General features: G+C 35.2%; 2 protein-coding genes across 7 annotated transcripts; both read right to left on the bottom strand.

Moving 5' to 3' along the window:
- Positions 1-38,445: 38,445 nt before the first annotated feature.
- Positions 38,446-71,673, bottom strand: LOC138703296 (zinc finger protein 595-like). 4 transcript variants are annotated; one of them, XM_069831072.1, is made up of 4 exons: positions 71,522-71,673; positions 71,202-71,299; positions 45,227-45,432; positions 38,446-40,851 (listed from the first exon to the last, which is right to left on the bottom strand). In XM_069831072.1, exon 4 carries the CDS (start codon positions 40,732-40,734, stop codon positions 38,578-38,580), a length of 2,157 nt encoding a protein of 718 aa, XP_069687173.1. In that variant the 5' UTR covers positions 40,735-40,851; positions 45,227-45,432; positions 71,202-71,299; positions 71,522-71,673; the 3' UTR covers positions 38,446-38,577. The 4 variants fall into 4 exon arrangements, with proteins under 4 accessions (XP_069687173.1, XP_069687174.1, XP_069687172.1 ...); XM_069831073.1 differs by having other exon boundaries at positions 45,227-45,429; XM_069831071.1 differs by lacking the exon at positions 71,202-71,299 and having other exon boundaries at positions 45,227-45,429.
- Positions 71,674-81,309: 9,636 nt separating this feature from the next.
- LOC138703294 (opsin, ultraviolet-sensitive-like) lies at positions 81,310-139,945 on the bottom strand. Of its 3 annotated transcripts, none has more exons than XM_069831069.1 (8): positions 139,928-139,945; positions 120,171-120,350; positions 113,265-113,480; positions 102,133-102,263; positions 96,215-96,387; positions 94,606-94,766; positions 85,415-85,516; positions 81,310-82,626 (listed from the first exon to the last, which is right to left on the bottom strand). In XM_069831069.1, exons 2-8 carry the CDS (start codon positions 120,257-120,259, stop codon positions 82,509-82,511), a joined length of 990 nt encoding a protein of 329 aa, XP_069687170.1. In that variant the 5' UTR covers positions 120,260-120,350; positions 139,928-139,945; the 3' UTR covers positions 81,310-82,508. The 3 variants fall into 3 exon arrangements, with proteins under 3 accessions (XP_069687170.1, XP_069687168.1, XP_069687169.1); XM_069831067.1 differs by lacking the exon at positions 139,928-139,945 and adding an exon at positions 131,492-131,827; XM_069831068.1 differs by lacking the exons at positions 81,310-82,626; positions 85,415-85,516; positions 139,928-139,945 and adding exons at positions 85,570-85,956; positions 131,492-131,605.
- Positions 139,946-144,179: the final 4,234 nt, after the last annotated feature.

The following is a 144,179-nucleotide window of genomic DNA, read 5'->3' as shown; positions in this document are numbered from 1 at the left end:
GCAGGAGTAGGTTTATGATGCTCACACCATTCATAATACTAGGGGATGCTGTTGTACCTAGGGACAGTTTTTTTTTAATTTCATTTTTTTTTATTTTTGTATAAGCTTTTTATTATTAACAACAATATCTTTGAAGTGTAAAGTATTTTATTAAACAAATAAAACGTTTCAGTTAAATAATTAGTACATTTAAAGATACGATGGAAAGGTATGATGTCATTGGTGACGTCAGAAGGTTGTTATAATAGTTACATACCGCCATGTTTTTTTTTTTTTATTATTATTCACGATTTGGTTATATAGTATAGAGTTAATACGATCAAATTAAGTGTATACAATATTTAGTACTCACCATTCTGTTTATTCAACATTCACTTCGACTATTCTAGTAACTTAATATAAGCTTTTGAACTTAATTTCTGCTTGTTTGGCGATGTCTTGTAAGAAACACATACTCCTACGGTAACTATGCTTAAGTTATAATACTTTCACTACTAGTTATTAGTAAAGAAATTTCATTAAGGCAACAATATATAAGAACGGTGTTCTGCAAAATTGAAAATTTACACTCTTCAAACCAAGTATTTTTTTAACGATCGTTTGTGAGTTTTAACATTCAGTTGGTTTTCACAATGCACATAATTCTTTGGTTCTCCTGATGGAAGTAAGTTACATTCTCTACAAAACTGAACAGTTTTTTCTACACTTTCTAGTGACGATATAATAATATGTATCCACGTCAAAATATGTCGTACATTTTCTCGCATTGTACTATACTACTAGCCTATTACTGGTTTCCATACTTGAAATAATGTCTGGTAATAACAGTATTATACATTCTCTACAAAACTGAAAACTTTTTTTACACTTCCTAGTGACGATATAATATCTATCCACGTTAAATTCTGTCGTATATTTTCCTCGCGTTGAACTATTATAGGGGTCTACTGGCATTGGCTTCCGTAGTCGAACTAATGTCTGCTGGGTCATTCCATACAAAAAACTATTTTTTGAACCATGATGTCTCAAAAGTTAAAAATATTGTAGTAGGTTATTCTAAATATGAATTTCATGCAATAATAATGAAATAATGTCTGGTAATAACAGTATTAGTCTATACATTCTCTACGAAACTGAAAACTTTTTTTACACTTTATAGTGACGATATAATATCTATCCACGTTAAATTCTGTCATATATTTTCCTCGAGATGAACTGTTATACTGGCATTGCCTTCTATAGTCGAACTAATGTCTGCTACTAATGGTGGGTTTACACGTGCAAGGATTCACTGGCGCCAATAGATATTGGCGCGCAAGTAAAAACAACTTTCACGTGTAAACCTTTACGGGCGTGCAAGTTTAGACACTGCATGCAATGTTTCGAAAAGTTAGTGGCATTCTAACTTTTCAATGCGCCAGTGGTGACGCATGCGCAGGCGGACATTTCTGTTGCACGTGTAAACATGAAGTTTCTCATCGGCACGCCAGTATTGTACAGTACGTAGGCCGCTGATGTCTTTGCGTCAAGTTTTATAAATTTGATTTATAAGAATGAGTAAGTGCAATTCTGAGATAGTCACAAAGTTTCTTTACGTATATGAAAAACACCAGTGTTTATGGGATCTGAATTCTAATCTTTATAAAAAAAAATAGAGATGTCAGAATAGAGGTTTTCGAAAACATGGCAAAGACAATTCAGATGACATCAACAAACCTAAAGTAGCATGGTTTCCAGTTTCTGACAGGATTTTGTACCAAGTGGTGGAAATAAGAGAAAGACAGTCTTCAGAAATTTTGAGAACTTTGTATAAAAACATTACGTCTTGATTTATATACAATTTAAGACTGTAAATTCAAAAGGGGCTAAGTTCCATCTACTGAAAAATGAGATTTTGACGTGTCTTCGTGCTATTTACCTATGGAAATATTATACTCATTCATTTATTTATAGTTTTCTATCTAAGGGTAGGTTTTTCACTGCAAACCCAGCAATCTCCTGTCTTTCCTATTTCCAGCTTTCCTCTTAATCTCCCCATATGGTCCATACATTTTTATGATGTCTATCACGTGATATCTTCTTCTGCCCCTAACTCTTCTCCCGTTCACCATTCCTTCTAGTCCATTCTTCAGTACGCAGTTTCTTCTTAGCCAGTGACAAAGCCAAATTCTTTTTCTCTTCCTCATCAGTTTCAGGATTATTCCTTTGTCACACGCCCCATCCTTCTCCATATTGAAAGATTTCCAGTAGTTTCTCTTCACTTCGTCGTAATGTCCATGTTTCTGCCCTATATAATGCCATACTCCACACAAGGCACTTCATTAGTGTCTTCCCTAGTTCTTTTTTCTGAGGTCAGCAGAAGATACTCAGTTTTTCTATCAAAAGCTTCCTTTGCCTTTTGACTTCTTGGCAGCAGCTCGTGTTACTACTCATAGTACACTCCAAGTATTTTAAGCTGTCTGCTTGTTCTACTTAGTGCAGTGCAGATGATATCTGAACTTCTGGCTAGAACTTTTATATTGTAACATACACTGGGGAACAGAATACAAATATTAATAATAATAATAATAATAATAATAATAATAATAATAATAATAATAATAATAATAATAATAATAATAATAAATTGCATTTATTCTGGTGGTGTTAAGGACCTTCCACGCCATCAGATATATGCATGCATACAGCGTAAAAACGAAAATTTTATAATGAAGCAAAATAATTTCCAGGTGCTAAATATACAAATGTAATTTCCGATTTCAATTTTGGAAGTAAAGCATCTCTTTTGTCATCGGTAGCAAACTTTTGATTACAATGATACTACTAGATGTTGTAGTGGTCTAAGGCATCCTGCCTAGGACTCGCGTTACGAAATGCGCGCTGATTCGGGTCCTCATGGGGGAAGAAATTTTCTCATGAAATTTCGCCCAGTGTATGGGACCGGTGCCCACCCAGCATCGTGATGCACTTTGGGAGTTACGATAGGTAGCGAAATCCGGTTGCGAAAGCCAGCTATAACGGCTGGGTGATTGTTGAGCTAACCACATGAGATCTCCATTCTGGTTGGATGATCGTCCACCTCAGCGTCGGCATATGAACGTGAGGCCAGCAGCCGGCTGTTGGTCTAGGCTCTTAATGGGCTGTGTCACCACGGATGATGATGATGATGATGATTATTATTATTATTATTATTATTATTATTATTATTATTATTATTATTATTATTATTATTACACGTTGTAGTAGATTATCAGAATTGTCTGTTGTCATCTGTAACATTAGTAGGTATCTGTTGTTGAAAATTCTTTTAGAATTCTCGCAGATGCGTCTAAATTCTCCCTCCGAAGAATCCACTTTTTCACCCATAATATGCACTCTTCTTTGATGTCTTTTCTTTATTCCAAGTTAGAAATCATTTCCACAACCAAGTTGCGACTAATAGGCAAGCGCTATGAACAAGTTTATCTCCACTTGACATGTTATGTTACAACGAAATAAAAAAACCCGTGTAAACCTTTACTGGCGCAAAAGTACGACTGGCGTGTTAACTGGCGCCAGTACATCCACGCACGTGTAAACTCACGATAAGTACTGGTTGTACGAATTTATAACCTGTCAACGTATTTATATAGCACTACGTATACATTACGCCATCTATTGTTTTGTTTATAGACTATCATCATAGAAATAGTCGTTACATTTCTACAGATAGATGATTTTGATAGCTGATTTGTAACTTATATATATATATATATATATATATATATATATATATATATATATATATATACATATAAAATTGTGTAATTGTAGATATGTAAAGGTAAAAAATAGAAAGATGGAAGTAAAGGGAAGAAAGTAAGTAGAGAAGGAAGAGGGAGATAAGAGAATAATTTTAATTAAGTACCGGTACTTATATTTCGGTAGTAATGACATCATTAATGAGATCATACCTTTCCATCGTATCTTTAGTTGGTATAGCGCTGGCCTTCTATGCCCAACGTTGCAGGTTCGATCCCGGGCCAGGTCAATGGCATTTAAGTGTGCTTAAATGCGACAGGCATATGTCAGTAGATTTACTGGCATGTAAAAGAACTCCTGCGGGACAAAATTCCGGCACATCCAGCGACGCTGATATAACCTCTGTAGTTGCGAGCGTGTTAAATAAAACATAACATCGTATCTTTAAAATTACCTAATAATTTTTTGTAATAACTTTTTTTTAATTTTCCTAAAGCACTACATACTGTCCCTAGGTAGGTAAGGGTGATGTACATTGGAACATAGGATGACATGCCTCAACACCACCTAGGGTGTTGAATGCTTTGGGACATGGTTGGACATAATATTAATGTAACTAATATTTTATTAAGTTTATAATTATACAAAAAACAATTTACTGTTTTCCAATTATTATTAATGATACCTTTAGCCTTTAAATTTAATGTAATAAGAATAATGATAATGTTGCTAAGTTTAAAGCTTTAAAATAGTTTTCAATTTCCTTGACAGAAAACAATAGGTATTACACTTTCCAATCAAATGAATTTCTTATTATCCAAGAGCATATCCTTCAAATGACATTTTGAAAACATATTCCTTAGTGCCCCTTAGACTTGAGCCTTTTCTTTGAGAAGTTGGGGAAGTCTGATCACAATATACTCTGACAGAAGGCCAAAATTTTCTCATTGCTCATCATGTAAGAAAAAAATAATAAATTGTCACATTTAGTGAAACTTCTTTAGATACTGAACTTCAAATGTTTCACAAATCTTCTTACAAATTCTACAGACAAGAAAAATTATAATTAGTTTCTCTTTCCTGTCATATGAACGAGAACAAAATTTTCTTCTCTTATTTCTTCCAAATTCGCTCGAGCAATCAACTCAGTGTCATTTACAGTTGCAATGGCATCATCATTATCATTAGCACTAACACATTCCTCAGCTTATCTGCAGTCTCTTCTGAATTATCTTCTGGAAACAGAACTGTGGCTTCAACTTCTTCCATTGCTGAACTTTATTCATCATATTTCTCTTTTCACTCAACTTTCTTTTTCTTTCTTCTATTTCGGTTTTCTCTATTGTATCTGTTAAAACACTTGCCTTTCCTTTTTTAGGATTATTAGTTATTCTTTTCCTGGAGAGGAGCATAATTTAGCTTTGTTGGGGTTTGTCTCTTGATTTTTAATTTGCTGCGTGGCATTTTCACTGAAGCTGAAACCCCATAAAAGTCATTACTAAATACTATTCTTGATTACTCATAAGAGTAACTTACTTATAAAATTATTTAAAATATAACGAGGTCCACCTGAAGACAGTTGTCCCCAGGTACACCGTCTCTAGTTACATCAGGAATCAATAAAATAAATCTCAGCAAGTTTTCAAGAGTGAAAACAAGCCAATAACCACATGAATTCGTAGCTAGAATAGCAGATTTTAAAAATATAGATAGTTTTTAATCGTGTACCATATGTAAAGAATTAATTTAAAATATTTCATTAATTTGAAAATTAATTACGTTTTAGGTTCAAAAACAGATTTTTTTTAATAAAATCTCTACAGATTGCTTCAACAAAAAATAAATCATTCACAGAACAGCTGATTGATGAATTAGGGTGGTAAACAAAACTTTCACCATATAAACCAAGTGTCCTCACGTACAATCTGTCCCTAGGTATAACAGCTTCCCCTATTCGCACAGCTGTTGACATTCTCGCAATTGAGATGCAAATAATTTTCTCAAAAATATATTTCCATTTCTGTTCTGCGAATCTGTAGATTGAGTACAAACACAGTTAAATTTCTTTAAGTATATAATTCATATCTTATGTGATTTCAAGACAACCTCGGCTTCAAATGGAAACGATTTTTATTACACCAGCTGTCAGACTGAACCATTTTAATAAATTTGGAAAGAGAGGGCCTTACTTCGGAAGTGGTAAAATTTCGACAGTACACATTTTCTACCAAATTTTTGCTGAATATTTAGTAAAATGGACAGCGCCTCTTAAATATTTTTTAAATCATTTATTTGAGTAACACTGAAAGAGATACCAAGCTGTAAGAGACACAGAACATAATATATTCTGCTAGGTCAATAAGTCTTTCGACTGAAATTGATGTACAGTAACTTTGCTCTATGATTAATACATATGCATCAAGCAATATGTGGCCCCAAAAATAATAGCCAAGTTGAGGTCGAACAAAGAATTGCCTGATTAGTGTTAGGTGGATATTCTATCCCACTTCAATTCTAGTCATGTACTGTACTCAAATATTCTTAGAATATCGGAGTTTCTCTATTTGCCCAGAACTAATTCACCTATCGAACGAGTGTTTTTGCATATGAATGCCTTATGGGTAAGTGAAAAACTTCAGCAATCTATAAACACTCTGAAAGCAAGACTAATCATTGAAGTTAATATCAATTACTTACATGACAATTTCCACAAAATGCAGTGACAGAATGGATCTTCCGAAACAAATTCATTCATCCCAAAAGTGCCAAATAGAAATGCAGTTTTTTCAGAGAGGTTGTCTGGAAAGCAGAGGTTGTCTAATGATATGCTATACTAATGTAAGTTGTAGTGATGGGAGTATTCGAATAAAAAATACGAATTATTCGATTCTTGCAAGTTCTCAAGATATATATGTCAAATTGTGAACAAGTTTTCGGATACTTTCCTCGGATGGTAGATGCTGCGAGAAGTGAAGATTGAGAACAGAAAGAAACAATAGAGGAGGTTCTCGAGAACACTGATTGCTCATCAATCGTACACATTCGGCTAACCTCGCTTACAAACATGAGGTAGTTGCGTGCAATAAACACTTGTTCCAGATCGTCTCTGCTTCACCTCTCCTCTTTCTTTCTCTCGTCTAATTACGGAATGCAGGAATACATCTTTATCGGAAGTTGCAGATAACTACAGCATGTGATTAGAATAGTAAAAAAAGAATATAAACTACTGTGCTTGCACAATACACTGCTGTCACTGCTATCGTTATTGCTGTCATGCTGGATATTGGATAAGAGAACCAAGAAGCCAGAATTGCTATAGCATAACAGAGGTAAGTAATCAAATCGTTATTCGAATGATAAAAGTATTCGAGAAGTTTTATTCCAATGAATGTTTCGATTCTTAATATTATTCAAGAACAGATTACCGGTACTCGATTCTTAAAATTATTCAATTCTGCTAAACACTAGCTAATTGCTTTCATATCCGCATTTTGTATTCTTTACTGAATGTCTGAGTAAGTAGGCAAACTAGGTAATACTTGGGACTGGCTTAATTAATGCCTGTTAAAAAAAAAGTAATTTCTAAGTTTATTTTGGAAACTAATGCAAACTTCAAAATAGGTCCTATTCGAACCCCACAAGGTGTGCATGCTTCTTCAAACAGGGGACGCGAGTTCTTGGTTATAGTACTGATTAGGATTATGTAGTTTTAAAACTATGACGCAACTGTAAAATAAGTAGTCAACTTTGCCAATAGTGAACCTCTAAGTGAGAGTAACTGTGCGATGTGAAATAGCCCAATTTGGCATAATTGAGCCCTACGTTACGATGTTGCGAGAATTTGTGATGCCTGAACTGAGAAGACGTCGGATTGTCCTTAATAGGGTTTGGTTTCAACAGGATAGGACTACTAGCCATACCTTAAGATGTGGAGTGGCCCTCTAGATCACCAGATCTTTCCACGTTCGATTACTTACGGGGCTACCTGAAAGCTCAGGTTTATATTGAAAAACCACGAACTCTTGAAGTTCTTTCAGAAACCATAACTCGAGAAATTCGAGCAATTCCATGTGCTATGCTTAAAAGGTGTATGGACAATTTTTCACCCGCCTACAACTATGTCAGGTCGCCACTTGGATGATATCATATTTTAAACATGAATTACATTTGATTTTTGTTTGTGCCTTATGTTTCTTAATATGTAATCTTTGGAAAAAATAGAAATTGAAATTCGTTCAAAATATCTCTAGTAGAGTGTTTTAAAACATGTAACACCTACCTGCCGCACTCTGTACAAATGATACATACTTATGAAGAATGATTTTCAATATTACTCGGTTTTCACCCAAAGAAAGTTCACTCCAAATAGGAGAACATTTTATTGGTTTCCAGGGAGTTCCATCTGTACCACAGTAAAGAAATTATTATTATTATTATTATTATTATTATTATTATTATTATTATTATTATTATTATTATTGTGGGTCCCTATCACCACAGTGTGGCGCGTCCTCAGGTTGCGGATAGAGGAGATAGCCTCCAGATATGGAAGCTAACTGCGAATATATTGAACAAGCAGTCGTGCATGAACAGCCGATAAGGGGTGGTCCTCCAGCTTGGGGGTTGGGCGAAGGGCTAACAACCCATCACCGTAAAAAACAGCTTGTTACGAATCCATACAATAAGCCTCGGAATGGAACTGATTCTCTGGCATTAAAAATTGAGATTTATCCTTCGAAGAGGTTGAAAAATTCAAATATCTTGGAGCAACAGTAACAAATATAAATGACACTCGGGAGGAAATTAAACGCAGAATAAATATGGGAAATACCTGTTATTATTCGGTCGAGAAGCTTTTGTCATCTAGTCTGCTGTCAAAAAATCTGAAAGTTAGAATTTATAAAACAGTTATATTACCAGTTGTTCTGTATGATTGTGAAACTTGGAATCTCACTTTGAGAGAGGAACACAGATTAAGGGTGTTTAAGAATAAGGTTCTTAGGAAAATATTTGGAGCTAAAAGGGATGAAGTTACAGGAGAATGGAGAAAGTTACACAACACAGAACTGCACGCATTGCTTTCTTCACCTGACATAATTAGGAACATTAAATCCAGACGTTTGAGATGGGCAGGGCATGTAGCACGTATGGGCGAATCCAGAAATGCATATAGAGTGTTAGTTGGGAGACCAGAGGGAAAAAGACCTTTGGGGAAGCCGAGAAGTAGATGGGAGGATAATATTAAAATGTATTTGAGGGAGGTGGGATATGATGATAGAGACTGAATTAATCTTGCACAGGATAGGGACCAATGGCGGGCTTATGTGAGGGGGCAATGAACCTGCGGGTTCCTTAAAAGCCATTTGTAAATAAGTAAGTAAGTATTATTATTATTCATCCTCCAGTTGCCCATGAAGAGTAGACGTGCTTTTGCTTAGCTGTGCTGTCAGCATTGTTCCTGTAGCAACACATCTGTATCTGTATAGTTCAATGTGCTGAAGCGTGTTTTACAATGTCTGCAAGCAAGGACACGTGTCCTTTCTGCTCCGCAGTATTTTATGGAAGACAAAAGTTTTTAAAGTGTGTGAGGCCCTGTGGCTCTTGTTTCCATCGTATCAACATTGGTGATGCTGAGTATGATTTCTTTATGGATGGCGGGACCTCGTCCTATTTGTGCGATGACTGCATAAAGGCTTCGAAGACGTCCCAAAAGGAGAATACACCAGTGAGGAGCAGGTATCAAGCTACCCAGAAAAAGGTGGTAATTTCACTAGAACGAGAGCTTCAATTGCCTAAACATCCATCCTTGGACTCATCAGTTCAGGTAGAAACTGTCAGACTTAATAGTGATTCAATTTGTGATATGGTTTCAGATATACTCTAATATATCAAAGACTTAAAAAAAAGAGATGTTGGAACTTAAAAATGAAAACACGGCACTGAAATCCAAATGGCCGAAATTTTAGTAAGGGATCATTTTCCTACTAAAACAGTGATTATTGAACCTAATGTAGGTCAACAGGCTGTGGTAAGACAAGTTAGGAAATCTTACAGTAAAGCTTTGACAGAGTCAGGTGTTGCTGTGAAAGATGCAAAGTCAGCTCAAGTGTCTGGTTCTAACATTCCTGCGAGTCAACATGTTAGTAATAATAAGAGGTTATAGCTCCAACTGACTGCATCAATAATGATGGTTTTCAAATTGTTACAAGAAAGACAAGTAAAACAGAAAACACGCAGTCGGAGTACTCAAATCGAGTTCACTTGAAATTATACCAGAGAGAGTAAAGTCAAAAGCATTATCTGTGTCAAGATTCAGCCCTAATGTCAATTGTAAAAACACTAGAATTCTCTTAAGAATCATATCAATTTAAGGTAACAAAGTTAAAAACTAAATATCAAACATATTCATCTTTTCACATCTCTGTAGATGAAAAAGATTTTGAATTAATTAATAACACAGGTGTATGGCCTGCTTAGTTGCCTAATAGCACCATTCTATGAGAAATTGAACCCCGAACAACATTTTGGTAATACCACTAGTGAACCTGAAGGACCTAAGGAGGATGCCTCTTAGTTTTGCAAGAGACACACAATGTTCAATTCAAGTAATCATCTTGAAATCTATTATCAAAATGTCAGATGATTAAATACAAAAATTGAGGAATTTTTTGAAAATGTAATAAGTAATAATTATAAAATTATCTGTCTTACTGAAATATGGCTACATGAGTTTGCAGAATACAATAATTTATTTCCTAACTATTATAATATTTTTCGTGGGGATAGAAAACTAGATGATTCCAATAAAACTCGTGGTGGTGGTGGTGGTGGTGGTGGTGGTGGTGGTGGTGGTGGTGGTGGTGGTGGTGCTGGTGGTGGTGGTGGTGGTGTATTAATAATAGCGGTCAACAACCAGGTATCTGGACTATATCGAAGACATGACCTTGAATTTAACAGTGAGTGTGTATGAGTTCAAATCCTTACGGAGGATGGTTATAATATGTTAATAGGCAAGCATTATTTTTCACCGGACATTGATCCTAAACTTTTAACATCCTATCTTAATTTTCTTGAATTCAATCTAGACTCATACAATTATAAAATACTAATCCTGGTCACTTCAACATTCCTGGTATGAATTGGACATGTGGTTGTTATCCTAATGATATACATTATTATGCTAAAATCAAATCACAAGAGTTATTTTCATCTCTAAGTGATATTAGCTTCCAACAAATTAACTTTACAGTTAATAACAGGAACCTACTTGGCTTAGTTTTTACAAATGTTTCTGAGAGCGATGTGAAACTGGCCTCACATTCTCTAGTCTTACAAGATAAATACCATTCATCCCTCTTAATAAATCTTGACGTTAAAACTATCTTACTCTAATCATAGACAACAAAGTTGTATTCAGAATTATGCACAAGGTGATTACTTAAATCTTTACACTAGCCTATACAAATGTGACTGGAATTGCGTGTATCAAGCCAATGACGTAAATGTAGCAACTAATTCACTAAGTTTGATTGTTAAAAATGTCATATGTCATATCTCTATCAATTCCAGTCACAGTGACTAAAAGGTCTAAATATCTTGAAAGGTTTTCAAACAGTTTACGTCACCTTATTTAGAAAAAAAAAAAGATAAGGCGCACAAAAAAAGATGAAAGATTCAATACCGTACTGATATCTACTACCAAACTTTTTCTAATTATAAAAAACTAGTAAAATATAAAATTGAAACTGATAAATTAATTTGGCTTCAAAAAATCGATGAAAATTAAAAACATTACCGGTAACCTAAGAACTTTTGGAAATATGTTGAAAAACTGATAACCACCCATATGAATTGATTATTAAAGATAAACACCTTACTGATAAAAAAGATATTGTCAATGCATTTACTAACCATTTCAATTCAGTTCAGAAAAAGCTTAATCTTAAAGTACAAAACAATAAAAACAATTGCACAGACTATCTATACCTATAGTAACACATGATGATGTAAGGAAATCAATTAAAAAATTAAAGCCAATTAAAGCAAAAGGAATGTAGTTAATAACTACAAACCTATCTCTATTTTAAATAATTTCTCAAAAATTTTTGAAACTATGATTCATAAACATATTTCTGTTTTTTTTCTTAAAAACAAATTAAATTCTGTACAACACAGATTTATTAAATCCAAATCTTCTACAACTAACTTAGTTTCTTATTTGAATCAGATAGTACCAGTACCAGTTGTTGAATCCCAGGGTTATACAGATGCAATATATTTTGATTTCAGTAAGACGTTTGATGTAGTTCCACACTCTATTCTATTGTATAAATTAGATAATATAGGACTATCAGTAAGCTACGTAAACTGGTTTGAAAATTATTTACACGATAGACCAGTGTCATCAGCACTCACTGAAATGGGTAGAGTGCAGTGGCGGCTCGTGCCTTTTTTGAATGGGTGTTCACAAAAAAGAAATGAGTAATGAACACACTGATATATTCTTGTATAGCTGAGTCACACGTCATTGATAAACCAGTTCAAATATGCATGTACCAAATCTACGCATATAAACCAAAATTAAAACCATTAAACAAGAGAAGAGTAAAATTAATTCATAGGACTCATCTTCACTGCTGTTGTAGATGGTGTTGAAGATCTAGATTTATTTGTAGAGAAACTCCATGCACCTAGTTTTGAGAGATGCAAATTTATCAATAACTTTATTATTGAAGTCTCTAATGTCGTTAACAAGTTTCTTTCCACTGCCAACATAGCCATTGTACTTAATCGGTCTTCTGTCATGGTGCGGAGGTATGTTTTAATCCTCTTTTAATTTAACACACAATTTCACATACGTCCGTCTCCAAACTTCAAGTGTTACTGTTTCCCTTTCAACTTTCAATACGCACCATTGCAGCTTGTATTTTAATATTCTCGCCTTGGACTATTTCACCCTGCTAGAGAAAAATTGTGCGAGCTGCTGTCAACCCAACGAGTTAGTATCTAACTCGTTGTGTATACTAACTCGTTGTGTCAACCTGTCCAATGGAGATTTAAAGACACACGACACACGAACGGGACATTCTCTCGAGACGAAAAATGTAGGAACGTCATTGCACATTGGAAAGTAATAGATGTAATAATATTAATACAGTAATATGTATGATTATTGTTGGTTTTTAAGGTGTTCACGTGCTCCTGTGCTCATATAGAGGAACCGCCGCTGGTAGAGTGCATGGAGGGTAAGAAAATATGCTCCATGATGCACAAGGGATAGGGAGACAGCAAACCCGCCAGCAACCACAAATGCACGCTAAGGCAGTGTCTTATCTGCAGGTAAGAGACGCTAGCCCAAGGGTGCAGTGTTCTGATGACCACTGTGATAAGACAATCAAGTGTACGACTTTCGAATACTCTCTCTGATCCATCTAATATTATCAACTTTAGGACCTCTCCTATTTTTAATCTCCATTGACGACATTTGCAAAAGAATAAGTTGTGACTATTATTTGCTGACGATCTTAAAATTTTTCGAAAAATCAAAAGTAATGCTGACTACCAGTTTCTTAAGGATGACATTAATTCAATTACCAATTGGTCAGTTGATAACGAGATGATGATTAATGAATCCAAAATTTACATAATATCATTTTCAGGGAAAACCTCTACACTAAAATATATCTAAAAAATATATTAATTAACAGAAAAGATTGTATTAGAGACCTCGGTGTATTAAATGAAAATAAATTATATTTTCACAACCACATTATTTTATTATATTTATAACCATCAGTGGCGGCTCGTGATCATTTTAGTTGGTGGGGCCAGATATTTCACAAATTTTGCGGTATACTTAAATAATGCACCAAGATTTTTTTATTTCATTTTAGTTAATTGTTTCTGCTTAAAAATTAGTTCAGCACAATACAACTAAAATTACCACTCACTACTGCAGCACCATCAGATGCTTGAGCTATGAGTTTATTTTCTAAATTGAAAGGTTGTAGACTTTGCTTTAGAACCTCGCTCAGACTGTTAGCCGTGCACTTGTTTACCTCTTTGAAACTTTTATGTATCTCAAAGTAACAACAAATTGGCTTTTGCAGGTTATGTATGTTGTTTTGTCAGCCTGCACAATGAAATCTGTAGAATTAATGTTCTGTTTCAGATCTTCGAAGTATACATCATACATACTGTACTATCTAATAATTCATTTTGTATAATGTGTAAAGTACTGGTATATTTAAAAACAGAAGTACCGTACTGTTTAAATGTTCATCCAATACATTATCAAGATTGGCAAGTAAGATAACAAGTCTAACAAATTTCCCCGATTTGCAGATCCCTGATTTTCGTTCTGAACCGTAAGTTATAATTCGTGAGTTCCACAAAATACCGTACTAAAGAATCAATTAAGCTACTCTTACTAGTACATGTCTGTTTTTTGTGGCCTGTTCGTTGTGTTTCTGGATTGAAAATTTGACTGCGGAATCAATTTGTGCTGCGATATTTACTGTCCCAAATAGTTTAAACTTACAAGCATTTTCTAAATATATTGCACTTTCGTCTTGTTTTTTTCATGCGCTCCCTTAAACGTTTGTGCGAGATCGTGCGTAGTTGCTTGTTTTCCGCACAGAACCAATACGCGGTAAGTGTGAAATACCACATTCAGTATTCCCAACGTAACACACATAACAATTTCCCTCTTCTTACCGCTTAAGCGCGACATTCATTTTACTGCTTTAGGCTTTTAACATATTATTTTTAGAGACGTTTAACATAGTAATAATTATAAATTGGAAACTTACCACTGCAATTTCACCTAAATTGCAATGTTAATTATTGTTTTTAAATATTTGCTACTAGGTTACTCCACGAAACTTATTGCATTCCTGATACAAGTAACATTAAGGAAGCTGTGAAAAAATCAACAAGATTCCAGATGCCGATGTTATTACTGCAATATGTTATATAAATAATATTGTTAAAATATTAAAATGAAAAATAAATCATTACATAACCTTACCGTTTGTTTTAACCCAGATTTTCCTACCGTCCTTTTTTAAGGACAGTTGCAGTGCCTTCGGATATTATGTCATTGTTGGTGTTAGGGACATTTTATAAGTTGTGCGATAATGCTGGTAGTATTTGTTAGCTTTAGAAAATATACGTTCCTTGTTTCAGTTTATTTCAACATCATTTAACCGATTTTTGAGAGTAACTAATGTGCTACTCCATTTTTATCACAAAAATTTTTTGGGCTTATCTGGGTTAAGTTCGCATTTATAGACTGGGAGAAAAAAAAAACAGACGTATATCACGACCTGCTGGAGTATAGTAAACACAGAAAACATTTTATAGCAACAATGTCGAAGAAAGATATGTTGGTTTTCCAAAGTTGCCGTCATTAAACAGAAACCAACATGGAGATTTCATTGCAACTAATTAGAAATTCGTTTTTCAGGTATATAATAAACGATCTTCGCACAAAATAATGTACGATACACGTTTCGCTTTTTCAATCTTTTCCTCGACCATGAAAACGTCAACATACCGCTCTTGTAACGTATATTACTATTATAGATCTTTGCAATCTGTCGACGTCCACAGTCCCTCGCCACCAAACAACAGACAATAGAAACAAAATAAACTTTGTTTTTCGTCACTTACAGTTAGCCAGGACTTCTTTGTAAACCACAAGTTGCAGAAAGTAAGTTCTCCTTTTCATACTATCCACCTGTGTAAAACAAGTCATTAGGTTGACGTGTGCCTAGTCATTTAACTTCAAGTTTATCTTCTAATTTTAACGAAGAAAACGATGTAATCCACTTTATTCATGTTTTCACACTTCGCTCGCATGCACTATTCAAAGTTCACATGGATACGTATCTATAAAAAAAATAGAATTAACCCACTGGTTCAGTCGCACTGCGACTCACAGCACAACAAATAACTGCGACTGTCGCTTCCGTCCGGCAGGCGAGCTAGGCTCGTCAGGCCCCAATGAGAAGCATTATATTCGTGATGGTAACTTCGTAGCACTTCGTGAATCTCCGTCGATTGCGAACATTGCATAATACCACGCATCATGGCAGTTGAGCGCTAAAGTGATTCAAGTTGTGGGGCCCTTCGAAGCGGGCCCAAGCTCAATATTTATGGCCAGTTTTTCCAAGTAATGTTTAATTTGGCTTAACAAATGTAAAATTAACAGCTGGTTTATTTTTAACGTTTTGTTAAGATTTTTTTCATTTTTCCAACGTAATTTTGTTTAAAATAACCAACACTTAACTTTAACTGTCGTTAATACTATTCTAACTACTCAACAGCAGTTGGTAATGATTTTGCATCTGTAGGACAACTTCTTATTGGCTGATATTATTATTTAAATTCTGTACTGTAGAGTAAGTCATGAAACATGTGTAAAATCGTAACCTGTTACAGTAGCCATGATTCATACAGTACAGAGAGTTGATAAATGAAAGTTGCATTGACTACTATTGAATAATAATAATTATTTTAAGTATGGTTATATTTTATAATGCTAAATATGAATTTCTGTTTAGAAAAATCTCAGCATTATGATCACCAGGTGATAATAATTACACGAATGTGTGTGTAATCAACTGTACACAAAACCCCGAGGAGAATTCCGTATCACATAAAATTCTCTAATTCAGGTCCATGTATAAATTATATGTAATTTCGTCCCAAAGAAGCAATTGCTCCTGAAACATTTTATTATTTACTCACTGCGTATTTTGAAGCACTATTGACATCGGCTATAGTTGAAGAGCCAGTAACATAGAATCTAGAGTTAATAGTAGCTGGTGAATTGGAACAAGTGGCCTATTTCTGTTTGTAGGATATTCAAATCTGACTTCAATTTCATGCCATGTTGAGATCGCACATTTCCTTAATATTAAATGGATAATAGCTCAGCATCGAAATAAGCGTCAGTATGATAATCAGTTGACTTATAAAGATTCTCTTCCCTATATTAATAACTTATTCCAAAATATCTTTTAAATTATATATTACCAGTCTTATGGCCGGTTTCACAAAGCTTCATTAAGGTTTTAATGATTCATTAATGTATTTACTGGTCCATTAAATCATTTTTATATATCACCAAGCATCTTTAGCCTAACGAACCAGTAAAACTATCATTAAATTTAGTGATAGAAATTTCCGTCTTTAAATTTTTAATTATTAATTAGTTGCAATATAAAATGGCGGAACGTTTCGACGCAGAATTGTTATATCTGGAACAGCTCGAAAATTAAGTCAAATGGAGATAATGTTAACAATTTAAAAACCGATCATTTTGAAAATTTGAATGACACAAAAATTCACAAAAGATACCGCGTCACGAAGATCGTCGTACCGGTACTCAAAATTTTAGAAGAAACTAATCATAGGTCAGAATATAATAAAAACGGCTGAGACAAAGCTGAAACTAGTCAACTAGGTAATATACAACTGAGTTTTATTTTAAGACATGAAAGTGATTATTATAACTACATATCGGTACCTAAGAAATATTAGTAAATTAATACCTAATGTGCATTCAAACATAACAAAACTTAATTGGTATATTAACTTTATTAAAATTATATTATAGCTAGCTATGTTTGCATTGGCTTTGAAACAGAAGCGAAAGAGCTGGATTCTTGGAATTTATAATCGTTTTCTTTCTGATGGAAATTTAATTTTCCAGCAGGATAATCACCCCGCGCATACCGCCGTAAACGTTCAAAGACTGTTCACGGAAAAGCATGAAAAAGAGGAGGATTGACAAATATCGAGACATCCCACCTCAAAATCTAGATCAGTTCTGGGATCAAGTTCTGGCTACCTGGGACGATTTCGCTAAGGACCAGAACTATTTCCGCGATCTGGTGGACTCAACGCCCCGAAAATGCCAGGCAGTGATAGACGCCGGTGGCATGTGAACAATGTATTAGTTCCACATGTGTATTTATTGTATTTTCTTTAATTTGTTTATCTTTGTTTTATTTCAGGAAGAAAATTGATCTCCCAAGAGTTTTTTAAATTCTCCTACTGGAGCCAGAGTTGCGAAATAATTCATTCCACTACACAAAATTAAAAAAATGAAGAAAGGTAACATGTATAAAAATTAGTTACGTTAATAAAAAAAAGTTATCACCGAGAATCGAACACGGGCCTCTGAGGTGGCAAGCCAACTCGCTACTGACTGCTCCATCGGAAAGCCGTGACGTAATTAGCGCGACGAGGCACATATAGCTGCTCTGTTAAGTCTACGGAGACAGCGCACATATAAACGTATTCGTGTAAATATTTTAATGTTCAGTACTAGTTAATGTTTCATTTGGACTGATTTACTGAAGCTTGGTGAAACCGGCCCTTACTCTAAACATTCCTCAAAGAGAAACATAACATGTTATTTTCACAACTTTTGTCTGAACAGCTGTAGTGTTGTCCGCCATGTTTAACTGTTTGTTAAATTAGTTAACGCCCTGAAATCCTACATTTAAAGTTAACAAACGGTTAAGAATCTGTTAAGCCAAACTGGTGTTGGACAAATGGAAAAACTGTATTTAACAAACTGTTGAAGGTTTAACAGTCGTTAAGTGTTCTAACATTACTTGGACAAACCGGCCATTAGTGTCATACAATCGTTGACGCTTTACTGACACGCATTGCGCCATGTTATGAAATTTACTGAAACAATTATGAATTCAGTACACTGTCCTGAACAAAATTTACGCATTTTAAATGCGAAAAGAAAATTGCTGGGGAACGAAATATTGGTGGGACAGGGCCCTGGTGGCCCCTAAGGATGGGCCGCCCCTGATAACTATGCAATAAGAATGTTAGGAATACTACGGTTAATTACTTATTATTTTTCAACACCTGACTCTCTTTAAATACTGTAGGCTTACTATACATTGGTGAGATCGAAACTCGAATATGCATCTGTAGTTCAGAACTCTGTTACAAGTACTTTTTCGGCAAACTGAAAAATATTCAAAGGAAATTTATATCAATATGTTCATACAGATTTCTGCCTAATAACTTCGGGTGTAACTATGAGCAAAAATGCGAAGCTTGTATGCTAGACATCATGATCTCGATTACTTATTCTTATGTAAGGTCCTTAAAGGTGACATTGTCAATCTTTCTTAAACAGTGTCAGATTTCGTATTCCTACAAAGGACATGAGACATCACGAACTCTTCTATATTAGAAATTCTAAATCTTTCTCTCCGGTCTCCAGAGGTATTAAAAATGCTAACATACTTGTAGGCGATTTCGATCCATTCAATGTATAGAAGTATTAGAACATGGCAATGTCTGCTTAATATTATTTGCATAATCTTTCTATACAAATTGGTAATACTTTTTGTAAGAATCAACTTCTTTCCATAAAATATAATATCATTAATTCTTGTAAATTAATCATTGTAATCTTTTTTTTTTTTCATTTTGTTGTTTTTATCTCTTCTTCTTCTTCGTCTTCTTCTTCTTCATCATAGTTTAACCTCTCCCATTTCAGGTTCATTTACACGACCCACACCACCCGGGCCTTACAGGGCCGCAACCTGTCGGGAGAGGAATTAATCTATTGGGTCACATACATACTTTTTTGACCACATAAGGACTGGAAGGCCTCCCCAGATGAGGGATCAGCTCAATGTCAGGGCCACCTCCGATACAACACAAATATTTAAGACATTACACACCGTTCACTCACACATATGAAAGGATTAAGGGAAGGATCGCCGTCCATGGCCAGACTTTCAAGAGGTACAATCAGGGTTGTAGTCCCAAACTTTACAGTGCCGGAGCTCTTTATGTTTTTTAAGCTTTGGGGAAGAGGGAAGGTTTGAATGAAAAAAAAAATAAGACAAAGAAATGCCATAAATTAAGACTGTAAGGAGAATGCAAGACAACACCAATCAATACCTACTCCCTGAAGCTCAAGTAAACTGAAACGGTCATTGTAAAGCCTTGGTTTTTTTGAACCAATGCATGCGACATGCGCGGTGCGAGGCCCACTTCGCACAAATCCGGATTACATGAGAGATAGTGAGAAGTTTCTATACTTGCGAGGTGCGCAGACCACTCTTGTGTATTCTGGATTTGTGCGAGGTGAGCCTCGCATCTCGCACGTCGCATGCGTTGGTTCAGAAAAACCAAGGCTTACGGGTGATCATTCTGCGCAATGTAATAAGCAGATATAAATTTCGCTTTTGTTGCTTCACGGTGGGCTGCTTTCGTTTATTCGCCAACATTTTCAATTGATAGCTTTTCAGACGTATCAATAACTTTTTGTGCTATATTATGAGCATTGGATTTCTTGTGTTCAATGATTCTTTTCGTAGTGACTTATGCTGATCTGATCTGTAAGACTATAGTCATTTACTGAATATGAGCGCCATTCATTAGATACAGGAATACACTTTTTTTTAATGCACCTAATGTACCTAGTTACTTCATGACATAATTTACAGCCTAGCTTACATTGCTTACAATCAATCCACGAATAAGCTTTTTTTTTTTTTTTTCTTGATCACATATTCGGCCACTCACTTTGCAGGCAGACTTTTTGGCTTTCACTATTTTGAACATTATGACGTTGAATATTCTTCGCAGTCATACTGGAACTGTATCTTTTATAACAGTATCTCTGGTTGAATTACTAGGTTCATCAAATAGAAGCAATGGGCTTGATATATAAACAATATCAGGAGAGGAAGCTTTTGAAACTCCACTAGTAACAGTAACGGTACGAGAAAAAAAAAAAGTTAACTTTTTTGTCTATATTTATTTTGTTCCATATTTACTGAAGGGCAATAGATAAAAACAAAAGTTTCAAGCAGTCTTTTAGTCACGTTATAGACAGTAAATTAATTGTTTAAAATTCACTTCGTAAAATAACTGGGAAACAAACGCAACACATTTCGGTAAGTAACACGATAGACAATCTCCTGTATTGTACAAAGACGCGAAAAGTAACAAAATACGAAACGAAAGTGAATGAGGAATGTGATCATTTCGCGCAGGCGCACTAAAGTTTAGTTTGGTGGTTGTCTTGTCACTGATTCTTCCCCCATTTCTAACTACACACCCCATCTACACTCCTCGTGGTCTCACGACCCTCTACTTCCGAACTTGTTCCGATTTTCTAAAGGAAGCACAGAAAATATAATCACTAAATATTCTGACATTAACTAAGATATCGTTAGCTGGGAAAGTATTGAGATGTCAAAACAGATTTTAAAATTCCAAATCAGTGCTGGAGCTCCACTCCACCTTCGAACACAGTGCTAGAGCGTTGCTCCACTCCGCTTCACCTCCACTACATCCCAGGGTACAATCCCGACATTTACCTGGAAATAACTGAGGAAACCATGAAAAACCTCAGTTACGATTGCCGGCCCCTGAGATCGAACCCCGGACCTCCCGAATGCAAGGCAACCCTCTAACGCTCCGCTAGTTCGCTTGGTTTGTTATTATCTCAATTATTTAATTTGTACCATAGTTGTTCATTTTATTGTATTAATTGTATCACTGTGCTGGACTTTTATTGGCCAATGGCTGTTATCCAGCACATAAATATCAATAAATAAAAATAAATAAAATTATTATTATTATTATTATTATTATTATTATCATTATTATTATCATCATCATCTCACTATCCTAAATGCTTTTAAAACAACCTATGTCAACTTATTAAGAAAAATAACAGAATACATAGAAATTCCAAAAAATACAAAACTGATCACCACTATAATTTTTTTTTCTAATTATAGAAAACAAGTCAAGACTATGATTAAATCTGATAAATTTAAATGGCTACACTCCATTGATGATAATTTAAAAAATGAGCCTAACATTTTTTGGAAATATGTAGAATCTTTTTGTAAATCCAAAAACTTTCCTACTGAATTATTAATGGGGTTCACATCACTGATCAAATTTAGATCGCAAATTCATTTGCTAGTCAATTTAAATCAGTTCAGAGAAAGTATAATTCTAATCTCTTTATTTATGATTCTAACAGTAATGACTTCTTACCTTTACCTGTAATCTCATGTGAGGATGTTATGAAGGCCATTAAAAAGGTGAAGCCAACCAAATCCATGGGTACTGAAGGCATTCCTAATTTTGTAATTAAGGGAAATTCTTACACCTGTTTTAATCTTTATATTCAATTTGAGCTTGAAATCATATATTTATCCTTCCTATTATTATTATTATTATTATTATTATTATTATTATTATTATTATTATTATTATTATTATTATTATTATTATTATTATTCCTATCTTTAAGACTGGTAATAAAAACATTGTAAGTAATCACAGACCTATTTCCATATTAAATAATTTCTCCAAATTTTTTGAAAAAATTATTCATAAACACATTTCTTTTTAGTTTACAAACAAAATTACTCCTGCCCAACATGGGATACTACAAATTTAGTATTATATCTTAATCTTGCTATGCCTATAGTTGAAACTCAGGGTCAAATTGATTCCATTTATTTTGACTTTAGCAAAGCGTTTGATGTTGTTCCTCGTAATATTATTATTGAATAAATTAAATTATTTTGGTCTTTCCACTAACTCCCGGAGTTGATTTGGAAACTACTTAACAGATAGACAATACATTAGTTTATGTGGAGTTTCCCAAGGTTCTACATGGGGCCTCTACTATTTCTATTATTATTTATAGATGATATTTGCAAAAGAATAAGTTCAAACTGCCCATTATTTGCGAATGACCTGAAAATCTTTCGCAAAATCACTAGTCTGGCTGATTGTCAAATTTTGCAAGATGATGTAAACGTTATTGCGCTTTGGTCAGCTGATAATGGAATGAAAATTAATGTATCTAAAAGTTTTGTCATTTCCTTCTCAAGAAAAACTACTTCTTCAAAACTGAATTACTCTCTTAATAATGTCAACATAATTACTGTATTAGAGACCTTGGAGTTCTACTTGATTCCAAATTACATTTTCATAATCATGTTCGACATATATATATTATAAACATTTCATAAAAATGCTTGGACTTATAAGGTCTATAACTTATTCTTTTTCTACTCCCGCTACTCCACTAGTTTTATACAATAGTCACATCCGAACTTGAATATGCATCTGTTGTTTGGAATTCTATCACTTCTACTGATTTGGTTAAATTGGAAAACATTAAAAAAAAATTTATTTCCTTATGTGCTTTTAGATTTCTACCAATTCCCTCTGTTTTAATTATGAGCTAACCTGTAATTATTTTAACTGTTCTAGTCTTTATGCCAGATGTCTTGATCTTGATTACTTATTCTTTTCTAAGGCTATAAAGGTTGACATACTTTGTGAATCCATAATATGCAATATCTACCTTCGGATTCCTTCTAAAGAACTAAGATTTCAAAAAAATTTTATACCAGTAAGTCTAATGGCCGGTTTGTCCAAGTATTGTTAGAACACTTAACGACTGTTAAACCTTCAACAGTTTGTTAAATACAGTTTTTCCATTTGTTCAACACCAGTTTGGCTTAACAGATTCTTAACCGTTTGTTAACTTTAAATGTAGGATTTCAGGCCGTTAACCCATTTAACAAACAGTTAAACATGGCGGATAACACCACAGCTGTTCAGAAAAAAGTTGTGAAAATAACATGTTATGTTTCTCTTTGAGGAATGTTTAGAGTAAGGGCCGGTTTCACCAAGCTTCAGTAAATCAGTCCAAATGAAACATAAGCTAGTACTGAACATTAAAATATTTACACGAGTACGTTTATATGTGCGCTGTCTCCCTAGACTTCAAGCCAAGCAGCTATATGTGCGTCATGACTCTTCGATGGAGTAGTCGGTAGCGAGTTGGATTGCCATCCCAGGGGCCCGTGTTCGATTCTCGGCGATAACTCTTTTTTTTTTATTAACGTAACTAATTTTTATACATGTTACCTTTCTTCATTTTTTTAATTTTGTGTAGTGGAACGAATTATTTCGCAACTCTGGCTCCACTAGGAGAATTTAAAAAACTCTTGGGAGATCAATTTTCTTCCCGAAATAAAACAAAGATAAACAAACAAATTAAAGAAAAATAAAATAAATACACATGTGGATCTAATACGTCATCCACATGCCACCGGCATCTATCACTGCCTGGCATTTTCGGTGCAATGAGTCCACCAGATCGCGGAAATAGTTCTGGTCCTTGGCGAAATCTTTCCAGGTAGCCAGAACTTGATCCCAGAACTGATCTAGATTTTGAGGTGGGATGTCTCGATATTTGTCAATCCTCTTTTTCATGCTTTTCCGTGAACCGTCTTTGAACGTTTATGGCGGTGTGCGTGGGGTGATTATCCTGCTGGAAAATTAAATTTCCATAGGAAAGAAAACAATTATAAATTCCAAGAATCCAGCTCTTTCGCTTCTGTTTTAAAGCCAGTGCAAACATATCTTATCGCTAGCTATAATATAATTCTAATAAATGAAAGTTAATATACCAATTAAGTTTTGTTAGTTTGAGTGCACATTATGTATTAATTTACTAATATTTCTTAGGTACCGGTATGTAGTTATAATAATCACTTTCATGTCTTAAAATAAAACTCAGTTGTATGCTACTTAGTTGAATAGTTTCAGCTTTGTCTCAGCCGTTTTTATGATATTCTAACCTATGATCAGTTTCTTCTAAAATTTTGAGTACCGGTACGACGATCTTCGTGACGCGGTATCTTTTGTGAATTTTTGTGTCATTCAAATTTTTAAAATGATCGGTTTTTAAATGGTTAACATTATCTCCATTTGACTCTTTATTTTCGAGCAGTTCCAGATATAACAATTCTGCGTCGAAACGTTCCGCCATTTTATATTGCAACTAATGAGATATAAAAATGATTTAATGAACCAGTAAATACATTAATGAATCATTAAAACCTTAATGAAGCTTTGTGAAACCGGCCATAAGACTGGTAATATATAATTTAAAAGATATTTTGGAATAAGTTATTAATATAGGGAAGAGAATCTTTATAAGTCAACTGATTATCATACTGACGCTTATTTCGATGCTGAGCTATTATCCATTTAATATTGAGGAAATGTGCGATCTCAACGTGGTATGAAATTGAAGTCAGATTTGAATATCCTACAAACAGAAATAGGCCACTTGTTCCAATTCACCAGCTACTATTAACTCTAGATTCTATGTTACTGGCTCTTCAACTATACCCGATGTCAATAGTGCTTCAAAATACGCAGTGAGTAAATAATAAAATGTTTCAGCAGCAATTGCTTCTTTGGGACGAAATTACATATAATTTATATATGGACCTGAATTAGAGAATTTTATATGATACGGAATTCTCCTCGGGGATTTGTGTACAGTTGACTACACACATTCGTGTAATTATTGTCACCAGGTGGTCATAATGCTGAGATTTTTCTAAACAGAAATTCATATTTAGCATTATAAAATATAACCATACTTATAATAATTATTATTATTCAATAGTAGTCAATGCAACTTTCATTTATCAACTCTCTGTACTGTATGAATCATGGCTACTGTAACAGGTTACGATTTTACACATGCTTCATGACTAGACATCGGATTTTTAGGCACTAAAAATTGCAGTTTTAGGCGCCTAAAATAAGCTCAAAATTTGTAAAATTACGCTCTATTTTAATGAAAATAGGCATTTTAGGCACATCAAGGTATCATACTTATTTCTTTCACTGAAATTTTTAGTTATACACTAAAATACGCACAAAAAAGTATGTTTAAACATTAAAAAAGAATACTATATTATATTTATAAACAGAGCTGCACAAATTTAATATATTGAAACTAATGAAATAATGATTATTGATATCAAGATTACTCATTTTAAGTTATTGAAATTCAGTTCCATGCTCAGACTTTATTATAATTATCTGCACAGTACACCACCAGAATTTTTTCTAAATTCTCCACAGTTAACCTTTGCCTTTTGTCACTGAGAATCATTTTGAAAGCAGAAAAACTTCTTTCAACCGAAACTGATGTGAGAGGCGCAAATTTTAAATTAGGTACAATAGAAACATCAATACTTACTGGAACGTTTACACTTTCCCCCGATATCACTCTTGATACTTTTTCCAACAATGAAAATCCTACATTCTTATTTAATACGTTGTCCCACTTATTTTTAACTTTTTTCCCAGTTTCGCCCAAAGCAGAACGTATGTTCACTTGAGCTTCCTTTACTATTGCTATTTGGCTACAAAGAGATTGTTTTTCACGTTCTAATTGTTCAATGCTTGCAGGTATGAAAGAAAAGTTTGATGTTATGTAGGCAATATCGTTTTTCACTCGTGAGTCATTCAGACAATCTTTCACTGCTTTCACACACGCTGCACTATCAGTTTCAGGTAATTTATCAATAACTGTGACCACTTCTTTAAAATACTTAGAATAATACACCACTGACTGAATCCAGGTTCCCCATCGTGTAACAACCGGCTGAGGTGGGAGTGGGATATCTATAAAGTTCTCTCTGAATATTGAAATCCTGGATGGGGCTTTACAAAAACATTTTTTTTTTTTGTGTTAGAAATAAACGAATTGACAAGAGGAAATTCATTCCGGATTGTTTCAGAAACCCTGTGAAGGCCATGTGCTAGACAGGTTACATGTGTGAGGTTAGGATAAAATGTTTTAAGAAGTGGAGCTGCAGCAACCATGTATGAGGCAGCATCAGTACAAAATAACAGAACTTTAGAATCGTCTATATTACCCGAGTATAAAGACTGTAGGCCTTTATTTACAAATTAAGCAATGGCTTGGCTATTCACTTTCGAAAGTTCCTTAACACATAGGAGGTGTGGAATCGAAGGTCCATCAGGACTAAGTTTTCCTACTACCATATTTGCTATATACCTATTCATAGGATCTGAGGTTTCATCCACAGAGACCCATATGTAAGAATCACCTATATCCTCCCGAATGGAAGCTAAAGTTTCATTGTATATTCTGTCTAAGTAATTTTTTCTTAGGGTCGACTCAGATGGGATATTTTGTTTGCAGTATTTTTGTAAAAACTGTCTTAAAACCGGATTTTCAATTGCATTCCAGGGAATGTTAGCAGCAACAAACGCTCTGGTTAAATCAGCATAGAAATTGCTGCTGAGATTGGATGAAGTAGGCTGTGTTAGTAAAGTTTGTTGCAGTTGATTTTTCTGCTGAGCTTTAGCCTTATGAGCCGCTCCTTGCACATGCTGCTTTAGGTGGCACTTCTTTTCTTGCGAATTCTAAAAATGTAAAGTAAACTGAATTAAAATAAAATCCTAATTGTTGTATTGCCGTATTTCTATCACAAAGTTAGTGGGTTCGAACAATCAAAATTTTAATGACCTGAAAATACTTTAACTATCGGATTTTAAAAGGTTAAAGTGTAGTGGTCTTAAAAAGAAATATACCTCAGGATAGCTCAGTCAATGTATAAATATTATAGGCCTACTCATTAAAATTAATAGAATTTATATATTTCAACTATTGTTACATACCTGTTTGCTACAAATCTTGCAGAATATTATTTTTCCATCATAAGTGAATTCTGAATATTCTGTTAGCCATTGCCGGATCAATGTAGATTTTGCACTTATATTTTTCGGCATTATCGCGTTAAACTTCACAGGAAAACGTCCTACCGCTCAAAAATTCTCAACACAAATAAGGTGAGGGGAAAGAGCAACTGTTAACGAGCATTCAAATGAACCGTTGTTATTGAGATTCAATTGGACAAAAATACAAAGTTCCACTTATTGTTGCATTTCCTGGTAGTGTTAACACTAGGAGGGTCATTCTTTTAAATATTTTGTAACTGTTTACCCTACTAATTCGCAGTTTTACGACTTTTCATAAATATTTCAAAAACACTCTTTCTCCAAAAATTGTGATTTTATGACACTCTGAAGGGCAGTACAGCTAATCGGTTTCAGACCGAAAACAGTCATTTTTATAGTATAGTATATCTCTGAATCGATAGCAGCACATGTTGTGATTGTTGCCTGCTTCAAAATTAAGGTTGGTTCTTTGTCGGCATTTATGCCTCCAAACATGTTAAATTCGGTGAAATCTATTGCGAGTGTCGTGAGATTCAAAACATTTTGTTTCCTTTATCAGTGGTTTCATGGCCGGTGTGAAGCAAACTTTCCACTTTTTAAATGCCTTAAATTTCGCAGTGAATGCATGTATAAATTATAAAAAGTAAGAGTAAAATGCGAAACTTTACAGTGAGTTAGGCATTTTTAGGCGAATATTAACAAATTAGGCTCTAATAACCGTTTTAGGGCATTTTAGGGCACTATAAAACTCTTTGAATACTTTTCAATTTCCATGAAACACAAATATTAATAATTATTTTTACTTTTCTCCTAAAGAAACAAAATAGGCATTTGCCCTAGAATCCGATGTCTGTTCATGACTTACTCTACAGTACAGAATTTAAATAATAATATCAGCCAATAAGAAGTTGTCTTATATATGCAAAATCATTACCAACTGCTGTTGAGTAGTTAGAATAGTATTAACAACAGTTAAAGTTAAGTGTTGGTTATTTTAAACAAAATTACGTTGGAAAAATGGAAAACATCTTAACAAAACGTTTAAAATAAACCAAATGTTAATTTAACATTTGTTAAGCCAAATTAAACATTACTTGGAAAAACTGGCCATAAATCTATTTCACTGGTTGCCAAATGCATAAAACTTGCCAATTTGTACGGTATGAAACTGGGACCTTTTAATGTATAGTTTGGATATTTATATTGTTGTTGTTTTAATATTGGATTCTAATTCAACTCTAACACATGTTTTGTTATTAATGTTTCATTGAGTCTTTCTTCATTTTCACATCTATCCACGAACGTCTATTCATGTATATTTATTGCAGTTATTGTCATTATTTGTAATTTCTGTCATTAATTGTAATTTTTGTCATTTTGTGCTGAACAATTACTGACCTTTGGCTGACAGCACAAAATAAATAAATTATTATTATTATTATTGTTAATTTATTTTTTTGCAAAGTCATTAAGGGTGATAATGATTGTGAATCCTTCTTAAGCAATATTAATTTTCGTATTCCTGCTAAGGGTTTAAGATTTCTAAAAACTGTTTATAATAGAAATTCTAAATCTCTCTCTCGCCAGTCTGCAGATGTATAAAATATGATAATTTGCATGGACTGAACTTGGATCCATTTAATGTGCAGTATATACTTTTTGGAGTTGTATGTCAGTTGTTATTAATTTATGTCTTTTGTTTAGATATATATTCCAATATTATTCACGTCATGTTTCATATCATTTGTATTATATTAATTAATTTATATGATTCTATCTTTCCATTTTCAATTATCATTGATTTAATAATTATTCCTATGCACTTTTACTGTAATTTCTATCAGTCTTAATGTTTCTGTTATGAAACTGTCATGTGCTGAACTGTTATTGGCCTCTGGCTGTTGTACAGCATATTAAATGCACATACAGTGCATTCGTAGCTCGGCCGGACCATTAATATGTTATTGCTTACTGCACTATTATTTAAGTCTTATGAGGAATAATTTTTCGTGTTCTTTCATTTATGTAACTCGAAAGGATGACGATTCTCAAAATTAAACATTTAAAGAAATTTATAAATGAAAACATTTCTTATATAAATGTTATAAGTTCAGTCCAAGGTTGCTGCGGAATGGTCCGGCCGAGCCATGAACGCACTGTATTTATCAATTTTCAGATTCTTGCCGTATTAAATACCAAATAGTGACACAGCAAATAATAAAATCTCCTATATGTAATTATATTTCTTTCATTCGAAAATGTAAGAAAAATTCACAATCTCCTATGCACTATAGAAGAATAAATATGTTTTTTTTTCCTACTGAAAAATTTCATATTTTGCAAATAAAAGTTATTGCAGGAACAACGACGAAATATTAGTAAATAAATAAATAAATAATTATTGTTCTATAATTATTAGTCACTCAATCTCCAACTACCCCCCCACTCCTGTTTCAATATCCACCCATAAACCACTACATAAGGAAATACTTTATTCTTCTCACTGCTACAATCCACTTCCTCTGTTTTATCTGTTTCTCATGGATGATTAAAAAATTAATGAAATTTAATTCCAATTCCTTTCATGTATTTACTGCATTGTGGCAATTGACTATGCAACAACTCTATTTTGATTTAGGTTTTTACGTATTATTACTGCACAATGTAAACTGACGACTTAGTATAGTCGTTCATGGATGCAGTCACCTAAACTTTTCACTTTTTTTGCTAGAAGCACTGGTAGCAACTGTGCATGCTTCCTATACAGCTACTTACTCGAAGACCATTGAAGATGCTCTCTCTCTTTCAGGATCACAGAAAATTTAGAAGAAATTACAAAAACTGAATCCAGGAACAATGGACCCAAAAGCTGTTTACAGATGAAGTGCGGATTGCATTGCATCTGGAAAACATCAGTATTCATGTCTGAAGAGCAAATGGTCAGCGTTTCAATTAATCGATAATTACTGAAAGGTCACAAACTGAGTTATGACCACAATCATATCCTTTTTAGTGTAGCACACTGTTTGTTGAAGAAAAGGCATAAGTATGTGCAATCTACCAACGTTACAGTGTAAAGAAGTTTCCATTTAGTATTGAAAGGGCACGTGTCCAAGACATGTGACCTATCAATAACAAACACTCTTTTTCTCCCAACATTCTTTGCATGATGTATAATATAAAACCCTGTGATTCCATTCTTGTTTAAAACAGTTAAAAAAGGCGAGTAGTTGAATCATTAGGGAAAAAGAGTGCCTAAAGATCAGAAAATATACTTTGAAATTTCACAGTATTCAGTGATTGTTTTTAATGCTAAGTCTCCAGTCACAGTGATTGCATATGAATATGAGTAGGTTATATTGATGGAGTAATGACACACACATTCAAGTTACTGCTTACAACCAATGCGATGTATCCTAATGACTTGAAACTACCTGAAAGTAAAGCATATTATGGAAAAGTCCCAATAAATCAGAAGAAAGTTGAAGATGTCAACAAAGTTATGCAGTATGTACTTCCTCAATATCTTCAATTTTATGAAGAAATTCTCCAGTGGCCGACAGAAGAAAGAAACAATAAAGATGACTGAAAACTTCAGAGGAAATGTTTAATGAAGAAACTTAAAAGTTCTTATGCTTTTAAATTGATTTATTTCAGAAATAAGAGATTTTGCCTCAGCAAAATAATGTTCTTAACAGTTATATTCTTAGTCAATAATAATTAAGACACATTTAAGAACATAAAAATTTATTTCATTATGTTTATTATTAAAAGGTCATAAATCCATCATAAATATTATTTTTTTTACAATTAAGTTTTAGTGATGTTACCATTAGTTTATGCATTTAAATGTAGCTTTACACCTCTGTCAAATAAACAATATCTGACTACACTACAAAGTATCATTTGAAAAAAAACAGTTTCTTGCTTTTCCTATAAAATTGACAGAAGTGGACATATGAACTTTAAAAAATAATCGTTTTAATTAATCTCTTGAGGTTGAATGCTACTAGCAGGGAAGTAGTTCAGCAATATTCCAAGGAATCATAAGTTGTCACATGGCCCTAGTCCACATTCAGAAGAATATGAATGCAGAAAAAGTATTTAACAACCTCCTTGAACCCACTGTAGTGTCCACTGGAGAAGGACGATAATGCTTGTTCTCACTGGGTCACTACTGGTCTCTGCCGAAAAGAGCAATTGCTAACCACCCTCAACCACCCACAAACCATATGGAATCTCATACCTGTTGCAATGCAAGAATGAAACAACCTACTTCAAGATTCTCCATACCTGTCTCAGGGTTCGTCAGGACCCCACACATTACTGAATGTACTGAAAGTGGACTTTATTTTGGTTTAAGAAACCAATTTGCTTTCAAATTTGTTACAAAGGAAGAAACAGATTTTTTTCCCGTTTAATCATGTTCTATCTCTAAGACATTTCAGTTTTTGTTTGTTTGTGCTGTACAATATTACACGATATAGAACTTTCATGTTCTATTTGATCAAGAAAAACAAACTGGTTTAATATGCAAAAAATTTTTCAATTACTTCTACGCAAAACAGAATATAAATATTCGATACCGGTAACTATTAAAAATAATAAGCAATCATGTTTATTTCCAATAGCAACACAATTTGGTATCCTTATAAGTGTCTTTTTTTTTTTTTTAATTGCGTAGGCCACTGTAGAAGCTATGAAACTTTCTTATTCTAGAGAAATTCAATAATTCCATAACTACACTGCAACTGCCCTCCAAGAAAAGCGTAATACTTCAAATTTTCCATTTAATTTGAAATTAATGTAGGAACATAATACAGTATTTTCAATTTATTGCTATACAGTATTAAAATTATATTTTTTGAACTAAATAAAAACAGATATACTCACTATTTAAATGAAAAGGGTTTACAATCATTTAATATGCAAAATTATGCACATTTTGCAAGTTTTCTGAATATTTCACTGTGTATTTAGTGACAGATACATGAGTTAACAAGTCAATGACAATAGACACTTGTATAACAGTTCAACACCGAGTATTACCACTTATAATGGTAATCACTGCTTGCATTCTCTCAGCATCCTGGCAATTTTGATTCTATCTGGTCTTGCATATGGTTACTGTTCCATTCATTAACTAAAGCTGCTAATGCAGCCAGTTGTCATACTTTGTTGCCTAACACAATGGATGAGCAATGCTCTACTGGGTTGAAGTCCGAACTTCGTGCTGAATAGTCTAGGGTTCCTATCCCTACTTCCTTCAGAAAATGTCAACACACTGAGCAACATTGAGAGTTATCACACATTAGGACGAAATTTCCATCGATAAATGGAGTAAAGAGAATTACATATTCTATGAGAACCTCCCCAAGTACCTCTAGGCCAGTTATGTCAATTGATGCCCATAGACGCAAGCACACGCTTTAGAGTTCAGAAAAGCCTGAGCACTTTACAATGGAAAGGAAAGGGACAGACGAAAGAGGTAGTATATGCCGCTAGGTCGAGCTATATATAGGAATGGCCAGCACTGATTCAATGGATAATGGGAAGAGAACTTATTAAAACTGTATCCATGTTAATTTTTATATTTGTCTGAGAAGTATAAGTGCATTATAAGAATGTAAATTTTAATCTTAATGCTCATTTTTCACAAGTTTGCTTTTTATTCAAAATGAATATTTTCTCAACTTTTTTTACAGAAAAGTGAAATTTCCAGATATGTTTATTTAGTAGCCTTACAGGTACTGAAATAATGTTTTCGTAAATCTAATATATCGTAAATACGTAATATTGAAGATAGTATATACAAAATTTTGAAAATATTCGCATGGAAAATGTTTGTAAGGAAATGAATTAACAAAGCAACTACCGGTACTGTTACATCATAAACAAAAGATATGTGCCCATGTGTTGTAAAAACGTCAGCTCTATGGCTTCAGCAGTTTCGAGAAAATAATTGAATATTCTGATGATAGGAAGTTGCGCACTAATATCACCTTAAAAGCATAATGCAATAAGAGTTTGTTATGTAACATTAGTTACAGTTAAAACATATACCTAGGTATAACTTTGCTTTGTACTATAATATTGTTTTTATTAGTTTATTGATTACTTTTATAAGGCTAAAGATACCATCAATATAAATTCCAACTTACCATGTTATACTCAATCTCTTTCTTTGGAATATCACTTTCTTTATAAATGTTGTGTTTCATTCACTTAGTATAGTATAATAATCATATTACTATGGAATTTATGTGAATATTCTTTCTTAACTCTTTATTATGTTATTAACATTTAAAACAAAACTGCAATATTAAGAAATTGGTGTTAGTACTCTTTTTACAGACAATAAATAAAAGATCAAACAGAAAGTAGCCAAATAAAAAAAAAGGCATAAAATTTCATGTTCTGGTTGAAGTTTGTGCACCACTGTTTTCTTAATCCAACAGGCTGCTTATTCATATACATAATTCTTCCTCCTAGCACTTGATGCCCATGCAAGACGTCAAGGTCAAAAAAATGCACTTGCTTTGACATCACTGCTCTAAGCCATCAACATCCCATTTGCAAAGGTGAGCTCTGTATAGGCCTCAGAGCAGATGACACACCACACCACCACAATCTCCTCCATATAGTATCCTCACAGAGAAAGTACTGGGTGTATATTGTTTCCCTGATCTTCTGTACACTCTTTCCTTCTCATTTGGAGATTTGAGGCTCAACCTGGACTTGTCAGTAGAGAGCACACCACTTCACTCTGCCTCAGTCGTGTTAGTGTTGTAGGGCGAACTGAAAACAAGTTCTTCAATTTTTTTTTTTTATTTTAGTAGGTTATTTTACGACGCTTTATTAACATCTTAGGTTATTTAGCATCTGAATGAGATGAAGGTGATAAATCCAGTGAAATGAATCCGGGGTCCAACACCGAAAGTTTCCCAGCATTTGCTCATATTGGGTTAAGGGAAAACCCCGGAAAAAACCTCAACCAGGTAGCTTGCCCTGACCAGGAATCGAACCCAGGCCACCTGGTTTCACGGCTAGACACGCTAACCGTTACTCCACAGGTGTGGACAGGTTCTTCAATGCTGTGGGGTGAGTTCCAGGTCCATGGCAGATATTCTTGTTGTGAGCTTAGCTTCTTTAATCCTTCTTCTTGTTGAATTTGCACTCACATGGACCTGACGTACTTCAATCAGATGAGTCCTTACTTCTAGAGCAGTCATATATGTCTGTCCCTCAATATTTGCATCATTATAAAATGATAATTTCTGGAGGATATGCATCTTAGGCAGCCAGACCCTGGTTTCCTCTAGAACGTTTGTAGATCTCGAAAGTGTCTGAGTGCTCAGAAGATACTTGTAGGGGTTGTGTGCAAGATTCTCGCCACATAAAGGAAGCTGCACCCTTCAATTAATGTGATGGCTCTTGTTGGATTTTTGTGACCTAGAGACACTTTTGGCCAACTTTTCTCTAGAAAGCAATTAAGCACAATGAAAGGAAGATGCTACAACTATATCAAATTATGATAAAGCAACAACAGACCTGTCACAAATATGTAAAATCTCATTGCTGCAGTACTGTTAAATTAAATACAAGCACAATATTGAGATTAAAGGCCGAATATATAATTGTAATCTTCTGATGATGTTTTCTTGTCAAAAATGTATGCTGAAATTAAAAGTCCCCAAACATTCTAATATTATAGACAAGAATTGAAAATATAAAAATATACCTACATTAGAGATATGGTGTTACACTTCTTTTGGAGGGCAGTGTATAATCTAAATTTTTCAGTGTTTTTATATCTGGTCTTTGCAGCTACCCTAGCTAGTCTATAATATATACCCGAGTAGGCAAAATTATTAATTTTCACTTTCTATGAATACTCCTTACATATATTCCAATTTAAGACTGTAGTTATATTTTCTTTTTTTTTTTCTCCAGGGAATTTCCATTAGTGGTTACCACTCACAGCATCTCTTACCATTCAACAGTGGGGAAGCATATTCAGACAGCTTTCTTTGATACCTCCCATACAGATGACAGGTCTGTTGTAAAGATAGGTCAATGACACTTAGAATTTGTTGTCATTGGTTATTCTGTAGGACCTGAAAATTAATCTTTAATTTAGACTTAAAATTGTGTTAATCCTCAGTTACAGAATTCGGAAAAGACCAGGTCTTGGTCCTTTGTAATAGGCACACACTATCCTGACATTTGCCAGAAGAGACTGGAGAAACCACGAAAAACCAAAGTGAGTACAGTATGCCAATGTAATCACAAACTCAGTTTATTTATTTAGTTTACTTTGTCCCTAGATACATTTAATCATCCTGAGATACATTAGCAACCATATCTGTATAGACATACTGCTGACATGTCAACAATTTTAAAAAGGTGAGGAAAAGGAATGCACCAAAAAAGGTGGGAACTTTCTACATTATAGTCAAGAAATGTATAATTAAAGGAAAATCATAAAAAGCTGTGAAACTTCAGAAAGAAATATCAAAATGAAAAATATGTAAAATATCTCCGCCCTATTAAGGAGTAGGTTATGGAAAATGTGAACTCTTACAGCTCCATCAATGCATAGCCAAAATAATACTTTTCTTGCACTTCTAATAAAACAATGATCAATCAAATTGTTGTGAACACACCTCCAGTTGCCAAGTCTGACATCTCACTTTATTTTGAATAACTATTGGTCTCGTATCCGATGTCACAGCCCACCCTATACACTTCAATTCCAGAACAGAATGTAAAGGAGAAACCATCTGGGACTGTAGTATGACACTCCAGGCTCTAAACTATCTTACACTCAATATTATGACATCAGCTATTTCACTACTGCTGGCTTAAAAAATAATAGTATTGTGAAAATATAAAATTAAATTACGTTAAACACTGCCAACTACAGCAACTGACAGTTACTGTAGTTCATGGTTTTTTCCTCAAACCTGTGATTTTTTTTTACTCTATAGGTAGCATGCATTGAACACTAAGCAGAAGTCAACCGACTGAAGTACTACAATGTTACTGATAGCCTATAAACATATTGTGGCAACCATGCTGGAAAGTTCTCGCTGCCTCGGGAGTCGAGCACGCATCTGGCAGAAGGGAGGGCGCGCACGGAAGGAAGGTGACGGAGAGGGGAGAGACAAGTCGGCGGGCACTGGGCAAGGATAGAGAGGAGAGGGGAAATGACGACACGCTGGGCCGCGGCAGAGAGGGGGAAGAAAAGCAAGTGGGACTGAGCAGAAAAAGCCGGAGAAGTCTCCAGAAACAGAAACTTCGAGGATCAAAGAGACGAGAACGTGTAATGTAGTAATAAAAGCGCGAGCAGTTCAGAAGACCAGTCAGTCAGTTTTTGTGAAGCAGCTGTGAGCGAGCAAGGAAGTCAGCCTTCGAGACTTGGGCTCGACACGTGAGTGAACTTGAGTAACTGTAGCAGCGCCCAGACGGAAGCAACGCATCCAGGAGTCTTTGGTTCGACGTGAGTGAACTTTATCTGAAAGTCTTGAGTTCGAAGTTCAGTGGACTGTCTCTGGGAGTCTTGGGTTCGATATACTGTGAACTTGAGTGAATGAGCTAGAAGAACTAGCCAAGGCAAACAAACTAAGAACTGACAGTTTTGTTTTGTAAATAGTGCTTTGTGAACTTTAGTTGAGATTAGGAGTACATTGTTGTTCTCAATAATCCAAATGAATTGTCATTGTCGTCTGTGGAATGCAATAACGAATACTGTGTTGCTGTGTGGAGTGGAATACCCATTGTTGACGGGAGTGTTTAAATTCAGAAATAGAAAGCCATTATTGTTGTGAATAAAAGTAACACTATTGTTGAAATATAAAAAGTCACAATATTGATTCTGTCTGTCTGCATGTGTCTCCATTATTTATTACTAGGGGTCGGATGTTGATTACCTAAAAAGCTACTTAAAATGATCATTAAAATGCCCTTAAACTAATGGAAAAATTACATAAAATTAAAAGAAAATGACATTTAAATATTATTCACTGTACTCGCACCACAGCTTCTTAAAAATTAGTCACCTTGTTTCAATGACTGCCCTGCAAATCTCGGAGATAGGAGGCAACGTCCTGGAATTCAGCTAAGATAAAGGAAAAAAAAATGCAACAAAATTAAGGTTTTAAGGGAAAACTGTAGATTTTAATGAAGGCTTACAATGTGTTTCAATCAGTCAGTGTCTTCATTCTTTGTCTCCTCATCCTTCTGCGCTTCTCCTTTGTTACCAGATCTTCCAGATGAGGGAGTGTGAATGACAAAACAAATTGTGGGCGCAGCATGCATCCTTGCAATCTTTGTATTAAAAATACTGTCTACCACAGTAGACATCTCTTCCGGACCACGTCCTGTCCAGGACACGGTGAAAGTTTCCCCCTTCCAAACGTAAATTCTAAAGACACCCTCGTACCGGCAAAAGAACAGTAGTGGTCAAAGCCCTCACTTAAACTAAGCTGTTGTCAACCGTTTTATATTACTTCTGTTGTGTGAAATGAAGCCTTCAATGAATTGAGGGATGGACTTTAGATTCTATTCCAAACTACAAAACTCAAACTTCACTGTTATTCACTTATTCAGTAGGTAATTACTACTGACTTATTTGCTTAGAAAATGATTTAACAGACCTATCAGTAAAGAAGAAAGTAAAATGCATCCCAAATGATCTAAAAGCTCTTCAAAGTATTAAAAATGACCAATAAATGCCGAAAAAAATATAAAAATGACCAATTAGTTCAAAAACGTCAAAAAATGAAATATAAGAAATTATTTTTTTTTACGTTGATATTAACATAGAAAGGATTTCTATATTAACAGGCATCGTCCTAATGTGAAAAATAAGATGACTTTTCATCAACATCTGCCTCCTATTTATTACCAATTTGTTTCCTACTCCACAATATTACTTTGGTAAGAAGAAACAGACATTTTTTTACGTCCATTCCATTGCAAATGACACATTCACAATCCAACATCACATTAAAAAAACCTAATTGTCATCTATGTCTTCATTTTTCACATTTAGCAGTGGGTGAAATAATAATAAAAAAAAAACATGTGTACATATAAAAGTTGTTTTAATGCTTATTAATATTTAAACCTTGCAGTTAAAAAATAAGTACAATTTTTTAAATACATTTATTAAATAACATCAAAGATCACACGAAACTAAACTAAGAAAGTTAACCACTTTCACTTTAAGACACCATGTTGAGTCCTCATGTGCTTCTTCATATCACCCTTTTGAGCAAAACCTCTGCCACAAACGTGGCATGCATGGGGTTTCTCCCCAGTATGCGATTTTGTATGGATGCTCAGAGCATTCCACCTGCTGAAAGACCTATCACAGTGAGAGCATTTATACTTGCGAATACCGGCATGCAATTGTTTATGCTGATAGTACACACCACTTGTCAGGAATGACTTGCTACAAACATTGCACTTGAACGGTCGCTCCTTTGTATGCTTTGAACGACGATGATTGTTGAGGTCACCTTTGTTGTTGAACGTCTGTCCACATATCTCACAGCGGTAGGGGTAGTCACGAGTGTGTGTTCGTCGATGTGTGTACATAGCAGGACCCTGTGGAAAGCTCTTTCCGCATACATCACACATGAATGGACGCTCACCTGTGTGCTGACGTCGGTGGATGATAAGACCAGAGTAATGCAGAAGCACCTTTCCACACTCCTCGCATGGAAACCTGTTCTGTGGACGGTGTTCCTTCAGCCTATGTCGTCTCAAATCTGCTCTCTTTTTAAAGCTCTCACCACAGTCTTCACATAGATGGAATTCTATATCAGTTTCCTTACTTTTCTTTTTATCTAAATTTTGCATGTTTCCTCTTTGATATCCACCATGCAGGATATTGTAATGTATCTGTAGTCCTTTCCACGTGTTGAAGCTCTTCACACACTTTTCACAAACGAATAGCAAGGGGATAGTAAATAGGCTCAGCTCGTCATACTGGTCTTCATTTTCCAAGTGGTACTTCTTATGATACTTCATCTGACTGTGGTCTGGAAACAGCATGTTGCAATATACACAGCAATATGGATTATCCCCAGAATGCTCAAGACTGTGTTGCAATAAAGTGTCCATCTGTGTGAATAGCATCTCACAATACTCACAACAGAAGAGCATGGTGGCTTCAATGTCTTCCAGATTTTTTATTTCATCCAACAGCACAGACGTGTTGTGTTTATCAGCATGCAGCATGGCATACTCCATGTTAGGGAATACAGCTCTGCATATGTTGCATCTAACGCAAACCTGTGGTATAAGTGGGCGACAATGTGACATCTCAACATGAGTATTCAACTTGGAGACACGAGTGAAGCTGGCATCACAATGGTTGCACTGAAAGGGCTTAGCAAGAATCAGATTGTGTGATGCAGTGTGGCTTCTCAGTGATGTAGTGTCCTGGAATTGCTGCTTACATATTTTGCACCTGAATGGCTGCCTTGCCAGCTCACATGTGTGCATGTCCAGCTTCATTTTCGACATAAATGATGCACCACACTGCTTACATGTCTCTGTGCCTCCATGAACAAGGTTCATATGACGAAACAGCATGTTCTCACTTGTGAACTCTTTGGTACAGCGTTCACACACTAGGGGTCTGGCGCCAAAGTGAAATTGAGTATGAAATGAAAGTCTTTCCTCAGTACCAAAAATCTTACCACATTCTGAACACTTGCACAGTTTTGCCTCATCAGTTTTAAATGGCATACTTTTCTGTTCCAAATTTTTGTTTCGAGATTTTTCCAATTTCTTGTGGACTTCAAAATTATGATTCTTGAAATGATTTTCTACATCAATTTCTGTTGTAAATGATGCATTACAAAGAACGCATGGAAAGCCATTTTCATTTGAATGGCATTTTGAATGAGTTATGCTAGATACCAAATCAGGACAAAATTCACCACAAAATCGACACATAAATGTTATACAAGGAGCATCTACATTTTCTTCATTCTTACATTTATTCTCTCTAGAGGCAGCTTCTTCAAATAGATTGTGATTATTGCCATTCAATGATGTATGGGTGACAGACTTTACATTTTCGAATTGCTTACTAGTATAATCCCCTGCTGTTCCAAATATTTCAACAATTTCATTAATTGGAGAGAACTGTGACCCATTAAAAAAATTTATTTCTTCTGCATTACAAACACCCTTCTGCAGAACCATATTTCCTTCACAACACAGAGGACAACATAACTTATTTGTGTCAGTCACATCTTTAAATTTGTCTACTTGTTTCTCTGCTACATTATCCTGATTAGAATGACTATACACAGAACTCTGTAGAGTGCTACCAGGAAACTCCACTGTCTGCACTTTCATTAATTTATTCAGCTTCTTTTCAGCGTTGACACATGCCTCAGCAAATTCAAAACAGATGTTGAGCTTGTCGTTGCAAGGAACGCACAGCTGTTTAGGTAACAAATCAGTGACTTTAACCTGTGGAAATAAAAACAACAAAATTATAAAAAATTTAATTTTAGAGGTATGCTTAATACTGAAATTATGTAATTTTACCATTCCAACATATGATCCTATTAAACAATACATAAAAATTATCAGGATAAAAATGCTGCAATGGCACATGGGATCGAAAAAGCAAGTAAGTAAACGTGAATCAAAAGTGCTTCCTTATTAAGTTACACGTCATCAAGCTGAATCATTCTCATCTCTAATTTTCTGGATCTGACAACATTGGAAATATGTGTAAAACATAACCAATATGATACATGAGTGGATGAAATGGATTTTGTTGCTCATACACAATGCAGAAATTGAAAGACGGAACTGATGCTAGGGGGAATAAAAAAAGTTTCCATATACAAAATCTCAAATATTTTAATATCTTCCTGCTGCACATATACACTGTACACAATGATCATGAAACAAATGGAAGGAATGACAAAATGCTGTGTCAGAAATTCTATTCAGTGCTCATTATAACCCACTGCTTGGTGTTCACACTATTAAACTAAGAACTTTATATTTCAGATCATTTGAGAACATAGTGTGAGCTCAACTATATATATATATATATATATATATCTTCTACGTGTCATAAAGCAAGAATGACCACCAGAGGTGAGCAAGACAGTGCAAGAATTAATCAGAGTGTCTTTAGTGGTTCCAAAGTGATCTTCTCTATTGCCTAAATCAGGGGAAACTTCAGCTGGCTTCAAGAGAGCATCAAACATGTGGAAATTTCAGGACTTCTCCTGTAAAATTCTATTGCTGCCATTGACAATTCTGCAAGTGTATTGAGTAAATGGCAAATAGTGTTGGAAAGAAACCCTGGATGTTCAACATTACAGAGTGTATGCCGAATTCAAAGAGAAGGCATTGTTCTACCTAAGGACATTTCCCCCAGGAAAAATACTTCTTCTAAAATTTGCTTCAGCTACATCATGTGACGCAGAAAGATCATTCTCTGTGAGTGAGAGAAGTGGCTAACAGGCTCGGAGCTCACATATTCAGTTTTTTCTCAGTCCCAAACCCTCTTGCAAGGATTTGTTTTCATGTACCCTCCCGTGTACTGCACCCCTTTCCCTCTCATTCATTCAGTATAAGAACATTCTACGTGACAGGTGTCAATCAATAATCTCAGAAACTTATAAAAATATATAATTGTTCACTGTGCCACAAAATTTAATGTATGATTGTCTCTCAAATGTTGAAACCAATAAAACAATAAATTGGTATTATATATGTGATAGTACAGTGTAATATGTTACTAGTTAGTGATGTATGCAATGGAGGGGGAAAGAGACTGGTCACCCTACCCTATTGTCTCCTGACTTAGTTGCCTCATGAGTGATGCCTTACTGGTGTCACTTGAGAGTCAAACCTGTTTTCGGGCAGTTGATCAAACAACAAAATATACTACATACTTCACTGTTTTTCACTACATATGTACATATTTTGCTAAATGATAATACATAAAATTCCTAGCTCTAGTAATTAATAACCAATTACAATAAAAAACCATATCCCTAATGATAAATAATAAAGTACAAAACAATAAAACAACGGTGTATTCACAAAAACATCAAGATTCTGTAAATCTCGTCATTCTTTTAAATAAAAATGTATCACTCCCTGCCTGGAACAAACTCACATATCTTTTTGTTCTGGAGAAAAGCATTATAACCAGGAAGTGCATTTTCGCTCCCAAATGTATAGCGGATCAAGTAATTTCTTCTAGTAGCTACATCTATTACATCATGTGGATGAGTAAGCAAGGTCGAATTACAAGCAGGTACGCATGGGGTCATTAAATAATATTATATACAATATATATTATAGAACATAACAGTAAGCATGATACACATTAACTGTGAATACTCTATATATAATATATTCAATTAATTAATTTAACGAAATCAACTCCGTTATGGTGAACAAAAACATATATATTCTGAGATTATGAAATTCATATCTTTTACTGTAACTGCCAGTAAAAATTTGTTTAAGCTAAGAAAATGTTCTTCCTACATCACATGATGTTTCAGGGACGAAATAATAATAACAAAAATCAATATAGTCTACAAATTATCAACATTTATATGTTAGACAATATATACAAATAATTCATTTATCAAAACCTATCCCATTGCAGTGAACAAAAAGATATATTCTGAGGTTATGAAATGCAAATCTTTTACGAACATCACATAAAATTTGTTTAAACTAAGAGAATGTTCCTTCTACATCATATGACGTTACAGGGACATATTTATATTACATTACATCATTATTATTTAATGACCCAATGTATACCTGCTTGCAATTCGATATTGCTTACTCATCCACGTGACATAATAGATGTAGCTACCAGAAGAAACTACTCGATGCACTGTACGTTTGGGAACGAAAATGTGCTGCCTGATTACAACCAATTAGATTACCAATGGCATCTAAAGGTAAAATATGACTTCTGTAATATGCAATATATATATATATATATATATATATATATATATATATATATATATATATATGAGCCCCTTAGATCCAAAGTGGTGTAAGTCCATTTTTTTTTATTTTTGAGTTAAGTCCAGAAATGGATTCTTCATTTTAAAATCTATTTTCTGGAATAGTGGAGCAAATCCTAGCTTACTTGTAAGTTCTCATAGAGTGCAGCACAAGTTTAAGCACTCAAGAGAATCATTATTCTGTTCTAAGCCAAAGTGGTGTAACTGAGACTTACACCAGGTTTCCCTTAATCGCTGTCTGGAACGAAATTGAAGGCTCACGAGGTGCTCAAGAAATTGGAGCATGTGTTATAAAACACATTACATGCAGAGCACAGACAGCAGAACATGTGGTCATGTATAGTGACACATGCTCAGGCCAAAATAGAAATATTAAGATGGCCCTACTTTTATTAAGGTTTTTGCAGAAAGAAGCCGCTGGCAGGGTCACTGTTATTGACCAAAAATTTATGATGAGTGGGCACTCATACCTGCCAAATGACACCGATTTTGCTAGCATTGAAAATTATAGCAAAGGGAAACATAATATTATTTACGGCCCCGAAGACTGGCAAAAAATAATTCTTGAATCTAGGAAGAAAAATCCTTTCCATTTGTCATTAATGACAACATAAGACTTCTTGTCAACAGAAAACCTGGAAAAACAAATCACTAGAAGAAAAACTAATGAAGAAAAAAATCCTGTGAACTGGCTTAAGATTCAATGGTTAAGATACACAAAAGCTGACCCTTTCACCATTTTCTACAAAGAAACTCTGATGGATGACATGCCTTTTTCTAAGTTGGACATAACACCAACAGCGAGACGTGGCCGTAGAGTAGTGAACCTGTCTAATATCGTTCTTGATCACCTTTACGCTGGACCCCGGCCAGTGACACCGGCAAAGAAAAAAGACATGCTTGATCTACTCCCCTTCATCCCTCCTGTAAGCCATGGATTTTTTCAAAGTCTTCAAACATCATCCAACGTCAGAGATAATGGCCCGCTGGAAGATGGCGAAATGGATCCCGATAACCCCTGATGTCAACCTTTAGGACTGTTTATTGTGAAAATTTGTTGATCAAAGATTAGCCATTCTTAGACATTAGTAAACTATTGCTATAATTCTTGTAAAAAATAAAAATTGACTTTTCTGTATTAAAAGTTTTCTTTCTATTCGTTCTTTGCTAAAACATACTACCCTTAAACCATTTCAGGAAAGGTGGTGTAAGTGACATGGCTGTGAAAAAAAAAATTATTTTACTACCTGAAAATGTCATTTTTTTCCTTGGAACTAAATAGAAATTTAAGTTAGCCCTTTTTCAACAAGTTTATTTAAGAATAAAAAAATTCTTGTACAAAATGAATTGATTGCAGCTGTTAAACTTTAAGCCCTCATATCTCAAAACTATCTAAGTGTGACTTACACCACTTTGGATCTAAGGGGCTCATATATATATATATATATTTTTTTCAAGATGTGAAAATGAATAAATTTATAAAAATAACGAACACAATATACACTAGCTCACTTACTCTTTCCACCATAAGAGTTTTATAACATGGAAAGGAAAGTAAGTGACAGTTCAGCAGCCTTCTTTGCACATAGTTTATATCACTGCTCTTCCTTTGCACTCGCGATATAAACTTTTACATGATTATGACAATTAGGCTAATAAAACTATTTGAAAACAGATAACACTTCTTCACCCTAGCAGCATTGTTATTATGCTTTTCATAAGTTAATATTGATGTTACTTTTGAATACATTATGACTAAAGACAGGCAAATGATATCAACCTTTTAAAGCAGCTTATGTTATTTAGGATATAAGCGCACTTACAGTAATTGGTAAACAGGTATTAATTTTATCTGCAAGATGTTGCTCTCTTCCAATTCCATTAAATATATATATTCCTGTTTTTATATTGTTTGCACAGAGACGACACAGCTGTCCACTACATTCTTCCTCTTCGCTCTGTTCACTGTTGTCTGTACGATCTCCATTCTCAGTTTCTACCTTAATGATGATCTCATTATCAGAATCTTCTGAAAACAAAAACACAACTGTATATGAACAAAAATAGTTTCCTATGATTCATACAAGAAGAGTTTAAAACATAGGTCTAAGTAAAAAAATTACGATATTATTGTTTACTAATTTTTACGAATCTATATTCCTTCCATTCTTCTTCTAGCAACGCAGTAGTACAATAAATTGGAAACTTTTGAGAGACAGAATCAGAACCAAAACAAAACTGTAATTTTAAAAAATCATATTTGTGACAATGTTTTCATTCTGCAAATCTGTCTTTCAGGTAGTAGCTCCCTGTAAAGCAGATTTGAATAATTTCAAGGAAAAATTGTTCCAAGACCGGGTATCAATCCCGGGACCCTTTGCTAAGCTAAGCGATACCCAGCCCCGGAACAAATTTTCCTTGAAATTATTCAAATCTGCTTTACAGGGAGCTACTACCTGAAAGACAGATTTGCATAATATATTTGTTACTGGAGGTACGTTAACAGGAAGCCACATTTAAATCACACAGAAATTGTGTGCAATAAAAGTTGGGTTCTGGCATCTTGTCAGTCCATATGAGTTGTGTGGATATAAAGGAAATATTGTGACGGTGTCGTGTATAGTTCCTGGGGTAGCTCAGTTGGTAGAACATTCATGCGCTTAGTGAAGGGAGAACATTTGTGCGCTTAGTGAAGGGTCCCGAGATCGATACCCGGCCCCAGAACAATTTTTCCTTGAAATTATTCAATGTTTTCATTCATTCATTCATAGTGTTCTGCCAAAGGGCAAGTCTTTCCTATTTTCTGCCTTCCTCTTTGTCTCCTCATATGATCCATATATCTTAATGTCGTGTTGTTTGCAGTTTTTCTTGGAAAAGGTAAATGTGGTAGCTTACCGTTGCTGACAATGTTTTATGAAAATATATTGTGGGTAGAAGCAAAGTCAGAAACAAATACAAGCAGCAGATATTCAATTACCCTTAAGGTTCGTAATGGAAATCATGGAAAGAGATGGACTTAAAAATTAAACATTTTAAATTCAGCAGAAAAGATTGAAAGGCCAAATTTTTGTTACTTGGTCTCATTATAAGGAGTTTCAGAAATGGCTGAAATTTGTTACTAAATTAAGCAGAAGTCTGACAAGAACCTATCTTTACTCATAAAGTGAAAAGCTGTGAGTCCACTTACCATAAAGTATTTTCTTATATAGTAGAAAACTCGTTATACCATTGCTAGCTATACTATAGCCTACTATGGGTCACATGATGACAATGATTGTTACAGAAAATTTATGAAACACTTTTTTTTACTGTGAAATGCTTAGTGGTCGTCTTTCTCTTCCCTAGGGGCGTGAGCATTTATAACTACAATATTGCACCATCTACCCTTAAGTACTAAACATGATAACCTGTCACTGATAAATTCGACTTTTTTTCTGTTAATTTTATTCTTTTATGAATAAAGAATCTGTTCCTAATTGGTGATTATTTTTTCCTTCCTCGTAGTACAAGTAATCTCCTATTGGCAATATGCCATTCCCATCTAGTCTAACCTTCTGTACTCCCACAAAATCTATTCTATATCTAGCTAGTTACTCCCCTGTTCTGTATAGACTGTTCTGTATAGACTTGTCACATTCGAAATACCAAATCTCATATCCTTATTCCTTTGTTGTCGTCACACCAAAGAATCAGTCCCATTCTGAGGCTTATTTTGGGATTTTATAACAAGCTGTTTTTTAGTGATGGGTTGACAGGCCTTCGTCCGACCCCCAACATGGAGGACCACCCCTTATTGGCTGTTTGCGACTGCATATACAATATATATTCGCAGTTCCCCTCCATATCTGGAAGCAGTCTCCTCTATCCACAACCTAAGGACATGCCATGCTGTGGTGGTAGGGACCCACAATAAAAGGTCCCAATGCAGCATTAGCCTTGGCAAAATGTTGGGTATGCGACTACCTGAACAACACTGTTTGTAGGATCTGTCTCGAATTAATGAAGTGATTATATGGTTGAAAAGATTGACAACGAACACATCTCTTTTCTGTTACATTTTTCTTTGGCAAACAATACGCAGCTACTGAAGATACAATTCATCATCTCAACAGAGTAAATTGACTGACTCCTATACTTAACCCTCCAGTGGTCGCATGAATCACAATAGTGATCCAGTACTTTATTTATGATTGGTTATCTGAGATGGCAGATGATATCTGTCATCTGGGTACCTTTCGTTCATATATTTGTCTACCCTATCAGCTATTGACAAGTGTTAAGCTAGTATTTTCTTTGGTGCGTAATTAAATTGATGCATTATTGGATCATGACTGTTCTCCACACAGATGTTCTCAGTCTCTATATTTATGTTTTTACAGCATTTATTATAACACGTAATTGGACAAATAATTGTTTTATGAATTTTGAAATAATTAATGTAATTAGACTCTGTTAATGTGTAATCATTAATAATTAACCAGAAAAATTAAAAAAAAAAAAAAAAAATTATATGAAAAAAAAAATTACTTGGATTATAGATCACAAGACCACTAACATTACATTAGAACACGCACTACTGGAGGGTTAAAAAAATGCATCAGGAAAATGTTACATAAGTTCTCATATGGTACCTACTGTATATGGGAGAATCCAGATGCTTGGAGATTGGGAATTCGAAAGATGTCGCAAGTCAAAGAATTGACTGATTTACTGACTGACTATGATTTTTATACTGTGTGACACCGAAGTCAGTTGACAAATGAGAAACATTACTAATTGTAAAACTGAAATAATTATTGTACAAAGTAACATAATGACGTGTTCCCTCCAAAATGTCCGTAATCTGAGTGATATTTTTTATTTGTATACTATTAGGTTGGCAGTACATATTCCCCTTTGTACCACTAGAATTTTCCTGAATTAGTTTCTGTGAAATATCGTCGTTGTTCCTGCAATAACTCCTATGTGACATATTTATCGATTTTCAAATATTTGCTCTATTAAATAACTTAAATAGTGATACAGCAAATAATAAAATCTCTTATATCTAATAATTATATTTCTTTCTTTCGAAAATGTAAGAATTCACAATCTTCTATGTACCACTGCTATAGGATGAATAAATATATTTTATCTTCCTACTGAAAAATTTTATATTTTGCACATAGAAGTTATTGCAAGAACAACAACGATATGTAAAAGGAATACAGTACATAAATTGAAGTAGGCCATGGTACAGTAAACAACAATGCTACATTTAGTTTGTTATGTTTTGTTTACTGTTTGAAGCACTGTCTGCTGAATCGCATCTTGTAGCTGTGTAAACTGCCTGCTCAATGAACGTTATTTTGCCACTGTGTGGCAGGCTGTGCCCACTGCTATTAATACAATCAGTATATGTAAAGCACGGACAACTTGATGCTCCCTTCGCTTCTTTGTATACGGCCTTGACAATAGTAATCTTATTCTGAAATTGGTTAATTTCTCAATTCCACCATGAGGCGCTGTCTGCCAAGGTGTGGTGCCCACAGAAGAAATACTCAATATAAATTAAAATAAATGATTAAACAGTAATAATAATACTTATAAATAATAAATAAGAAAATAATACATATTATTATGTTTAGTTCTGTTAATTATGGTAAAATCGTGAGTTTAAAAGCAGGGAAGATAACCCATAGTAACCTGTTCAGTTTAAGTAACATGATGACAGAGGCATAATTTTGTAGTTCATTCGCTGGGTAGCACCCCTAGGGTAAACTGTGATGTTTCAAAGTAATCACTTGGGTAATTATTTACCATAACTTGTACTAAATTTTATAATTTCACTCACTGCACTGATACACTCCACTTGATATTGCAGATTCAAGAATCATAGTTTCAAGATTTTTGCGACTCAGTGGATTATAAGCCGCATTCTTTGAAGCAACAAGCTTTTCAGTTAAAACTGCTGCAATGTTATCTAGAAGTGGCCTAACAAATTTCACAGTAATGATATTAGCAAGTCATTTTTGGCCATTTTCATCACAAATTGGGCATTGCAAGAGAGGGCATCTACACAGCAACGGCTCATTTTCCGAACACAATTTTTCTAATATATTCTTGTTTGGTATTCTCTTTAGATGATTAAGAAGCTCATCTAGAATAAATTTTGCATGAATACTGCCTTCATTGCCCTCTCTCTTTACATTTTCCAGTTCTTTATGTAACGGATCTCTTTCAATTAGTTGGAGTTTTTCGGTTGTTTTTGTTATCTCATCTTGTTTCTCTTATAACACCTGATTAAGTCGTGTAATTTTAACACTCAATTTGTTTATATTTCTTTTTAGCTCGTCAATGTTCACAACATCTGTTTGCGTCGCCTTATGGTCATTTTCAACTGCCAAAAAGGAAATGTCATTAACTGATGCTGAGCCACACGGAAAATCTTGTTCAAATAGTGAAAACCAATATTAATAAAAGATTTGCGTTTCTTGGGTGAACGGAGATCAGTTTTAGTAATTGTTCGTCACGGATTTTGATATTTATCACTTTATACCTAGGGAATACTGTTGGCACAGCATTTGGTTTTAATTGTCTAAATTTCCCATTATTAGAATAATCTTCTTCCCTGAAATGTAAACTACAAACGACTGAAGATGGGGAGTTGCTTTTGGAACAAAGTCTTGGTGTGAAATCACCTTAAGCCATTTTTCGCATCTTTTCCTTACTTACTTACTTACTTATGGCTTTTAAGGAACCCAGAGGTTCATTGCCGCCCTCACAAAAGCCTGCCATCGGTCTCTATCCTGTGCAAGATTAATCCAGTCCCTACCATCATAACGCACCTCCCTGAAATCCATTTTAATATTATCCTCCCATCTACGTCTCGGCCTCCCAACTAACACGCTATATGCATTTCTGGATTCGCCCATATGTGCTACATGCCCTGCCCATCTCAAACTTCTGGATTTTATGTTCCTAATTATGTCAGATGAAAAATATAATGCGTGCAGTTCTGCGTTGTGTAACTTTCTTCATTCTCCTTAACTTCATCCCTCTTAGCCCTAAATATTTTCCTAAGAATCTTATTCTCAAACACCCTTAATCTCTGTTCCTAGTGAGAGACCAAGTTTCACAACCATACACAACAACCGGTAATATAACTGTTTTATAAATTCTAACTTTCAGATTTTTTTACAGCAGATTAGACGACAAAAGCATCTCAACCGAATAATAAGAGGCATTTCCCATATTTATTCTGTGTTTAATTTCGGATAAATCGCAATATAGCGAACGCCAGTAGGGGAAGTTATCCCCATCCATATAAAATGTGCATTCGACACAACACTCACCTATCACGTAGATTGTCTGGTGAGCTAGTAGGGGAAAACTGGAAGGGGTCGTGGGCAGAGCTTCTACATTCGCTATATTGAGATTTGCCCTAATTTCCTCCCAAGTGTCATTTATATTTGTTACTGTTGCTCCAATACATTTGAATTTTTCTCACCTTTTTGAAGAATAAATCTCCAATTTTTATATTTCCATTTCATACAATATTCTGGTCATGAGGCATAATCATCTTTCCCTGTCACTCGGAAATTCGTGGAATGATATTGTTCCTCCACTCTTTTTTCTATTCGAAGTACACAATGGTACACAACAATACGTCATTTTGAACCACATCACAATAAACTGACATACCAGTAGAAAGAAGCACAATATTACTAAGTATAATTGTACAAGAAACCATACACACATTCCTCAGCGATCCTTAGCAGTTAGTGCCATCTGGCGGAAATTTCATATATTCTCAATTACAGCTTTAACACAGGGATCAAGATGAATTGTCAAGGCCGGTAAAGGAGAAGCGAAGCAAGCATCAAGTCGGCCGTGTGCAAAGTCACTACCTCCCATCTAGCATTTACTCGCACATAAGCACTGATTGAAAAGGCAGTGAAAGCAGCCATAGGATGTGATCCAGCAGGCAGTGGTTTGAAGCTACTGAGTTATTATTTTGAGTTGAGTAAGAGTTGAAGAAGACAACATTATTATTTATTGTTTTCAGTTGTGATATTGATATTCATTGAAAGATGAAGTGATCATGTGACTCCTGAACAGCGCGTGGAGCTAGTACTGTTCTGTGGGGACAATCACAGGACAACAAGAGAAGCTGCAGACGAGTTTCACTGTCGCCATCCTGATACAGTGAAACCTCTCATTTACGGACATCGAAGGGATGTAACAATCTGTCCGCATCTGGGAGGTGTCCTTTATTGGGAGGGACGTTCCCCAATCTAACAGTAAATTTATAATAGCATTATGTATCTCTTCACACTTTAAATGAAATGTATTATTGTACTTTAATTCTAAATACAGCATACTACTGCAAATTCTTTACAACTTTGAACTACAGTAGATAAGGCCGAAAAAGGAAAATACAGTCCTGTGCCATGCAATTTTATTCTAGGTCTACAGTTATGCAGTATTATAATTTATAGTTTTCAACTTAACTTTTACGTTCAGGTGCCATGTCTCTCGAAACAGAACACCTGATTGAAGTGAAGAGAATAATCCTACTAACCCTATTATGTGTCGAATACAATTTTACGATCGCGGAAACTTTGGACCCATCAAACAGGTTAAATTTTATGACTCTGTTTATCCACCCGCTTCCAGCTAACAAGGGATAGCCAGCTGGGCTTGTGGTATCCTATGAGACCCTTATGTTATGTTTCATGTTAAGGTATTTCTGTACAGTTCTCAAAACTAAATTTTCCATTTTTGTAACACATTAGGTCTTGAAATCCAAGTTCTGTCCGCAATCAGGAGGTAAAGCAAGCTTTAGGACTGTGAAACAGCTGTCTGTGTCCATATCTGAGAGTGTCCGTAAACGAGAGTTTAATGCAGGGGTCGTCAGCACAGAGCACGCTGGAGCTAGCCTCTCTTACCAACAGTGCACTATAGTGCTCTCGTAGCTGCTAGCAGGTATGCTATCTCTCCCTGTTGCAAGACGGTGCACAGGGGATGGCACCACGTACCCATTGCACATTTCAGCGAGTGCTGACGACCACTGGTTTAATGTATCATTATTTCTATATTATTTCAGTTGGGACATAAAAATCTGTCCATATATGAGGAGTGTCCGTATCTTGGGGGTGTCCGTAAGGAGAGATTCACTGTATTCCAAAACAATCATACCCAAATATAGCCAAATTATTGCATAAATTTAAAACAACTTTCAGTGTACTCAACAAGAAACGAATTGGTCATCCCAAATCTGCTACTGACTGAAAACATTCAGTAGACGTGATTGCAAAGATGATGGCCAGCCCTAAAAGGTCAGTGCACTATGTGGCTCGAGAAAGTGGTATCAGTAGAGAACCTGTTAGCAGAATATTGAAATCTGCACGTTTTCATCCCTACAAATTGCAGCATTTACACAGAACGCAAGAAGAGGATCCAATTAAGGGGCGAACATATTGCAACTGGATTACACAGCATTTGCGTACTAATCGATCCTTCCTTCAGCATGTTCTATTCAGTGACGAATGCTTATTCTTTCTGAATGGGCATGCTCATACACAAAATGCACGATACTGGTCCAAAGAAAACCCAAGATGGATGCGTGAAGCTAACAAACCTGGTATTCCAGAAGTTATGGTGTGGTGTGGAATATTAGGTCATATGGTGGTGGGATCATATTTCTTTGATGGAAATGTAAACCAACACACATATGGGGAATTGCTGGATAGCACTGCAATGGAATTTCTATATGATTTGCCAATGAATGAATGGATAAGAATGTGGTTTCAACAAGCTGGGGTCTAGGCACATTATGTTCTAACAGTTTGCCAGAAACTAAATGAGATGTTCGGTGTGCACTGGGTTGGACGAGGTGGACTTCAGTCATGACCTACACGGTCACCAGACCTCACAATCCTTGATTTCTTTCTATGGGGATTTGTGAAACAACACCTTTTCAGACAGAACCTACATCTATAGATTATTTGAAACAAAGAATCACCTATGTCACTCAGCACATCCCACCTGCATCACTTTGTAAGCGTGACAGAAGAATGTCAGGAATGAGTGAGGCACTCTCTTCAAGCAGGGTAAATTAAGCTTACTCCGTGATATAATTTTTTTTATACTTACACTTATTTCATGTATTGTAAAGTGTTGGTACTGAAAACGTTCAGAAAAATGATCGTACAACAACATATTTATTTTTAAACTTGGTATTTTTATTCTTTAAACAATATAAATAATTCCAAAATAATTGTAAACAAAATAGTTACACCGTGATAGATTAGTCCATGATACTATAGAGATAACTCTCCGTGATAGTGAACTGTTTTGTTTCTAATTACTGTCATCTGATTCTTCACAGCCATCACATATGAAATGAAGTTCACTTATTACATTCTGGCACTTTTCATGATATCAGACAAAACAAACACTGGCACTGCAAGGATTGTCTAAAAACGTATTTGCATAATCTTTCAATGTGCTCCAGGGGATTCCATATTGTTTACTGGCTTTATAAATAGTCCACTCATCCTCCTTGACACGTCTGAGTGCCTCTTTAATAGTGTCAGATGTGTAAGATTTCTTATCTTGCTTTTTCGTAATTGGCGTCATAGCTTCGGCTCACCTGAAAAGATTTAAAAAGCTAAGAAATGTGTGTTAAGACTATAAGAAGAAAAGTATTTACTCAATAAGATTGAAATTTTAAAATAACATGCATTAAACACTTACCAATTAATGTTTAGAAATCTAGAAGTCTAGCAATAACATAAGAAATTTAAAAATAAATTCACTGCACCTGCACAAAGACGTCAGATAACACAAGCTTTCAAAGTAAAACTGATAAAAGAAAGTAATAAATGCTCCCACAGAACTGCCAGAGCACGCAGATCGTTGTCATTATGACAACCTTCCTGTTATCTAGTGACAAATTTTTAAGTTACCACAAATAAAAGCTATGAAGTGACATAAGAAATACAAATTATTACGGAGTTCCAAATCTAGCTTTCAGGTAAAGCTATCTGTGAAGCAGACTTGAATAAATTCAAGGGAAAAATTGTTCTGGGGCTGGGTATCGATCCTGGGACATTTGACTTAGTGCCCTAATGCTCTACCGACTGAACTACCCAGGAACTGCACCCGACACCATCTCAATTTTTCTTTTTTTATTCATATAACTCGAGTGGGCTGACAAGATGCCAGAAACCCACATAAGTGCAAACAAACTCTGTGTGACTTTAAATCGTGATTTTCTGTTAACATACCTACAGTAACGTATATATTACGCAAATCTAGCTTTCAGGTAAAGCTCCATGTAAAGCAGACTTGAATAAATTCGAGAGAAAAATTGTTCCAGGGCTGGGTATCAAACCCAGAACCTTTGGCATACCGACTGAGATACCCAGGAACTTTATCCAACATGTCTCAATTTTTCTCTTTTTATCCACATAACTCGAGTGGGCTGACAAGACGCCAGAAACCCACACTGAGTGCACACAAACTTTGTGTGACTTTAAAATTGTTGTTTTCTGTTAATGTACCTACAGTAACGTACATATTATGCAAATATAACTTTCAGGTAAAGCTCCCTGTGAAGCAGACTTGAATAAATTCAAGAGAAAAATTGTTCCGGGGCTGGGTATCGATCCCAGGACCTTTGGCTTAGCGCACCAATGCTCTACCGACTGAGCTATCAGGAACTTCACACGACACAATCTTAATTTTTTCCTTTTTATCCACATAACTCGACAAGATGCCAGAAACATCAGCCAAATCGAGTTGTGTGGATAAAAAGGGAAAAACTGAGTGTCAGATGAAGTTCCTGGGTAGCTCAGTCGGTAGAGCATTGGTGCGCCAAGTCAAAGGTCCTGGAATCGATACTCGGCCCAGGAACAATTTTTCCCTTGAATTTATTCTATCACGGAGTTACTTAGTATCACAGAGTAAGCTTAGTTTACCCTAAATGGAGCACATTTTGAACATATGCGGTAGTGAACATACTGTATTATCGCCGCGGCCTCATGCTTAACATGTCGGCATCACACAATAACGTGTGGTGTGCTTTTAAAACATAATTTTGCCGACCGATTGTTACTCTGTAGGTTTTACTCTAAGCGTCACATTGTCACGTCTACTTCCTCGATAAGAATAAGCACTAGTTTGTTATATTGTTAAATGGCTATTATTATTATTTTATATACAAGTACGTTGACATTGTTAACTCTTAATAATAACTCTTTAATAATAATTTTGAATCACATACCTTAATGTTCATCCTCAGCACAAGACATTGCAACCTCGGTTTTAGTCCATGTGAATTAGACAAGTAGGTGTCATTTAATAATGGAAGTAGCTTATTGGTTGCAATATTGAAATTGAGGTGAGTGATTGGAGTGGCGACATAAGAAATTGAAAACAATAATACAATTAAATTTCAAAGACCTGTCGAATGTTATGCACAAGGCCACTCAAAGACCTACCAAATGTTAACCATGAGAGCGCGGCGATAATATATTCGAATTAGAGTAATACTAGTGGCTTGTGCAGCAAATGTTGCAAGCTAAGTTCATTAAAAATTCATATAAATCTTTTGTCAAATTTATATTCCAGAAAGAATACCAGACACTTTGAAAGTTATTTGCTTTCATAATAATGATGATGTAATATTCAAAACAACGTAATAACTCAATGAACTGCCTTGAAATGTAAAAGACAGTATCACTATTTTTCCTACTAAAAGATCTTGCTGAAGTGATCGGAAGACTATAAAATTTTATATACCTCTTATTTTATCAGTAAGTAATATCTTTTGATTTTCCTTAGAAATTGTAACATTTGTGCTTCCTCTCAGCAATACTGGTCTACTAAGGCCGTATCTCAAAGCTCAAGTCCGAACTACACACTAGTGACTAGCAACTAGGTGACTTGTAAACTACACACTAGGGAGCTTTGGAAATGTATGCTGCTTGCAACACCGCCTTCTTCATAGACTATTTTTCCAAAAACCATGACATCACGGTGCAGCACTGAATTAAAAAGGCAGTGTCCTAATGCAGTTTCATTACGAGTTATGTGGAAAAGATAAGGGCTTAATATATTACAATAATGTTTAAAACATTGGAGGTATTAACAATGTCAGTGTTCAAAGTTAACGTGTTATTCTACATTATATTTACATTATATCTCTTCCAAAGCACTTTCGTTTACTAGCTACTACGGACTTGATTACTATACACTATGTAGCTTTGGATCATAACTTCTGACGTCACATCCGGCTATTTAGTCAATAATCTAGTTCACTTCAGCTGAAAATGCAGTTTTGAGACACGGCCTAAATATTGCTGGTTAACTTGTGTAACTAATGAATGTGTGAGAAATTGCTATGAACAGCAATCTGAAATTATACAAACTGAAGTAAAGTCATTCTAGTGAGCTTGTTTTGCTGACGTGGGGAACTGTGTTGCAGTTGTGTTATAATGGCCATAAGAGATGAGGAGGGATATATGTATATGTGTGGGTGACCCAACAATAAATATATATACTGTATATATATATATCGTCGGGTTACAGTGAGGGCTTAATTTGGTCTCCATTGTCTGCTATGCACAACATAACAGTATTTTGGTGGCTCACCATCCTACAGAGAAAAATACACTCTCAATTTCCTCTGCAGTAAGTTTATTGTACTGTTGTTGAACTAACCCAAAATGATCAATGAAACTTAAATATATAGAGCGCACGTTTTCTTCATTTGTCAATAATAGTTCTATATTTTGTAGGAAATAGCATAAAGAGTGCTAGCAACAATATCTGACAACTTTTGCACTGTTATTAGGTATCTGTGAATGCTGGATATCATTTTGTCCACATAAAACATATGTTGAATCAATGACGTATAATTGGCCATAAGCTCGTAATGAATACTTAGTGGCAGAAGATTGAAGACTTAAATTATATGTATGTTTAGCAGTGTAGGCTGTTGTGAGAAATCTATTTCTGAGATACAGAAAATGAGGCAAATGCTTTAGCAGAGTTGTAGAATCTTATATACGTCCAAAATAAAATTGTTCATTGTAAATTATTAGCAGTTTTAGTGTTTCACTCATTGCTGATTGCAGGAAATAAACTAACTCATTATCGTAGCAAGTGAAATGACATGCTTGGCAGCGATCAGAGATCTAATCGATTACACCAAAGGAATATGATATTAATTTTGATATAATTTAAAGATGCAGCTAAAATAGGAAGCATGACTAAATTACTAATGCTTCTTTCATAGTACTGCACTACATCCTAGGTTAGAGAATCTACACTGCACTATCATTAAATATCTGAAAAGACCCACACCACTTGATTAATAACTGTAAAAACATTTCATTTTTAATAACATTATCATATCGTCCCTCCTCTGGCAAACTAGCTAAAGTGAAAATAAGCGCCCCTGCACTTAAGGTCTATATTGTACTAAGTACTAAGTACAATATAGACCATAAGTGCAGGGGCGCTTATTTTCACTTTTGCTAGTTTGCCAGAGGAGGGACGATATGTAAGTTTTGTAGTTTTCAGTTTTATGTGTATAGTGTACAGCCGTTACTCAGTAAATTATAGAGATGAAGAATATAATTTAAGATATTCATTACATCTACTTAAGTTATATAACCCCAAAAGGTTTCACTTTCATATCACCAATATATCCATAGCATTAATGCATATCAATAGTGACAAATACTCGCATCATGACATTAACTGTAATAATATTTCATTTTTGATGGTAATAATGTCATAAAACCTTCTTAAGTTTTGTAGTTTTTAATATCCAATAAATTACACAGCTGTACTCAGAAAATTACACACCACAGAATAAGACCTGTAAATCCTTTTTATTAAGTCGTGAAGCTTTTAATAAATCAATATAGAGATGTTCTAAACAAATTACACAAATGAAGATCGACATATTGGCATTGTGATGTCAGTGAATCTGAGCTCTAAATATGTAAGGAATCCTGCAAGCAATCTTCGGTAACTTATACTCGGTATTCATTTCAAAGTGTGTCATGACGTCACTGTTCATGAGTCAGCGATTTGAAGCGAGTTTCAGCTTTTGTGTCAGAGAAGTTGCCTATTAACCAAGGTGTTCAATCTGAACTTGAGAACGTGTACGGTATAACTTGAACGTCGTAGCAACAGATGGCAGTTTGTACGGTCTGTGTGCTACCATAACTGTGTTTTGCACGGCCAAGTCGTACATAGGGTATTTGTTATCATCAGCTGCGTATGGCAACATTCCACAATACAAATCAAATGCTCCGTGTCCATGTTGACCATCGAAGTTAATGTCAACAAATACGTAAGTAATTGTCTTAACCCTCTCCCCATAACCCGACATTAAGAAAAAACTCACCTCAGTACATGTTTCGAAACAGTTCACATTCCTGCCACTACCGGCGTTACCGTACGTATTGGTAAGTACCCTTCAGAATTAATGCCATACTTGCTAGACAACTTCTCTGGCAGATAAGTAATACACCTCTGCGGAAGTGTAGGAAGATTGAATTCTCTAGGCTCATCGACTAGCCACGTGACGGCATACAGTGAGCCATGACACACTTTGAACTGAACATCCAGTATTGTTTACTGTAGTATGTTTTTTTTTTTTTTTTTTTTTTGTATTTTCCTGAAAAGCCATTAGTTCTCAAAACTGATGACAAATGGATTTTGAAAAATAGGAAAATTATGTAAGAAAATTGATATTTCACTGAAAACTACTATTTTACCGCATATCCTTGGATGGAAAGCTTCAAAATGGTATTCATTAAAATCCGTTCAGCCGTTTTCCCGTAATTTCCATTACCAGTTCAAATTATATACATATAAATTCCCCATTTGTCGACTGACTTCTGTGTCACACAGTATTTCTACAATTAGATTTGCCTTTGTTTCCATTTATTATCCATTCAATGTACATTAAATTTATTGTACATTTATTGCATATCTATTATTACATTTATAAATCTACTAGAGAACCTGTACTGCTCTGCAGCATTCATTTGCATAAACCTATAGAACTTCTTTCCATATGAAATTTGCTGTGTGCATGCTCTTTGGTTCTATTTCAACTTGCTCGAGTTAGTGTGCCATAAAGTTGTCCATGACTGAATATAGGTTCTGGTAAATAATTTCCTATTTCATCTAATTATCTGTCCTTGAGCTTTATTGATCATTATGCAAAAAGTCAAACATATTGAAAATTGCCTTCTTTTGAACGAAAATGAATGAAGAATTTCTTGGCATTACATCAATGCAAGAAAGTAGTATTTTCTGGCCAACATTTACGCCAGTAATAATGCCCAGATCTGCCGCGTCTGTGGCTAAAGTGCTAGCACACTGGCCTTCCATCCAGGCAGCCTATGCTCGATCCCCGGCCAGGTCATCGTGAAATTTGTGGTGGACAAAGCAGACGTTGCAGAGGGTTTTTTCTTGGAGTACAGTCAACTCTCGATATAGTGAACTTGGTTATAGTGAACATTCAGCTATAGTGAACCTAAATTGTTAGTCCTGAACTGCATACATTAAAAAGTACACTAATATTTCCGTTTATAGTGAACTTTGTAGCCTGAAAAATTCTTATTTGAAGTCAGACCTTCTTGTATAAAATTGAAAGAATGTGTTGAGAACAACATTCCAAGTTTCTTACTCCTTTAGTCAAAGGACAAAGGTAGAATTAGTGATTCCTAGACAATGAGCTGTACTGTAAATCTAGGTAAAGCGTGACGACCTTGATTTACTCCACCGTCGAAGGGTTGACATTCTGTTCTTGGGCACTCCACTCTACTGTTATTTCTAATCCTCCACCGTCAAAGGGTTGCCTTTTGTTCTCAAAAACATTTCCATTATGACTGATAGCTTCAAAACAACGGAAAGTGAAATTGCCTTCTTTTATTTAAAGGGGACGGACATTATATGCAGAGCATAAATGAAGGTAAGATTTCGATGGCTTTCAAACTCCATCAACCCTTTCCCAGTTTCCATTAAGTGACCCGGGAAATTCCAAGGCTGAGTATGCAGTCACACCATAACAGCATTTGTCATTTCTACTTGATCTAGTGTTCCAACAGTGAATATATTGTATAAAATGTCACATGTAAAGTGTTTTCTTTGGAAGATAAGGCGAATATTATAAGTAACACTGAACATGGTCTTCTGCAAGCGGATGTGGGTCAACAGCATAGTTTAAGTAAATCAACTGTGAGTAACAGTATACAGTGTAATCCATTCCACAAAAATGAAATATTTTATTTTCTTGTTCATAATTTCATTCCTTTCTGTCACTTAAGGTTAGGGAAGAGACACTTCGGATATAGTGAACATCAGATGTAGTGAACGGAATATGCAAATCCGCAGAGGTTCACTATATCCGGAGTTGACTGTACTTCCATTTCCCTCTGTCATTCCACCAACACTCTCCAACTCCCACTGCAATAGGAAAAATAGGTTGGGATGAAGTCTTGAAGGTAGTACAGGTTTTTGATGCTCATAAAGGAAGGGACTGGGGCTCATCAGGCTACTCGTATGCAGACAGGACTTGGCTCCATCAGGGGCTGAGGCAGTATCTGTCAGCGTCGGCTGATTAGGAAGGGCTTGGGGCTCCGGGTCCCTCGGGCTTATCAGGCTACTCGTCCACGAAACAGAACCTGACTATCAGGTGCTGAGGTAGGATGGCTCACTGTTAGCATCGGATTCACGAATGCCACCAGGGTCATCTGTAGGACTTGCACAATCATTGCATATAAGAGTGCACGACGGGCCAAACAGTGCCTAACAGTATAGACCCATCCTGTGTTCAGTCAAAGCAAGCAATTATGTCCAGATCTAAACAATTAACATATACAGTACATGTGAAACTATAAGTCAAGTGCCATTCAACAGGCCTTACAGAACATTAAGATTTCTCAATAACATCATAATAGAACTTCCTTTCAATTGTAAAATATGAAGCGGCAATCCACTCATATCCAAGCTGTCTAGGAATTCAATTGCAAACTACAAATATTCGCTCTCATCTTCAGTAATTAAATTATAAACTCCTTGATGCTATTGGAATAAAGTATGAAACCATACTAATATTGATTTTGTTACAATGTTCACTTTTAGTGCTTTTAGGTATTAAAAAGAAAGAAAAAAAAAGAAAAAAGAAACATGATACATCTTTCAGTGTGGCTATTTCATTTCAATAATTTCAATGATATCACATTCAGAAATTGTGGAAGGTGGTAAATTAACCAAGTCTGGTTTTTCATGATCAACATGATCGCCATTACTAATTTAAAGTTCCATAATATAATATAAGTGTGTTATTAATCTGTAATCACATAGCATATTGCTACATGTGGGACGAAACGATCAGAAAAAGACACTCGATAGATGTGGCTTCATGTGTATGGAATTTCCTAAAAATTACGGAGGCGGGAAAGAAGTAATCTTGTTTTCCGTCACGTGTGAGGGTCAGAATACGAATGTGACAAGTTTCAAGTGATTTGAAATGCAGACAGAACAAGAATAAGAAGGAGGAAGAGGGGAGATGGAGAAGAAAGAGAAACGGTCTGCATAGAGAACCACCTGTTAACCAACAATATTTCCTCATTACACATAACCACCGTATTCACGTTGTTCTGTTGGGGCAACAACAGCGTAAATACGGTACGGTATATATATATATATATATATATATATATATATATATATATATATATATATATACCGTACCGTATTTACGCGAATCTACTGCACATCTTTTTTGTCCAAATGTAGTATTCAAAATTGGGGTGCGCATTCAATTCTATGGCACATTAGATTAGAGTGCAAATCCGTTCGTACATAGTTCGTCGGTAACTTCATTCAAATATTTTATCGTTTGTTACGTCATAATGCATTGCTGCGATTCTCGATACGTTGCAGTTATTCATTTACCGGTATTTATTCGTTGGCCTATTATTGCATAGAGCGTTTGAATGATTGTAAAAACATTCAAGAAATGCTGCATTTCAAATGCTTTGGATGGCAGCAGAGATGACGTGCTGTGAAATGACGAGGACGACAAGGAAAGAGAAAATTTATCTACTGACGCAGACATCTCCGAGAATTCCAGTGATGAAAGCATTAGTGAATAGTTTTATTTTATTTTAGTAGGTTATTTTACGACACTTTATCAACATCTGAGGTTATTTAGCGTCTGAATGAGATGAAGGTGATAATGCCGGTGAAATAAGTCCGGGGTCCAACACCGAAAGTTACCCAGCATTTGCTCATATTGGGTTGAGGGAAAATCCCGGAAAAAACCTCAACCAGGTAACTTGCCCCGACCGGGAATCGAACCCAGGCCACATTAGTGAATAGTGGTGAGTCAAATTTTTACTTACTATATTTCATGTAATAATAGTCCATTCGTATAAATTTGTGTTCTGATAGTTACGTACAGATCCATTGTTGTATTAAATACAAATTTAAATAAACACCGTATATCCTGCCATTGATGCACATTAAATTCAAAACAAACTCTTTTTTTATGATTTTAAGTTTCAAATTTGGGGTGCACATTAGATTCGCGTAAATACAGTAACTTATATACATACACACAACAAAATTTTCTAACAGACGATTTTATTAATAAAAATGAGTTATTAATTTATCTATGCACTAGACACCATAGCACCCAGTGTTTTGTTTTATTTACATTACATTGGAATTTCTTATATTACTGCGCAAGATAGGATGATTAATCCATTTGTAATGGAGAATACAAGTAACTTCAACAATGTAAAACATTAAAAAACAGTAGAAATGAATGCTCAATGTCGTCATTTAAGCCACGAAGACATGTTTAGAGCAATTGGCATATTAATTGAAAATGGTGGAACACAAATTGATGCAGCAAGGGCTCTGAATACTAGAAGAGGTCACCTACTTAGGATCAGAGAGACGTATCTACAATTTTTCCATTTTTTAACTGACACAACTGTAAGAAATCAGGAATTGAGGTCTATCTGAGGATCAGACAAACGTATCTGTATCTTAACTAGTTCAAATTTTAGGTGCTAGTGTATCTACATTTTATGAATAATAGCACGGATCAGACAAACGTAAGAGCTTATCCGTCTTTACTAAAAAGCAATGCCAATTAATGTAATATTTGAAACGTAACAGCGCTTACATTTCTCTGATCTTACATAAATAGCTGCGGTTCGCATCATTCCTCTTAAACGTATCGACTATTACCCATGTTCTTTCTCAGCAATGCATTAATTTAAATGATGATTTGTATCAGGAAGAGTGTCATGCAGAAGGGAGGGTAACAGAGAAATTATGGTTCTGTCGGCAAATATTGAAAACAGAATTCAATCTGAAATTTCATAGGCCTCGAAACGATATGTATGATAAGTGTTTAAAATTTGCAAGAAAAAAAGTAAGACGGTTTGGAAAGGGAATAGGGACATCACATTAAAAAAAAAAAGAAATTGCAAGAGACTTAAAAAATGTTCAGAAGGAAAAGGCAAAAAGAAGGTAAAAGTGTGTTAGTCGAATTCGACTGACTTGGGAGCTGTGCTTTCCTATCCAAAAATAAATTCAAAGGCAATATTCTGCAAGAGGAGATTAATTTATCTGCTTATAATCTTACTGTTCTAATGTAGAGGTAAACATAGCATATTGCTACGTGTGGGACGAAACAATCGGAAAAAGAGACTCGATAGATGTGGCTTCATGTGTATGGAATTTCCTAAAAATTATGGAGGCGGGAAAGAAGTAATCTTGTTTTCCGTCATGTGTGAGGGTCAGAATAGGAATGTGAACTTCAGTATTATGTGTTTACATGCAGTGAATGTAATGGATAATTAACCAGTGTTTCTTCGAGCCCTGACATTCACGTATGGAAGTGCACTCTGTCCATGCTAACATAGAAAGAAGAAATAAACATGTGATGTATTCGATTTTACTGGATGGTATACTATTGTGAAAATGAGATCAGAGAAGCATAATCTATACTAATAATAAATCTGTAGCCGAAATGTTTCTGGTAATTTTCGATTTTCCTAACATATATAATTAATCACCCTGAAACCGAAAATCGCTTTTTTGAAATTTTTGTTTGTATGTCTGTCTGTCTGTCTGTATATTTGTTACCTTTTCATGCTATAATGGCTGAACGGATTTCGATGAAGATTGGAATATAAATTAAGTTCGTTGTAACTTAGATTTTAGGCTATATGGCATTCAAAATACATTATTTAAAAGGGGAGTTATAAGGGGGCCTGAATTAAATAAATCGAAATATCTCGCTTATTATTGATTTTTGTGAAAAATGTTACATAACAAAAGTTTCTTTAAAAATAATTTCCGATAAGTTTTATTCTTTGAAAAATTTTGATAGGACTGATATTTAATGAGATAAATGAGTTTTAAAATTAAAATAACTGCCATCTAAGGCCGTGTAATTAATGAATTAAAAAACAAATGACTTCGTCTATAAGGGGCCTTGGACAGCAACAATCGAAAGCTATGAAAGATAGCCTACAGATAATGTTTCTGTATTTGTATGAAGTAATATCGGAAGCTAAATTAACCGATTTGTATAATTAATTATTAATTCACCATTGGAAAGTGTAGTTTCTCTAGATGGACATAATGCTATAATGTTATTACAGTAACTTGTGAGTGAATCGACGACAGGTAAGATTAAAATAGCTTCTTATGCACAGAAAACTTGATAGGCTATTCTGTACATTCGTTTCCTGTATTTTCTAAAATAATTTTTATGACCAAATGAGTGGTCTCTGGATCAAAATGATCGCATTTTAATTATGCAAATACAATTTAAATTAAGTAACATAATAAACGATTTATCCTTATATCAAACACGAATGTTCCCTGGATCAAATGTCCTATTTTAATTATGTAATTACTTTATATTTATTTCTAACGGATGCAGCGGAGCGCAAGGGTACGGCTAGTATGGTAATAAAGATGGATAACACTCACTTTTTAGATTTCAACCAACTCCATAAGAAGATGATAAACAATAAGAAAACTGCAGAAAATGGTGATACTGTAACGTGGTTTAGATAAAATACTGGAAAAAGTTCCTTGTACGATATTCTACTAATATTCCTACAATGATGCATTCCAGATTCTGCGAACCAAAAAACAGCTGGTCTACGAAGATTATCAGAGTCTGGAAATAATATTATTCTTTGCCCCACTTATTACGGCTCCCTTTGCATAAGCAGAGAAAAGAAAAAAGATTTCCTAGATTTGTATCATAAGGGTATAAACCCCTTAGGTACCATGCATTCCATCAAGGTCTTAATACTTCTGACCTCGTGGGGGATGAGTCAGTGGAGGATAAGTAGGAGTAAAATACATAGTCAGTTTTATTTTAGTTTTCATTACAGATTTATTAAATTAATTGGAAGTATTATTATTCTGATATTAATTCATTAGTTTCTCAGTGAAGTATGTAATATTCATTTAACTAGATTCTTTACTTTATTAATGCTTATTTTTTAAGTTGGGGTGAGGTATCAATTAATGAACGATGTAGTAGAGCCTATATAATATTAACAAATAATTTTGTTTAGCTGAACTTCTGTACTATTTTAGATACAAAACCTGTAATGCCATTTACCTCATAATTTATTATCTCAAGTTCAAAGTCCTGAGATTATTAATGTTTAGGAAAACAATTCAAGGACTTTCATTATTGTATTGTATAAAAACCAACTGTATTGGAGAGGAAAGTCTTTGTTACTGTATTTCAGTCTCTGAATCTCACAGACTGATGTTTATATAATTCATGACCAGCAGCTGCAGTGAAATTAGATCTCTACACTGCGTTCCATAATGTATGACAGGAGACGTAAACATTGTCGGCATAATTGCTTCTCAACCAATGGCAGAAGTCATAGTCCAAGGCTTATCTTGACATTGGGCGGACAGAACGCTTCAGACTGTCCAACTTCAGGATAAGCGTGGGATGTGATCTCTGCCATTGGTTGTTATGCAATTACCCGCCTTCCTAACTGTGCTGACAATGTTTGCGTCTCCTATCAGACATTACAGAACTCATTATAATGTTACTTAATACTGTAATGTCATTGTTTGATTGCCGTAAGTTGAACTGCAATTTTGAATTTGTTAAGAATCAGACAAATGTATCTACATACATAAATTAAAATAATAGTTTATTAAAACTTATTAAGTGGCATAGAAATAAGACTATCAAGTCATAACATCATAACATTAAGTGTACTGAATATTTACAGCAGAATTTTCAATGGAAAAATATTACAAAGTGTCCAATTTCTAAGAGCAAACCTTTAAGTCCATTTATCTCAAAACTATGATTTTGTAGATACGTCTCTCTGATCCTAAGTAGGCAAGGTGTAATATCCAGAATGTGGAGTTGATATAGTAAATTTGGTAGTCCAGAAGAACAACATCCAGATAAACCGAGAGTTACAACTGCTGCACAAGACAGATTTCTGTGCCTAAGAGCCTTGAGAGAAAGGACTTCAACTGCAAGCATGTTAAGAAGTGCTTTGCAGAATGTTGGGAATGTGGTTGTATCAGCCCAGACCATTAGGAACAGATTGCACGAGAGAGGTCTTAATGCCCGTCGTCCATTGAGGTGTCCAGCTATTCGACGTGGAAATCGAGAACCTCCTGTTTTGTGGTGTCAGCAACATGAAGATTGGACAGATGATCAATGGGGTCAGGTTCTCTTTACTGATGAATCACGCTTCAGTCTACATCCAGATTCCTGAAGAATATGCATATGGAGACAACCAGGTCAAGCAGAAAGACTAAGATATGTACAGGAGGTTCATAAATTCCGAGGAGGTTCTATCATGATATGGAGAGGAATAATGGCACATAGAAAGAGTGATCTCGTCTTAGTTGAAGAAACACTAGGAGCAAATCGTTACATTCAAGAGATATTGCAGCCTGTAGTCTTTCCCATCGCTGAAAAAGTGGTCCTGAATTCCTTCTAATGCACGATAATGCCACTGCACATGTTGCCAGAACAACAACACAATGGCTGGGAAGACACAATATTCAAGTTCTAGGATGGCCTGCTCAGTCCCCAGATCTTAATCCAATTGAGAATTTGTGGAATAACCTTCAAAAATGAGTTCTAGAGGATACTGAAAACATTGAGACTCTTGATCAGCTATTCGCACGTCTCTAAATTCACTGGCAGAACATTGGTCAAGATGAAATCTTTCATCTCATATCTTCAATGCCAAGAAGGTGTCAAGCAGTACTGAATGCAAGAGGTGATACTACGCGTTATTAATGACAAAAGTTTTGTGTGAAGTTGAGAAAAACAGCAGTATTGTAAAGATTTACAAACCAATGAGATTTTAAAACTTTAATCTTTTCATTGTGAGAACAGGTTATGCGTGTTTTTTTTTCTTTACATTATTACATACTTTCATACCGTGTACAATGTTTTTCTATACATGAATAATACACGAACTCGATAGCTCAGTTGGTAGAGCGCCTGACCGTAGTGCGGGATGTCGCAGGTTCGTATCCCACTCGAGGTCGTGAAATTTTTCTTTCATACCATGGCATGATTGTGACTATATAGTATTTAAATTCACATAATAATACTTGCATGTCGTGTAATACGTTTCTTCATTGAGAATTAAATAAAAAATACTGTGTTCCTTAGACAATTTTGATGTGTGTGTGTGTGTGTGTGTGTGTGTGTGTGTGTGTCTATATATATATAATGTATTTAGACCTACTAATTTATAATTAATTGATGAACTAGTGGACTTACTCGTGTTAAATATGTAATATTTGTCAGGCTTACAGCTGTTTCAGTGCTTCACGCACCATCATCAGAGCCTACTAGATCGCGGCGTCATCTCGAACTTCTAGTGTACTAAAACACACCCCGATCAAATCCTCAACACACAGATCAATTTCAGTACACACACACTATTCGACTCCACACTCCAACACCTTTCAACAATAAAACACGCCCTCCTAACAGGCAGAGAAGTTCGAGATGACGCCGCGATCTAGTAGGCTCTGATGATGGTGCGTGAAGCACTGAAACAGCTGTAAGCCTGACAAATATTACATATTTAACACGAATAAGTCCACTAGTTCATCAATTAATTATATTCAAGTGTTAAAAGTGGTGTACGCAAGATTCAAAATGGATTACTAATTTATATTTGATTTGTCTTTGATGAAGAATTTCGTATTTTGTATGTATGCTTATATGTATTTAAATTGATATTATTAAGCTTAGTACTTAGGATTTTATGGCATATATTCTTAGATAAACTTCTATTCTACAGTTCAGTTAAGAAGAGATGACTGAAGTTGGTGCGTTTGTTTTGACATTTTTCTGTAGAGGGCATTATGACGTATTAATGAGCTGGTCTGTCAAGTTGATGTTTATTTTTCCTTGTGCTATATTTGTATTGTTTTTTAGAATTTGAAACATTATTTAATTCGTCGTGGAGTTCTCTCAAACACATAAAATGTACTAACTGTGACAGGATAATTAGTGCAAATTGGAATTCAAAGTTGTTTCCTTTCCGTAAACTTATTATCATGACAAATTAGAAGAGATTGTGGTTTTTGTGCACACTAGAGTGAATATCTGGCAGAATTTATGTTGAAGATGACCTTTCCTGATCACAGAGATCAACTGTACGGTACTATTTTTTTTTTGTGCTGTTGGGAATATATATATTCTCCACGTCATATGTAGCAGATGAGTGATCCTTTGTCAATTAAAAATTTGTTTTCCGCTCATTTTCAGTAATTTTTATATACTCAAAACACTAAAATTTGCAACTTGTTACAAACCCATTTTTTTCTGTGCTGTTGGAAATTTATATCAGAATATCTTCCATATCATATGCAGCAGATGAGTGATCCTTTGTAAATTGAAAAAATGTTTTCCGCTCATTTTCTGTAACTTTTATATACTCAGTTAGTGTTAGTTGGGAGGCTGGAGGGAAAATGACCTTTGGGGAGGCCGAGACGTAGGTGGGAAGATAATATTAAAATGGATTTGAGGGAGCTGGGATATGATGGTAGAGACTGGATTAATCTTGCTCCAGATAGGGACCAATGGCGGGCTTATGTGAGGGCAGCAATGAACCTCTGGGTTCCTTAAAAGCCAGTAAGTAAGTAAGTAAGTTTATATACTCAAAACACTAAAATTTGCAACTTGTTACAAACCCATTTTTTCAGTGCTGTTGGAAATTTATATCGGAATATTTTCAATATCATGTAGCAGATGAGTAATTCTTCATAAACTTAAGAAATGTTTTCTGCTTATTTACAGTAACTTTTATACACTCAGAACACTAAAATTTGCAACTTGTTGCAAACCCATTTCTTCTGTGCTATTGGAAATTTATATTGGAATATCTTCCATATCATATGTAGCAGATGAGTGATTGTTCGTAAATTGAAAAAAATGTTTTCCACTCATTTTCAGTAACTTTTATATACTCAAAACACTAAAATTTGCAACTTGTTACCAACCCATTTTTTCTGTGCTGCTGGATATTTATATCGGAATATCTTCCATATCATATGTAGCAGATGAGAGATTCTTCGTAAATTGAAAAAAATATTTTCCGCTAATTTTAAGTACGGTAATTATTATGTACTCAAATCGGTAAAATGTCCAACTTTTCCACACATTTTAAAAACTCAATTTTGCGGCAATTATAGTAGGCCCTACATAGTCACAATTTCTCCAGCTGGACTACACACGAGTAGGTCTACATTTCCTGTTTATATTATGCTCAAAGTGGCATTTACGAAACCGTATATGAGGTGTTCTCTGGAACAAGAACGTAACTACAAAATCTTGACATATGGAGCATCAAATAAGTTATTTTAGATCTGGAACAACAGTACTGCGCAGAACGACATTCAAATATTTCTAGAGGGTGGTATGTTTCTTGGAGAGGAATACTATTTCGTCAGGAGGGAGATGTGTTATTAAGGATTCAATATATGGTCGAAACGGAAAAGGTTACGTTGTTATTTCAGGGAATGCCTAAATTATTTTTAGTCTAATTTTCAGTTGAGGCCTATATGCCGTCGATGGAATACTTCATACCGATATGAGTCCGAAAGTTCGTCAACGGATTATCTGACATTCACCTTACATTTCGAAGAAAGGCTCAGAAAAAAGCTAACCCTGTGATCAGAGGGACTCGAACCCATGATCGAGTGTAGCCTCAGAGCATGAGATCCGCTCGCTACCTCTAGATCACGCCGGTGGTATACAGTTATTTCAAGTGTTAGGCTACTGACAATTATAAAGGCCTAGTGACAATAAACGCTTACCAAATTTTAATTTCACAGCTGTTAAAGCTTTTCAGTCTGATGTTAACACTTAAATTTTTAGGTACTCATGCAACGACAATGAGCAAACACAGCTCCTATCATCAGTGGAATAATTCTCCAGAAGAACTACACCAAAAAAGCACATCTCTCTTCCTTCCTCTACTAATTACCAACATAACACGCGACAGTCCAGAAAGATTTACTAGGGAATTAGTCCCTTTCCTTAGTATTGCGTCCTGGACCTCTCGCAAGTTATACCCTAGATCATATAGGTAACATATATGATCTAGGGTTATACCTATTGGTAACAAGTGGGGAACGAAGGCAGATGTCTCAAGTGTAGTTTTTTTGGAGAATTATCAACAGGGGCACTTTCACAACCACTTGAAAACCAATACTTACAGTATACTGTCTTAAGTCTTAAACCTTTGATATAGCCGTAACTCAGTAAGCTGTCATCAAAGAAACCGGAGTTCAAACCTCCATAGAATCTACGAGATCTGTAATAGACAAAGCGGCTGTGGGGCTATTCTTCCACGAATACTCATCTCCAAAGTCATTTCCATTTCAGCAATGATTCATTGTCGTCATTTAACAATATTTACTGGTGTTAAGTGTCTCGATCGGTAATGACTGAAGGTTATAAACATCACACTGAATTTGTAAATAATCAGCTCGGAAAAGTCGACTAATTATAATTTAAACTTAGGTTATTCACTTACCGTCGTGAAAATTTCTTACGTCCTCCAATTCCATTACTCGCCACAATATTTTTATTTTGATAATATTTCCATTAAATAAGAACAACCCATTAACCTCTATCACACTATTTCACTATTTCTGAGTTACCAGTGTCGCCACATTGAGCAATACTTTCTTCCTTTCAACATAAAACGTGACATAAATTTCCCTGCAAGTCCAAACTTGTGTCAAAGACGTACATTTATATAATATATATTATTGTAGGCCAAGTATCGTTCCATTGTAAAATGGAGGCATGGAGGCAGGGACTCTACAAATTACTGCATACGAAGGGAGACCCAAAAATAACTGGAATGTTGTGTTTTTTTTTTTTTTAACTCTACATTCACAGTACCGGTACTTTAGTCCCCTTCAAAGTATTGTCCATGTGCATTAATGCACTTGTCCCAACGCTTTTGCCACTGCTGAGAAGTGTTGGAACACTTTAGGCAGGATACTGTTCAAATCCGTTAGCGTGTTTTCTTTGACATCATCCACATCACTGAAAAGCTTTCCTTTCAGACATTTCTTCATCCGTGGAAACAAAAAAAAAAGTCCGACGGAGCCAGATCGAGTGAGTAGGGTGGGTGAGGCACAAGCATCATGTTGTTGTTTGTCAAAAACTGTCGGACCGTCAGAGCTGTATGGGCTGGAGCATTGTCGTGGTGAAGGAACCAGTTCCCATTTCTCCACATTTCGGGGGTTTTTATCGCACACTCTCTCGTAATCTTCGTAACACATCCAAATAGGAATGCTGGTTCACTGTTTGTCCTGGCGGAACGAACTCTTTGTGGACAATAAAAAAAAAACAAACCAACATTGAATAATTTCGAGGGAAAAATTGTTCTGGAGCCGGGTATCGAACCCGGGACCTTTGGTTTAACGTACCAATGCTCTACCACTGAGCTACTCGGGAACTCTAACCGACACCGATCCAATTTTTCCCTCCATATCCACAGACCTCAAGTGGGCTGACAACCGTCAAGCAACCAACTTCGAGTGCACACTAACTCCGTGTGACTTAAATTGTGGTTTTCTGTTAACGAACAGTGACGTGTATTATGCAAATCAAGATTTCAGGTATAACTCCCTGTAAAGTTGATTTGAATAATTTCGAGGGAAAAATTGTTCCGGAGCCGGGTATCGAACCCGGGACCTTTGATTTAACGTACCAACGCTCTACCACTGAGCTACTCGGGAACTCTAACCGACACCGATCCAATTTTTCCCTCTATATCCACAGACCTCAAAGTGGGCTGACAACCGTCAAGCAACCAACTTCGAGTGCACACTAACTCCGTGTGACTTAAATTGTGGTTTTCTGTTAACGAACAGTGACGTGTATTATGCAAATCTTGATTTGCAAACCAACATTGTTTGCACATTGGATCGCACTTGACGTGCTTTCTTGGGTCATGGTGAATTTGGAGTTTTCCACTGGCTCGATGCTTGCTTTGATTCTGGATCGTACCCATAGCACCAAGACTCATCCCCAGTCACAATTCTTTTAAGAAAATTTGGATCGTTCTGCACTTCACTCTTCAAGTCGCGGCAAACTCTCACGCGGTTTTCTCTTTGGTCATCTGTGAGCAAGCGAGGAACAAACTTTGCAGACACCCGTCTCATGTGCAAATCTTCAGTTAAAATTCGCTGGACCGTGCTCCATGACAGGTTCGTTTGCTCAGAAACTTCGTCAATGGTCTTTCGACGATCTTCATCAATTGCACGTTTGATTTTGGCAATGTTTTCGTCATTTCTCCTGTCGAAGGACGCCCGGGGTGTGGCATATCTTCAGTTAACATATTGCCAGATTTGAAACGGGAAAACCCGTGATTTCCCCAAAGCATCATCATTAAAGGTTGCCAAAGCATCCTAACGGTCTCGGCTGCAGTTTTCCCTAACAGAAAAAAAAATTTCACACACTCTTTGTTCCTTGTGGTTGGCCATCTCACTAATCACCAAACGGTTGAAACAGGAATGCAAACAACACAGCACCACAAACAAAACCACTTAACTCAGACTGACGCCAGCTCACTAACAGTCACGGGAGACCCCTAACAGCACAACTCATAACTACAAAGCATGAGTGTGCAACAGTTCGGTTCCGGTTACTTTTGGGTCCACCCTCATACAATCTAAACTAACATAGCTTGCTGTCGAGGTCGCATACTGTATGTTTTTATCAAATTTTTTTCTTTGCCCTCTTCCAAAATGAAACTGTAGCCAGCAATTCCTTATTTGAAATAGTTCTTTTTGTTTAATAGGGGCAATTTAATTAGTTATATGGTATATATTTTTTTAAGGTTGAAAGCATAGGCCATATTCAGAATCTTTTGGGACCTCATTGAAAGCAAAAGGCTTTCCTTGGTTTATACATATAGGAACACAACAAAAATTGGGCATTTTGAGTTGTTTTTAAGAGTATTTAATATACTAATACACTACGTAAATCCTCAATGTTTATATATTGGAAAACAAATGCACATGCAAAGCGCTTCCCTCAAAGTACACACGCGCTATCTGTTGGTGCTAGTTCAGAATATCCCTATTGTTGTGGCACAGTCGTGTTGTTTCTGAGCATTTGTGGAAAACTTGTTTTCTGAGCATCATAATAATTTTTCGCACAGAAAAATAAATAAACATAATTAATTTGTTAATTAATTTATAATATTGGAATATTGAAACAATTTAGCTCATTTATCTGTATTTAATTAGAACAAGTCTAGTTGTTAAGAATATTGTTAATTAGGTTAGGGCATAACTTCAAACCTAGAAAGTGCTTATGGGGTAGGATGAGACAGAAACTGTGGGAAAAGGTTGAGACAATATGTATTGTGGGAAAATATGACACAGTTTTGTAAACTACTGTCTGTAGTGGTTTTAATAAGAGGTTTCTGTTTTAAGTCAGCCCTATAAGTACTTGCTGTATAGTACAAAATGGTGAGGGAACGAAAAAAGTCAAAGGTCAAAGGTACATATGATGCAGATACAATGAAATAAGGTGTTCGACTTGTGCTAGAAGCAGGGGTGTATATTGCAGGTGTTTAAGGTGTGCGCTGGACACCCTGTAAATTCGGTAATCTCATTTTTTTTTTAATATTAAGTTGTTTTATATAATGCAACAATAATTTTAATTTATCACAATTTACATGCGTGGTAATCTCATTGGAAGCTGACGTATATAGTGCAAGACTAATTTTAATGTATTACCATTTAAATATTTTAAATGCCGGTTGGTTGAATGTGCACACTATCCCCAAAACGGCTTTCATTTTATAACGTACACTCTGCCTGACGAAGTGGAATGAGGTCTGGTCTGGTTGTCCAGCCCGTACAAAAGAACATCCTCGGTTGAGAGTTACTGTTATAATTCTCTGCGCGCACACAGTGGAGTGGTGGGGATACTTGCTTCTCTCAAGCTTGCAGGTCGTCCTGTATACAGGCAGCTCAACTTGTCAATTGTAGCCTTATAAAATATTGTGATTGACGTGTGTATTTACTGCTTGTGTGAGTGAATTTACTGTGTTTAGGTTTTATGAGGGTTCATAGCTGCGTGCCAGCATAGGTGAACAATTTAAATTACTTATTTAATTATAATAGCACTTGGAAATGTATACTGTAAAATATATTTTGCAAAAATCATTCTCTTCTCGCCCACTAGAAGAGAAATAATTACATTGAATAAGGGTAGATCTTCCCCGCCACTTTCAATTTAGTGCAACAATATAAAACAAAAAGCGGATAATACACTAGACATTTTTCTATTTGACAATATGAAAATGTAGAATGGTTAGCGGATTGTGAAATTTCAAACAGATTATTTTTCTGGCCATGGTTATTGTTTTTTAACAAAAATGAGGTTTGGAGTAAGTATGGATTTGCTGACTCAAATCACTTGTGTAGTGCACAGCAAAAGCATTCAAAATCTCAGACTCACATACAATGTTTCCTGAAATCAAAGCTTTTCGCCAAACAGTAAATTGATATCTGACTTTCAGGTAGAAGCTTCCTGTGAAGCAGACTTGAATAATTTCAAGGGAAAAATTGTTCCGGGGCCAGGTATCAATCCCGGGACCCTTCGCTTAGCGCACAAATGCTCTACCGACTGAGCTACCGCAGGAACCATACACGACACCATCACAATTCTTCCTTTTATATCCACACAACTTAAATGGGGATGAGTTCTGTGGATATAAAGGGAAGAATTGTGAAAAGATAAAGAAAAACAGAGATGTATTAATACGAATTATTGACGCTATTTGTCTTCTAGCTAACCAGAAGCTCCCTCTACGGGGACATGACGAATCAGATAGTTCTTTGAACAAAGGAAATTGTTTAGAATTTTTTAATGTGTTAAAAAAACATGGTTTACTTTTAGAAAACAATCTAAATTCTTCCACAGTGTTTCCAGGAACTTCTCCATTGATTCAAAATGATACCATAAAAGCTATTACTGATGTAGAAAAAGAGGAAATAAAAAATGAAATTAACTCAGTTTCATTTGTAGCTATAATACTTGATGAAACTTCTGATATTGAGAACAAATCTCAATTATCTACAGTCTCTGCTATGTCTATGAAAGATTCTTGGGCTTTGTAGATGTTAGTGCTGATAGAACAGCAAATGGTTTATTTACTCACGTAGCACGAGTAATTAATGAATTTTAAATTTCTACTAAACTCGTACGACTATAGACCAATTATATATTTTTAACAGAACACCCATACTCCAGGTTGAGCATGCACCATTGGCTAGAAGGGGAAATCATTAGGTGCGCTGCTATGAAGATGAATCTGAAATTTCAAACCTTAGCTAAATACGTAAAGAAATTGAAAATGAAAGGGCGTTGTGATTTTCGCAAAATTTTCTCTGATAAACAAGAAGAAGATTGAGCAAAGTTTCTGTTCACCAGTTCAAAAATGTTTTATGGTCTCACAACCCCTAGACACTAGGAGGTTAACCTATGAAACAGCTAAAATTAATAAAATTGTTTGTCCAGAAACTTGCGACAAAAATGGCATGGCTGGCAAAGATTGGCCATATGGTTTCTTCAAACGCCATCCTCAGCTATCTCTAAGAGCAGCAGAAGGATGTAGTCTAACTAGAGCCTCCTCTTTTAATTGTTTTTTTTTTTTTCAATGCAATGGCACTTGACTAGAGTCATTGGCCGTACAATGGCGATAGAAACTAAAATGAAAGATTATTACAATGGAACTGTGGAGGCCTCTCGCAATCTGTTGTGCAGGTCCTTCCCATTTCCAAACATTATCCTCCTCAGTGACTCAAAAGCAGCGATATCTGCAATTGGAAACTACTTATTACAACGAGCTAATGATGACATTCAACAATGCAGGGAAGACATCAAGAAACTAAATAAAATTGTACATCTGCAATGGATACTTTCTCACTGCGGTATTGCCGGGAATGACGCAGCAGACTTTCTGGCAAAGAAAGGAACAACTATCCCCCTTTCATATTCTAACATGCTGCCATTCCATAGAGCATCTACAAATATAAGAAGTCGAGTGAGGCAATGTTTCCATAAGAGTTTGGAGGAACAAATTAAAGATAAACACTGGAAGGACGCACTAAACTCCACTCTCCCCGAATGGCCCAGAAGAGAAGCTGTTGCGACATTCCGCACCACAGTAGGTCATGACTGTCTGGCTAATCACCTCCACCGCCTGGGTGTATTATCCAGCCCCCAATGCATGCTCTGTGGATGTTCCGACAACATGGACTCAAACCACATTAAGACTTGTCCAGCACTTTCATCTGTCAGCTTTGTGGATAGGTACTGGGAGGCCAGAGAAAGAATGCAGCAGTGCTGACATCCTCTCCTTCGTAGTTTCACTTGCACATTGTTCACTTTATTTCGTTTTCCTCGTTTAATTGTTACAATGTGTATATGTTTTTTGATAATTTGGAGGGTATTGTGAAAAAGTAGGCCTATCCAGAGCTCCTTGATCCATCTCAAATCTACAACCTAGATGAGACAAAAAAGGAAACTACTCAACAGCCCTCAAAAATCATTGTGCAAAAGGAATTAAACAAGTTTCTAAAGCTGTTAGTGGGGAGAAAAGGACTCTGGTAACAACAATGTTCATAATTAATGCTGCTAGAAACACCATTCCACCAACAATGATTTTTTCTCGTGTTCATTTTAAGGAATTTATGCTGCATGGGGCACCATCAATAACTCTTGGTTTGGCTCATTCCTCAGGCTGGATGACAGGAGAAAAGTTTGTGCATGTCATGGAGCACTTCATAAAATTCTCATGTAGCTCTTTGACTCTGCAGACACTATTAATTTGTGACAATCATGAAAGTCACATGCCAGTAGAAGCCATTAATCTGGCCAAAGCTAACGATGTCCACATCCTAACTGTTCCTCTGCATTCAACACACATGATGCAGCCCCTGGATGTAGGTGTGATGAAGCTATTTCAAACATACTACATGCCTCTCTGGACACATGGATGAGTGAACATCCTGGACAGAGATTCACCATCTATAATGTCGCAGAATGTATGGGCAAAGTCCATGCACGTGCAATGACTCCAGAAACCATTATAAATTCATTTAAGAAAGCTGGTATCTTTCTTGTAGACTGACATGTTTTTACAAATGACATGTTTCTCCCTAGTATGGTTACTGATAAACCCCCTATAGAAGAGCAGAGAGGAGAAACACCTGAAGAACAGGGTAGCAGCATTTCAGCACTTCAAAACAATACTAAGGACAAGTAACACTTTCTTCTCAGCAACCAGGAACACCAAAGAGCTCAAATAAATTCAGATTCCCAAGCTTCAGTGTCACCTCCTGTAAAATACATCAGCCCTGAACACTTCCGTGGTTATCCAAAGGTAGAGATAAGAACAAGCAGCAGGAAACCTAGGGAGAAAGAAGTAGAATTATCACTGACACTCCTGAAAAACTATTGCTTGAAGAAAAACACAAAAGGAAGATAGAAAACAGATTTGGCAACACAAAAGTTCCAGCCATTAAGAAAAGACTTTTCAAGAAACAGAAAGTTGCACCTGAGTCTGGGACCCAAGATGAAATATTAGACATAGGCTATTTCATCTTCATGATGGGGATATACGCGAATTAGATGAAAAGGAACCTTCCACACCTCAAGAGCCTGAGATTGGACATTTCATTCTTGTTAAGTTTACAAGTAACAAAAGTGTAGTTCACTATGTTGGGAGAATTGTGAAAAAATGTGATGGTGGAGATTTTGAAGTTTCTTTCCTGAGAAAGTCTCAAAAGGTGGAAAACAATTTTTTTTTAACCTGCTGTTGAAGATATTTCCAGTGTGCAGATGTGTGATATAGTTAAAGTTTTACTTTTACCACAAGAACATGGCAAAACTAAAAGCCAGCAGTTACTTATATCATTTCCTATTTCTTTTGTGCAGCATAACATTCGTTAATATATTCTTTTGAACTTTTTAAATATTATAAGCTAGAAACATTTTTTTTTTTCTGTTTGCACATGGTCAAACGGTATTAGTTATAATAATAGCTTTTTCTTGTTCATTGTGATATTAAATTTAATTTGTAGGCTATTTTCAAATCAATACTGCTTTTCCTTCATCCCTTAACCCAATTTAAGTTCTCTTCCTTAGTATTTCAATAAAAGCTATACTGGGTGTTCATTTCAAAGTGTGTCATGACATCACTGTTGTGAGTCAGCGATTTGAAGCGAGTTTCAGCTTTTAAGTCAGAGAAGTTGCCTATTATTCAAGACATTCAATCTGAACTTGAGAACGTATACCCGTACAGTATAACTTGAACGTCATAGCAACAGATGGCGGTCTGTACAGTCTGTGTGCTACCATTAACCTCTTTCGAACTGTATTTTGCGCGGGCAAATCGTACACAGGGTATTTGTTATCATCGGTAACGGCAACATTCCACAACACAAATCAAATGCTCCGTGTCCATGTTGACCGTCGAAGTTAATGTCAACAAATACGTAAGTAATCGTCTTAACCCTCTCCCCATATCCCGACATTAAGAAAAAACTCACCTCAGTATGTGTTTCCAAACAATTCACATTCCTGCCACTACTGGCATTACCGTACGTATCAGTAAGTACTCTTCAGAATGAACGCTGTACTTGCCAGGCAACTTCTCTGGCACATAGGTAAAACGCCTCTGCGGAAGTGTAGGAAGATTGAATTCTCTAGGCTCATCGGCTAGCCACATGACAGCATACAGCAAGCCATTACACACTTTGAACTGAACACTCAGTATTACTAAAACAGTTGTGTACTAATTTGAAGCTCATCAATTCATTGCATAATGTCTCAACCTTCCCCACTTGGTGTCCCATCATACCCCACTAGCAGGACACCTTGAGACATTTTCAAAATTTCATATCCTGGGCAAAATTTTGAAAACACAAATAAATATGCATCCAAATTTTTTTAAAGTACAAACTAGAAGAGTAACTTGTTATCAAGAGCAGAACCAGTCGGAGCTAAAAGGAACTAAGTCACTTTTCACAACTTTTTAGGACAAGCAAAAAGCATTCCACTAATAAGGCAAATGTATATATTTTTATACATTAATATTTTTATGTTATAGAAGACCAAAGAACATTTAAAAGTCTGACTTAATTCCTTCTTCCACTGTTTGATGCGCATGACATCTGTTGTTCAAATTGTTGCATAACCCAAGAACTGTATATTTTGACTTAGTTCCTTTTAGCTCTGACCGGTTCGAAAAATCATAGATAGCAACAGCGTGCGGTGATGACGTTTTCGGGGAAGCAATTCCATGGAAACACTGTATATAGACAAAAGGCATCGAAGCTCAGTCGAGCAATGGCATACATATAGGCACCGCTTCCCTTCACGTCATGCTACTGCACACCACTGATAGATAGAATATGTAAATGATTATAGCCATTTAAATTTTTGTGTCTCAACCAGCCCCCCTTTCCCCTACATATAGTGGGCCGAATTTCATGTAATTTCCAATCTAAAATTTGTTCTAGTCCTTGCCTATCAGGACACTACAGTTACCTTTAGTTGTGAAGACGCTAGAGACACATCAGTCTACGTAAAAGACTCTTGTATGTAATCATGATACTTAAATTTAAATAATTTCCAGAAGTAAAAAAATAAGCTTCGAAATCAATAATGATTTCTATATTGTATACTTACTGGCTCATGGAACTTTTTCATGGAAGGGTCAAGTTATGATGTGACTGTTGAGAAGGGTGTATTACAATTGAATTGTTAAAAATTGTAGCTTCATAAAAACCCTCCTTCTTCAATGCTTTCCTTGTCACTAAATTGATAGAACTGCACTTCACGTCTACATCTGTTGGTTGTTATTCACATCCCCAAACAACTTCTAAATAGGACGAAGTTCATCTGCTCTTCTGTTCAATAACGAATGTCCAAGAAAGTTTTAATATAAAGAATATATCTAGTTCTTAATAAAAACTGTTGCTTAAATGTTTCGTTTAATGTTTTTAAGAATTACTGGAACAGCTGCAGTCCTTCTTACCTTTATAGGTAGCTGCTACTTCATAGTAAATGTCAAGAAGAAACTGAGAATAGATCATGAAAGTAATTCATCATCATATATCATAGTTTTAAATTACTTAATTACAATTTACAAATTACATTTGTGGGAGAAAATTTTATTTTTCTGTAATATTAATCTAATTATGATGACATTCTCTGCATAATACCATTCCAATTTTGAAGTAAGAACACAGGAAACTAATGGTTAAAAAAAAAATAATAGAATCTTTTACAATTCTCCATTCTTTATTAGTAGCATCAGAAACTATTGCAACATCACCTTTTAGATATCTATTTAGGTTCACGCTTAAAAAATAAATTTTGTTGACAAAACAAGGGACATTTAAATACATAAATTTGTATGAAACTAAAAACTATTACATCGGCTTGGGAGTCTCAAAACAATGTTCCTTCTAAACACAGTTTCTCTCTTCCACACACAAGTCTCTCACTCTGAGTCACTATATATTTTCATAGCAAATAAATAGAAATTATTTGAATACTTCGTTCACTATATGCTCATGAGAAAATAATAATGCACATTTTGTTCAGTTATTATAATATTACATTAAGGACATTTCAAGTTAAAAAAATTTCTATGACTGTAAAAGTAATTAAACTTTCAGACAATTGCCCAACATTTTATAAACACCACGGATTCGCATGATTTATACTGTGTGTCCATATTGCAGTTCTAAATTAAAGATTTGGAAATTTTTGCTTCAAATTAAGTATTTTGAGATCTTAAACTTCCTAATGTTAAAAACTAGAATAACAAATGTTATTTCAAATATTAGGGCAGATATTTAAAATAATGATTAAGATATACATTATATTAAAAATTTAGCTATGCATGGTTATTGATTGCAGAACTAAGTATGTGCAAGATATGAAGTTAGAATGTTACTACATGAGTAATGTGCCTTTCCTTTAATCCACTAAGAATGAACCATTGTTGCTCCAGTCATATATATGCCAGTGTCCGCAGCTGGCTTATGGTAATTGAACATGGCTTTTAATTTTAGTTTTGGTTATAATGCACTGAAAAGTGGCAGAGAGAAAGAAAGTGAAACTGTTTAAGGGAGATAGATAATTGTGACGAAAGCAGACTATTTTTTGTTATAGGTCTATTTCCTTCAATTTCAAGTGCTAAAATTTATTGTTGACAGTAGAAAAATTTCTTCTCCTTTTTCTATGCCTGCTGTTTTTCTTTAAAATGAAATTGAATGTTAGATTTAGTTATGTAAAATGTTTCATATTTTTTAAACTACCAATATAGGAAAACAGACTTTTGTATGTTGATGCGAAGTGTCATGTTGGACAGTCTCGTAACCATCTTTGCATGTAGGAAAGTTTGGGAATTAATGCAGAGGACGTTTATCAATTATGGCTCTGCTGTGGACCTTGGCATTTACGAGTATAGTTTAGTCTTGAGTGCCGGTGGTATTTGTGTTGGTGTTGGTTGTGACAGTGGAACTGGTCTCACTCTGTGTTGGTGCTTCATCGATATTCAGCCACGGGAGTCGTTTTTGTAGTTCCACTCTGTTGAATGAAAGTTATAACATATTTAGTATCTATATTGATATGCTCGTTTATGTTCATTATAGTACTTTTGTATTTCGATAATAGTAATTAGTAAAGTACAGAGTAAAATTAGATTTTTTCCGCAAGTAGAAAGTTTAGTTAATTTCCAAGAGAACATGAAATCTCTTTACTTACGTAGGGTATACAGTACTTTTTCCATTATTAGTATCTAAACCAGAGAACATAAGGAGATTTTAATTTTAAATTGTAGGACTTTTCTTGGTAGTGTGTTGGGTGTGAAGAAGTCATAAAAAATTAATCTATGGATTTTATTGTAATGTGTTGGTTGTCAAAAAAAGGACGATTTAATAGTTATTTATGTACCGGTATTAAGACAGGTAAATAGCTTTTATTAGCCAAGGACAGTTTGCGCCCAAGGGAAAGAGTGGGTGGCAATTAAGTAGTCCCAGACTAGCAAATTCTACTTAACTCACGATTTTCATATAATGTTTTTACCACTCCCATATTTTACGTAGTAAAAATATACTGGAACTTCTTCATTTTACATGATTTAATATCCAATCTGTTGGCAAGGTTGTCAAGTTTTGAGTATTCTTTTATTTGTTGCTATGTTACTGTTGACTGAAATATATTTTCACTTACTTCTCTAGAGAAGCCACTATCACGGTAAAATCTATTCACTTCCCCAAAAACAAGCTAATAACAGCATAGGTACTTACGACAGTGGGAGTGGACAAAAAATTTTAATTCACTGTTATGAATGAAACCAAACCATTGTTTAGGTTGGCAAGGACAATGAAGCAAATTCCAGTTTAAATACTAGTTGTTTAATCAACTGGCCGAAAACAGGTATGAACCCCATAATTGACACCAATATGGCGTCATTCATGAAGATACTTACCGATACTTACTTACAAATGGCTTTTAAGGAACCCACAGGTTCATTGCCACCCTCACATAAGCCCAAAGTCAATCCATATCCTGTGCAAGATTAATCCAATTTCTATCATCATATCCCACCTCCCTCGAATCCATTTTAATATTATCCTCCCATCTACGTCTCGGCCTCCCCAAAGGTCTTTTTCCCTCTGGCCTCCCAACTAACACTATATGCATTTCTGGATTCGCCCACACGTGCTACAAGCCCTGCTCATCTCTAACGTCTGGATTTAATGTTCCTAATTAGGTCAGGTGAAGAATACAATGCGTGCAGTTCTGTGTTGTGTAACTTGCTCCAATCTCCTGTAACTTCATCCCTCTTAGCCTCATTTTCCTAAGAACCGTATTCTCGAACATCCTTAATCTCTGTTTCTCTCTCAAAGTGAGAGCCAAAGTTTCACAACCACACAGAACAACCGGTATATAACTGTTTTTGTAAATTCTAACTTTCAGATTTTTTGACAGCAGATTAGATGACTAAAGCTTCTCAACTGAATAATAACAGACATTTTCCATATTTATTCTGCATTTAATTTCCTCCCGAGTGTCATTTATATTTGTTACTGTTGCTCCAAAATATTTGAATTTTTCCACCTTTTCAAAGGATAAATTTTCAATTTTTATATTTCCATTTGTACAATATTCTGGTCACGAGACATAATCATATACTTTGCCTTTTTGGGATTTACTTCCAAACTTATTGCTTTACTTGCTTCAAGTAAAATTTCCGTGTTTTCCCTAATCGTTTGTGGATTTTCTCCTAACATATTCACGTCATCTGCATAGACAAGAAGCTGATGTAACCCGTTCAATTACAAATCCTCTGTGGTATTCTGAACTTTCCTAATGGCATATTCTAGAGCGAAGTTAAAAAGTAAAGGTGATAGTGGATCTTCTTGTTTCAGCCTGCAGTGAATTGGAAAAGCATCAAGTAGAAACTGGCCTATACGGACTCTGCTGTAAATTTCACTGAGATAAACACAATTTAGGAAAACTAACACGACTGGTGCATTTGCAGAATCTGTTTGGTTGTGCAGCATATTAAGCTCATGGCATAATTCCTGAAAATTCAGTTCAAGCATATCAACAGATTTAAAATTCCTTTTCAGGGGAAACAATGTCGAGCAGAATGAATACCAATATTAAGGTGACTAAAGAAAGAGCACTCGAAGACCATAGTCAAGGAGCCTCAATGAAGTAACACCTTCCGATCATCTCAACCTCCTTAGGTAACGGTAGTCCATTCTCAATATTATATCCTGCAAGGTTTGTCTATGCTATTACACTTCTCAAAACATCTGCACTTTTTGTTTAGTTATCTTATCGACAATTACAAACATATTTACCACAGATACCGATTACACTGAACAAGAATTCATTAACGTTAAGGAACCAGGGCAATAAAAAATTACTTCACAGTTTTTTTTTAGACCTTCACCTTCGATTACAAACCGCAGTGGATTACAACTTTAAGAAGTCTTCATATAAAATTGTAATAGGTTTCTTGCCAAAAGATTTTAATTATTTCGATGATCAGAAGAGTGATCTTACAATAAAGGCTTTTGGGAGATGAAATTCAATAAAATTAGATGCCCAAAAACTTAGTGAAATTTCTCCATGTTCTAATTACACCAATTTTCTAATTTAAGACTGGCACTGGTATTAAAAAAAAAAAGTGTCTAAAACTGAAACTTCAAAGTATAAAATTTATTTTATTTATAGTATATTTAGCTTTAGATGCCATGGATTAGAAACATTAAGTACTTATAATTCTAAAGTGAATAACAGTTCGTTTATACTTTTATAAATTGAAATTATGCAATTCAATGAAAGAAATGTTATTTACCTGTATCTAGGGTGGCTGATGGCATATACATAAGGATCCAAACAGGCAACAAACTTGCAGGTAAGTGCAGGAATCATGCTCACACCAGGTGTTAAAAGAGCCCTTGAATGCAAAATTTGTATACAAATCATAATTTATTAATGAAATACCTTCATTTTGTTCTAAACAGCAGGGGGATATTTTGCGGGCTACCGGGGCTACTGGCGGTAGCCCAAGGAAATTACAAAAGAAAAAGTTTATAATATAACATAATGTAATAATTTTGTATTATTAGTTTTACCATAGTAATTAAAATTAAAGTAATTGTTAGATATATTTTGTGTAATAATAGGGTCAGCGGTAGCCCAAACCCTTTAACCAGTATACACCACTGCTAAACAGGTACATAATTTAAGAACACAGGAAAGTTTATCTTATTAAAATAACTTTTCTAAATAATAAAAATAATAATAATGGTTGGTTGATTGGTCGGTTGGTTGCTAATGCTCAGAGTTCTTCCATTTGCCTTCTTGCTTCCCAGTACCAGTATCGTAATGACAGATCTGTAATAATAATAATAATAATAATAATAATAATAATAATAATGGTTGGTTGGTTGGTTGGTTGGTTGCCAATTCTCAGGACATTGGAGTTCTTCAATTGAGGACCGTTTTCAGAAAACTCAACAAACGCCACTTTAAAAATTTTACAGGAAACGTTTTTTTTAGTTTATTTTCAGACCTTTAATGCTATAATTCTGAAAAAAATTGGGAATTGTTCCTCTTTCAGAGATGCATTAATTCATATAAAGTGCAACTATTATTGTTATCTTAATTATTTGAAAAAAATATGACAAAAGTTAAGAATTTCACAAAACTCAACATATCCACTTTTTTAAATGCACATACCTTAAAATGTTTAATTATTTTTCATTCGCAGCTGTAAAATCCTCATCAAAATCATTAATACGTAATTTAAAATAGTGCTTAAGTACTCCTGAATTAAAAAACAGTTAATTGAACACACTGAAACCTAATTTCAAGCGTTTCCCCCCCCCCCCAAAATTTGTTATTGACTTACAAGAACTCTTTATTTGCATGAATTAACTGTTTCTATTTGTGCAATACATTACACAGGTCACTGAAGATCAAAATCGTGCACAATAATCTCAGTGCAATGGTTCATCATAATCTATTCTATTGTCAGAATCTTTGGCATATCCCTTTAAAACTTTACCATAAAATACCTTGCTTCCCCTCTCCGAAATACCATTATGGAAGTAACTCATTAACTTCCTCATATCCTTAGCTTTCTTTTGCTGACATGGTTCACCAGTGAAAGGTCAGATGCTTTGGACATTACAGAAGCACTTGTCTTTCTTGGTTTAAACACTTGAACTTGTATTGGTGCAGAAAAATTTGTGTTTTGTAAATAACACTTTACACGACTCTTACAAGTTCTTTGGTACGTAAGTACTCTCATCTCAGATAATTAAAATGGTAATTTGACTTTTACATTATTTTTTGTCATCGATTTTAAATCACAAGTATGCCAGGCTTTGCCCAAAAGTTTTACGTCCCCAAACATTGCCATAATTTCATAATAATCTGATGCCAATATGATGTATTCATGTGTTCTCAGCTCTCTCTCTATCAATCGAAACACATGGTCTGGAGGCATATAGCTATGGTACGGAGAGGAAAAAAATGTTTAATTTCTTTAAAAACTTCAGAGCTTTCCAGATAACCAACAAGCATAGCAATCAGTATGCAATTTTTATTCTGAGACCCACAAGAATCTGAAAACAATCTCTAAGAAGTAATTTCAGGATTTTTCTGTGAGTAAACATTTTTTTCTAAATTACTTATGTCATCCTTCAATGTCGTAATAACATACCTGTCACTTTTCTAAACGTAGCAGCACATAGGCCTACTGGGAAACCTTCTCCATTTTCACTTCTTACGAAATATGAAATAGACACAAATCTTTCTAACTTTTTGAAATCCTTCTATGCCGTTTAGGTAGATCAACTTTCATATGTCTTAGCAAAAAATTATCCTGTTCAACTTTTGTGCTACTTCTGTATAAATTGTCTCGAAAATTAATTAGATCATTTAAGCAGAAGGAACCTGCAGCACGTTTTCTTTTTCCCTGTTCTCAATGATTACAGTCTATTTTGGATGTATGTCATTATTTTTAGGCGCAACTATATATTTCTTACTCTTACATTAAAGTACTCTGCTTCTACTCTTCCTGCCCCTTTCAGCAGCTTGAACGGATTTAGAATACTCAGGGTTCTTATCCAATTTTCATCAGCATTCATAAAATACATGCACTTACAATAGTGGCCAGATTTATACTGAATTAACGCAGGAAACAACAAAATATTATATAATATTTGAGCTCCGAAATGTGTCACTGTTGTCAAAATGCAAATATATTACATTATTTTAAAATATTGTAGCTTGTGAAACAGGATAGAAGTGTGAAATGTTGAGTTAGAGGATATGTTGAGTTTTGTGAAAATTTAAGAACTGGAGATGTTGAGTTTTGTGAAAACTCTCTACATTGAGGCACTCTTTTCAACGGAAAATGTTGAGTTTTGTGATATTATGAGCACTGCATAATTTTCCTCTCATTACAATTGACCAGAATCCGTCAAAACCAGCATTTCGAAAAAAAAAATGGCGTCTGTTTAGTTTTGTTAAAACGGTCCTCAATTGGCCTTCTTGCTTTCCAGTATCATAATGACAGATTTATAATAATAATAATGGTTGGTTGCTAATGTTATGTTTTATTTAACAACGCTCGCAACTGCCGAGGTTATATCAGCGTTTCTGGTGTGCTGGAATTTTGTCCCGCAGGAGTTCTTTAACATGACAGTAAATTTACTGACATGAGCCTGTCGCATTTAAGCACACTTAAATGCCATTGATCTGGCCTGGGATCGAACCCACAACCTCGGGCATAGAAGGCCAGCACTATACCAACTGCGCCAACCAGACCAACTGTTGGTTGCTAATGCTCAGCACATTGGAGTTCTTCCATTTTTTGCTTCCCAGTATCGTAATGACATCTGTAATAATAATAATAATAATAATAATAATAATAATAATAATAATAATAATAATGGTTGATTGGTTGCTAATGCTCAGGACATTGGAGTTCTTCCATTGGCCTTCTTGCTTCCCAGTATCATAATGACAAATCTGTAATAATAATAATAATAATAATAATGATAATAATAATGCTAATGCTAATGCTCAGGACATTGGAGTTCTTCCATTGGCCTTGTTGCTTTCCAGTATCGTAATGACAGATCTGTAATAATAATAATAATAATAATAATAATAATAATAATAATAATAATAATGGTTGGTTGCTAATGCTCAGGGCATTGGAGTTCTTCCATTGGCCTTCTTGCTTCCCAGTATCGTAATGACAAATCTGTAATAATAATAATAATAATAATAATAATAATAATAATAATAATGGTTGGTTGCTAATGCTCAGGACATTGGAGTTCTTCCATTGGCCTTCTTGCTTCCTAGTATCGTAATGACAGATCTGTAATAATACTTACTTACTTACAAATGGCTTTTAAGGAACCCGAAGGTTCATTGCCGCCCTCACATAAGCCTGCCATCGGTCCCTATCCTGTGCAAGATTAATCCAGTCTCTATCATCATATCCCACCTCCCTCAAATCCATTTTAATATTATCCTCCCATCTACGTCTCGGCCTCCCCAAAGGTCTTTTTCCCTCCGGTCTCCCAACTAACACTCTATATGCATTTCTGGATTCGCCCATACGTGCTACATGCCCTGCCCATCTCAAACGTCTGGATTTACTGTTCCTAATTACTCGTATGTTAGGTGAAGAATGCGTGCAGTTCTGCGTTGTGTAACTTTCTCCATTCTCCTGTAACTTCATCCCGCTTAGCCCCAAATATTTTCCTAAGCACCTTATTCTCAAACACCCTTAACCTATGTTCCTCTCTCAGAGTGAGAGTCCAAGTTTCACAACCATACAGAACAACCGGTAATATAACTGTTTTATAAATTCTAACTTTCAGATTTTTGGGCAGCAGACTGGATGATAAGAGCTCCTCAACCGAATAATAACACGCATTTCCCATATTTATTCTGCGTTTAATTTCCTCCCGAGTGTCATTTATATTTGTTACTGTTGCTCCAAGATATTTGAATTTTTCCACCTCTTCGAAGGATAAATCTCTAATTTTTTTATTTCCATTTCGTACAATATTCTGGTCACGAGACATAATCATATACTTAGTCTTTTCGGGATTTACTTCCAAACCAATCGCTTTACTTGCTTCAAGTAAAATTTCCGTGTTTTCCCTAATTGTTTGTGTATTTTCTCCTAACATATTCACATCATCCGCATAGACAAGAAGCTGATGTAACCCGTTCAATTCCAAACCTTGCCTGTTATCCTGAACTTTCCTAATGGCATATTCTAAAGCGAAGTTAAAAAGTAAAGGTGATAGTGCATCTCCCTGCTTTAGCTTGCAGTGAATTGGAAAAGCATCAGATAGAAACTGACCTATACGGACTCTGCTGTATGTTTCACTGAGACACATTTTAATTAATCGAACTAGTTTCTTGGGAATACCAAATTCAATAAGAATATCATATAATACTTCCCTCTTAACCGAGTCATATGCCTTTTTGAAGTCTATGAATAACTGATGTACTGTACCCTTATACTCCCATTTTTTCTCCATTATCTGTCGAATACAAAAAATCTGATCAATAGTCGATCTATTACACCGAAAACCGCACTGTGATCCCCAATAATTTCATCTACGTACGGAGTTAATCTTCTCAAAAGGATATTGGACAAAATTTTGTACGACGTCAACAAAAGTGATATTCCTCGAAAGTTACCACAGTTGGTTTTGTCCCCCTTTTTAAAAATAGGTACAATTATGGACTCCTTCCATTGTTCTGGTACAATTTCCTTTTCCCAAATAGCAAGTAATAATAATAATAATAATAATAATAATAATAATAATAATAATAACAATAATAATCATCATCGTCAACATTCGCAAATCAAGTATAAGACCCCAGTGGATCTATTACAATCTTCCACCATCATTCCATAGTCGTCTCAAATTCCAGCGACATTGTGGAGCATTTGAAAGAATCTGTTTAGGTATTCTGGTGGTGGACATCCTTCCCACGTGTGATACATCTTGCATACGTAAGAACAGTTCGAGCGAGCATGTAGGTACTGGTAGCACACTGTTATTCAATACAGTAGTCTGTGTTTTAATTTATACAATATTCTTTCAACTTTTGCATTTTCATAGTAATTATGATTGCGTCTTTATTCGAAAGAAAGCCATGTACAGTATAACATACATGAAAAACATAGTTAAAATAATTTTCATTCTTTAAATATATTTTGATCTAAGTTACTTGAAACTTGTTGGTTTATTTCATCACAATTGTAGTCGAAATACGAATGTCAAGTCCTTTCTATTAATGTAAAATATTAAGATATTCCATATGTATTGCTAAACTACTGTGCAAAGTTATATACCGTGTATGACTTGAGGCTTTCCCAGCGTTTGATATAGAATAACTCTTCTCGAGTTCTCAGCCAGGTGAGTTGGAGATTAGCTTCCAAGCTTTCGACGGCTAGCTCTGCCATCTTCTTCAAACTCACCTGGCTGAGAACCCGAGAAGAGTTATTCTAAAGTTAGATACCATTTCATAATTTAAAAGGTATTTTCTTTATTAAGAGAAAATAATTTTACAGAGTGATTTCCTAGGAATGTCATCTTAGTTTAGATAACATCAACATAATAAAATATTACTGTATATTATTTTTCTTGTAACCTCACTCCAAAAGTAATTATTTACACAGTAAATGTATGTAGTATCCTAGTCATTAATATCATGCTTTGTAAGTGCTGAGAAACTGAATATACAAAACTAATAACTGGAGACGAGAATTCCATGCAAGTGCATGTTTTTATAGGAACATACGACATAGTTCAAGCTTAGTACTTATCCATTTCATTACTTTCCGGTCCAAATATGTTTACATTTTCCGTGCATATTTGCATGTTTTGGCCTTTTTTTGGATAAAAACGTGCATAATGCATATTTAAGCAATTTCTAGCTTTATCATGCATATAATACACATTACCATTCAGTTTAAATGCATATTTTAATGGGTTTGAGTGGACACCTCAGTTTCTTGATTTTTATGTCCCTTATTTTAGCTTCAGGAATCAGAATTGACGAAGGAAAAGGAAAAAAAACTAAATAACAGAAAAATGAAATAAAATGTTAAGATTTGCACAGTACACTTTACAGATGATGGAAGTTCACTTTAACAACACATTACCGACGACCCTCTACAGACTGTGTCTCATAAATGGATTTATAACACATCTTGATTACACAACTTTTAACACTGTATCACTTCGGAAAATGTATGGTAAGACTTTCCTGTGTTAAATTTCAACGTACCTCGTTTATATGTTTCGGCCTATTTATGAGTCATCTTCAGAACTGGTCATTGTTGGTCTTGGCACCACCCTCTGTTTCCGGTGAGGGTGTGTGATTTATTACGCTGGATATTTTGAGAATAGTAGAAAGGAAAAACAAGGGGTTCAAGGAAACTGCCGACAAATAATTTAGGTCAAAAGGATCCTTTTCCAGTACCAGTAGCAATTTAGATTCTTCTAAAATTGGAATCATTTGCTAAACTGTCTTTGCAGTGTATGGACCTCGTAAGTGGTTAATGTGTTTGTTTATTCTGTTTGCGTGTGTTAATGTGGTTCTAATATGCCTCCAATTGAAGTCCAAAAATGTACTCTTTGCATAGTGGACTAAAGGAAAGGATTTTATTAGGTCATTTAGGGATGTCGTACCGGTATTCTGTGATTGTTGCAGTAAAGAGGTAGCTAAGCACTGCTATTCTGTTTCCGAATATTTTCTATGACAGTTGTTCTTTGTAAAACATTACAAAACTTCTTTAAAATAAACTGAACAGGGTCATAAACGCGAACCCGGACTACGGATTTTTTTGTTTAGTGATGAAGGTTATTTGTGGCGAAAAGAATTTGACCTGACACTATCACAAATATGTTCATTTAAGTTTGCACCCATAACATATTTACTGACAAGCACAGGAACCTCACAGAAACCAATTTAGAAATGGTGTTAGTCGTTAACTTTGCAAAAAAAAAAAATGAAGTGAAATAAGAAATTTGGAACAAAAATGAAAGTGCATATTTTAATGTATTTTTCGCTTGATCGTGCATGTTTCATAGTCTGATAGTGCATGACTGCATGTATATTTTGGAATTATATACTTACTTACTGGCTTTTAAGGAACCAGGAGGTTCATTGTCGCCCTCACATAAGCCTGTCATTGGTCCCTATCCTGAGCAAGATTAATCCAGTCTCTATCATCATATCCCACCTCCCTCAAATCCATTTTAATATTATCTTCCCATCTACGTCTCGGCCTTCCCTAAGGTTTTTTTCCCTCTGGCCTCCCAACTAACACTCTATATGCATTTCTGGATTCGCCATATGTGCTACATGCCCTGCCCATCTGGATTTAATGTTCCTAATTATGTCAGGTGAAGACTACAATGCGTGCAGTTCTGTGTTGTGTAACTTTCTCCATTCTCCTGTAACTTCATCCCTCTTAGCCCCAAATATTTCGGAGGCTTATTTGAAGGTTTCGTAACAAGCTATTTTTATGGTGATGGGTTGTTAATAGCGCATGAAATTCTCGTCTCTACTAAATAACTTTATACTCAACTTAGATAACAATTTTTGCTATAATTTCTCCACAGGAGTGGCATTTTGAATAGAGTATACAGTTACCAGTTCCACACCATAGTATTGTGGTCTTTTGGAGTAAAAAAATCGTTATTATAGCAAATATCTGTAATCTTTTCTTAATTTTCTTAAGCTTTACATCAATGAATAATTTTGTTCCTGCTGAGGAAATGTTATTGAGATTAAATTTTATTTCTTTGTATACTGTAGTTTCTTGGTTTGCAGTTTTTGCTTCAGTTGAATTGCGAATCAAAATTTAAATTTGTTGCTTTAAATTTATGACAGCAGCTTGAGAATAAACATTTTGTTAAATGTAGAATATTTTTGCTAATAAATTCTGAAACTTCATCCTGTATATCTAATTTTTACAGATATTTGAACGTAAACTGTGGCTGATGACTTCATTTCTGTTTTTGTAGGGGTATTTCCTTGTAATAGTTAAGAATTCGAGAAAATTATAGAAAGTCTTCAGTTTCAATTGCTACTTCATTCTACAAATACATATTTAGTACAATTTGGAATTTCTCGTTAGAGATCTTTCCTTCTCCACTCTGTCCTAGAGTAGTGATCGACAGAATTTTTGTCATCACACTTCTCTAGCTGAAGAGGCGAATTGAAGCCGAAACAGAGGAAACGCAAAATTACAAATAGTGTTTACACTTTTTAAAACAAGTTTGTTATCGTGGATCATTGCCAAAGGTTTAATCCTTTGACTGCATTTGGTATTATCCTTTCCAGTCTTTGGATTTTCCAAGGGCTTTCGACCAGTGATACACAAAATGAGATGTTAGCCTATTATTTTACCCAGTTTGCGAATCTCCAATTTCGAACTATTCAGTTCTCATCAGCACAACGAAGAAGTCGTGGAACGGTAATCTTGTCAGAAATATTACAAAAGCAAAATCGAAAGGCGTAAGCCAAAAGACAAAGCAAAAGTATATTTCTTATTTACTATCCAGATATTAAAATCTATTACAATCTTAATTTTTAAAAATTAACATTATAAATTTATAAGATGTGCTCCTTTCCAAGGAGCAGCTGTTTGTCACTTCAAGAATGTCATTTTTAATGGTAGGTATAAATTTCCTGTCCTCCTTACAGTCCCTACATCCAGACTTACATTCTGGTATAATAGCATTATATTAATACATAAATAATTACCAGTAATAAAAAGTTGATGTTTCAAACACTCAATATTAAAACAATACACTTTTCTTCGCAAATCTGATGCGTGTATCAGCTGTTGACTTGTGTATGATTTTGCGAACATCATGGTACTGTTACATAACTGCCTCAGCACTAAATGATAAGAACACAGGAAACGAAATAATAAAAATTTCTACTAATATTCACTCTGTAATCATAATTACTACTTACTGATTTCCAAATGCCCCAATAAGTGCCATCACTGCATATGGTGTCCATGATGCCACAAAGAGGAAACAAAGAGTGATTGCTACTTTAGCAATACGAATTTCAGCCGACTGTTGATTCTGCTGCTGATTGCTCCGCAAAGAGTCAACATTCATCTTCTTGGCCTATTTAAACAGAATGAGAGTTGCGTTAATTCTATGAGAATTGAAGTATTTTCCAGAAACTACTGTATAAGGAGGGACACGTAAAAAAAATATAATATGATAAACTTTTACAAGTATATGAATTTTTAATTTTATGATCTGAATATCCACTGAATTTTCAGGTCTATTATTATTATTATTATTATTATTATTATTATTATTATTATTATTATTATTATTATTATTATTATCATAGGAATATGAGAGTGAAAATATTTAGTTTATGGAGTGTTAAAATTTAATTATATACTGTTATCAGTATGTCAACTAATTTGAATAATTTGGGCACTTTGACTCGAATATCAGTCAATTAGTCCACTGAAAAAATATCCATCTTCATTAATGTCCAGTGTAAAAAAATGTCCTTAGTTATCAAATGTACAGTATAAAATATGTCCACAATCCTTTTATTGGCCATTATCCGCTATCATTAAATGTCCAGTGTCAAAAATGTCCACAATCATTAAATTGCCCATTATGAAAAATGTCCGCAGTTATTACATGTACGGTATTATGAGTGTCCAGAACAATATTTATTAAATGCAAATTAATTTATTCAACAATTAAATGTAAGTTAAAGTTACAATATTCTGTAACTAATTTTATTTTCTAATTTTCTTCTGCACTGGTCTCAGCGTACAGCTTCATATAATATGAAAATTCCCGCAAATATTGTTTCATATTATTACTGTCATGATATTGATTGTATTGGTGTACAGTTCCTCCAATTCGTCATTGATTTGTAATGTACTTCTTGTTTAGGGGTGTCTTACATTTTTGTGGTTATAGCGAATTTGGAGTATAGTATTCTCTGTCTCATTCTGTTCTTGAATATATTCTATAAAACTTCTTAAACACTGACAAAATGTTCAGAAACCGGTTTTTTTTTAATTTAGAGTAGAGACCTTCCACTAAATTATTGGTTCTATAACCACTTTGCAACGTTATTTCCTATGAATTTCACATAAGAGGTGGGAATCTTGGCAGTATATCCGAAAAGGATGTTGAATAATCATCTCTACATACCATATATTGAACATTTTGACTTGTAGATATTTCTCTATATTGGACATTTTGTTTTGGGACATTTCTATATATTGAACATTTTGACTTGTGGACATTTCTATATATTGAAAATTTTATTTTGCGGACATTTCTGCATATTGGACATTTCACTAGTGGCCTTATTTGATTGGAAGTTTTAGTTGTGGACATTTTTGTAATGGACTTTCTGTATATTGGACTTCGAGCTTGGATGAATTGACCTGGAATGCTTTCACTCACACTATGAGGAAATGTTACATTTAAGTTTATATTAAGTACCATAGTCAAAGATGAAGACAATAATTTTAATTTGAAGTATTCATTCCCAGTATAGAACTACGTACCATCTAGAAACAATAACTTACTTGCTCTCTCAGTGCTTTTTCGTGGTTCACCACATGGTTCACAATTTGTGAATAGAAATATATGATGAGGCCCATTGGTATAATGTATGAGAAGATGAAAATTGTGACCACAAAAAACTGATTCTCTGGTGTTGCTGTCAAGTAATCGAATGAGCAGCTAGTTAGGAAGCCCTCTGAAATCGTAAAATAACAAATTTAATGTTTTGTAGTTACAACGATAATTTTAGATAGTAAAATAAAATAAAATTTACTTCTTCCTTTTCATTTAAAGCAAATATCTCTTTATGGTCTTTTACTTTTCGTTCTGAAAAGTAATTTTACAATGTTACATTTTGTTCAGGTCAAATTTCTGCACATTTAAAGGACAAAAATAAAATCCTTTCAATCATTTATTATCATAATACACTGCTCTCTTAAATTTATTAAGTATGTTGGGAATTAAATCAATGGTTTTCTCAAAGTATGCTATGAAATATTTCATATACTGCAAAACAATTTTTATCTCGAAAAGGAAGCAAAAATGAGAACAATTGTACGATATAAACTTTTTTGTTCGAAATATCTGAAAAAATACCAACTTGAAATTAATAACATTACTTACGGGTCATTCTGTGTATATATACAGGGTGATTCACGAGGATTTATCATCACTTACGGAGCTTATTTCCGAAGACATTCTGAGCAAAAAATGTTATATAAACATATGTCCTAATCTCAATTCAGAGTGACACTAAATTGAAGTTATAAATAAAATACCTTTTTTCTTTAGTTTTAAGGGTAAAAGAATATTACAAATAGAGAATGAACTATTCAGAAGCTAAAAAAATGTGTAAGAAAAATGTAATTTTGTAGTTAAAAAACGAAAAAAAAAAATCTGTACGAAGCAACTATGAGATTGACAACACATTTTTAGCATCAGAATACTAGCTAATTAAAGAAATGATACTTCTGAATAGTTCATTCTTTATCTGTAATATTCTTTTACCCTTAAAACTAAAGAAAAAAGGTATTTTACAAACAACTTCAAATTAATGTGACTCTGAAAATATTGAGATTAGGACACATTTTTGTATGATATTTTTTGCTCAGAATGTCTTCGAAAATAAGTTTCATAAGTGGCAGTAAATCCTCGTGAATCACCCTATATATATATATATATATATATATATATATATATATATATATATATATATATATTGGAAGGTCCAGGGTTCGATCCCGGGTAGTGACGGGATTTTTCTCATTGCTAAACTTCCAGAATGGCCCCGAGGTTCACTCAGCCTCCTATAAAATTCAGTACCGGGTCTTTCTCAGGGGTAAAAGGCCAACCACACCATCTCATTCTAGTGCTGAGGTCACGGAAAGCATGGGGCTCTACTTCCATGCCCCCAAGTGCCTTCATGGCATATGAAGGGGATACCTTTACCTTTTTATATATGTTAATTTGTTTTCTATCTCCTTTTTGTCCTAACAGATAAATACATATAGGAGTATACCAATAATTGTGAATGATTTTTTTTTCTCCTTTTACTAATAATGGATACTTAACTTACATTATTCACTCATATGAAGCCAGTTATGTAGACCAATTTACCGACAGAGTCATTGCCCAGGATATGTCATAGGAGGCTAGTCTAAGCAACACCAGCAATGAGATGAGATGATGATGGAGATTTGTTGGGATGCCACAGGGGAATGGAGCTCCTGGAGAAAACCCCTGTGTTACGGTACCTGGACCACAGGCTTGCCCAACACAAATTATAAATCGGGAGTATGTCAGGGATCGAACCTGGGTCCACAGGATTATAAGTCCAGTGCTCTAGCCACTAGACCATTATTTATGAATAATGTAGTATTTTTGTTTTTTTTCACGGTGGAAAGATATAAAGGGTGTCCCAACAAAATGCCGGATTTACTAATGTGAATAAATGAAACAAAACTGGTAACTAAGCAGATAGCAGTCAACGAGCAACAATCAGATATTGTTGGGACATTGCGTCAATGTCTTGTTGTTGGTTTGGCTGTGCTATTATTTATTCTGTTACGGTACCTGTTTTGTTGCATTTATTCATATTATTAAATCCAGCGTTCTTATTGGGACACACTATATAATTTGTCTATTACTGTTTACAAGGAGATAACGAAAGAGAGTTCACCTTTTAGAGAAACAAGAAACATTCGAAGCATAGTTCGTCACCTTATCATTGAAGTGTAGGCCTATTGGACCATGAAACCCAAATTTAAGACCAAGGTTAGTAATGAGGCCAAAGACAATGATGTTGTCATTTTGAGTTTTCCCCCACATTAGGATTTCATGATTAGACCTTAAAATGCAGGGAAACCAATCAGCGTACTCTACAGTTAGCTACAATGGCCTACAATAAAATCTTTACAAAACAAAATGTAATTTCCGGATTTGATGAAACTAGTATCTGACCATTCACTAGTCAGGTATTCACAGACGTTAATTTGAGACCAGCTACAATCAAAGACAGATCTGTAGAAGGAAAAGTATCTGATGCTGCTTTGGAAGCTCCAGTTATGAACCAAGAATCCACCAGTTCATCATCTAAGAACCCCTTACAAAACTCTCCCCAAACTTCCCTTCCTATAGTAGTCACTTCATTACCATCTATATCAACTCCCAGTACACCTAATGTAACAAATTAACACTAAAATGCTGTTCACCATACCCAAAAGCTGGACCTCTGTAAAAAAAAAAGTAAGAAAACAAGACAGCAAACACGGATTTTGACAAAGTACACTGGTCAAAAGAGAAATTTATTAAAATAGTCGCAGAAGAAAGACAAAGAAAGAACAAGTAGTAAAAGATATAAGAAGAAAATGGAAAAAAAATAAACCAATCAAGAATAATGGCAAAAATAAAACCTATCAAATTAACATTAGTTGAATTAGTATAGAAGAAAGCATTGAAGATGAAGATGATTTTGAATCGAATTTTGGGTGGGCTAAATTGGATGAAGATTTTGATGAAAAGCATATTGCAGAAGTTTGTCATGTTATCGTAAAAAATGTATGTTGAAGAAGCAACAGTGCTCGAAATTATGTTTATGAAGTACATAGTCACAGTTAAAAAGAAAGAAAAAGTGTTTTCGATGTAAAATGTTAAAAGAAGCATGGCTTGATTTTTCGATTCACTAATACGGGAGAAGTTGCTTATGTGCAGAAAAAGACACTGTTGAACGTTTACCAAAAGCACAATTAGATTTCAAGGCTAGGTTCAAATACAAGTCATATTTGTGGCAGATTTTTCTGGTTATAGCATTTTTGCATGAGACTTGTTGCTAGATATCACGAGACATCCTACTGAAATTCTTTTATATTGTACGTTTTATTATAAACCTGTTTGCATTTTTTTAAAATAAGAAATTCTTGAAACTTACTGATGATTTCCAATGCTACAACCTAGCCATTGAAGTTCAAAACAGTCTGTCCCATTCCTCTGTGAACAGTGTCTCATGCCACCCAGCAGGTAGGAGAGATAGGACATTTTATAATATTGCAAAATATTGTTGTTTATTTGCAAACTAGATAAGATTCGTAATCTTTTGTATAACATATTTATAGTCTAAGACTATTAGTTAAAACAACATAATTATAACTAGTTACTTCCTACATAAATAAAATTGAGGGGATCAGAAGCAAAGAGGTACAAGTGACATTTCTAAAAAAAATGAGTAAAGTGCATCCTGGGTAAACTAAAGCATATAAAATTTAAATGAAAAAGGGATATATATTTTAACCACACCACGCATTAACATTTAAAATTAAAACTTCACTGAACTTACGAAAACTTAATAATTTTCAATCACACTTCCTCTAAAGTTACGGTACTAAAGTGCACTTACACCTCTTTGCTTGTGACCCCCTCAATTGAAATAAAGAAAAGTAAAGTGAAAAATGTCCCATCCCTCCAGAATTTCCCCTACTACTACCTTATTCAGATTATTTCTGTTTAATAGTATATTTTTTTATAAAATTTATTGGTATCAATTTTTATTATGAGATACACATGAATTAGTCCTGTCTAACAATCAGCTATTGGAATGTTCAAAATGTTCATCACAGCATTAGTTATGTGTTTTATAATTCTGTCTACTAACATTTATATCAAAGTGCACAATTGACACATCATAAGCACAGAATTTTAATGAAATGCTAAGAAACACAAAACAGTGATTTATTTTAGTCGGTTATTTAATGATGCTGTATTAACTAGTAGGTTATTTAGCATTAATAGCGAGATTTTATTTGGCGAGATAAGGCCGAGAATTCGCCATGGATTACTTGATAATCTGTTTACAGTTAGGGAAAACCTCGGAAAGAAAACCAATCACATAATCAGCCTAAGCAGGAATTGAACACAAGCTTGAGCATAGTGGATCAGCAGGTAAATATGGTACAACCTGAGCTATGCCAGTGGAAAATAATGATATCGAACTAAGAAATCTGTTTAATGACTGTGCTTGAAAGATCAAGAAAACCTGAATTTTGGTGCTAACAAGCTATTATTATTTTGTTTTATATCCATGTCACATAACATTCTCGGTCTATCAGATTCGTAGTTCAGCATAGTACAGAGCAAAATCAAGAATCACTGAGAGTACTTGTTGATACATAATTACGTACCAGTATGTGTAAAATTTTATATGTATTTCAACTGTTTCAATGGCCAGATGACGAGCTAGGTCTCTAAATAATTGATTTTTTTTGCAATAACAATGGTACTTTTGAATGTGCAGAGATCAATTAATTACTCAAATATTGATCCTTGTAATATATTCACAGTAGTTTCTACTCAACAGTAGCGTTGCCAGATTTCAGTAAGGAGAAAAGGAACACATGCATCGACTTTAAACTTTTGACATCACAATGAATCAGCAGATCAAGTGACTTCCTCTTATTTAACTTCTTTCTATATTGGGACATATTCTTACATCACTTAGCATAATGACTGATATATTTTATTTTTAAACTAAGTTATATATTCTATTTTTAAACTAAGTTATTAAATCTTTCGCTTGATGGAGATATACTGAACACGAATTTAAATACAACTTAATAATTTTCACTTGAACGTGCTATTCTCAATCCTTTATTACAGAGTACTGTCATATAAACAACTGCAACCTTCATCCTAATTGAAATACAGTGGCCTGTATGTGAAAATCTTTTATTACATCAGTTGAAGATCTGTTTCACTCATCCCTTCATTTTTAATGTCCATACCGATAATAGAAAAAAAACTCTGAGAATGCATTTCATAGAAATTTATAGTATTCAAAACAAATTTAACCTAATTATTGCCCAGTGTTGATGCACCAATCAGTAAGATAGTGTACAGCCATTTTTATAGTACTAACACACTACTCAACCTTACTTTCAACTGTTCATTTCCTTCTTCACAAAACATATCAGAAACTATAATGATCTCTAAATACTGTACGTATAATCTATGTTAAAGTTATCATCTGATCAACAATAGAAAGTGACTCAACTAATCTTAAAATCTTTTGAGAGTGAGGTTTTCTTCAAAGGACATGAAATCCATTAAGAACAAAATGTATTTGCCTAACAACTATTACACTGTATAAAAAAGGGGGGGGGGGGGAAGAAAAAGTCACGTATACTGTTCTAAGTCTTCATACTTCATGTTCAAAAAACAGAACATTTGGCGTACTTGTACAGTTAAAGATTTGTACCATGCTGAACAAAACTGAAAAACTTTGTACTGTTCCAAGTAAAACCGTACATCTGGCAACCCTACTCAGTAGTCATGTGTTTGAAAGGATATGAATGTAGGACAGTAAGGTATGCTAATTTCATCTAATAAGTATTACTAAAACACACTGAGAGGTAATTTCTTCAGTACATTTGTAGCATATCAGAAACTTTACCTGGAACAAATCTTCCCCACACTTCCATCATTGGCATTATGGCCCAGGGAAGTGTATAAGCCCATACAAAGGCAAGCATTACCATTGCTCTCCCCTTTGTTACCCTTCCATCAAATGGCCTTGCAATAGTCCTGAAACAGCAAAACAATATTTCTTTATTTAATGTTACATTCCGTATGCTAATGTTTTCGTACTTCATATTGATGCACATGTTGTTTACCAGCTTGTTTATAACAAGAAAAGTAGCGGTTACTAAATCATTTTACATTTTTACTCATGCATCTAACTTACTGCATTGTTTGTAGTATTTTCTCCAATAATCATGGGACGGGTAATAATAGGAGGAAGAAGAATAAAGTGCATAAGATTTGCTGATGATATGGTGTTGTTAACAGAAGAGACAATACTAAGGCATTTGCTACTGGAGCTAAATGACAGCTGTGAGGAGTATGGGATGACGATAAATGCAAACAAGACGAAAACCATAGTTGTTAGAAGAAAATAAAGAAGGTAAACGTGCGGATACTAAATAAAGCAGTAGAGCAAGTGGACAGCTTTAAATACTTGGGGTCTACTATAAGCAAGTAACATGAGCTGCTGCCAGGAAGTCAAAAGGAGGATAACAATAGCAAAGGAAGCTTTTAATAGAAAAAGGAGCATCTTCTGCAGACCTCTGGAAAAAGAACTAAGGAAGAGACTAGTAAAGTGCCTTGTGTGGAGGGTGGCATTGTATGGAGCAGAAACATGCACATTACGACTAGACATGAGAAAACAAGGCTCTTGCCTTGGCTCCCAGCTCTCCTTCCTGCCTAAGCAAAAGCTCGAGCCGAGCCGAGCCGAGCTCTCTTCAGCGGCCCGGCTCTTCTCGAGCTTTATGTTTAGCAGAATGCTTTGCGGTAGGTGTTATCCTTGAGAGTGACTTCCAATACACTAACCTAGCCTGACAGTGAAACAAAGAAACATAAATTACAACCTTAAATTGCATGAAGAATATTGACCTTTATTTATGCATATAGAAAAATTCAGAACATGAATTTCTTCCTTTCCCTCTTATTCAAAATTGCAACCTTGTGCACACAAAATAAATTATTGGCACTGAAAAGTGCCTTTTCGTAAGCATGATGATGTGCATTCGACAAACACAGACAAATCTGCTCTTTATAGTATTTTAAGATATAATTGTCACTGAGGAATCTGTATAGGCCTACTGAAATTATCCCCTAATGTTGCTTTCCACTTATGGAGATGGACCTACTTCTGCAGCTACGAAAATGCAGTGCTATTTTTGTGGTCGCAAAAAGCACTCTCGTACTCAATGTCCGGCTAGAAATGCCATCTGTAAAAAATGTGCCAAAAGGAGGTATTTTGCTAATGTTTGTAAGTCAAAATTTTTCAAACATTCTCAAGATCAAACTTCACTGTCCCTCTTAGCTGCTTCACCATCCTGTCTTTCTAAAGATGTTATACAAATTAAAGTTAATGGCTCTGAGACTGATGCATGAGTGAATACAGAAAGTTCACGAAATTTCATTAGTCTTGAATTTGTATCTACTCTTAAGTTCAAGACTTTACCAGCTCAAGGTCATATGTCTATGGCTTCTACATCTCTCCAATCTCGTGAAAGAAATGTGTATAGTACCGGTAACACTACAATTAAAGGATCACACATATAATCCTACTAGACTGCTAATTTTAAGAGACATATGTGCTGGTGTAATTATTAGACATGACATTTTAAGACAGCACATTAGTCTCAATATTTCGTTTGGTGGATTTGAAGATCCTCTTCCAGTATGCAGTTTAGTTACTGCTCTTGTCCCTCCAGCATCACTTTTTAACACACTTACTTCTGATTGCGCTCCTATTGCCATAAAATCTCGACGACATTCAAATGAGGACAATGAGTTCATAAAACGAGAAGTTGAAAAATTATTATCAGAGGGAATCATAGAAGAAAGTCGATCTCCATGGCGAGCACAGGTCTTAATCACTTCCAGTGATAATCATAAAAGACGAATGGTAATTGATTACTCTCAGACGATTAATAGATTCACTCTTTTGGATGCATATCTCGTACCTTGAATAGAAGACATTGTAAGGAAAGTGAGTAAATATGAAATATTCAGCATTATAGATCTGCGTAGTGCTTATCACCAGATACCTATTATGTCGAAAGATAAACCATATACAGCTTTCGAGGCACGTGGTCGATTATATCAGTTTTGTTAAATTACTTTTGGTGTAACAAATGGGGTATCATAAAGACTATCTTAACTCCATTAATATTACTACAAAAACGTATCATCAAAATTTGTCTGCATAAACCACTTGATTATCCGACACAATTTATTTATTCTGAATTCCAAGTACTAAAAATTGAGCAAATATATAAAAATACATTACTAACTTATTTTCACAAAAATCGAATGAATTTTATAACTGAAAAACATATACATAACACCAGAAGAAATGTCCCAACTCTTTTGGCAGAACCTAAATGCCACACTACAGCTGGATTAAGACAGAGTAGGAATTATGGACCAAGACTATACAATTCAGTATTGAAAAATAATCCAGACCTAAGCAATTTACACATTCTTAAGTTTAAAAATAAAGTGAAAATGTTTGTATGATATTTGAAAAATTTTATTATAATTTTTTTAAGTGTTACTAGCATTATATGGCACTAATTTTTATTGTATTTATCTGATGCATGTAACTTATGAGATAAAACATTGTAATAAATATAAATTAGATCATTTTTTTAATTAATAACAGTGTATATCTCCAATAAATGATTCCTTAGCATCGCCACAGATACACTTGTTTGTACTTGTCTCTATATCTTGTCACTAGAAAGTTCTTGAAATTTATATTTTCCCCGCCATTCATAAAATATATTGATATGATACCTCTTGCACAAAAGGGGAGATCTATAACTGAAACGTGATTAATATATTTCAGTATTATTTGTATTTATCCTGGTAATAATGAACAGTTTGACTCATAGACATTTTGTTTTTGCAGCATTAACTTCCCATGATCGTACGAGAAGATTCGAAGAGAACGGCAGTTACGTAGACTTTCAGCTCCCCCCTACTACCATTAATGCACAACACAATGTCAATATGGCGGTTGCTGTCGTCTGTGATACAACGAACTTTTCTGTTGTTTTTCGAGTTCGTAATTTTTTCCGGTTATTATATGTTTATTTAAGTTGTGTTAACTCTCGCTAGTGGTTTTATATTTTATTTTATCCGTCTTAGTATTTATTTTATTATTGTAAATATTTTTGTTGTTATTATTATTATTATTATTATTATTATTATTATTATTATTATTATTATTATTATTATTATTATTATTATTATTAATGAATTATTTTGTATTACAATCTTTGTATCATTTCTGTCGCGATTATTCTATTATTATTATTATTATTATTATTATTATTATTATTATTATTATTATTATTATTATTATTATTATTATTATTATTATTGCTACTGTTATTTATATCATCAGCATTATTATTTGAACCCTGTAAAATTTATGTAGACTACTGGACTGTACCCGAGCACTAGCATATGCTCATTTCGGGTATCTATTCATATGCATTCAATTCGTATGTAAATTGTAAATAAATTTGAATTTGAATTTGAATGTTTCCAAAGAGCTATTGACGCTATTATTGAATCAGAAAATCTAAAGGACACATTTTCGTACTTAGACGATGTAACAATATGTGGACATACTCAGGAAGAATATAATATTAATTTACAATGTTTTCTCAAAGCAGCAAAGAAATTTCAACTCACACTAAATGAGAATAAATGTCTTCTCTACTAGACGTATCAATTTATTATACCCGTTTTTTCTTTAAAGATGGGACATGACAGGAGCGTTGCGATCGGAAAAACAACTGAATGTCACACAGCGTGGTAGATCTGCTGCTATGGTAACAACGATTGAATTGCCAAACTTACCGTTCCCATGTGGCGAGTGCTTAATAGCTCTCTTGACGACATTTATTGTGCACACAATGTTAGCATTGGTACGTTTCGTCTTTGATTCTCTGTCGATTTTTGTATTGTTTTCTTACCTTGGCGTCAATTGTCAATGAATGTTTTAACGTCTGCCATCTTAACTTCAATTGCTGGCTTCCATCAGCTGGCAGTGTAGTAGTCTATATTGGCAACATAGCACTGTAGTTTCAAGTTCGGCCGCTTAACTGTCATGTCCCATCTTTCAAAAAAACAAGTGTAGGCTATACAATCGAGACTGAAACTATCAAGCCAGATGCTGAACGACTTAACCCTCTGTTAAATTTACCTCAACCTGGTGACAGTCGCACTTTATGACGTGCAGTGGGAATGTCTTCAGATTATTCAGAGTGGATACCCAAATTTTCAGAGAAGGTACGACCTCATATTCAATGTAAGACTTTTCCTGTGACTCAGGATGCTGCACTTGTTTTTAAAAGTCAAAAAGAAGTTGCAGATTCAACTGTAACTTCAATTGACGAAGACTTCCCATTTACAGTCGAAACGGATGCCTCTGATTTTGCTATTGGAATGACTTTGTTACAATCAGAAAGACCGGTGGCTTTCTTCTCTAGAACTCTTTCTAAAACTGAACAGAGGCACTCTGCTGTCGAAAAAGAAGCCAATGCTATTGTTTAGGCCTTGTGTAAATGGAGACACTACCTCATAGGTCGTTATTTTAAGCTGATAACGGACCAGAAATCAGTTATATTCATGTTTAATAATAATAATACAAAGAACAAGATAAAGAATGAGAAGATTAAGAGATGGCAACTTAATTGTTGTGCTATAAAATGATATAGTTTACTGGCCTGAACGAGAAAATGCAGTTGCTGGTGGATTCTCCCGTATATGTTCTGCTATAGAAATGCCTGGAGACAAACTAAGAACATTACATCAAGCACTCTGCCATCCCGACATAACTCATCTTTATCACTGGATAAGAAGTAAAAACTTACCGTACTAGCTCAATGATACTGTGGCGCCATTTGGAACATTCTGGTTGCCTCGGGAGCATGCGCGCGCATCCAGCGAGAAGGAAGATGCGGAGAAACTGAACTCGAGCTTCGGTAGGCGCTGTAGCGCAGCACGGAGTGAGGGGAAAGAAAACTATGGGACAGCGCAGAGCGGAGAGAGCAGGAGAAGCCTCTAGAAGCGTAATCTTCTCGACGTTTCCGTAAGTCACGCGAATCGAAGGTCCAAGAACATGTGGTTAGTAATAAAAGCACGAGCAGTCTTCGGCAGTGAGTTAGTTAGTCTGCAGTCAGCCTTCAAGTCTTGTCTTGGACAGTGGCGACGTATCCAGAGGATCTGAGTTCGACATGCAGTCAACTTGAATGAGTCCGTAACTGTGGCAGTATCCAGGCGAGTGCGATGTATCCGGATTCTTGGGTTCGAAGTGCAGGGAACCGCATCTGGAAGGCTTGGGTTTGATGTGTAATGAACTGTATCTGGAAGGCTTGGGTTCGACGTACAGTGAACTTGAGTGAGTGAGCTAGAAGAACTAGCCAAGGCGAACGAACTGTAACCTGAGAATTGACAGTTTTGTTCTGCATATAGTGCTTTATGAACATTATTTGAAATTAGGAATACATTATTGTTCTTCTCAATAATACACGTGTATTGTCATTGTCGTCGTGCGGAGTGCAATAACGACTATTGTGTTGCTGTGTTGAGTGGAATATCCATTGTTGTAGGGTGATTGTTAAGAATAAAAGTCATGTTATGACAGGTGTGGTGGTTAAAGCAGAATAAACGTTACAATATTAAGAAAGTAACTGCATCGTAATGTACAGTATGTGCAGAACTTAAACCTAGATTTTTCAGACACAATGGAAAATTAATAAAAGCAATCTTACCCTTTGAGCGATTAAATATAGACTTCAAGGGACCAATCGTTTCAAAACTAGAAATCAGTACATTCTGACAGTTGTGGATGAATATTCTAGGTATCTCTTCGCATTTCCTTGCTCAGATATGAAGTCTTCGACAGTAATTAAATGTTTACAAGAAGTTTTTTCCATATTTGGTATGCCCTCTTACATCCATTCGGACAGGGGTACATCCAGGGTGCGAATTAAGATTTCTGATGAGCGGGGGATAGAATCCTGGATAGAGAATACCATACATAAAATTATTATCCTCATTCGATACGGGTCAACACTTGGTCGCACTGAGTTGCTTGTCTTGTATCTTGTACCTGGATGACTATGTTAGCAAGTAACATCAAAGAGGGGAAGAATGTAGTAAAAATGAATTACTAGGTGTCATAGTAACGTATTTGTTTGTTGTAGCAACCTGAATTGGTTTTCTGCTTATTAAAGGCTTAAATTCTAAAAGGTGTTTTCTTTACACCTATGTAATAGCAAAAATTACTGGTATTGTGTTTTGACGTGAAAATCATAATGAATAATATTGAGGCTTACATAACAAAATTATATTGAAGCAGTTTTGTTAATTGTGAACAAACTGCTTTTTGAAAGTCTACTCCTCATTTTATAAATAATAATAATAATAATAATAATAATAATAATAATAATAATAATAATAATAATAATAATAATAATAAATACGTGGCCGTCTAAGTAATCTCGAGAAAATCATTAATTCATATTAAAAATATTTGTGCCGTACGTTTAACGTTGCTTACGAGATTATACAAGCTGGCGCATAGCACGATCGAGAGTAGGTCTCTGAGAGTCATGACAATTTCTGCCGCTAGGTTTGCCTCACTGTGCTAAGAAATGATTAATAGTTAGTTCCATTACTAAGCATTGTGTATCGTGAAAATAGTTTGATTAATTGTGCATTACTGATCGAGTACGAAAATTATAAATATGCCAAGCATATTACACTCTTATTTGAGATTTATTGATGACTTGTTAAATATCAGTATGCAGATTTTCAGCGTCATTTAATGAAATTTACAATTTTGTTTCCCGAAAGTCTGAATTTGTTGAATTAAAAATGTTGCTTCCAAACTACATTTTTCATATGGTTCATTTACTTTGGCAAGTTGATTGTTTTCAATTCCGTGTTTTTCCTTCAGTTTCGTTCCCTCTGATTTGTTATAATTGCTGAAAGTAAACTACTGGTTTCTGCTACTTTCAGACATTATTATTATTATTATTATTATTATTATTATTATTATTATTATTATTATTATTATTATTATTATCATCATCATCATCAAAATCAAATTAATATAGTTCTTAGCTTGTCTTGCCTTAAGGCAATCATTAGCGTTATTCGAGGAAAAGAGTATGATTTACCATCATCATTTATAGTGGCGAAATATTCCACGACAATGGTTAATTATTACTGCTGAATATTGACACATATACGATTTGCATTATTTAATTAATTAATTATGGTTTATTTAACGACGCTCGCAACTGCAGAGGTTATATCAGCTTTGCCGGTGTGCCGGAATTTTTGTCCCACAGGAGTTCTTTTACATGCCAGTAAATCTACTGACATGAGCCTGTCGCATTTAAACACACTTAAATGCCATCGACCTCGACCAGGATCGAACCCACAACCTCAGGCGTAGAAGGCCAGTGCTATACCAACTGCGCCACCAAGGGCGACGATTTGCATTATTTAGGATACAACATATGCAGCAATGCGATTTTAATGTTGAGCATGTCGTGTTTAGTGTAACATACTCCCCTCATCCTCCAAGCCAAATCAAATATTATTACGACATTACGAGTAATAAATAAATAAATAAATAAATAATTACTACAATTATTCGTTGTGATAAAGTACAATTATCACTGCATGGTGTACCGAAAATTTTACTTTATGTTTTCATTAAATTGACATGTCATGAGTGACGACAGAAAACAGCTCAGGGGAGCGAGATTCAGACATTACTAAAAATGAAATGGGGATCGGGGAGAGCAGATGCGTATGTGCCTATGGGCGGAAAATTCTAAAAAATATTGTCCCTGAGATTCCTGAGATATTTGTTTATGTTTTGGGAAATGGTCAAATTCGAAAACCATTTCTAATCATATATATTGCAGTCTAACTTCCTAATTAATTTAATTCTAACTCCTAATTTAAAAACTGTTTACACACACTAAAATATCACAGCATTTGCTATTACTACCCACTACTGGATTAATCTTGCACAGGACAGGGACCGATGGTGGTGGGCTTATGTGAGGGTGGCAATGAACCTGCAGGTTCCTTAAAAGCCATTTGTAAGTAATAGGTTAATCAGCAGGCCTATTAGATATTTATTTCACCGCTGCAAGTTGTGCAAGAAAAATCGCACATTTATACTAATGATGTATTGTGACTGCTGTTTGCTTTAGTAAAAATCATAACACTTCAACGTCAATTTATTTTTAAAAAAGAAAGGGATAAGTTAGGCCTACTTACAAATGATTAAATTATGAAGTCAGGGAAATGGAAGATAATACAGTACCTTAATTCATTGGAATAATAATAATAATAATAATAATAATAATAATAATAATAATAATAATAATAATAATAATAATATTAATAATAATAAATGAATACGTGAATGTGTTCATGTAAAATATATTAAGTTTCTTTCATTATTTCCGAAAAGGTACGGTATATGAATTGAACAACAGCAAGGTAGTACCATAGTTTATAATATGTAATATCTTTTAATATCAAGAATGACAGCCTTTTATTGTAATATACGAGGCGCATCCAGAAAGTAAGTTTCCCTGTTTTTTTTAAAAAGAACACACACTTTCAGCAAAACATTTATTGGCAACAGGTACAGCAATGTTTCAGCTATTTTTCAACATAGCCACCATCAGAATTGAGACACTTGTCGTATCGTGGGATCAACTTTTGTATCCCTCTGTCATAGAACTCTGCTGCCTGTGAATGGAACCAGCGTGTGACAGACGTCTTCAGCTCTTCGTTGTTGCCAAAACGCTCACCGGAGGACAGGAATTTCTTGAGGTGCAAGAAAACGTGAACATCGCTGGAAGCAAGATCAGGACTGTAGGGTGGATGATCAAACAACTCCCAGCCAAATTCCGTCAAAACAGCTGCTGTGCGCCGAGCAGTATGTGGACGAGCATTGTCATGGAGGAGCATAACACCTGCAGTAAGCATTCCACGCCTCTTGTTTTGAATGACACGTCGCAATTTTCGCAGTGTTTCACAGTAACGGTCAGCGTTCACTGTTTCACCTCTTGGAAGGAAGTCAATGAGCAGAATGCCCTTCCTGTCCCAGAACACCGTGCACATCACTTTCCGTACCGACAGCGTCTGTTTGAATTTCGTCCTGACCGGAGATCCACTATGCCGCCAATGCATTGACTGCTGCTTGGTTTCCGGGGTGAAGTGCGAAATTCAAGTCTCATCGCCCGTGACGATCCTGTCGAGGAACTCGTCGCCGTCATCGTGATACCGTTGCAGAAATGTCAGTGCTGCTCCTAAACGTTACATTTTGTGTTCGGGTGTCAGGTTTTTCGGCACCCACCTGGCACATACTTTTTTTAACAGCAGGTGCTTAGTGACAATCTCATGCAACAAGGATCGCAATATCTGCGGAAAATGGCTGCTCAGCTCCGTAATCGTGAAGCGACGGTTCTTCATGATGCACTGCCACACCAGCTCAACACGATCATCATTGATGAGGGACGGTCGCCCACTGCGCTCTTCATCATGGACACTTTGACGACCTTCGGAAAACTGCCTACACCAGCAATGCACCATCTGCTTACTCATGATGTTTGGCCCATAGATCTGACAGAGCTGCCAATGAATTTCAATTGGCGCAATGCTTTGTGCATTAAAGAACTTTATCACCGACCAAACCTCGCAGGTGGCGGGAGAAGGAATAAGAGCTTCCATTTCGGACCACTGCTGCCACGCTACTGGCACCAGGCGGGACCTGTCCAGCTGGCATACAATTGATACGTCATAGATCTATTACGCATGCACAATTGACACGGCTAATTACGTTTACTTTCAAGGGGAAAAATCGGGAAACTTACTTTCTGGATGCGCCTCGTAATTGAGACATAGAAGTTTGGAAATTACGTCTATTATCCATAAAATATTGTCGAAGCATTTAATAAGCAATGGTGAGTCCTTTAAATGTCCCAAATGTCAACGTCATTTAAGTGTTCTGCTATGAATATTTAGGATAGAACAGCGCTCTGAGCGGCGGAATTGGCATTACGAGGGAACCACTTCAGACCCATATTTCAAGCGCTATGCACCAGCTTGTATAATCTCGTAAGCAACGACATTTAATTAAAATATGCAGTAAAATTCCTCGTAAACGGCACCCAAATAACTGGCAATACCAAAACAACGGCACTTTTGACTGGAAAAAAATTAAGTCTGTCATTTTGCCACAGTCTAGGTCGTCAGTTATGCCACATTAGGAAGTTCGCACGAATTTTCATTTTCAGTGAATATTCGAACCTAAAATTAGTGTATTATCTGTGTTGTGTGATGTGTTTTAATAAAGAAAATCCACAGTTTTTATGTTTATTGAATTATGTTCGGGCCGTCAATGTTGCCATATTTGGAAGTTAGCACGAACTTTCGTTTTCAGTGAATATTTGTGTTGTGTGATGTGTTTTAATAAGGAAAATCCACACAGTTTTTATGTTTATTCAGTTATGAGCACGTGATAGAGAAATAAGCTTCATATGGCTGCAGTTTCAACATTTATTTTGGCACCATGAAATACGAACTTTTTTTGTCTATACCGGTATTTATTCAATTATCCGGCAAAATCTCGTATCTGGAACTAGCCTGGTCCCTTTAGTGCTGGATAAGAGGGATTCTACTGTAATATAGACAATTAAAATATTTTATATTATCAATACACGAAAGAAAATTAGTAGTTATTTATGTGTCTGTAAAAATGATTTTCTACATCAAGTAAATTACTAGCAAATTACGCGTAATTTACGTAAAATAGGCGTAAGTGATGAGCAAATTACCTTGCCAATTCTGCTGGTGGGTACTTATATTACCTTTTCAGTACCATAGAAAGTGATATAGGATACAAATCACAAAGCAAAATAGTGCCAAATTTTATTTAAAACTATATGAAGCAACATGACTTACGTGTATCTGTCATACGCAATGCAGGCATTAGTGATGGCGGCACCAATACCAGAACAGGAACCAACGAAGGCGAAGATTTGGCATGCCAACTGTCCTGCAGCGAAGCCCTTATTGAATGAATTGTAGATGAAAATAGGCGTCTTGGTCATCATAAGGAAGTCCAATATTGCCAAATTCACTACAAACATATTCGATGGCGTTTGAAGAGTCTTTGATCTGCACAGAAAAATATTCTTATTGGAAAGAGAAAATGTTTGTATTAAACACTAAAAATACGAGAAAAAATACACACTTGAAGCTCTACATACTAGAAATATTAGTACCTACAGTATTAATCGAATAAATCGTCGACTTGGAGTGTAAACCTGCTAACTAACAAAAAGGTAATTTTAGGGAAAACAAAAAACTGATTAAAAATGAACCCTAAAACTTTAGGTTTTGGATTGAATGGGGCCGTCTGATGCAATCCAAAACCTATTGTACTCTGCTTATCTGTCAAAACCTCAACAAAATGAAATTACTAAAACTTTAGGACAAAATCCAAAATACAGCTGGTACCAGTACATCTTTTAATAGATAAAAAAGGAAATGTTACAATATAATGTATTTTTATTTATATTCGTTTTTATAATTTAGCAGGTTTTTGCAGCTAGAAATTTTTTTAAGTATGAAGTTAGCAGGGTTTTCAAGAAAATTTAGCAAATTAATGAAAACTGTTTTTTATTTACCGAAGTCTTTCTATTATTTCAAACGAATGATTTAACATATAATCAGATGTAAAAATAAATAATTTACATACATTTAACTTATCTTTGACATTCTTTCAGTCTTTCTTTAAAAAAAGCTTCTATTCCAGACAGTTAACAAAATTGAAAGGAAATTAAATGGGAAGTAAACATTCTCTTTCATTCTTATAAAACACTCTTTCTTAAGAATTAACTGAACATTTTCTTCTTTCCTATTCTAATTCTAAAAATCTTCACAATGAAAAATATTAATTACATAAAAGTAAGAAAGTCAAACTCAAAAACATTTTCTACTGAATAATAGGTAAGTTATATAATTCGTTAACTCGACATTCTTTTCAGTCTCCATTTAGTTTAATCATGAGGTAATTGGTCATAATAGCCTACTGGAGGTAATCTTCTGGTAAAGTATTTTTTAAATATTGCAAGTCTTCAAACTTTCTTGCAATGATCTCCTTTCTGTTTTGGTGCAGATTTTGTAAAGAGCAAGGGAACCACAGATGTCGATTTTCTTTGCAGTATTATTTTCCAATCATCTGGGAAACTCAACTTGAATAATATGTCACCATTTGGAGTGCAGTGAAGAGCTGTTACTGCAAACATTTGTTAATAGATGTTTACGAAGAATTTTAAAAATTAGATGGCCAGATATAACCACAAACTCAGAACTATGGAAGATAACAAATCAGAAAGAAGCCACAATAGAAATCAAAAGACGAAAGTGGAATTGGATAGGGCACACAATCAGGAAAGAAGATGGAGCAGTAGAAAGAATGGCTTTGGATTGAAACCCCCAGGGTAGTAGAACAAGAGGAAGGCCAAAAAATACATGGAAGAGAACAGTTTTGGAGGAAATTGCTAGGGAGGGGAAAACATGGAGCGAAGTGAAGAAGTTGGCTACAAATAGAGTCCGATGGAGACACTTTGTGAATGCCCTATGCTCCTCATGAGGAGATATAGGAGTTTGATTGATTGATTGATTGATTGATTGATTGATTGATTGATTGATTGATTGATTGATTGATTGATTGAGGAGCTGTTACGTCAGTAACCTTACAATCGACTCTAGGCGAATGCACTTATAAAATTTAACCTCATCGAATTTTTTAAAGAATTCATGATTTCAGCAGTCTATGTCACGTCATATGGATGGGGCTTTTTTCTGGCTGATCTGCAGATTTCTATGTAATCTGCTGATACGCTATTGTTTTTGTTTTTAAGAGCCCGTCCAACTGGTGGAATGGATGCAGTCTGCTTCCATTTGGGTATGTTCAACTTAAAAGAACTTTTGTTCTATAACGACGTTCCCTTGCCGAAGATGGTTACAACTGTTTGAAGATATCTAGAACAATAGAAACCCCATTTTCGAGTCGCAGAAAACTTGAATCAAATAAACTAATAAAACTAATAATAAAATATGTAGCAGCAAACATCATGCAAAATACTTGCTAAGTACTGATATGCACCGAAAAAAAACTATTAATCTCAGTAAAGGTAAAGGTATCCCTGTAACATGCCATGAAGGCACTTGGGGGACATGGAGGTAGAGCCCCATGCTTTCCATGACCTCGGCACTAGAATGAGGTGGTGTGGTCGGCACCACACTCAGACCACCTTTTACTACTGGGAAAGACTCGGTACTCAATTTTTTAGGAGGCTGAGTGAACCTCGGGGCCGTTCTGAAAGTTTGGCAACGAGAAAAAATCCTGTCGCCACCTGGGATCGAACCCCGGACCTTCCAGTCCATAGTCAGCTGCTCTACCAACTGAGCTACCCTGCCGCCCATTAGGGTACGGCCACACGAGCTACATTTGTCGCAGGTTTTCTGCGACAAATGTAGCTGGAATTATAGGCAGCATTGAGTTAAATGGAAGCGGCCACACGGAGCAGTAAATGTAGCAAGTTTGGCGCATCCCAAGGTCGTGTCGCAACTCGAATGGGTCCAGGTCCATTTTTTCTGCGACATTTACTGCTGTTGGGTGGCCACACGTAGCGACATGGGTGGCTACACGTGCAGCTACATTTGTAGCAACTTTCTGCGACAAATGTAGCTGGAATTATAGACCGCATTGAGTTAAATGGAAGCGGCCACACGGAGCAGTAAGTGTAGCAAGTTTGGCGCCGTCTGACATGAGGTCTATTCGTGACCAATAAATTTCCAGCCTAAACGAATTAACATTGTTGTTAGTTACTGGGAATTTCTTATTATGAAATCCATATTTTTTAAACTTTAAATTTATATTAATATTTATTTCCGCTTTACTAATTCCCAGAGGAGACTCAGTGAGTCAAAGAATATACATGTCAAAAGACTTTTATCTACTAACTGACAATAAATAAAGAATAAATATCATGCAAAAGAAAACAAAAAAATTGTAATAAAAGTACAAACAACCGTGTAAAATGAATGTTTATTCTTTAATTTTTTAGGAATGAGATAGAAAACGAAAATCAAATGTCATGTAAAGGACACACAGATTAAGACTTTAAAAAGAGTGAAATAACAAATCAAAGTTATTCATTTTACAGTAGAGAATTACAATAATTTAGCGCAATGTAAATTTACAAATGCGTATGGATACACGCGTAAGCTAATTTTAAATACTATTTTCTTAATCTTACTCCTGTTTTTTTTGTTACTTCACCAGAAGGAAAGTAAATATCGCCACTAAGTTCCTTTCTGGTAATTGAATTTGCAGCCAGGCATACAACACCTTGGCATTTTATTCAGGCTTAATGCATATAAAAATAAAACAAGTGACATTGATGAGTGCAGTGAAATTTGTCTCTCGAATTAGCTATAAGATATCGCAATTTGTACCACCCCGCTTATCTTTTAGCGTTAAAATTTTCTTTTGTTGGTAAAAAAACTTTATGAGACATGAAACTGTAACATACCCTAAGATTCACATTTCAGTTTCCCCCTCCCCCGAAATTTAGTAATCTGAAAAACGTGATCTATCATGTTTAAGAGGACGTAAACTCTGTTTTCTATAGGATAAGATGTAGGCCTACAATGGGAGAAAGGCATTCTCAAATTTGAAGGAAAACCCGTTTTTTTAATGGTTGAAATTCTCAGTATGTATATGTAATCATAACAACAGAATTAACTTGTGTTTATGAGGGAGTGAAGTAGAGAGGGAGATTGACTTTTAGATGGGAAATTATTATCATGACAGATTTATAACAATACGATGCCAATATATATAACAAATTTTGTTACTAACAATACGGTGCCAATAAATATTGCTTCACTTATGTATAGTCCAGGCTAAGTTCCCTATTTTTTAACTCTCTTCAAAATATCTTTCTTTGAAAAGTACATACATTTTTCTTCTTTCAATTTCGACCTAAAGAATTCTTCAATAATAAAATGTATACAAAAGCGTTCTAGCAAGCCGTTCACAGCAATTTGTTTGGTAAAAAAAAAAAGTACAATTCTTTTGCAGGACAGACCTCACAAATCAGTATTGTTTATAAATATTATTGTGTTATAAAGACATTTCCACTTTGAGTTGTATTTTGGGATATAAGGGTCAAGTTTAAATTGCCGCAACGTTCAATAAGAATTCTGCAAAACCAAGAAAAAGAGAACTTTTATGATAGATGTGTTTACTTAGACTCTTTTCAAAATACCGTTCTTTGAGAGTACACATTTTTTTTTCTTCCATTTTCGACCAAAGGTTTCCTTCAATAATAAAATCTACACAATAGCGTACCAGTAAACCCTTCACAGCGACTTCATTTGGTAAAAAAAAAAAAGACACAATTCTTTTACAAGACATCTCTCAAATATGTTACAAACAAATTGCCTCTTTGAGTTGTGTTTTGGGTCATGTTTAAAACTCCTTTTTACTTGGAGATGCTTCAGAAATTCATGTATTGGAAAGGGAAGAGCATGTCTAATCTGTAACTTCTGGTGAAGTAACAAAAACACAGAAATAAGATTAAGAAAATAGTATTTAAAATTAACTTACGCGTGTATCCATACGCATTTGTAAATTTACATTGCGCTAAATTATTGTAATTCTCTACTGTAAAATGAATAACTTTGATTTGTTATTTCACTCTTTTTAAAGTCTTAATCTGTGTGTCCTTTACATGACATTTGATTTTCGCTTTCTATCTCATTCCTAAAAAATTAAAGTATAAACATTCATACTTTTATTACAATTTTTTTGTTTTCTTTTGCATGATATTTATTCTTTATGTATTGTCAGTTAGTAGGTAAAAGTCTTTTGACATGTATATTCTTTGACTCACTGAATCTCCTCTGGGAATTAGTAAAGCAGAAATAAATATTAATATAAATTTAAAGCTTAAAAATATGGATTTTATAATAAGAAATTCCCAGTAACTAACAACAATGTTAATTCGTTTAAGGTGGGAAATTATTGGTCACGAATAGACCTAACATGTCAGACGGCGCCAAACTTGCTACACTTACTGCTCCGTGTGGCCGCTTCCATTTAACTCAATGCGGTCTATAATTCCAGCTACATTTGTCGCAGAAAGTTGCTACAAATGTCGCTATGTGTGGCATGTCATGTGGCCACACGTAGCGACATTTAACGCAGAAACTAGCAGTAATTGTAGCGCCCGTGTGGCCACCCATTTTGCGACAATTACGGCAGCTTCATTTGTAGCAGAAAACCTGCGACAAATGTAGCTCATGTGGCCGTACCCTAAATCTCAGTACCTAGAAGATTAAAAATTTGAATTCGAAAACTAACTGAATTTCTAATTTTTTTTTTTACTTGGTCATTTAACAACGCTGTATCAACTACGAAGTTATTTAGCGTCGATGAGATTGGTGATAGTGAGCTGATATTTGGCAAGATGAGGCCGAGGACTCGCCATAGATTACCTGACATTTGCCTTATGGTTTGGGAAAATCTCGGAAAAAACCCAACCAGGTAATCAACCCATGCGGGAATCGAATCAGCACCCAAGCGCAACTCTGGATTGGTAGGCAGGCACCTTAGCCAACAGAGCTACGCTGGTGGCTTAAATTTCTAATTACTTTGACACTGAAGAGTAAATGAACAATCATAATTATACACCCCCTGCAATATTTCAGTAATTTAAAGCTTGAATAACAGCAATAAACACACAAAACTTGTTTGACTACACAAGAATACGAGAAAAGGTCGAACACACTATCCACACGGACAGTCGCTATGGAGTTAGCAGCGAGCTTTGAACAAAGTGGATTTGGCTGTTTTACTCATCACATATTTATGTACGCTTAAGAGTTGAATTGTACATCCCCTTTCGAATGGTACTAAAATCTAATTTTAGACAAAAAATGGATTTAGCAGGCTTACACTCTAAGCCGACGAAATAACTGAATTAGGAGAACACAAGATCTATAATTTAAACTACACAGATTTACACATCATTGCGAGAAACGGTTAATGAACCTCAAAACATAAACAGTATTTTCTTTTGAAATATAGGAATTAGCTTCTTATGATGACTCTATATTTCAATATACTGTAATAGTACCTATGAAGAAAATATGAGTGTTGCTTACTTAGTCTTGTCATATTATGAAAGTTTGAGTCGGTAGCACAAGTTTACAAATACTAGCGAAGTAAATATTACTATGACAGTTCATATAATACTTCTTGCTAATACCGGAACTTAAATTTCATTTAACATTGATCTAGAACACTATTTCTCAATAGCCAATCAACAAAATTATTTTCGATGTTCGAGAAGTAATTTTATATTTTTAATGAACAAAATTACGGTATGGTATGCGGAAAAATAGGATATAATAGATTCAAAGTTGAAAAAACTACAGTGAACATTCATGTGGATAGTCACACACCTCCTTCACTGCCCACAAAATAGCTATTGCAGAATCACATCAAAGATTATGTTCGAGTCTTCCTTAATTGTCTACTTAATATTTTATCATATTTAGTTCAGTTCAGTGTAGTCATGCCCAGACTCATGAAATAACTATAATGTGTTTTGTTTTCTAAAATCGTATTTATCTTCTTGTCGTCTTCCAAAAATCTTTACAAATTGTAGTACTAGTAATAGCCTAAAACACGTGTAATACAATCATATGTATGTGTTGTGTTATCCTATTTCTTTGTACATGCCACATTTATATCTGATGTTTTTGGCCTATTAATTTTGCTCTCACGTTGAGAAAATCCAAATGACAAGTCCATTTCCAACCAAAGCAGCAACAAAGAAGAAACAGTAGAGGAGTCCAAGGGAATAGTGCATCATAGGATCCACCTCGGGAAACGCCAGCCAATGTGAGGGGATGTGGACCAACTCCTCGGCAGGCACATTCCACCCCAATAACCGTGGCGCAACCCTAAAACAAAACAAAAAAACCCCTGTTTAGAATAGTTTCTTTTTGTTTCTATATTTAAGGTACACTGTTAACTCGGTGACTAACATATCAAATTCTCATAGTAAACATCCAAATTAAAAATCTGACAATTCCAAATAGAGTGGCAGACAAAGACAGAATTTGAGTAGGATTTTCTTTGATACTCTTCTTTTCAGTGTTACCCAACGGCACTGCCATAATAATCATCTTCCTAACAAGTAATAGTCCTAAAAAGAACTGTTCTGCTCTACAAAATTTTCCTTCCATCTCTTCACAGGGCGTCCTAGTGATTTTTCTCCTGCTGGTCTGTAATTCAAGAATGCTCGAGGGATCCTTGTTCTAGTCATACCCTTGACATGATGGTGCCAGTTATCTTGGTATCAGTGTATGTACTGCAGTACTGATTGATGATTCCATTCTGAGTTATTGTAGAATGTTTTCATTTCTTTTGTGATCCCACTTGGTATAGCTAGCTGTTCGGCACATAAACTTTATTTCACTAGCAATAATTCTATTTTCATCATTCTTTCTTAAAGTCCAAGCTTCACTGCCATAACAAGGGACTGGTCTCGCTAGGGTTTTGATTTCATTAACTGCAGCTTTGTAAGATTTCTCCTGTAACATCTATGAATTTTCCTATATTATGAGTGAGTGAGCCTAGTTTGACCACCTAATCTAGTGGTCGTTAGCATTCGCTCAAATGGGTAATGGATAAGCAGTATATCGGAATATGCACCATTATGCAGAAGGGATAGGGAGAAAGCATGCCGCTAGCAGCCACGGATGCACAATGGTGCAGTTTTTTATCTGTGAGTAAGAGACATTAGCCTGAGCGTGCACTGTGCTGATGACCGCTGAGCTAGTCAGTCGTCAGCTTACTAAGAGGGAAATGTAATGCCAGACGAGATGCCCGGTAATTTGTGTGTATTTTCCTATTTGCGTGAAGAATCTTTCTGGTGTTTCAACTATGAACAAAGACTTTCATTTTCCTGCATTCATCTTACAGTCTCAAATTTTTCAATTCAGTTTAAGATTGTCAATAGGTTTGTTTGGAGCATTTTTTAAAGAAACATGGCTCCTGCACAATCAAAACTTTATCGACAAGTTATCAAAGGACAAACGAGGGAAATTATTTATACTATTATAACATTTATGAAGAAGAAAGGTGACGGAAATGACTTTACCATTATTGTTTTCAAAAAAGAGCATACGACCATGTGTCTGCTGCATGCGGCATTTCTGTGCTCTAAATTAAGACAATAAAAACTAAGTACACAGTGTTGAAGCTACAAACTTAAATGAGCTTCAGAACATAAATAACAAGAACAGACCTTGGCCATGCACAGACTTTGACGATTTTGGTGCATGTAATCAGTAGATCAAAAAAGTACCTTTATATCAAGGAAAGGAAAAGTGCCAACAGTAAAAGAAAAATGTACCGGTACTTCCTAAACTGCGAAAAATAATCCAGTACAAAAAACTGCAATTCAGCCTACTTAAAAGTTAAAATCTCTAGGATTTTGGTGAAAGTAACAGGCACTTGCTGATAGAAGTGACATCAAAAATGCAATAATCACTTACCTACGAGCCAAAACGAGATTTCGACAAGACCAATTGTGTACAGCAATGAAACCAGGACTGGATATACTCCTTTGCTGCTTGTAGGCTAAACAAGGTCTACCACCCTATCATGCTTTTAAAAAGTAAAAATGTTCTCGCAAATTTCAAAGATCACAGTGTATGCTATGAATAGCTTGACGAATCAATTAATTAAATTATAAATAAATTAAGCAGGGCTTAAAGAGTGTAGCAAAATGGTAGGGCATAAATATTATTAATTAAATTACTAACATACAGTATTCCTTTCTCAGGTGAAGACCTTTCTTATTACACTGAGGCGCGCAAAACAAGCTATGAGATCATTAAAGTCAATTTTTTGCACTGTACTTTCTTCAGTGTTGAGGAGTGCCAAAGATGATACTCTTTCCTCATCAACCAATGATCTCATATAAGCCTATTACATCTTCACAAGCCTTGAAGATGAGAAAGATTGTTTCTTCAGCAGTTGGTTACAGGCGCATTTAGTATCATCCAAAGGTCTATTCATTCATTCATAGTGTTCTGCCCAAGGGCAGATCTTTCACTGCAAACCCAGCATTCTCCAGTCTTTCCTATTTTCTGCCTTCCTCTTTGTCTCCAATATGATCCATATATCTTAATGTCGTCTATCATCTGATATCTTCTTCTGCCCCGAACTCTTCTCCCATTCACCATTCCTTCCAGTGCATCCTTCAGTAGGCAGTTTCTTCTCAACCAGTGACCCAGCCAATTCCTTTTCCTCTTTCTGATCAGTTTCAGCACCATTCTTTCTTCATGCATTCTTTCCAACACAACTTCGTTTCTTACTTTGTCCATTTCACACATTCAATCCTTCTCCATATCCACATTTCAAATGCTTCTATTCGCTTCTCTTTCCTTTGTCATTGCTATTCTCCTTTATGTATCTATATTTCGATGTACTTCCACAAGATGCTCTTGGCAAAGAAGTTTGCACATATAGGTGTGCCGAATCAGTCTTGTCATCATCCGTTGTTAGAAGTTGTTGCAGATGAGATTTCAGATACAAACTTTCACCTTGTGAAGTATACTGACGATCTTCCTTGCATAATGATAGTAGTGTCTCTGCTGATGATGAAACTGAAGTTGTCTCTGAAGACTAGACTTCACACTTTTTAAGAAACTAAAATTATCATGAAGTTCTTTTCAGTGAGTACTACACTCTTTAACAGATTAACACAGAAAGTTCAGGATTACACTAAATGTATTAATTCTAAACTTATTGATCCAGTTTTGAGTGCTTCTCTTCGACGACGTTTTCACCGGGCATTTGTGGACTTTCATTCTCCTTCCTTTATGAAATGTATAAGTCTGCAGTCCAGAGGAACTCTTAGCCAAATCTGCAAACCGAAAGTTACCTTTCCTTAAATCTGATGTAAAATCAGACAGTGAACCATGCAAATCACACACTTAGCTTATATCAATACTTTCTGTGCAATTGTAGGACCCTTAACTTTTCATTATTCACCTCAACTCTATAAGAGGCTTATAGATGTCGCTAGTGCCGAGCACAGACCACTTGTTTCGTCATAGGTTATCTAGAGTGCGCCACAGGCGGTGGATCTACATTAGACTCGTAATGAATGATGATGGAGAATTATTGGGATGTCACAGGAAAACTGGAATATCCAGAGAAAACCCCTGTATTGCCTGGGTCACTGGCTTTGCCCAACACAAGTTATAAGTTCCAGTTAGATTGACCTGGTTGATATTCTGCAGCCTCCTCAGATCGATGGCAACTGTTTGCAATTCACGTACTACGTCCTTCTGCATCCTATATTATCTGAAGATTGCAGCATTGTAGATACCGTGATTCACCATGGCACCATCTGTTCAAGGAAGCTACACAAAGCTACCAGACCTCTGGTCTATCATAGTCCACTGTGAAAGCCCGTATGCCTCCCTGGGATCTTATGTAACTCCCCCAAACAGATGACACAAGTAAGAGAATCATGGCACCACATCTGCTGAATCTCCCTATCGATCTGAAACTACTGATGAAGATGAAATTAATGCGAAAGTGAAATGAGTCTGAGATCCAACGCCCAAAGTTACCAAGGAATTCTGCTTCAAGTGGTTGAGGGGAAAAACCTCGGAAAAAACTCACCAGGTAACTTGTCCCAACCAGGATTTCAACTCGGAGTCGTTAGTTTCACGGTCAGACATGCTAACCATTATTCTACAGTGGTGAACAAATTTAAAGTTGCATTAATTTATTCCACCATCAAAAACCATATTGTAATTAGGTGATATTCTGTTGAAAGGCAAGGGAATAATTTACTTAGTGATCTGTGCGAGTGGCAAGAGTCTATGAATAAACAATATAAAACGTAGGGTAAACCATACAGTTATTGGCCACTTAAGGAAAATTTTATGTTTGAACGTCGAGGATTTCAATGCATTGTATTGTAAGAAGAAACTGTTTGTGCATCTGTAATTGTCAATTATTTCTTTATTCAAATCACTATTACAAAAATGGAATCAATAATACTGTGTGATACTAGTGACCAATTAAAATTGATATGTGTGAAATTATAGTTATTGGCCACTTCTTGACAGTTATTGGCCACTGATTGCATAGTTATTGGCCACTTCACAATTATCAACTCTAACAGACATTTATTTTTGTTTTGGCTGCAAATATTATTTTAAACTGTTGCTAATATTTTTATTAGTTATTTACACATGCATTGCACTGCCCTAATACCAGTTTTATGTAAAATATAAATCCACATGTCTCTTTACTGTATAGACCCTTATTTATATGTTGCTAGTTTATCAAGTTTTTCAAGGTAATCATCATCCTCCGAACTACCCTTAAGATCCATACTGTTATGTGAATCTTCTCCTTTATAAAAATGAGTGACACAGGGAGATATAACCATCTTTTTCAGGAATGTGTTGTCTGTGTTTACGTGAATTATAATTTAGATAAAATACTTTTTTACAATCTTCACATCAAATTTCACTGGAAGCTTCTTGCAAATGTCACAAATTGGACTTGATTCATTTTGCAATTCTCTGAAGAGTGTTCGTTTTCTTTTTTCTGTCGCAACTTTACGTTTTCTCTTTCTTTTTTCTTTTCTTGGAAACTTTCTGTTCGCGCTTCTTTCTATGCATATCCTGGTAGCTCTGTGATATCGAAAACGATAATATTTCTATATCATGTTTGCCTTCTCTTTTAGGTGTCTCTGGCCACACCAGAAACTTGCCGATTGATGTATTCTTGACTCTTTTGAGTATGGAAGATATTTTCTCACTTATGTTCTTTTTACTTGGTTATTTAACGACGCTCTATCAACTACGAGGTTATTTAGCATCGATGGGATTGGTGATAGCGAGATGATATTTGGCGAGATGAGGCCGAATATTCGCCATAGATTACCTGACATTTCCCTTACGGTTGGGGAAAACCTTGGAAAAAACCCAACCAGGAATCGAACCCGCACCCGAACGCAACTCCAGATCGGCAGGCAAGTGCCTTAACTGACCGAGCTACGCCGGTGGCTCTCACTTACATATGTTACCACAACGAGAATGTTGACTACTGCAACCTGAATCCACACTTGTTGATGTACAGATTGTCATGGGGAGTCGGCCACTGGCGTAGTTCAGTCGGCTGAGGCACTTGCCTGCCGATCCAGACTTGTGCCCTGGCGTGGGTTCATTCCCGCTTGAGATGATCATTTGGTTAAGTTTTTCCGATGTTTTCCCCAATTGTAAGGAAAATGTCAGGTAAACTATGGCGAATCCTGGGCCTCATCTCGTCAAATACCATCTCGCTATCGCCAATCACATCGACGCTGAATAACCTAGTAGTTGATACAGCGTTGTTAAATAGACAACAAAAAATACAATATAAAAAATTGTCATGGAGAGTCACATTCCGGGGTTCATCCCTTGCATTTTATAATAGGTGTAATTGTCAATATTGTCAGCCAAAACTTCTTCTTGAGTACAGGGTTGTTTCCGATCTCTGATAACGAATTTGAATGACGTCATGTGCGTCAGGAATCACACCGCCAGCTAAATTGCAGCGAGAAGTGACAGACCAGTAGTGAGTGATTTCATAATCAGAGTGCACGGTGTATCACAGTAGCAACGCCCAAGAAAATTTAACCTTTCTGGCAGGGGTACATAACAACTCTTTCCGATGCCAAGTACAGTTACATGAAAATCGTAGGAGCCTGCAAAATATGTGGTTTCATTATTTCCAAGAAAGACATCTTATGTGTACTTAGTAAGACTGGCAAAGCTCGGATGGGATTAATTCCAGAGTGGAAAAAGCAAGCAAATCCACCCCCCGTCATAAGTCGCCGCACCCCAAGAGATGATACAAATTAATTCCATTCGAGCTTTACCAATCTTATTAAGTAGGCCTATACAGAAGATGCCTTTCTTGGAAATAACAAAACCTCGTTTATTGCAAGCTTCTTTTATTTTCACTGAACTGTACTTGACATCGGAAAGGGTTGTTATGTACCCCTCCCAAAAAGGCTCGATTTTCTTGGAAATTTCTGTTGAGAGTCGCCGTGCACTCTGACTATGATATCACTCACAACTGGTTTGTCACCTCGCGCCACAATTCAGCTGTCTTGTGACTCCTGACGCACATCATGTCATTCAAATTCGTTATCAGAGATCGGAAACAACCCTGTAGACTTGTCTGCATCCAGTGTTCGATATGAAATGACATTTTCAGAACACGGTTTCCTCCTAAGCTATAAGATTCAAATCACCTTTCCGTTTTAGCATTCTTTATTTTGATTTTTAGGATTGCTTTAGGAACACCGTACTTTTTAGCAATGACAGTAAGTGAAGTCCTGTGTGTTTCCAATCCTTCCAATGTTACCTTTATCGCCTTTGGCTTATAGTCAGTCCATTTTGGAATCTTAAAAATAACCTAACCAGGGTACAAAATAAATAAGAATAGTTATTGGCCACCCATTAAGACAGTTATTGGCCACGTGGCTAATAACTATGCACACATTTAATGGACTGAAAATAAAAATACTAGTGAAATAGTGGAATGTAATAAGTTAAATGAAGGAAAATAATTGGTTTTTAAAATTATTTTATAATTACAGTTATTGGCCGGGGTGGCCAATAACTGAAAAATGCGTTATAATTAAACAGTTATTAGCCAGTCAATTTTTAAAATTTAGGGATTGTATTTTATTACGTTTTATAAGTGTAAAGCCAAAATAGAGATGTACTTACCTCATAATTGGAATAGTAATGAATACCAGTTAAAAGAAACAGCAATTATTACGACTCAACCACAACACAGTTCTTAAGAATTTCACAAGAAACCAAAGCCTGGGAACGTATGTTTTGCAGAAACATCTTTTTCATCTCACAGTGCTATCTGTTGTTGAAAATTAAAGTAACTGCCAAATAAGAAAACATGCTGCTACCATATGGCAAAATATTAATTAATTATTTGCACATCCTGTCTTATAATAACACATCAAAGTTCAAGTGGCCAATAACTGTAAGGTGGCCAATAACTGTATGGCTTACTCTGCTTCAAGTGGTTGAGGGGAAAAACCTCGGAAAAAACTCACCAGGTAACTTGTCCCAACCAGGATTTCAACTCGGAGTCGTTAGTTTCACGGTCAGACATGCTAACCATTATTCTACAGTGGTGAACAAATTTAAAGTTGCATTAATTTATTCCACCATCAAAAACCATATTGTAATTAGGTGATATTCTGTTGAAAGGCAAGGGAATAATTTACTTAGTGATCTGTGCGAGTGGCAAGAGTCTATGAATAAACAATATAAAACGTACTAACGATTTTTTAAATTATTAATTTTTTCAACACTACAAGAGGTAAAACTGTTGTTAAAAATGTGTGGACGTCCTTTATCATTGTCATCAGACTGAGACTTTTAATGAAATATGGTTATTAATAACTATTAAAATAATTATTTTAGGGTGAAATATAAGAAACCACATATCGTATCCATTTATTTTAGTCTAAGAACATGGTAGAAAACTTCGAATGAAATTGGAGACGTAAGGTCAAATTTTGTTGAAACCTGTGATTTCCCACAGAATATCTCTCATCCCTGGACATCACACTTAATTATAAGATCACTGTGAATAGCAGGATATCTGGTTGACCTTTCTATTTGTTCCATACTACCAGTATCAGTATTACCAGTACTTCCTTTTTCAATTATCTTTACACTATCTTTTCTAGATAATTTTGCTAAGATCTAACTTATATCGACCAGAAAAAGGGGTAATTGTCTCTGTTATTTAAAGCTCTAAATCAGAATTATAACCCTTTTAAAATTAACTTTTCCGAATACAGATATATCTACAGTATTTTACTGTAGAGAGCTACCTACTGAATGCCTTCCTTTATTTGGCAGAAACAGAGGTACAGTGTTCGGCCTGCTGGAAAATTGTAATTTTTATTTAGAGATTTCAGTTAACACCATAATCTACTTAAAATTAAACCAAGCAGAGCATACAAATTAAAACATTTCATGTTTCAATATGGTGAAAATGTGGTGAGTACGAATGGATCAATATCAATTTTGTTCTCTCAGCTTTGTGGTGTGAAAGTTTTTGTAGAGAATACATTTACCATGGAGTATAATGTTAACCGTGAAAAACACAAGAAAGCTTTGGATCGATTACAAAATCAGAGGATGCTGAAGCTCTTAATGGGTGCCTTCCTCGAAACACTCGCAGTTTTCTGAATAATTGTATGATGCTTCCATTTCTGCTGGTATTCCACTAAATAGGATGAACAATTAAACATTTCGAACATTTTACGAGAATTATATAGCAAAGTAAATATCTTAAATTTATTCTTCTACCATAAGGAGGAATTATGTTAGTAAAGGTTACAAGCAAACAATTTCATAATTTCGGCAGATAGTTCATGTGAAAAAATATGGCTGTTGATAGACGAAACCACCGATTCAGTGGGATAGTATTTAGTAGATGTAGACTAGTATGATGATGGTATTTGAACCTGTTGAGTATTCCTACTGGATTGTGAATGCTTAGAAAAAGTGAACTATTAAAAAATCAGCAAAGTTTTAAACGGATTTGAATAATTTCAAGGAAAAATTGTTCCAGGGCCAGGTATCGATCCTGGGACCCTTCTCTTAGCGCAAAAATGCTCTACTGACTGAGCTAACCCAGGAACTATACACGACGTCACAATTTTCCTTTATATCCACACAACTCAAATGAGCTGACAAGATGCCAGAACCCAACTTTGAGTGCACCCAAATTCTGTGTGACTTAAATTGTGGCTTTCTGTTAACATACCTCCAGTAACGAATATATTATGCAAATCTGGCTTTCAGGCAGTATGTAGTATGTGACGGTGTCGTGTATAGTTCCTGGGGTAGCTCAGTCGGTAGAGCATTCGTGCACTAAGAGAAGGGTCCCGGGATCAATACCTGGCCCCGGAACAATTTTTCCTTGAAATTATTCAAACCTGCTTTACAGGGAGCTACTACCTGAAATGTCAGATTTGCATGATATATTCGTTACTGGAGGTACGTTAACAGAAAGTCACAATTTAAGTCACACAGAATTTGGATGCACTCAAAGTTGGATTCTGGTGTCTTGTCAGCCCATTTGAGTTGTGTGGATATAAAGGGAAGAATTGTGACGGTGTCGTGTATAGTTCCTGGAGTAGCTCAGTCGTTAGAGCATTCGTGCACTAAGTGAAGGGTCCCGGGATCGATACCCGGCTCTGGAACAATTTTTGCTTGAAATTATTTCAATATGCTTTACAGGGAGGTACTACCTGAAAGCCAGATTTTCAAAGTTTTAAACACTTTTATGCCTCATGGCATCGAATATGATATGATGAAAGATGAGTGGAATGGAGAAAAATTCTCTCCGGCACCAGGATTTGAACCCGGGTTTTCAGCTCTACATGCTGATGCTCTATCCACTAAGCCACAACGGATTCCCATCCCGATGTCGAATCAAATCCTTCCAGTTTAAGTTCCACCTCTTGGGTTCCCTCTAGTGGCCTACCCTCATGCACTACGTCATAAATGTATGACAGTGGGACCATGTACACATACATGTGCAGAGGTGCACTCGTTATGAGTGACTAACTGCCCGGGATCCGACGGAATAAGCGCTGTCTTAAATCACTAAGTGATTATTCGCATATCTTATATTAATATGATGTACCGAAGTACATATGATATTTCCGTGCAGATATTCTGCGTCATCATATGATGAAAGATGAGTGGAACGGAGAAATATTCTCTCCGGCACCGGGATTTGAACCAGGATTTTCAGCTCTACGTGCTGATGCTCTATCCACTAAGCCACACTGGATTCCCATCCCGATGTTGGGTCGAATCCTCTCAGTTTAAGTTCCACCTCTTGAGTTCCGTCTAGTGGTCTACCCTCATGCACTATGTCATAAATGTATGACAGTGGAACCATGTGGATGAATAAGCACAAGTGAAACAAGTCTATAGAACTACTTTTCCAGTGTACTTTGTTAAGTTATTTATGGTCTTATGGATGTTTACTATGAATTATGGGTGATTCAGTATCATTTCAATGCCTTTTATTGACCTATTTTCGTTGTTTTTAAAGCCTTTTTAGGGGCCTAAAATACCATTTTTAGTGCCTTAACTTCCGATGTCTAGTGATTACATAAGTGTTAAAAGTATAGATAGATCAATGAAAAAAAAAAAAACATTTCGCATTAGATATAGTGAAAGTGAATTAGAACCTGGTGACAATATGTGTTTTAAATATGCCTATATTATATCAGCTGATCCTGAACGCAATTTCTTGATGTAAAAAAGTGTCCTAGCTGAGAATCATCAGTCGTTATGTTTCAGAATTTACAGAAAATCTTTGCTACATTTTGTAATTCAAAGTTAAACAATGAACTCTGACGATAGTTGTAATTGATTCCAAATCAATTATTATGATTATGATTTATGCATGTTAATATAAGGTTTGTTTCTGCAGCAGTTTCCAATGGTTTGAGCATGTGCACTTCAATTTTATGCATAGTAAATTTGATGTGCGCAAGCTCATGGTCATGACAGTTGCAAACTATCGGAAACTGCTGCAAAAACAAACCTATGTTGTTAATTATTTTAGGTAAATTTTTTATTTTACGGAATTTCTTTTTTTTTAATTTTTACGTTACAAATGCATCACTTTTAGGAACTCTAATCTATAGGTGATCACAATCCTAGTCGTAGTAATGAAAGTGAGTCTCTTATTTCATTTTTTAAAGTCTTCAGAATATTTTTCAGTAATTTTGCAAATTTTATCCTCAATAATTACATGAAAGTAGAGCTGTAGATCCTGATTTTGAGAAAGTAACAATTGATGTGAAAGTATTAGGCCTACTAAAATTACAGTAGGATCGATTTTCTTTCCTACTAAAAATAATAACTATTTTAATGTAAATAATATATAATTTAAATTTAAGTATTTATTATAATAAGTTACTCTCTTTCACGAACAGTATTTACATTCTTACCTGGCTTCAGGTTGCCACACGGTGGAGTTTGAATAATTACTGCCTTGGAGTTCCATCCTGGTGGGCACTGAGGGATCAAGGCAGTAGCGATTGCATTATATAGTTCAACTTGATCCCATTAGCTTCCTGTGTCAGCAAATATCACTAATCAATCCTATTCAATGTGAGATTTAATTCCATTCCTACAGGTGAAGCCATGGAAAGGAAGTTTTTCTGGATTACAGACCTTATTCATGTAAATGTACTGAATGCTAATTCATTTCGAAATATAAGAGTGGAAATCACTAATTATCACTAAAAAACCTCAACCAGGTAACTTGCCCCGACCAGGAATCGAACCCGGGCCACTATAGTAACATGCTGTAGTAGCACTCCCCATTTACTGTAACAGTCTGTCTTATTCCATTATTGTTCACACCTGTGGAGTAACGGTTAGCGCATCTGGTCGGGAAACCAAGTGGCCCAGGTTCGATTCCCTGTCGAGGAAAGTTACCTGGTTGAGGTTTTTCCCGGGGTTTTCCCTCAACCCCATATGAAAAAATGCTGGGTAACTTTCGGTGCTGGATCCCGGACTCATTTCACCGGCATTATCACCTTCATCTTATTCAGACGCTAAATAACCTAAGATATTGATAAAGCGTCGTAAAATAACCTACTAAAAATTAATGATGGAGTTAACATGCGTAATTGAGGTTCGCCTTCCGACCAAAGTCATCAGTAGGCACTTTTCAACAATGTGGCCTCCGCGATCTCCAGATTTCAATCCGGCCGACTTTTGGTTGTGGGGTTACCTTAAAGAACGAGTTTTCCTGACACATCCAACAACCCTACTGCAACTGAAAGATGCCATCTCGCAAGAAATTACCAATATTCCAAGACATTATCTGTAAAATGCTGTGCATGGTGTCGCAGACAGAATGCTGTACGTTGAACAAGAGAACGGCGGACATCTTCCCAATGTTTTGTTGTTTGCCCAACACTGAGATGTTTTTGTTTTTTCCCTGTCTCACATATTATAATATTTATACCGGTTTAGTGTTTGAACTGACTTTTGAAATGCCCTATACTTAAAAAATAAGCCCATTATTTTTTTGCTTGGAATTTTTATTGTTTATTGTATGCCATGGTGTTGGTATTCTAATAGGGGATACAACTAAATAAAGATTCGTCTCTAATTCGTTTACTCCAAAGTGTTTAATAAACACAACTGAATGCTTTGTTGGCGTGGTATACGAGTAGCTTCTAGCCACATAACTTAACTTATCCTTTTCAGTTGGAAATTTGAGAACTGTAACATAACACTCTCACTTATAGCATTCTGGTAATTGCTGGTACACACAGGCATACAACATTTAAGAGCCATCTGTAAATAAAAGAATATGGATAAATTAATTTCATTTTTAATTAAAGTCTAAACTTCCTTTATTTCAGATCCCTGAATTTATTTTTCTTTTATGTTACACCTATATTAGAAGTAATCATTACTACATGCTTCAACTTTTGATTTCTTTTCAGACTTTACTTGTATGATTGACTTATTGTAAATAGTTTGGTGACGTACATGTTGTCATGCTATTGTCCATCCGAGTGGTTATATGATACTGTCGTCAAAATGGGGGAAATCACATGACAGTTACTTACTTAAGGAGGCTTTTTTTAAATTACTTTAAACAGTTGTATAATACTACGTAAACTTCCAATTTCGTACAGAAAATATTTGCAGAGAAGAGCCTAACAACTCAGGCACTAGCCCTTACAGAGAGGACAGGAGAAACGAGTGTGACAAACTGAGAAGTGACATAACCATTCGGTCGGACAGTATCTATTTATCATTTTCATAGTTAGAAAACAGTGTATTATGAAGATTTCAACTCAGAATTACACTGTCTTTTAGCTGGACATGAAACAACTGCAGGTAAGCTGCCAGAGACGATGATGGTAGATGCTGCCACCCAGACGGACGAGTGGAGCAATTCCAAGAGCAGCGAGGACGATGACTTGGAATTCGAAAGATGGTTCCACTTAATGCAGATGCAGAAGCAGCAGGAGCTTACAGCCTTCGAAGTCGGTGGATAAAGATATAGATCTGTGTGCGTCGGCTTTCTATATATGCACTCAGCCTCCACTACCCTTCGCAGAAGAAGTCCGTCCTGACTAGTCTACTACATCGCGCCATAGTCATATCCGATATCAACAACTTGCCTGCAGAAATGGACCATCTACGTAGAACACTACAACAAAACAACTACAGCCGGAGAGACATCAACAAATCCCTTAAACAAGCTACCACGAGAAGAAATACAATAGACGTAGACAGCAAGCAAGAACCGGCAATGAAAGCTTTCATTCCATTCTGCGGGAGCGTCTCACACAAAATAAGCAGAATCCTCCAGAAGCTAAATATCAAAACCATATATAAACCACAGAGCAAAATCCGGAGTCATCTACGTGAGGTTAAAGACAGTCAGGGCCTAAGGACACCAGGGATTTACAAGATTCCATGTGAGTGCGGCAAAGTATACATAGAGCAGACTGGCCGCACAATAGAAGACAGAATCAAAGAACATAGGAGGAACCTGAGGCTCTATTACCCGGAAAAATCTGCAGTGGCGCAACACAGCATAGAAAAGGAGCATAAAATACTGTTTGACCACACCAAGGTCATTAACAAATCAAGCCACTACTGGGATCGTACAATCAAGGAGGCCATAGAGATTAAGCTGGAGAAAAACAACTTTAACAGAGACGGTGGACTGCAGCTCAGTCAGGCATGGACACCGGCCTTGGACCAGCTTAGGCCCTCTTACAATCAAGGTCATGAAGATCACGGACCGAGGACAGCAACCGAATCCAACCGGCGGAACAGGACACGTCGCCCGCCAAACTTCATACAAGAATCTCGGGAGGGGCGGAGCTTATGAGGAATGATAATTCCCGGCACCAGATTGGCCGATCCGCCAACCAATCCCGTATCACCTGAAACAACCTAACATCTATAAAACCCACGACTTTCTGTCCAACAGGCTTGGAGCTCACATATTTAGTTTCTTACAGCCCCAACCCCCTTGCAAGGACGCATTTGCGTACCTTTTCAATTTGTCCTCCCAATTCTCCTCTCTTTTTCGATTTTTCCAGACACAACTTCCCTGAAGATGGCTGAAGAGATAGAAGTTGAAAGTTTGGAACATTCCAAAATTTTAACTCGGTTGATATCCCACGAAAACATATTAGCGTAAAAATTCCATGTATATTGAATTAAGTAACCCATAAGCCTCTTGTGATCGATCTCCTCTTCTTCTATCTTCCGCTAGTCTGTGAAGCATGACAATAATGGCAGGCAACATTTTCTTCGTAGCTTCGCAGGCTACTGCTTGGTAAATCCATCTGTCTTACTCAGAGCTTTCAGTTTTATAACAGATTTTCTCATGTCATGCTGAACATTAATAAAAAGGGAATGCGTGGCTGATCCTGACATAAAAACATACAACTTCAAAGTGAAGTGGCGTCCAAAAAGTTAGCCTAGCTGGTCTAAAACCTAAAAAGTGCTCATAAACTTTGTCATTTAAGTAAAAACGAACGACACAGATAACTGTTCAGTTTGCTTAAATCTTTAGTTTCTTCTACCATAATAGCGCTGTTTATTTGTTTGCTCACAACTTCAAGAGTATAAACTAGCAACGACATTTAAGATTTCATTCTGAATTGATGGATGAGTATACTTAGCATTTTTGGCCCTTTTAGTTTGTTTTCTACAATGGAATTGTTTTTAGATATTAACTGTAGTAACTCTAAGAAATTTTCGCGGTTTTCATTATCTTGGGTTTCATTGTTGCCTCTCTGAGCGATACATTGTACAGCAATAAACCTGAGGATTTCTATTATTTGTCCAACATACATACGATTTTCTCCCACCTTAAGTGCGTATTCTTCGTTTATCAAGGTCCCAACTGATGTTTGTGGATCTCTTATTTTCATGAGTCGATATTCTTCCCATGCAGCACAACTTTTCTTATGTAATTCAACATTTTCATGTTTTTTTTCTATCTCCGCGTCGGCGAACAGTGTTTTTTTTATAGCTCTTTTCCGTCCTTCGTTGTTAGAGACGACAACGACCACTCTCAGTCGACAAAAAAAAAAAAAAAAAAACGGCACGCGAAACAAAATGCAGCATCTTGGGAAACAGCAGCCAGGGGAAAGTTTTAAACCATTCAGATTGGAAACTTCTTTTCTCCTCCTTCCCAAATCTTCTTTTCGGGTATTCATTTAACACGAACTGCTGAGGACCGTCGGAAACTGATTGAGCTATATCGAGAGGGAAGCCCTTTTCACTCTCATTAAGCGCGAGTATAGATACTGTATCGCTTTCACTTCACTTTCAAATTCTATCGTAACATCTTCACCTTCACTCACTTTTCTTTGATTCTGCGTAATTTTTTAAAGAAGTCTGAAATATTACGTTTTTGCTCGGTAGATATTATAACAGACTGTAGAATTTGACTTTTTACAACCAAATCACTTAATATCATAATTATGAACAAAATATTATTTAAACTGGTAACTCGTAAGAACACACTCACTATGTTACAAGTCAACTGCATACTGCACTGTCGCAATGATAATCTTCCTGAAACTTCATAAATAGTCTTGTTGTTCTACGTAGATTATAGTCATGTTAATTTCATTCAATAAAAATGTTAAATATATTGAAAAATAATAATTAATATAGCCTATAGGCTTATCAATAATGAGTCTGATTTCCGGGAATGTTCATTGTCGAGTCGACTGCATTGCACCGATATATATTAATGCTAACGACGTTCAAGCAGATGTAATGCTATTTTGCGATGAAATAAAAACAAGATTAACGTTGATCTGCGTTTATCTGTGAATCGTGTAAAATGTCAAATGTTATGTGCAGTTTGAATAATGGCTAGTTTTTATTTCTCGCGTTTAATGAAATTTGTTTTACACTCTTACAGGAATATGTTTTTGTTCTTCAAAATAACATGCCTAGTATTTTTTTAATAAATTGCCCTTTGGGGTGCGGAAAGGGGTGCTCCGAGTTTTTATGGGGTGCTTGCGCACCCTAGCGACGTCCCTGGTACCACATAATGAGGTTGCAGAAGCAGCAGGAGCTTACAGCCAGTGGCGGTTTCTCGGGGGAGGGAAGGGAGGAACGTCCTCCTCACACTTTTCTTCTTTTGAAAGTAAATATCAAATAAAATATATGCCTTGAAATTCGAGGAAGATTCGATAATTTTTAAGTTCACAGCTATAAGAAAACCTCGGTTGATCGAGTTTTAAACGATGCGCACTCATGTGCTGCTAGAAAACTGTGAGAAAGATTCAAGATAGTTTGTGTGGAGAAAAGGCACTCCATTCCTCCTTTACTGCAGTTAACACACATAGACAACAGCGCACTAGCGGAGAGAGAAGCAGAGTTTTAAAGCAAGTAAATGAATGGAGAGGGAGGAGATCCTCCTCTGAATCAATCATGGGCGGGAAATATAGAAACCGACTGGTCGTGCAGCAAGCTCGCTACCGCTGCCATCTAACGATGCTGCATTCAACCAGACTATAACACATCTAGGAGGAGGCACAATAAAACAGTTTTAACGCAACACTATGAAAGACATCATGTAAACTGTTTTTTAAATTATAAAGAAAATATATTATTCATTGCACTTTATATAGGCTACTAGTCATGGTTTGAAACTTTCGAGGATATTTGAAAGTTGAAGTTGGATTTAAATAAAACAAAGAGGAAGTAGTTCTACGTTAGTATCGCAGATCTTTTTGGCCCCTGAAATTCACTTCCATTCATTGTCTACTAGACAGGACAACAGCCAAGTTGTCAATTTTGTACAAATATATTTGAAATTGAAAGTACTCCAAACTACGTTATTTTTAACATAAAAAATTAATCGGCCACCGGCAGTTTTGAACAATAATGGTAGCATGACTTTACAAGAACTGACATTCTTCAAAAGCATGTGATACTGAACTTGTAAAATGTACATGTGGCAACACAGACCACGTGGGTGCAGTGTTCTCGCTTTCCTAACAGATTATTTCTCATTCTCACTTCCGTAAAATGGTTCCGGTTACTTGTTAGTAGCTAGTCTCTTCCAACACCTGTGATGCTGTAGTGTGCATGAAAAATGCTGCGAGGTTGTGAATTTCCTTGTAATTGTTAATTTGTGCAATTATCCAACAATGAACGGAAGTGAAAACATATTTTGGACAATTTAGGAAACTCAGTTTACAAAAACAGATTATTGCTATACAGAAGGGAAGGCCAACCCCAACACTACCTGGTCTTACATGTATGCATGTAGGCTAATTTGTAGCTTGTTTCTCTCAAGAATGTGTCATTTTGCACTGTTAACTTCTTTCCTCCTCTTAAGAAATATGCAGGAGCCGCCACTGCTTACAGCCTTCGAAGTCGGTGGAAGTTTTGGATGGGAAGGTACAGTAGCTGTTTATATATAATGGCGCTTTTAGCTATGCACAAGTTCAGGAATTTTAATTATTATTGGTATAAGTATGCCTCGGAAATTAGAAAATAAGAGCTTACAATGGTTTGGGCACCTTAAAAGAATGGAAAGGGAAAGTCTGTCAAAGAGAATATTAAATTTAAAAGTGACAGTATCTATTTATCCTCTTCACAGTTGACAAACAGTGTACTATGAAGATTTCAACTCAGAATTACACTGTCTTTTAGCTGGAAATGGAAAAATCTGCAGGTACGCTGCCAGAGTCGATGGTGGTAGATGCTGCCACCCGTACGGACGAGGGCAGCGATCCTGAGAGCAGCGAGAGCGATGACTTGGAGGAATTCAACAGATGGTACCACATAATGTGGTTGCAGAAGCAGCGGGAGCTTACAGCCTTCGAAGTCGGTGGAAGTTCTGGATGAGAAGGTATAGTAGCTAATTGTTTATATTCTGAAGTAGTGGCGCTTTCAGCTATGCACATGTTCAGGAATTTGAATTATTATTGATACAAGTATGCCTCGGAAATTAGAAAATAAGAGCTTGCAATGGTTTGGGCACCTTAAAGAATGGGAAGGAAAGTCTGTCAAAGAGAATATTCTATTTAAAAGTGAAAGGAAGACGACCAATGGAAAGACCACGGGAAATATGAATAGATGAAATTCAGAAGAACTTAAAAGAACGGGGATACAAGTGGGATGAAATAAACAGGAAAAAATCTTGGGAATACAGAGACGAATGGAAGCATATTTGGAATCGACCTTCGGAAAGGAGGACACGATGATGACCGGTAGCGAATAGGGTTTTATCCAGTGGTATCTTTCAGCCGTTTCTCACCACTCGTCTGATTCACTTACTGAATTTGTCGCAGTTCACAGAACCTGTTTGACGTTGAACATATTAGGTTCTTGACAGAAAGAAAGAAGATTATTTTAACATTTTTAACACGAAATTCTCTAGCGTTTTAATAAGACAGTGACAGTAAACATAATCATATCATATTATTAAATCGTTTCTTATCAAAGTGCGCAGGCAGTCAAAACAGGAATAGAATATCGACGGTCCATTTTGAGTTGGTTTGACTCAAAATGTAAAGTTTTGAGAAATCTGCATTTTTAAGCTTTATGTTGTAAAAAATCGAAGAATCATTCAACTTAGGAGTGTACGCAAGGGGGAGTTAACGGGTTTGAACCCCACCTGAACTAAAAAAAGACATATTTAGATTTGAATATTATTTATCCAAAATCAAATTTTTCACTGTCAGAGTAACAAAATCTACATCGACATAAGGCATAGTCTTCCTACCTCTCCTTCAATATAATCCCAGTCGTAGGTGCTACGGCATATTCGAATTATAACAATGCTATCTTTTTTTTTATAGAGAGAGACCTACTGCCTCGTACCAACCTTGTAATAAAATAAAGCTGACACAGTATGAAATTGAAAAGGTTGTTTTGTCAATTCTGTAGTGCAGATGTTAAATATTGTGCACTGCCGACTTTAAACTCGATTTAAGAGCGGTATTCACGCGTTCGTTAGAGTTCTGACTTAATTGTGAAACGTTCATATAACGTTTTGTGCATTTGACCTCGGAGGGGTCGAGGGACTACCAGCGGGCGGTGCGGTCGAAGACCTATCCGCGGGCAGCGTAGACCTGCAGTGACGGCGAGGTGCCACGGGGATTCAGAATGTTCAAGTAAGGACAGGCCTACTAAGACTACTGCAGGTTAATTTGACTTTTGGTTGGAATTCGAATGAACTTCTGATTATCTTTTGAAATTATTAAGGAAATGGATAATACAACTAGGCTAAAACTGAAATAATAATAATAAATCAACTTCCAAAAATAATTTTGGTCCTTAAAAGCATAAGTAATTTCACTTCTAGATACCTTTTTAAAGATTTCATTTGTTTGTAAATTGCTTAATAATGCTACACTTACACTTATTTCTGCAACTCCACGTCTGTCATTGAAAAAATGTATGATACATAACTGTGAAGTCTCTTTTTGGCTCGTGTCCTAAATTTAAATAAGAAAAAACAAATGATTCAAGAAATGTGAGCTGGTGAAAATTAAATACTCAATTAATAAAATAATTACTACCAAAAGAATATTTTATTAATTCTATACAAAAGATGGATTACACAGAACAGATGGCCAGAAATCATAGATTTATACACAACATACAGCATGAAACGATCATCAAAAAATGCTTTTTGTACACAATAACATCTTTCAAACGAAGTGAAATAGCCAATAAGTTCAATAAATATTATGCTAATAAGTAATAACTATAATTAATAATTATCTACAAGCTGTGAAAGGGAATAAAATAGTATATTGTTGAAATTAGGGGGTTATGGTTTATTACGTGTATTTATAATTTTAATTACTTTTTCTACATTTAATTATATTTTAATTTCTATTAGATTAGTTGGTGGTGTGGTTGTTAGTTTTATCTGTGTACGTCAGACTATTAAGGAAAAACTGAAAGAAATATTAAATCTACTATCTACTTTATATAACAATATTTAATCAAGAACTGAATATTACTATTAATTTAATAACATTCGCTGATTATCCGCTATAAAGGCAGACGAAAATATAATTATAGCAAGTGCAGGCCTGTTTCATAAACACAGTAATAATATTAATTAATAGTATTGCAGTCATGAAAACAATTTTATTAACCGACTAAATTCTGTTTCATAAACGTTTTGCACGAGTCATAAAATACGTACGGCAGCCAGATGATTTGAGGTTAAGACTGACAAACATAACCAAGTTGGTCTGCACTCTACAGCTATTTATATTATTCTCTCTGTTAACAGTTGTTGAATGAAATAAGTTTTGAAGTACTATCTTTAATAGCAACAACAGAGTAAATCGTAATATGTGTGAAGGTTTGGGAGACAATTTATTTCAGATAAGATTGTAAATCACTGCAACTCGAAGTTATTGTTTCTGTTATTTGATTCAGTTGATTTACGAGTAAAAGAAACAATATGATAAATCTAAAATATTATGAACAGATATTTATCATTCCTAATTGTTCACGTCTCTGCTGTTGTAAAGTTTGCAATTCCAAAAACAGTGTATCAGTGACAGAAGCGTGTGTGTGCGCGCGCGTGTGTAAAACTTGGACCTCGTTATCTAAAGAAGTACCATATGAAAATGTTAAGCAGTGAAAACTTTTGATGACAATATTGTACCAGCCTTAAGGACAGTGTTAACGACAGGGTTAGTGGACCCTGCAAAGCGTCTTATGTAAGATATTTCAAGTTCCGTTATAATTCGGAATACTGCGCAAGTACTTATATAAAAAGACTTAAAAATTATTGGCGCAAGCTTAAATAAATACACATAAAAATTACTCTTTTACCAAAAATAAATAAGTAATGCAATAACGACATAAGTACTTACGCGGTGAAGTCGTTCCTAGAAAATATAGTGTTTGAGTTTGAAGGTGTGGATGTTGTAGAAGATTAATGTTATGACGAAATTAATAAAAATACTGAAATTGTCTTAATGGGTTTTTATTGCTGATTATGTTGTAAGTAGTATTTTCAAGAAGTTACCTGACTATACAAAGTGCAAATACATATGTTCTAATTAGAGATTGTGATGTGGAATTGTGGATACGGTACCTATAAATCTCGTAAGTTAATTTTAGTTTATGCCCTCAATAGGGGTGGTTTAAAGTAGTCCACATATTTTGTAATAGATCTACTTGTTGATATATGTCTGCAAACGATTTTGGCTCACCAAGATCTTCACAATGTTAATTAGTGAAGAGTATATAGATTCAGGTTGTCACAAGTATACACTGAAAAAACATTTCAATAGGTACAGAAAATATTAATATTACTGTATTTTGTGATGTAGATGTCCCATAGGCATATATTTCTGAACAATTATTATAATTTAAAAAATGACGAGAAAGGAGGGAAAAACGTTAAGTTCAATCATTCAAATAACATAAAATAATGTAAAATATACAGTAATTACTTTCTAACAGTTCTATACTGTAATTGAATTTAATTTAGGTTTCATCCTTTCCAATTGTTCCTCTTTTACAATTAGATAAGATAGTTTTCAATTTCAGCCTGGTCCACCTACATTGGCGCCTATGACAGTTTGTAAGTATGGAGAGGGACTTTGTTAGTCATTCATTTTGTCTCTTATGCTTTTTAAAATGGGGAAAAGACGTGAAAATAACTTGAAGGAACAGAGTTTTTTGCGAAAAGTTCTCGAATTGAAAGGTCAACTATTCCATTATATTCGTAACTTTCTTGCATATGGTTGTAGGATATTCGTTGTCTAAAATTTCTTGGACGTCGGACAAACACTCCCTCTTCATCACTATTTGAGTCAGAATTATCCATTTCAAATGGTTTCATGGTTTCATCTTCAAAATTTAACCCTACATTGGCATTTACTTTTTACAAATTATTAAACTATTACTTAAAATAGTCATGGAACTAACGTTAATATTATTAATAAATTTAATTATCTTTGCTGCTTTATGAAACACTTTAGTAATATTATTATTTATTTTAGTAATAATATGAGCGTTTACAGTAATAAATAATATTATTAAATATTACTTTTATGAAACAGAAGAGTAATAATATTACTTAATGTTATTACTAGACATCGGATTTTTAGGCACTAAAAATTGCAGTTTTAGGCGCCTAAAATAAGCACAAAATTTGTAAAATTAGGCTCTATTTTAATGAAAATAGGCATTTTAGGCACATCAAGGTATCATACTTATTTCTTTCGCTGAAATTTTTAGTTATACACTAAAATACGCACAAAAAAGTATGTTTAAACATTAAAAAAGAATACTATATTATATTTATAAACAGAGCTGCACAAATTTAATATATTGAAACTAATGAAATAATGATTATTGATATCAAGATTACTCATGTTAAGTTATTGAAATTCAGTTCCATGCTCAGACTTTATTATAACTATCTGCACAGTACACCACCAGAATTTTTTCTAAATTCTCCACAGTTAACCTTTGCCTTTTGTCACTCAGAATCATTTTGAAAGCAGAAAAACTTCTTTCAACCGAAACTGATGTGAGAGGCGCAAATTTTAAATTAGGTACAATAGAAACATCAATACTTACTGGAACATTTACACTTTCCCCTGATATCACTCTTGATACTTTTTCCAACAATGAAAATCCTACATTCTTATTTAATACGTTGTCCCACTTATTTTTAACTTTTTCCCAGTTTCGCCCAAAGCAGAATGTATGTTCACTTGAGCTTCCTTTACTATTGCTATTTGGCTACAAAGAGATTGTTTTTCACGTTCTAATTGTTCAATGCTTGCAGGTATGAAAGAAAAGTTTGATGTTATGTAGGCAATATCGTTTTTCACTCGTGAGTCATTCAGACAATCTTTCACTGCTTTCACACACGCTGCACTATCAGTTTCAGGTAATTTATCAATAACTGTGACCACTTCTTTAAAATACTTAGAATAATACACCACTGACTGAATCCAGGTTCCCCATCGTGTAACAACCGACTGAGATGGGAGTGGGATATCTGGAAAGTTCTCTCTGAATATTGAAATCCTGGATGGGGCTTTACAAAAACATTTTTTTTTTTTTTTGTGTTAGAAATAAACGAATTGACAAGAGGAAATTCATTCCGGATTGTTTCAGAAACCCTGTGAAGGCCATGTGCTAGACAGGTTACATGCGTGAGGTTAGGATAAAATGTTTTAAGAAGTGGAGCTGCAGCAACCATGTATGAGGCAGCATCAGTACAAAACAACAGAACTTTAGAATCGTCTATATTACCTGAGTATAAAGACTGTAGGCCTTTATTTACAAAATAAACAATGGCTTGGCTATTCACTTTCGAAAGTTCCTTAACACATACGAGGTGTGGAATCGAAGGTCCATCAGGACTAAGTTTTCCTACTACCATATTTGCTATATACCTATTCATATGTAAGAATCACCTATATCCTCCCGAATGGAAGCTAAAGTTTCATTGTATATTCTGTCTAAGTAATTTTTTCTTAGGGTCGACTCAGATGGGATATTTTGTTTGCAGTATTTTTGTAAAAACTGTCTTAAAACCGGATTTTCAATTGCATTCCAGGGAATGTTAGCAGCAACAAACGCTCTGGTTAAATCAGCATAGAAATTGCTGATGAGATT

The sequence above is a fragment of the Periplaneta americana genome, chromosome 7 (genome assembly GCF_040183065.1).
Source record: "Periplaneta americana isolate PAMFEO1 chromosome 7, P.americana_PAMFEO1_priV1, whole genome shotgun sequence".
Classification (NCBI taxonomy): Eukaryota; Metazoa; Arthropoda; class Insecta; order Blattodea; family Blattidae; genus Periplaneta; species Periplaneta americana.
This window is presented reverse-complemented; position numbering and strand designations above follow the sequence as displayed.

What these genes read in the sequence shown, in the direction of transcription:
- LOC138703294 (XM_069831067.1), bottom strand. Translation starts at nt 131,547, where the DNA reads ATGGAACTCCAAGGCAGTAATTATTCAAACTCCACCGTGTGGCAACCT. An exon ending in GTCATTTGGATTTTCTCAAC is followed by an intron (nt 113,481 to 120,170) that starts GTGAGAGCAAAA and finishes TTTTCTGTGCAG; the next exon opens with ATCAAAGACTCTTCAAACGC. An exon ending in ATTGCGTATGACAGATACAC is followed by an intron (nt 102,264 to 113,264) that starts GTAAGTCATGTT and finishes TTGCTGTTTCAG; the next exon opens with GACTATTGCAAGGCCATTTG.
- LOC138703296 (XM_069831070.1), bottom strand. Translation starts at nt 71,555, where the DNA reads ATGGAATTGGAGGACGTAAGAAATTTTCACGACG. An exon ending in CGTAAGAAATTTTCACGACG is followed by an intron (nt 45,433 to 71,521) that starts GTAAGTGAATAA and finishes TTTTGTTTTCAG; the next exon opens with AAGATTCTGATAATGAGATC. An exon ending in ATACCTGTTTACCAATTACT is followed by an intron (nt 40,852 to 45,226) that starts GTAAGTGCGCTT and finishes TTATTTCCACAG; the next exon opens with GTTAAAGTCACTGATTTGTT.